We start from the raw sequence: 144179 nt of genomic DNA, 5'->3' as shown, positions 1-144179 counted from the left end.
TCATCTTTTCCTTATATCTTTGTTTTTAGTGTGCACAGAGGAGCATGTCCTAGGAACCATGGACTTACAGACCTCACTGGTCAGGATGTCGGTCTCATTCCACCATTGTCTTCTTGTTTGGGGGCGTGTCTCATGCTTCTGTTGCACAGTTTTGTTGCTGAGCAAGCCCGCTTGGTTTAGCTGTTAAGCAAGCCTGCTTTCTTGAGTGATCATTAACTTACAGGGGTCTCGCATACCTTTTTTACTGTTTATGATCCCCTAGTGGGATTGACTATTTAATCATCTACTTTGTCGCTTCACTCTGTCCCTATCACCTTAAGTCCAAAGAAATCTGCCATCTCTCCTGCCCTGCTCTCGTGTCTAAAATTCACTAATACTCATCTAGCCAACAAATATTTTTGAGTGCTATATCAGTTACATTGTCACAATAATGCTCTATTATACAAAAACATAGTGAGCTGAGATAATATTTATTGTTGCTCATGAGTCTATAGGTTGGCTTTTTTATTTTTCTGGTCTCAGGTGACTTGATTAAGAGTCTACAGTCAGCTGTGGGTCAGGTAGGTGGCTCTGCTGATCTTGGCTGGCTCCCTGGCACATCTGAGGGTCAGCTGGCGATGAATGGCCTCAGCTAGGCTGAATCAGGTCTTCTCTACTTCTTTTCACATCTCTTCAGCAGAATAGCAGGGACTATTCCATGGCAATGGCAGGACCCAAAAAAGAACAAGCCTGATTGTTTAGGAGAGCAAGTGGAACTGCACACGTGCTTTTCAAGCCTCTGCTCACAGTCATGTTGCTAACATCTCATTGGCCAAAGCCACACAGTGAACCCAGAGATAAAGTGGAAGGGGCCTACAAAAATACAGAAAGAAAGGAGGACATGAATGCAATCTGCTTGCCACAAGGGCCAAATATAGATAGGCATTGTTCTGGGTGTTTACAGTGGTGAACAAGGTTTTAGAGTTTGGGGTACCGTGGAGAAGAAAGGCAATAAATAAACAAATAAATAGAATTAGAAAATGTGATTGGTGCTTTGGATGAGAGTCAGTAGGACCTACTTTAAATTACGGAAGATCTGAGGGATGAGAAGGAGCCAGTGATGGTCAGACCAGCCAACATAGAAGCTCCATGATGGCTGAAGTATGATGAGCAAGAAAAGTGATGGCATAAAATAAGACTGGAGAAGTGGCAGGACCAGTGATGCAGAGTTTGGATTGTAATCTAAGGGTGATAGGAATTCACTGAAAAGTTCTAACGGGGGTAGGTGATGATGCAATTTGAGTGTTTTGGGGTTTTTTTGTGTTGTTTTTTTTTAATTTTCTGGCCACACCTCACAGCAAGCAGAATCTTTACATATATACATATATATGTATATATATTTATTGTTTGTTTGTTTGGCTGTGCTGGGTCTTAGTTGAGGCACACAGGATCTTTGTTGCCATAAACAGGGTTTTCATTGTGGCATGAGGGGTCTTTAGCTGCTACATGCGAACTCTTAGTTGTGGTATGTGGGATCTAGTTCCTTTACTAGGGATCCAACCTGGGCCCTCTGCATTGGGAGTGCAGAGTCTTAGCCACTGGACCACCAGGGAAGTCCCAGCATGCAGAATCTTAGTTCCCCAGCCAGGGGTTGAACCCTCACCCCCTGCAGTTGGAAGCACAGAGTCTTGACCACTGGACCGCCAGTGAAATCCTGATTTGTGCTTTTAAAAGGTCACTCTGCTATTGCATGAAGAATGAATGAATGTTAGGGAGATAAGAACAAAAGCTGGGAGACAATTAGGAGGAGGTAATAGGGGTTCAGAGCGAACCCCTCCCCCACCACCCAACGTTTCACTTTTGCATGAGGATTATTTTGAGCTAAAGGCAGTTGAGACCCTGAAGTTTCAAGAGAAAATACTGCCCCTCCCTTAACTACCTAGAAGCATTTAAATTGGGGATATTTCCCAGAAAATGAGTTATTCCCAGATATAAATGTTATCTGAGTAGCCCCATTTATATGGCAAGGCAAACTTCCAGTTACCAAACACTTACTCTTCTTATCATCCTGTGAATGACCCTCCTGTCCTTGGACGCCCCAGGCCCCTCTCCCATTCCTTAGCTCAGGATGGAATAGAGACCTCCTCTTACCTGTCTCTGAACCTTTCATGTATGTGGGGTTCCTGTACATACAAAATTAAGTCTGATTTTCTTCTGTTAATCTCATGTCTCATGTCAATTTAACTCTTAGACCAGCCAGAAGAACCTAGAAGGGTAGGGGAAAGTTTTCTTCCTTCTGGACAGAGGATACTAGGAGTACTAGAGAGATGGGAGGGGACAATTTGTGCTGTGTTTGGAGTGGAACTGGCAGAAGTTGCTGAGGCTTTGGATGCGGAGAGGAGGAGGTATCAGGGTTTTTGACTTGAACAACTGGGTGAACAGAGAGGTGCCACTTGCTAAGATGGAGAAGAGGCAAAGAACAGGTTGAAGGGAGGGATCAAGAGTTCAGTTTTCAATATGTTAATTATGAGATGCCTGTGAGACAACCAGGCAGTTGGATATATAGGGCTAGAAACTCCAGAAAGAGGTCTTATGAGGTTGGGTCTTAGGAGGAAACTGGTTGCATGGGCAAAATTTATGACTTCATGGATTGTTGGTCCTGGAGGCAGGGTCTTGATGAGGTTGATACATTGAAAAAGTCTTGAGGCACCAGCTGTTAGTCTTGATAAGTCATCTGCTTAGTTAGTTTACAGTCTTATCTTTCGGGAGCAGATATTTCCTGGAGCAAGCAGCTACATTATTTTCGCTTGGTCCTAGTATTGTTTAACACAGGGACAGGAAAGTATGTTCATTTCAGTTCTAATCAGAAACTTGTCCTCAGGCAAGTGCCTTACAAATAATAAAAATTAACTACTATATAGTGCTTACTCTGCTGGACAGTTCTGAGTACTTTATGGGTATTAATTCATTTAATTCTCACAACAACCCAGTGAGAGTACTGTTACTTGCCCCATGTTATAGTGTGCCTCTTTTAAACACAGACAGGTTTACTAACCTGTCTGATGTCACATGGCTGTTAAATAGTAAATCTGGGTCCCAGAGTCCAAGCTCTTAATCCCTCCCTGGTTTAGCTGATTGACTTCAGTTTCTCCTTATATACAGAGAGAAATCAGCCTAGATAAGAGCTGGGGGTGGGGAGGGGTGGAAGGTGTTAAAGAAAGAATCATTCACGATACTTGTTAAAGATGATAAGGCAGACTGTGTTCAAGAGGGACCTTTACAGTGGGGTTTTGTAGTAGGGAAGAGAGAAAGAGTTCAGCACAGAATATAATAAGGAAAAGTGGGAATTTATAGCCAAGGAGCAAGACAGCAGATCAGGGGATAGAAAATTACTAAGAGATAGGGTAATTCTTTGCTAAACTGACCTAATAGCATCTTTGCTGAAGACAGGCCAAAGTGAAAAGATATCAAAGGTCAGACCAACAGTGAGGGATTTTCAGTAAACTGACTCAGTAGGAATCTTGCTGAAACTGGACAATGCAGAGATGAACGGGAAGCCCAAAAGTCAGGGCCTAGCTGAGAAAAGAGTTCAGAGGAACCTGACTTCAGGATTTGATCAAGGAGAGAATCTTTGTCAGGAGGAAAAACTTGTCCTCTACCATCTTGTGTTAAGTACATGGGGCCTGCAAATTAAACTGCCTAAAGACTGAGTAGCAAGAGAAAAAAGGATTAATTTATGCATGCAGCATGCATAACATGGGAGTGTTCAGTGAGTAACTCAAAGGGGTGGTTAGGATTTGACGCTTATATATTGTTGAAAAACAAAATTCAGCTGAACAAATTGAAAGATCTTATTGGCTTTATTCAATGATTCATGAATAAGTCAGCACCCCATTTTGAGGACTCAGAGCAAGCTGCCCCCAAATATGCCAAAGTGAATATTTTGAATTACAGTTACTTTAAAAATAGCCTGTACAAGAAGGACACTCTAACTTTCCGCTCTGTCTCCTTGAAAACAGGAAATAAAGCTCACATGGAAAAGGTACCCTCCCTGTACCAGGAGGTAGAGAGACATTCTCATCACCAGAGATGAGGAATTTGGAGCCAAAAAACCTGTCTATGTCTGTTAGCATAATTGATGCCATCTTGGGCCCATAAAACAAAGAGAGTTGCTTTTAATTCTCCAAATAACTGGTCTGCCACCTAAAAGATACCAAATTTTGACTCGTCCAACTACATTTTCTTTAATTTGCTTTTTTATATCAGTGAGATTTCCAAGTAAACTGGAAATCAAGAGTTCTATGTTCTAGAACTTTACAGTTCAATTTGTCATGCCTTCAAAATATGCACAAGGCACTCAACAAAGGTCTTCTTTCTGAGTGTACAAGTCAAACCTAGACCAAGTCACCCTAAGGGCAGAAAAACCCCTCCGTTATTTCTTTTATTAGCTCCTGGTATTGGCTCCCAGTTTTCACTTCATATTGTGTGGGCTCGGGTGACCTTTTTGGTTTCTTTTAGTATTAATTTCATTAATATTGCCTTAGGGACAGATTTATATGCCCTGTCTTACAATACCAGTCAGGGGAAGCATTCCCCAGTGAGACATAATATCTAGGCAAAAGAGATGTAACCATCTTCCATAAAGCCCATTCAAATACAATAATTTTCAAAAATAAACTTTTATTGCAATTCTATCAACTATCATACGTTTAATTTTAGTTTCCATGAAGATTCCATCAACAAATCTTGGTCTTACAAAGACTCCCAGAAACTTTCCTTTTATCCCTTGGTCATTTTACCTATTTTTGTATGAAAGTCTTTGGGGTCCACAGTGGGGGTAGAGCCAAGGGACTCGGGTCCTTTTCTAAATCTTTAACTTGATTAATTGACCTAACTATAGCCCCAAGCAATTGCTTGTTAGGTATCTCACTGTAATTTTCTTTCAGCCTTTAATTTTTTTTTTTCCTAAACTGGGGTAAATATAGCAGACTTGTTTGGGACACTTTAATGTTGGGGGGAGAGTAGAGGGTCCCTTTGGCCCTACCAACCTTAGGTAGTGTTGTATCAAAACTTTGTTTAATCCTATCAACCTCCGTTTTATTTATCCCATTTCTTAATAACCATCTAAAGACTTCTACCCTGTTGGGACAAGTTCCTTTAAAATTTCCACCATGTTGGGAAGAATTTGCTTGACTTTCCCCTCAGCTTCTTCGTATTCCCTTGTTAATCAACAAAATTAACATTAATCAACCTAATGTTTTTATTAGCATCTATAAGACCTATTGAGGTGTGGCTTCCCAGACTAGTTTTTGTTTGTTTGTTTGTTTTAAATTAAGGAGTTTCTTAAAGTCAGCCATTACATTTTTTGTATCTACCTTTTAATTTGGTCTTTTCATAGGCACCAATAAAACAGCTGTTTATAATGAGAGCTTTCTAAAAATTTACCAATTTAGGAGTTTCTCTGGTTAAAAGATCTGTTGTCTGGCCATTAAGTAGCATCTTAATAGTGACTCAAATCAGTTAGACACAAGAGGCATCCCCATAAGAGAGTGCAAAGGATGCTGCCTTCACAAGATCTGGAACGCTTATTCCCAAAAATAGTCTAAGAAAGTAAAAGCTTCATTGTACAGGTGAATGCAATGGAGGTTGAGATAACAAAGGCCCTTTATGGGCTGGGACCACTTATGGCAAATTTTCCTGAGAGCTGTCACAGCCAGAGAAAAAGACTGCTTGGAATCCCAGTCTATTCAACCGGATGTCAAATGTACACCATATGTGTACTTTATGGATGGCAGATACTGTGCTCTCAAAATACAGAACAAAATGCCTAAAATCAGGTAGAACATTTACATCTCAAAGGGACAGGGAGAGAAATGCAACTTCCTCCTAGAAGGCTTTTGTTCCTTTAAGGTCAGAATTCTGAAAAGATGTTTTATTGAGTTGGCTTTTTTTTTTTAACTGGATATGCAAAAACCAATTTTGGATAGTCAGAAAGAGCTCCATCTTGGCCATTTTTAGGGTGAAATTTCCTTAGTTCCCGACTAAGTAAGTACTTGTAAGTATAAATTCTTTACGTATGAAAGCTGGCTTGGGTGTTAGTTGGAGGTTGGCTTTCTGATGCCCCTAGTTTTTCTGTTTGAGAAACTCTATTTCTGACTTTAAAGTTGAATTTGTCAGGGATAAACTATACTAATGAAACTGTGTGGTGAGCCAATGTGCTGCTTGTGAGTTTGACTCCTCTAGCTATCACCCTAGAGTCATTTCAGCTCTTTTACGTCTCAGTTTCTGTCTCTGGCAGTCCAAAACTGTTGTGGGTGCTTGAAGCACTGAGTAGCCAACACTTATATGTGGTCCCTGGAAGAGCAAGTTTTAAATTAATGAGTGGGTTTCCCCAAGGGACTGCTGCACAGTATGAAGACTGCCTCCACCACTCCTATAAGTTTCTCAGTTGCCTAAGAAAGCCATAACTGACTAAGAGGAGCCTTGTCTCTTCTCTTAACAACAAAGCTCTCACGTGGTAGCTTCACTTTTATCCTGACAAATTTTGTTAAGGTAACTGCATTGAGGAAAGACATCAGGTCAGCCTCCTACCTAATCAGCCAGTCCAAGCCTCCTCGGTATCTTTCAGCTGAGCAAAATCATCCCAGTGTTTTGCAGCTAGGGGTAGCCTCAGCATCTTTCAACTGAGCAAATATAGGTGCCTCTTCTATTAAAAAAAAAGTTTTTAAATTTTTTATTGAGGTATAGTTGATTTACAATCTTGTGTTAATTTCCGCTGTACAGTAAAGTGATTCATATGTGTATATATATATATATATATACACACTTTTTTATTTTCTTTTTCATTATGGTTTCTCATAGGATACTGAATATAGTTCTCTGTACTATACAGGAGGACCTTGTTGTTTATCCATTCCATATATAATGTATAATAGCTTACATCTGCTAACCCCAAACTCCCACCCCATCTCTCCTCCAATCCTCCCACCCTGGCAACCACAAGTCTGTTGTCTTCGTGAGCCTGTTTCTGCATAGATAGGTTCATTTGTGACATATTTTAGATTCCACATATAAATGATATCATATGGTATTTGTCTTTCTCTTTATGACTTCACTTAGTATGATAATCTCTAGTTGCATCCGTGTTGCTTATTTCACTCTTTTTTATGGCTGAGTAGTATTCCGCTGTGTATATGCACCACATCTTCTTTATCCATTCATCTCTCAGTGGACATTTAGGTTGTTTCCACTTCTTAGCTACTGTGAATAGTGCTGCTATGAACATAGAGGTACATATATCTTTTGGGATTAGAGTTTTATCTGGATATTTGCCCAGGAGCGGGATTGCTGGATCATATGGTAATTCTTTTTTTTAATTAATTAATTTATTTATTTATTGGCTGCATTGGGTTTTTGTTGCTGCATGCGGGCTTTCTCTAGTTGTGGCGAGCAGGGGCTGCCCTTCGTTGCAGTGCACAGGCTTCTCATTGCAGTGGCATCTCTTGTTGCAGAGCACAGGCTCTAGGTGCTCAGGCTTCAGTATTTGCAGCTCACGGGCTCTAGAGCACAGGCTCAGTAGCTGTGGTGCATGGGCTTAGTTGCTCTGTGGCATGTGGGATCTTCCCGACCAGGGATCGAACCCGTGTCCCCTGCATTGGCAGGTGGATTCTCAACCACTGCACCACCAGGGAAGTCCCTCATATGGTAATTCTATTTTTAGTTTTCTGAGGAACCTCCATACTGTTTTCCATAGTGGCTGTACCAACTTACATTCCTGCTAACAGTGTAAGAGGGTTCCCTTTAATCCACATCCTCTCCAGCCTTTCTTATTTGTAGAGTTTTTAACGTTGGCCATGCTGTCCGGTGTGAGGTGATACCTCATTGTAGTTTTGATTTGCATTTCTCTAATAATTAGTGATGTTGAGCATCTTTTCATGTGCTATTGGCCATTTGTATTTCTTCTTTGGAGAAGTGTCTACTTAGGTCTTCTGCCTATTTTTGATTGGGCTGTGTTTTTTTGTTGTTGAGTTGTTTGAGCTGTTTGTATATTTTGGAAATTAAGTCTTTGTGGGTTGCATCGTTTGCAAACATTTTCTCCCAGTCTATAGGTTGTCTTTTCATTTTGTTTATGGCTTCCTTTGCTGTGCAAAAGCTTGTAAGTTTGATTAGGTCCCATTTATTTTTGTTTTTGTTTCTAACACCTTGGGAGACTGACCTAAGAAAACATTGGTACAATTTGTGTATAGGTACTTCTTCTTGAACCTAAGTTCAAGATTAACCTACTCCTCATAGTGTGGAGTTTAACAAACTCTGAATAAACTCAGGGTCTTCAATCAAGAGTGGGAGATCTGATATCAGGGAGATCCACCCAAATTAATCTGGAGTCACAGAGGAGGTGGATGGGCACAAGGGGTCCTGCTGGTACCAAGGCTCCAGTTCCCCACAGAGTTGAGGCAAAGGAGAGAAGTCTGCTCTGGGTCCCTTCATTGCTGCCAAAACTGTCAACTTGAAAAAAACATTCAACATTAAGAGCTATGCATTGAGTTCATTCAGTGTCTTACTGAGGACTATAGCCCAGGAGACAGCCTCTCAGGTAGCTCTGAGAAACTCTTCTGAAGAGGTGGGGGTGGAGCCAGGGTATACATAAACTTTTGCTTTTTCCTGTGAAAAAGTGTAGTCACGCATAAAAAGATTACTGCTAATCACAAAGAACAGACATCTCAAGTTAATGATTTTAGTGCTTTTGTATGTATGGGAAGATGCAAGAATCGGGGTCATTGACATTTTTCCTTAGATATATACATATCTGAACTATCTAGGGGCTGGTATATCCAAAGCACAGAATGCTTCTTGTTTTCTCCATCCTGAATTCCCTCAGGTACATAGTTGATGGGCAACTGCAGTGGCTAATGGCTTGATCCTTGTAGAACTGCAATGGCAGGCAACATGTTTTTCTCCACAGTATTAAGTCTTGCTTTGCTGACGTTAGGGAGGAAGAATTTTTCCTCTGTCCTTCTAGGTTCTTCTGGCTATCTAAGAACTCCATTGACATGAGACAGATTAGCAGGAGAAAATTAAACGAAGTTTAACATCTTGTATGCATGGGAGAGACCCAGGGAAAACAAGTAACTCACAACAATGGCTGAAACCACCATCTTCAGCTAAAGCCAAAAAAAGGATGTTGGGGTAGTGGTTTGGGACTTCAGAGGGGAGAAAGGCAATTCATATGGTGATGGAAAAGCAAATGTTTGGTAAATAAATGTTTGCTGGGCCCTGCAGAGACAGTAGGACACAGTGTGGACTCTCATCTCTGTGCCCTGCAGAGTTTCTCTCACACCAAACCTAGCCCATATCCTGTGCAGACACCTCTGGTGACAGCTCTATTCCAGGGACAGGCCTTCTCTCTAAAAAAATTTTAGGCAGTTAGGGGGAATCAAATTTTCCTCCTGAGTCTTTTGGGCTTTGATTGTTTTCAGCTTGAAACAATCCATATGTCAAAGAGACATTTTGGGTGGCAAGTTTTGTTCCCTACACTGATATGAGGCTTAGCACAAGGGACTCCATTTGTTTTTTTGTTTGTTTTTTGCCACATCTCATGGCTTATGGGATCCTAGTTCCCCAACCAGGGACTGAACCTGGGCCCTCAGCAGTGAAAGCGACAAGTCCCAGCCACTGGGCTGCCAGGGAGTCCCCATGACTCCATTTTGAGCTGTTGTTTCTTTTTTAACAATATTTAACTTAGTAGGTGAAGGGAAGCAAAATATACCACCCTAAAATGTGCCTCTGGCGTATTGATTATTTTAGGCTGATTATTTATAAAAAAAACAGCAGACAGGAAAAGCTCCAAAAACTGAGTAGAATTTATCCTTTTGTAAGAAACATTTACATTTATAAGGGAAATCTCTATTTATGAGGGTGTCTGCCTCCCTCTACCAGGAAGAGGAAGATGACCAAATCTCTAGAAACTGCTAATGAAGAAGGCATCAGGACTTCCCTGGTGGCGCAGTGGTTAAGAATCCTCCTGCCAATGCAGGGGACATGGATTCGATCCCTGGTTCAGGAAGATCCCAAATGCCATGAAGCAACTAAGCCCGTACACCACAACTACTGAGCCTGCCCTCTAAAGCCCGTGAGCCACAACTACTGAACCCGTGTGCGGCAACTACTGAAGCCTATGCATGTAGAGCCCATGCTCCACAACAAGAGAATAGCCCCTGCTTACCACAACTAGAGAAAGCCCATGCACAGCAAGGGAGACCCACTGCAGCCATAAATAAATAAATAAATAAATAATCTTAAAAAAAAAAAAAAGAAGGCATATGCTTAAATCTTCATAAAAACCTTACCCTTATTTACTGTGCTTTGCCTAATGAGCTTCCATAACTGATCTCCCTGCCCCGACTGTCTTGTTTTGTCTTTAGCTAAAGATGTATTTAAGATGATGGCTTTAGCCATTTCAGAGACTTAGTTTTCCTGGGTTTCTCTCATGTTTAAAGGAAATATACATGTTATTAAACTTTTGTTTTTCTCCTGTTAAAGTGTGTTATATCAGTTTAATTACTAGACCAGCCAAAGAACCTAGAAGAGTAGAAGGGAAACTTTTCCCACCCCTACATAGGGAAAAGGGAGGGATAGGAAAGGCTCCTATGAGAAGAACAGATAGATTTCTTTTGAAAAGACAAATGGGTTTTTAGGAGAGCAGAAGGGAGATAAGAAAGTCTGTGATAATGTTTATTTATGTAGGTGTCAGTGGTCTTTCTGTCTTTAGGGCCATAAAACTTCCCAGGAGAGGGGATTTATGGTGCATTTCCTCTTGGTCTTTCTCCTGGGAGCAGACTCACCCCAAAGAGGGAATTTATGGTAGTCCTCATTTCTCAGAAGTTTCTACTTTTAGTAGATGAGAGACGCCCTGTGGTGGCTTTTGTCTGCATCTATTGAATCGCAAATGTCTTCAGCTTAAAATAATCTTTATATCAATTTGTGGGTCCCAGGTGGGTCCCAACAGGGCTTATACAGTTCAATCATTGTTTGGCTCACCACGAAATGTCAAATGACAACCTGAGATGCATCACAGAACCAAATACAAGCCACAGCTGTTGGGGCCACAACTCTCAAATCACAGCTGTACATCTGTGAACTAAAGAGGAGAGTCTTTGAAACTGAAGCTACTTGATCAAGGGACGGTGTGTTCAGAGGAGGGACTTGGCTGGGCAGGTACTTCAACTGAGCTGGCAAAGGTTTTTTGTGTTACTGAACTCAGATCCAGCTGCTCACCACCTGGAAATCAGTACTCAAAAGGCAATTGTTGATAGAAATGGAAAGTGTTGCTTTTAATCAGAAAGCTGACTTGCATCCCAAATCCAACTCCGAAGATTCTGCTCAGCCATGAAATTTTTAAGGAAAGGGGAAGTAGTCTCAGTTAATCATGGAAATAGGGGAGCAGACTCATCACCACCTTCCACTGAATGTAGGCTTGTGATCTTTCTTTAGATGCTATCCTGTTTACACAGTTTATGAGATTACTGAAGGGGAACTTAGGGAAGAGATCTGGTCATTGTTTAATTACTTATTCTTCATTTCTGTTTCTTTGATCTATGGAAAGAACCAACAGTTTAGGCAAGGTATTGTGTGATCAAAAGATTTGAAAGTTGTGCTTGGGCCAGAGATGAGTAGAGCATGGGAGTGCCTGGTTTAAGGTTAGCTACAATATAGCTTTGCTAAAGTGACAAGACAAAAGAGACCTCTCACAGAGAGCTCTTTCCTGCAAAGACCTCTCTCCTACCAAAAGCTGCTTACAGATCCCCACTTGTCAGAACATCATTCCACTTCTGTGAGATTAGAGGTGAAGATCTATCTTCTATAATTTCTTCATGCCGACATAGGACACTGTATTCTCAGAATGGAAGATGTCAACTTGGGACTGTAGCGTCTCTTTGCTGACAATTTTAATTGCCCACTTAGATATATGGGCAGAGCAAGCTATAATTATTTTGATGCCCACCACAGAGGTATAGATTATTATGAGCAATAATGTTAATTCTATTCTCTTAAGGCCAGTTCTTGGAATTGTGCTAGCCATAGATTCAGTACTGCTCAAGATGAAGCAGCTTATGTCATGGCTGTTGTCTGATCATCATGCAGTTATCTTTTCCCTCTGGTGGCAGTTACAGTATTTGTAAAACAACTCAGGAATGTGCATCAGACACTGTAAGATTCTGTGACTCTAATGTCCTAATCATTAGCTGCTTGAGCCTGTTCTTTTGTGACTCGGGAAGGCCTGGGAGACTTCAGCTTCTCTACAAACAAGAGGCAGGGGACATGGAGGGGCCTTTGTACTTGGGGGTGGGGTGGGGTGGGGTGCAGGGTCCTGTTCGGTTCCATGTGTATTGTGATTGGCGAAGGAAAAGTGAACAAGGGCATAGCAGAGGGCAGAAACTCCACGTGAAAAGGAAGGGACATATTTATAGGGCACACATTATATGCTTGGTAACTGTCTTCATCTCATTCCATTCTCCCAATAACCCTGTGAGGTAGATATTGGTTGACCTCATTTATCAGATTGGGATATCAGGGCTCCAGGGCAAATAATTTATTCAGGTTGCCACCATTTGTTTTTGTTTTTGTTTTTTCTTTCGATCTTTATTGGAGTATAATAGCTTTACACTGTTGTGCCAGTTTCCACTGCAGAGCAAAGCAAATCAGCTGTATTTATACATATATTCCTATATCCCCTCCCTCCCGAGCCTCCCTCCGACCCTTCCTATTCTACCCCTCTAGGTCATCACCAGTCATAGAGTTGATCTCCCTGTGTTATGCGGTTGCTTCCCACTAGCTATCTATTTTACATTTGGTAGTGTATAAATGTCAACGCTACTCTCTCACTATGCCCCAGCTTCTCTTCCCCCCGCTCCAAGTCTGTTCTCTACATCTGCGTCTTTATTCTTCCACTGCCACTGAGTTCATCAGTACCATCTTTTTAGGTTCCATACATATGAGTTAGCATATGGTATTTGTTTTTCTTTTTCTGGCTTACTTCGCTCGGTATGACAGACTCTAGGTCCATCCATCCACCTCACTACAAATAACACAATTTCATTCCTTTTTATAGGTTGCCACCATTTGTATGTGAGGTTTCTGGGATTGAAACCAGGTCTGTTTGGCTTCAAGGGAGAGGATGATGCCAGAACAGTGAAGGCAGAGGGTAGGAATGGCAGTCAGCTGGAGACTGGGGCCAGACTTTGCAGATCAGAAGCTGAAACCACATTCACTGCAAAAGGGTTGTGTTACCAAGTCCAAGCTCGCTCTGCTTGCCGTACAGGCCAATGAATCACAGGCAAGGTGTTGAGGCAAGGAATATGACTTTATTCAGAAAGCTGGCAAACCGAGATGGCAGACTAGTGTCTTCAAAAACCCATCTTATTGGGGCCTGGATGCCAGTTTGTTTTATAAAATCAGAGAGGGAGAGGCTGTGAGGAAGTAAAGTTAAAGGGCCATCAGTCTTGCAAAAGATGTCTGGGAATAACCAGCCTCCCTGATGGGTTATGTTAATTTCAGCCAGGCACACAGGTGGGCAGAGAAGATTGTCTGCCTGTGAGCTGAACAGAGGCACTTTAGTTTAACATTCAGGCAGAGGGGCGGTGTTCCCTGAGGCAGGCCATCATGTATGATTATAATAACAAAAGCAGCAAAAAGCAAAGGTTAAAGTCAAAGAAACAGATCCAACATGGAGTCCGATTTAGCTCTTCCTGGTAACAGTTGCTCTAGTAATTAGAAAAGTATCTGGCAGGTCTACCTAGGATGGCTCTGGGAACCAGAGAAGTGCCTGTGCTAACCCTCCCCCTTTGTGGTCTGAGATAACAGGGAAGTTTCCAAGAAAGAGGAATGCTGGGGGTGGGGGAGGGGAGTGCTCCAGGCTGTTCAAGGCCTCTGGCCAGTCTCCCCTCTCACCAGGTGGTCTAGGCCCCAGCTAGGCCCCCAGCCAGTCACTCAGCCTCCATCGCACCACAGTGCCTTGTAGGGAATGCACAGGAGCCTTTGATTTCTTCCTTGCTGCCCAGAAGGCAGGATGCAGCTGTTGTCTCCTTCTACCTGGCCGCCACAAAGTTCCCTTCCTCCTCATTTCTCAAGGTTGAGAAAGTAAAAATTAGCAGTGAAAAGGAATGAGAAGCTAAAAATGTGCCCTGCCATTCATCCGGCTGGGATAGCAAAGATAAAACCAGTTACAAAGTTGAACAGGAAACATTATTTCTCCCAAGGACAAGCTGCAGCGGCAAAGTGGCATGAGGACTCCTGCTTTCTTACTCACTGGAAAGTCTTGTCCTCTAAAATCAGAGACCATCAGAAACTTTGCTGTTTGAAATTTTGTCAGCAGGAATGAAACACCCCACTCTTGCCTGGGCCTTCTAATTCACTTTGACATAGAAAAGCAGCTTCAATTTACAACCTGGGTGCACCTCGTTAGATAAGGGATTTTTGGACACACCATGCCCCATCTATCCTAACTTCATAGTTGCCACCTTTAGTCTAGATTTGACTTTACACACTGCTTTGCTTTGAGCCTACCCAAACATGGCTTCAGGTAAATTTCTCCTAAACTCCACCCTCCCCCAAAGCACTGTCAACTATAAATTGGAACTTGCCATCTGCCTGTACAAGAATTAAATCACTTTGTGCTGCTGTAACTACTAACCTTCCACATCCCCTGAAGGGAATTCAGGGTGGAGACCAGAAATGAGGCACTCTGTGCTTTGGAGGATGGGTGCAACAGGTCTTCAGATAGATGTTTTCAGGAGCTGAATTTATGAGCCCAAGCCTCGCATCTCCTCATATCTAGAAAAGCACTAAATTCCTACATGGTGACATCTGCTCCTGACTAGCTGAAACCCCTTACAAAAAAATGTATTTGATTGCATGTAGTCCTCCTTTACCAAGAATACATATATACTAATCTTCCCCCCTGCCTCTTTGGAACAGTTTCTCAGAGCTATCTGGGATGCTGTCTCCCGGGTTGCAGTCCTAATTTTGCCCCAAATAAACTCAACACGCAACTCTCACGTTGTGCATTTTTTTTAAGTCGACAGCACATAACTGTAGGTTTTCTTTTGTTTCCTTTGTTTGGTCTCTGGTTCCTCCTGTGCTATGGAGTCTCCTTCCATGCAACTGGACCAAAAAACCTGACTTTGTCAGACTACAGGCTTGCTCCTGGTGATCAAGGGCTGATTTGGCTAGGACAGGACCTCACAAAACACTCCCTTCTTTTTCCAGACTTGACTTTATCTCCCAAGTCCTAAGACAAAGGCAAGGATTGTTCAGTCAGCCTGATCCTGGGATGGGCGGAGCGGGAACACAGAGCACTGCATTCTTCTGGAAAACCTTCAGAGCTTTCTTTATGTAACTCTGTCCTGTTAATTAGTGTGCAGCCTGGAAGTGGAGGGGGCAGGCACTGGACTGAGGGCTTTACAATGCCATTCCACTCAATTCTCACTACAACCCTATGAAGTAGGTCCTGTTATCATCATTCCCAATTTACAGGTGAAGAAACTGAGGCACAGAGAGAAGTTAAGTAGCTTGCCCAAAAAAGTCATGCAGTCAGTAAGCAGCTCAGCTGGGATTTGAACACATGAAGTTTGAATACAGAGCGCTTAATCACTAGGTTGGAGGTTCATAAAACTAAACCCTGGTGCTCTTAATATCATTACTTTCTGAACCAAGCCTCCTAGGTCAAAAGAAATCCTTAACAGTTCCATGTGTTAAGTTTTTTTGTTTTTGTTTTTTATAAATTTATTTATTTGTTTATTTGTTGGCTGTGTTGGGTCTTCGTTGCTGCACACGGGCTTTCTCTAGTTGCTGCGAGCAGGGGCCACTCTTCATTGTGGTTCGAGGGCTCCTCATTGCTGTGGCTTCTCTTGTTGCGAAGCATGGGCTTCAGTAGCTGTGGCACTTGTGCTCAATAGTTGTGGCTCATGGGCTGTGGAGCATAGGCTCAATAGCTGTGGTGCACGGGCTTAGTTGCTCCGTGGCATGTGGGATCTTCCTGGAGCAGGGCTCGAACTTGTGTCCCCTGCATTGGCAGACAGATTCTTAACCACTGTGCCACTTAGGAAGTCCCCATGTGCTAAGTTTTATGCCCATACAACTTAATAAGCATTTATGTCCTAATAATTTAGTAGCTGTTTGGGAAAAAAAAAAAACATATAAATTAAAAGGAAAAATAATATTTTTATTTAATTCTTAAATAACCTATACATACTATTGACATGTGTGTACTGGTTGGGCACTGCACAACTTCTCAGATTTTAAAATCAGATTTGGACACCACCACATTCATTCCTCATGGTACTCACTTTTTATCACACCAAAAACTCAGTTTCACAAAGATATGATGTTGTGGGGAATACCAGAGTTTGTATAAAGATTACTTTAAGCTAAAAACATTTGAGATTCAACAGATGCAGAAAGAAGACTTCTTGGAGTTTACTTTGTCTGACTAAAAGCAGCAGCTACTGAGTCTGCCATTAATCCTCTCTTCAGCGGGAATTGCCTGGCGGTCCAGTGGTTAGGACTGTGCACTTCCACTGCAGGGGACACAGATTCAATTCCTGGTTGGGGAACTAAGATCTCACATGCTGGGGGCTGGGGGCGGGGGGGTGGGGTGGGGGCGGGATGAATACTTTCTCCAGGGGAGTTTCATGGCCATGAAGAAGGTAGAAAGACCACTGGTACCTGCATAATCTATTATCACAAACTTTCTTGTCTTCTATTTGTTCTCCTAAAAACCGATTTGTCTTTCCTAAAGAAACCTATTTGTCCTCACTATAGAAGTCTTTTCTTTCCCCCAGTAAGTTAGATATGTAAGCTACCAATTATAATCACTCCTTTGAGTTATTCATCACAGAGCGCTTCTGCATGTACTTGCGTTGCCTGCGAAAGTAAACTCTTTCTTTTGCTAATCTCTTTTGTCAGCTTAATTTGCAGACACCCAAACTGAATCTAAGAGGTAGAGGAAATATTTGTTTCTTTGCCAGTGATATCACTAAAAGTAATGTAGGGCTTCCTAGGTGGCGCAGTGGTTGAGAATCCGCCTGCCAATGCAGGGGATACAGGTTCAATCCCTGCTCCAGGAAGATCCCACATGCCGCGGAGCAACTAAGCCCATGCACCACAACTACTGAGCCTGCGCTTTAGAGCCCATGAGCCACAACTATTGAGCCCATGTGCTGCAACTACTGAAGCCCATGCGCCTAGAGCCCGTGCTCCGCAACAAGAGAAGCCACGGCAATGAGGAGCCCTCGCACCACAATGAAGAGTAGCCCCCACTCACTGCAACTAAAAAGAAAGCCCGTACATAGCAAAAAAGACCCAACACAGTCAATAAAATAAATAAATAAATAAATTTATTGAATAAATAAATAAAAGCAATGTAGCATCAGTTCGTGTTGAGACTGTGAACTACCTAAAGTTAGTACTCTTATACAGTGTCTGACAGGTGTTGTTGAATTTCCCTTGAAATTTAAAACTATCCCATGGCAAGAATAAAGATGCAGATGTAAAGAACAGACTTGAGGACATGGGGTGGGGGGCGAAGGAAGGGGAAGCTGAGATGAAGTGAGAGAGTAGCATTGACATATATAGACTACCAACTGTAAAATAGCTAGCTAGTGGGAAGCTGCTGCATAACACAGGGAGATCAACTTGATGATGGATGATGACTTAGAGGGCTGAGATAGGGAAGGAGTCACAGGAGGGAGGGAATATGGAGATATATGTATAAATACAGCTGATTCACTTTGTTGTACAGCAAAAACTGGCACAACAGTGTAAAGCAATTATATTCCAATAAAGAGCTTAAAAGCATAAAAAAATAAAAATAATAAATACTTAGATGGTGGGTAAAATAAACTTAAAAAAATAAAAATATACCATGGTGTCGCTGTGAATTGTCCCTTGTTGCCTGGGGTGCCTTGGTGCCCAGTTTGGGAACCATGGCACTAGCTTAAATCCCTATCAAAGTGACCTAACATAATCTATGAGCCCACTGGGACTGGCATACTATAACTGCTTGTTTTTTCAGGTTTTTTTTAATATAAATTTATTTATTTATTGGCTGCATTGGGTCTTCGTTGCTGCACATGGGCTTTTCTCTGGTTGCTGAGAGCAGGGATACTCCTCATTGTGGTGGCTTCTCTTGTTGCAAAGTATGCGCCCTAGGCATGTGGGCTTCAGTAGTTGCGGCACATGGGCTCAATAGTTGTGGTTCACAGGCTCTAGAGCACAGGCTCAGCAGTTGTGGTGCATGGGCTTAGTTGCTCTGCGGCATGTGGGATCCTTCCGGAGCAGGGATCGAATCTGTGTCCCCTGCATTGGCAGGCAGATTCCGAACCACTGCACCACATAGGAAGTTCCTAACTGCTTGTTTTTTTCAGCAGTGTCAGGAAGGAAGATATTTTCCTCTACCCTTCTAAGTTCTGGCTGGTCTAAGAATTAAATTGATGTAAGATTAACAGGAGAGGGGCTTCACGGGTTCGATCCCTGCTCCAGGAAGATCCTACATGCCGCAGAGCAACTAAGCCCGTGCACCACAACTATTGAGCCTGCGCTTTAGAGCCCATATCCACAACTATTGAGCCCATGTGCTGCAACTACTGAAGCCCACACGCCTAGAGCCCGTGGTCCGCAACAAGAGAAGCCACAGCAATGAGGAGGCCGTGCACCACAACGAAGAGTAGCCCCCACTCACCGCGCAAAGCAAAAAAAAAAAAAAAAAAAAAAAGGCCCAACACAGGCAATAAAATTAATTAATTAATTAATTTAAAAAAGATTAACAGGAGATAATCACAAAAGTTTAATAACATGTATACATGGAAGAGACCCAGGAAAACTGAGTAACTCACCAAAATGGCAGAAATTCTCACCTTAAGTACCATGTTCAGCTAAAGACAAAAAGAGGAAGTTGGGGGTAGTGTTTTGGGACTTCAAAGGGGAGGAAGGCAATGCAAGTGGAGATGGAAAAGCAAATGTTTGGTAAATAAATGTTTGTTGCGCCCTGCAGAGAGTGAGACAGAGTGGATTCTGATCTCTGATCTCAGCCCTGCTGCGTTTCTCCTGCTACACCTAGTCTATGTTCTTCGCAGAAATTTCTGGTAATAGCTCTATTCCAGGAATAGGTGCTTTATCTAAATTCTTTTAAGCAATTAAAGAGGAGGTAACAAGAAAAACTTTCCTAGTCTTCTGTTTCTTAAAGATAATCAGCTTAAATTAATCCTCATGTCAAAGAGACACATTTTGGGGTGAAAATTTTGCTCCCCTACAGCAATCTCCATCTGTCTGGTTCATGGCTATATCTACTGTACCAACATCAGTGCCCAGCACAAAAGCGAGAGCTCAGTTGAAGGAGGTGTCACATAAGTGGGGAGCACAGGTGTAGAGCACAAATGGTTAATTCTTTTTTTTTTTTTTCACATTTCATGATCCTGAGCTTTATTATTATTTTTTTTAATTTTATTTATTTATTATTTTTGGGGGGGTACACCAAGTTCAATCAACTGTTTTTATACACATATCCCCATATTCCCTCCCTTCCTTGACTCCCCCCTCCTCGAGTCCCCCCCCACCCTCCCCGCCCCAGTCCTCTAAGGCATCTTCCATCCTCGAGTTGGACTCCCTTTGTTATACAACAACTTCCCACTGACTATCTGTTTTACAGTTGGTAGTATATATATGTCTGTGCTACTCTCTCGCTTTGTCTCAGCTTCCCCTTCACCACCCGCCCCCTCCCAAACCTCGAGTTCTCCAGTCCATTCTCTGTATCTGCTTCCTTGTTCTTGTCACTGAGTTCATCAGTACCATTTTTAGATTCCGTATATGTGAGTTAGCATACAATATTTGTCTTTCTCTTTCTGACTTACTTCACTCTGTATGACAGACTGTAGTTCTATCCACCTCATTACATATAGCTCCATCTCATCCCTTTTTATAGCTGAGTAATATTCCATGTTGCTTCCATGTCCTGGCTATTGTAAATAGTGCTGCAATGAACATTATGGTACAAGTTTCTTTTGGGATTATGGTTTGCTTTGGGTATATGCCCAGTAATGGGATTACTGGATCACATGGTAGTTCTATTTGTAGTTTTTTAAGGAACCTCCAAATTGTTTTCCATAGTGGCTGTACCAACTTACATTCCCACCAACAGTGCAGGAGAGTTCCCTTTTCTCCACACCCTCTCCAACATTTGTTGTTTCCAGATTCTGTGATGATGGCCATTCTGACCAGTGTGAGGTGATACCTCACTGGGGCTTTGACTTGCATTTCTCTGATGATTAGTGATGTTGAGCATCATTTCATGTGTTTGTTGGCCATCTGTATGTCTTCTTTGGAGAAATGTCTATTCAGGTCTTCTGCCCATTTGTGGATTGGGTTATTTGCTTTTTTGGTATTAAGCTTCATGAGCTGCTTGTATATTTTGGAGATTAATCCTTTGTCCATTGTTTCCTAGGCAATTATTTTTTCCCATTCTGAGGGTTGCCTTTTAGTCTTGTTTATGGTTTCTTTCGCTGTGCAAAAGCTTTTAAGTTTCATGAGGTCCCATTTGTTTATTCTTGATTTTATTTCCATGATTCTAGGAGGTGGGTCAAAAAGGATCTTGCTTTGATGGATGTCATAGAGTGTTCTGCCTATGTTTTCCTCTAGGAGTTTTATAGTGTCTGGCCTCACATGTAGGTCTTTAATCCATTTGGAGTTTATTTTTGTGTATGGTGTTAGGAAGTGTTCTAATTTCATTCTTTTACATGTTGCTGTCCAAGGTTCCCAGCACCACTTACTGAAGAGGCTGTCTTTTTTCCATTGTATATTCGTGCCTCCTTTGTCAAAGATAAGGTGCCCATATGTGCTTGGGCTTACTTCTGAGTTCTCTATTCTATTCCATTGATCTTCCTTTCTATTTTTGTGCCAGTACCATACTGTCTTGATCACTATGGCCTTGTAGTATAGTTTGAAGTCAGGAAGCCTGATTCCACCAACTCCATTTTTCCTCCTATGGTTAATTCTTGAGGGATATTTCACCCTCCCCTACTCATGAGTCATCTCAGAGTAAATGCGTACAGAATTTGGGACATAAATACGACTGATTCCTGCTCTTCTGGCTCTTTTCTGCCCCCTAGACTTAATGCTTCCTATTTTCACACTCCTTCTTCTGTAGAAAACAATATAGCTCAGTTAGGTTACTGTTTATTAAATACAATCTATTCTCAACCTAGCAGTCCGTGTCAGATCAGGTCAGTCATCTACTCAAAACTTGCAATGGCTCCCCAGTTCACTCAGAGTCAAAGCCAGAAGTCCCATCAGGGCTCGGATCATCTGCCCTTGCCTTCTTTCCCTGACTTCAGTTCATCCTCCTCCAAGCATTTGGGCCAACCATTCCCAAACTCAAGGTGTTTGCTTTTCACTTAGAGGCTGTTGACCTCTGCCTGGAGGGCTCTGCTCTCAGACATGTGGACATAGTTAAGACCACCCAAATGAGAACAGGCAATGCCTATTTACTCAGCGCTTGCTATAGCAAGGGAGTCAGCCACCATTATTTGCATTTGGCAGCGACTCAAAGGCATTGCTACAGGGGTTGTTGTTTGGCTCCCTGGACTGGTTGCTGCAGCTACGGTTGACTTCCTGAGCTGGCTGCTGCAGACTGAAGCTAAATCACAGCCTCTGCAGCAACCAGTTCAGAAAACAAAGACCTCTGCAGCATTTGCCCCAGAACTGTCAGGACTTGGTTGATGGCTGGTCAGCTTCTCTATTTTTTAAATTCCCACTTCCAGCTCAGGACCAATCAGAGAAAGCTAAATATGCTCCCCAAACCAACTGCAGAGGATGCTCTACTTCTGGTTAGCCCACTTCCAGCTATCCCACTCCAACTCCCTCAATCACAGCACACCTGACGCCTTCCCTTTCCCACTATGAAGCTTTCCTACTCCTCTGCCTGCCTTTGAGTCTCTGCCAGATGCAAGTGGTGGTAGCAAGCTCTGAATAAGTAGCTTGTTCTGTTTGTTCTTAGTTGGGTGCTCTTCATTTATTTCTACACACAATATGTGCCTTCTGGGTGGAGAAAGCTGGGTGACTTCACCTACCAAGGGATTGTGTCTTTGATGATTCTAAGATGTGTGACTTCTTACTTGTGTAACTCTTCTCTGGGAAGCAATCTAACCGTCCTCCAAAATTATTATTGTTTCTCATTAATGCTGTTGTTCTCATTAATGATGAAGAAACACGTTCAGAGAAGTAAAATTACTGTTACCTGGCTGGTGGGTTAGGGTCAGAGGCCACTTCTTAATTTACCCCAAGCGCTGGCTCTTAACTTCTGTCCTATTGAAGAGGAAAGTTAGAAACTTACACTCAGTTAAAAATAACTTCGTGCTTGTTTTGCTTTTGTGAAATATGCTTGCTGCAGCAAGAGAAACGGAAAAACAGGATGACCTAACAATCCAATGTAACTTTAAGATGTTTTACTAAAAAATGGAATATTCTGCCCCTGCTCTTGTAAGTTTCTGTTTGGAAACTTCCATGCTCTGTAAGCATGTGCACTATAAAAGTAAAGCTCACCCTGAGTTTGGGGCCCAGAACTTCAGAGCATTAGCTTGTCTGGGGCCACTGGCTTAATAAACCTGAGTTCTCCAACCCTCCAAGTGTGGTGCTTGGTTTCTCAATGGACCGATTTCTGCAACACTATAACTGGCTCATTCCCCTCTGAGCCTACATTTCCTCTCTGTAAAACAAGAATAATAATATCACATTAAGTTGAACCGAAGAATTAGAGTTTCTGTACTTTGAAAAAGTTGAATATGGGACTTTCCTGGTGGCGCAGTGGTTAAAGAACCCACCTAACAATGCAGGGTACTCAGGTTCAATCCCTAGCCCGGGAAGATCCCACATGCGGAGCAACTAAGCCCATGCACCACAACTACTGAGCCTGTGCTCCAGAGCCTGAGAACCACAACTACTGAGCCCACGTACCACGACTACTGAAGCCTGTGCACCTGGAGTCCGTGCTCCACAAGAGAAGCCACCTCAATGAGAAGCCCGTGCACTGCAATGAAGAGTAGCACCTGCTCACCGCAACTAGAGAAAAGCCTGTGCGCAGCAACAAAGACCCAACACAGCCAATAATTAATTAATTAATTAAAAAGTTTAATATGGAATTCCCAGATGGTCCAGTGGTTAGGACTCCATGCTCTCACTGCCAAGGGCCCAGGTTCAATCCCTGGTGGGGTAACTAAAATCCCACAAACCGTGTGGTGCGGCCAAAAAAACCCCCCAAAAGTTTGAATATTGGCAGTTTTACATTGTTCAACCCAATATAAGGTTTCGTGAGGATCAAATAAAATGATGTTAAGCTGAAGGCAACATATCATTTCTATTAATAACTCCAGAAACACTTCTCAGGATTTATACTCCTATTTCACCCTTTTCTGGCTGTTTGGTCTTGATCCACATGACCCATCTGTGTCTTGGTTTCCTCAATCATAAAATGGATATAGGACAGGTCAACAATCCCTTAAGGGCAATTCTGAAATCCAAAAAGCTCTGAAAAGCAAGTTTTGTAGCAAATTCATTTAGTGGCAAATTCTGACCTGAGGCTATTTATAGTCCATATTTATCCCACTTAGTATGAATAAACATGTTCTGCTGAAGGAATGTTATATTTGATTTCAGGATGTTGCCCCTGACTCTCTGGGGGTGTCATGTATTATACCCATGGAGGGAATAGTATTGTGTCAAATACTACTTCTGAAACGAAGCTGATTTTATTACATGCCTACCAGAGGAGAACCGTGTGGCAGAACAGCCTCCTCAACAAAGCCAAGAGCCGATCTTTATATACGTTTGTACCAAACCACAGCTGTTGCTGAGCGGGGCTGGTTCCTGGATTCCATAGTTACTTATTCACAGTTTGGGATTGCGGCCAAAGAGCTGCCAGTCTTCCAACGTCTTTCTTGAATTTGGAGAACAGGAGTTTTATTCACATCTTGTGACTTTTCTAAAACATGAAAAACCCCGCACACCTGGCCCAAAAGGTTCAGATAAGGAACAGTGGACCTGAAGTACTGATACTTACCTCACAGGTTATTACGAGAGTTTAATTAGTAAATCTATGTAAAATGATTCGATTGCTAACGGCAGAGGAAAGCTGTGTAGCTGGCAATTTTTTAAAAAAATCATAAACTCATAGAGGGCCATCCACTTGGCGTTCTTTGCCAAGTGCCCACTGTGTGCAACGCTTTGAGAATACAACGCGAACAGGAGACTAGATCGTCTGCTGATTTATGTCTGGATCCTTTTTTATTTTCTTCCGGTCCCTTGGGGTAGGCGTTCTAATCGCAGGATTTTTCATGCAAGCGCTGGAAGGCGTTTCTCCGCAAGGGCCTCTTTCCGTGGCCGCTCGGTTATCCCTTGCACCTCCGCCACTCATGCCTACGCGGCGCACGCACTCGGCACACACCGGCCCCTGCGTGCCCGAAGCCCCCGCGAACGCCAGATTCTCTTCCAAAGACGAAGGCCTTTCCAAGGCAGCCAGCCCCGCAGCCGCACCCGGCTTCGTCCGGGCCGAGGCGTTCCAGTCGCAACCAGCCGCGGACTAGCGGCGGGGAGAGCAGCTGGCGGCGCCACGCGCAGCTGTCCCGCGCGGCCTGCGGGCCCCTCCCCCCCACGTCTCCCGGCGCCCGAGGGGGCGGGGCCGGACGCGCACCTCCCGTGACGCCGCCCGCGCACGCCCAGGCGCTCGCCCATTGGCCGCTGGGGCCAGCGTTCCTCCCGCAGAGCGCACCTCCCCCCAGATTTCCCGCCAGCAGGCCCCGCGCGGTAGGCGCCGTGCTGCTAGTGGCTCGGTCCCACAGAGCGGTTGGGCCTCGGCGACCGTGGCGATGTCGCGACAGAGCACGCTGTTCAGCTTCTTCCCCAAGTCTCCAGCCCTGAATAATGCCAACAAAGCCCCGGTTAGGGCCTCCAGCGAAAGCAGCGCCGCCGCCACCGCCACCGCTGCCGCCGCCACCGGGGCCTCCCCTTCCCCAGGCGGGGATGCGGCCTGGAGCGAGGCCGGGCCTGGGCCGGGGCCCCTGGCGGGCTCCACGTCGCGGGCGGAGGCGAGGAATCTCAACGGAGGGCTGCGGAAGTCGGCAGCCCCTGCGGTCCCCGCCAGGTAGCGCGGTGGCGGGGCGCAGGGAGGTCGCCTCAGGGGCCTGGGGAGGGGCGGTGCGCGACCAGGCCGGCCCTGGGCTCGGAGGAGGTGGGGTTGCGTATTTGGCTGGAAAGCGTGCGGGGAGCTTTGGGGGGGGGGGGATGGAGCTTGTAAACAGGGTAGGAGGAACTCGGCTGTGCGGGAGGGGTCGGGGGGGAGCGGAGGAGGACGCGCTGAGTTCGGAGGGGGAGGAGGAGACGCGGTCGGGCGGCTGGTGGGGGAGGAGGCGTGGAAGGTGTTCGGGGTAGGGAGGAGAAAGGGGAGCTGGCAGCGCTGGGGGTGGGGCGGGAAGAGAAAGGCGCTCGCCTGCTCCGCTTGGGGTGCGCCCCCGGGGCGAGGGGGAGGGGGTGGTGCCTGCCCGCGGAGGGGGAGGGGAGCGGAAGGGAGGAATGCCCGCGGGGAGGATGAACGCCGGCCACCGGCAGGTGGTGGGGGCGCGGCGCGCTGCGAGTTGGATTCCCGGAGGACGATCCTCCTCCAGAGCCGGGATGGTGAATTATGGGTCCAGTAGTGGTTGGAGGAACACGCTTGATGTTCGTTTGAGAGCCTCGGACTCGAAGCCTCTAGGCGGGGTGGGTGGGCCCTCGGCCTAGGTGTGTGTATGGGGGGCTGGGGGGCGGGGGCGTGGGTGTGTGTGTGTGTGGGGGGGGGGGTGGACGGCGAATTTAGAAAGCAGGGGTGTGTCAGCTTCTCGGCCAAGAGGCCCGATTGGTCCGAGTAAGGATTGCAGGGGCGGAGGAGCAGAAAGTACAGGGATCCAGTTGGGTCATCCTGTAGGTAGGCAGCCTGTGTACCAAAACAGATGGGAAGTTTAGGAACAGTGTTAATTTTGACACCTGAATGTATTGTGCGAGTTGAAAATGTTAACTTAAGAAATAGTGCTTTTTTTTTTTTTTTTGCCCTGGTCGCCCAGGGGGGCTTTTGACCAGGGATTGAACCCGGGCCAAGGCAGTGACAGCCCGGAATCCTAACCACTAGACCACCAGGGAACTCCCTGAAATAGTGCATCTTTTGTTGGCGATTCCAGGGGAGGAGGGGGCTGTGTAATTTTTCCGGAATTTCAGCATGAGCGTGAGCCCCCAAAGGCCTGGATCTGGAGCTGATTATGGGGAAGCCTGCGGGGAGGTGTTTTCCTCGCCTTCACCGCAGTTGGGTTCCGTTTCAGGGTTTGGCTGGCCTTTGTTGGAGCAGCGGGCGACATTTTGAAAAGCTCGCATTTACTGTATCCCAGGTATTGTATTAGGCAAAAAGTGTAATGGTAGTCATCTGAAAGGGTGAAGAAATACTGGTACAGAAAAATAAAGAACATGTTTAAGATCAGAAAGTTGAGTAGTTGATTTCGAATGCCCTGCGTTTTAGGTGTTCTACAGATTTTTTCAAAGTCTAGGTGTAATTATAGTGTTACTTCCTTTAAGGGACCCGCTCAGGCAGCTTATGTAGTTGTGGGAAGAGTAGTAAGATATGCCATCCCAGAATGTGCCTCTGGCATAGAGGTTATTTTGAGCTGATAGTTTTTGAGAAATGGGACACAGGAACGGAGGGGGGGGGGTGACGCTAGAGAAGCTCTGAGACCGGTAGAAGTTATTCTTCTGTAAGGGAAATTTACATGTAAAAAGGAAACCTCCATTTGTAAGGCTGTCTCCCTCTCTACTAGGAAGAGTGACTAAATCACCAGAAACTTATTAAATGAAGAAGGCACTGGCTGAAATCTGCATAGCACCTATACCCTTGTTTTTCTTTTCCTGGGAACCTCCCTTATCTGTCGCCTCCCCCCCATCTTTTTTTTGTCTTTATAAAGCTGCAGACCATGTTTTAAGGTGGTGACTTTGGGCCATATACAGGAGTTACTCTGTTTTCCGTAGTATCTCCCATGTTTATGAGGAGGTATACATGTTAATAAACTTTTGTTTATCCTTCTCTTGTTTATCTTTTATTACAGGGGCTCTCAGCTAAGAACTCAGAAGGGTAAAGGGGAAAATATTTTTTTTCCCTACATGTGCATCCACTGTAACAGACTATTTTCATGGTGAGAGATGCACACTGTTACAGTGTTTACTTAAACATGAATTTGATTCTTCCTGCATCCATTCTAAATAGATGAAATTATTTATTGTTTGGTTGTGTTTTATGTATTGAATAGCTTATGCTATTTGTTTTTTTGAGGTCTGAATTTAGGAGGTTTGTAAAAGCATAACATTGTTCACACTTGACCGCCTACTATGGGGACTGCTTCCAAAGTATTCAAGAAAGATGGGCATTTGATACTAGGCTTCTGAAGAAACTCTCCATTCAGTGTATAGATTTGGCTTTCATTCAACAAATGTTAATGAGTCTACTTTGGCAGGCACAGTGTGGGGCATTGTGGATCCTGGGTATAACAGTGAACAGGACAAGCAAAAAGGCAGTTCTAGAGCAGGAGCAGAGTCTGTGAGCTCCATGTGCTTTGGGGGGACAGTGGGGGTATGTATGGGTCTGGGTAGGCTTTCAGCTCTGTAAGCTGAGACCAGAGGACAGTAGCCATGCTACTCTGGACGTGAGGGAGTTTTAGGAAGCTGGTGCAGAATGGGGAAGGTCCTGCAAATTGAGATCATGAAGAGGGGAGGCGGGAGCCTTAGGTATGCAGAGTTCTAGTCACCAACAGGCTGATGGGCTACAAAGACAGTCAGACTTTTGCTGAGGGTCAGTTGAAAGTTTTAAAATAGTTGAACATCTTTTAATGGCCATCTGTCATTTAGTTTCCTCTTGTGCTCCAGTGTTAAAGTGTTTTGCCTGTTTTTTCCCCCCTGCTTCTTAGTCAGGTGTGATACATAAGTCTTTTTCCACCTGGGTTGATGGGAGAGAGAGGAAAGAGTCGAGGTGACATCAGTTTGAGTAAATGGCTACAGGATGTATGTCTGCACTGTGGGCCTGCTTCTCAGTACTTTTATTTCTTCAGTAGTTTATTAAGATCATAATTGAAAGAACTGTGAGCAAGGCTTCTGACTACTTAAATCTGGCTTTTTTTTAACAGAGTAAAATTTTACATTATTTTAATTAAAGAGAAAGAAGAAAGCATATTAAAAAAGATGTGGGGACTTGCTGGTGCTCCAGTGGTTAAGACTCCACAGTTCCACTGCAGGGGCATGGGTTCGATCCCTGGTCCAGGAACTAAGATCCCAGGTGTTGCTGGGACTTCCCTGGTGGTCCAGTGGGTAAGACTCCCCTCTCCCAATGCAGGGGGCCCAGGTTTGATCCCTGGTAGGGGAACTAGATCCCTCGTGCCTGCCGCAACTAAAGATCCTGCGTGCAGCAAGTAAGACCTGTTGCAGCTTTGTGGCATGCACTGGTCCAGGTGGTAGGATGCAGACCAAAGCTCAGGGTCTGTTGGAGTTAGTACAGGCTAACATAGAAGTACTTGATGGCATCTGGTTTCAGGACTTAATGAAGCTCAGGTTCTTGATGTCTCATTGCAGAAAGAATTCAGTGAGAGACAAAGTGATAGGTAGGAAGTGGATTTATTCAGAGACAAACACACTCCACAGACAGAGTGTGGGCCATCTCAAAAGGTGAGAAAAGGCCAAATCTGGCTTTTTAAAGCAAATTTTAGCTAGTTAATTTTTCACGGTCTTATTTCAGTGATAATTATCTGTTGATTATGAGAAATGAGGACAGTAAAAAATTTTAAGTGTACGCCTTATACTCATTTATAGGAGTGGTGTCTCAGACCTTGACAAGTTTTTTTTCCCTAAGAGCCTTTAGTTAAAGGTAACTATCTGCCCTAGTTGTAGGTGCCTTTCCTGAGAATTTTCATACAACTAAATCTATTTATAGTAATATATTTTCCAAATAATATCACACCTAATACAATGTTACTTACTGTAAAGAAAGAATTCAAGCTTTTAAAAAAGTATTATGGACTCAATTTCACAGACCTAATTTGATTTAATCTATTTAATTAAAACTGGCATTTAAAAAGATGCTGAACTTGTCATAATTTGGTCAATGGGAGCCTCTTTAAAGCTGGCTTTTACGACTCTTTAGCATTACCTCAGAACTTTTGAGAACATCTTCATTCTGATGACAGTTGTCAACGTCCTTGCTCAAGATGCTCTCTGAAGAACCCTGATTTCTTTTAGTTTTTTTTATAGGCTTCCTTTCTAATAATATTTAGGAAGTAGTTTTAGAACCCAGTTTGGATGATAGTTTATTATTTAGGAAATAGTATTAGAGGTCAGTTTGGGTGATAATTTATATGGTCTATGATTTATATGGTCACCCTAGACCTAATGCATAAGTGATGGGTGCCGTAGTTATGCAAGCTGAACGAAAGAAAGCCAGGTATATGGGCCGAAGTATGGGTACATGGTAGGTATGATGGGGGCCCTTGGTATTAGTTGCTCTGATTACTTCTCTTTTCTCATTAGCTGTTTGAGGGTAGGGGAATCCTGCTCTAATGGTCCACCTTGAGAGGTATACAAACACTGATAGTTTGATTTCTAAAGTTGGCTTGAGAGCACGTTCACATTTGTGAAACCTGTACTTAACATACACAAATTTTTTAGACATAGTCTTTTTTTTAAGAACTTTTATTGAGGTATAATTGACACACAAATGTCTAAAGTGTACAATTTGGTATTTTTTTCTTATTAGTAATGTATATATGGCAATCGCCCAGTCTATCTTTTATTGTTTATAGGAGCAAATTCTAGCAGTGCATTGGTATCTACTGATTCTTTTTTAAAAAGTAGATAGCCAAAAAATGTTGCTTATAAATTTGGGGCACAACTAGTAATTGACACCAAGGTAATGGGCTAAAGAGGGAGCAAAAATAATATGATTTTTAAAGCAGAAGCTTCAAGATCTGTTCAATGTATATTTAGCTTAAGTCATTTCTTATTTTTAGTTATATGAAGGCTTTTACACTTGTTTTTCTGAGTCACATTTTCCTATTAACTGTCTTTAAAATCCCAAGAATATCAAACATTTGAGATATTTTATCATTTTAAAAACATTTGTAAAGGGAATTCACTGGTGGTCCAGTGGTTAGGACTACGTGCACTCACTGTCAAGGGCCCTGGTTCAATCCCAGGTCAGAGAATTAAGATCCCTTAAGCCACGTGGCATGACCAAAAAACAAACCCAAACACTTGTAAAAACGTAGTTGCATCTTATTTATAAAGTATATCATAAGGTAATTCCAACATTTATTTTGGCATTTCACCTTGGGCTTTAGGAAGAACCAATGCATTTTACATTGTAGAGTGACTTTTAGGCCCTTTTTTTCTGGCTGCACCGTGTGGAATGTGGGGAACTTAGTTCCCCAACCAGTCGAGATCGAGCCCCTGCCCCCTTCATTGGGAGCCTGGAATCTTAACCACTGGACCGCCAGGAAGTCCCTGGCCCAGATATTTTCTAAATGAATTTATACTGAATGGGATTCAAAGATCTTTGTTAATATTTAAGATTGTCAGAAAATACAGTCAAATGCTAAAATACGGCAAAGTCAGAATCCGACCGTTAAAGTTTTAAGTAGAGCCAGTTGTATACATCTCTGATTTTGTAAGGTCTTCTGGCTCTTCTGTTTTTGTTTTTTTATTTTTGAAACACTGTCCTTTTTAAAAAATTTACTTAGTTATTATTTATATTTGGCTGTGTTGGGTCTTCGTTGCTGCACACGGGCTTTCTCTAGGGCTTTCTCTAGTTGCCGCAAGTGGGGGCTACTCTTTGTTGCAGTGCACAGGCTTCTCAGCGCAGTGGCTTCTCTCATTGCGGAACACGGGCTGTAGGTGTGTGCGGGCTTCAGTAGTTGTGGCACATGGACTCAGTAGTTGTGGCTCATGGGCTCTAGAGTGCAGGCTCAGTAGTTGTGGCAAAAGGGGTTAGTTGCTCCGTGGCATGTGGGGTCTTCCCAGAACACGGCTCGAACCCGTGTTCCCTGCATTGGCAGGCGGATTCTTAACCACTGCACCACCAGGGAAGTCCCCACCTGGCTTTTTTTTTTTTTAATTAAAAATTTTTTTAAAATTTATTTATTTAGGCTGTGCCAGGTCTTAGTTGCAGCACACAGGATCTTTAGTTGCGGCATGCAGATTTCTTAGTTGCATGCATGCAGGATCTAGTTCCCTGACCAGGGATTGAACCTGGTCCCCCTGCATTGGGAGCATGATCGCCTGGCTCTTCTAAGGACCATTGTATGAAAGATTGCAGGTATTCAGATTACAGCACATTCCACTGTGATCCCGTGCTTACATTATATTTACATATCTTTAAATACAGTATTTAGTATTGGTAGAAATATGAGTATTTGCATGGATTAAAATACATGTTCCTTTTATTTTTGCATTCTGTGGAAACTGCACAACTACTAGAGATAAAAATTACCTTTAAAGAATTAGTTTGCACACAGAAAGTCAATAGATTGAAAAGAATTTTTGTTAGTATTAAGTGTTAAAAAGAATGTTAATTGAGAAATGTTTTAAATTTTTAGTTTTATTACATAATACATTTTATTACCTGTTTACTTCTTTTTGGCTGGAAACCACTATTTCCTGGTCCAGAATTTTTAATAGCACTTTTTTTTAAAAAGCCTTTTAGCATTGGAGAAACCATACATTTCTTTACTGTATTTCTTAGTCTTTGCATTTAGAGTGTACTCCCAATTCTTTTTTTTTTTTTTTTTTGGCCTCACTAAGCAGTGAAAGCTCCGTGTCCTAACCACTGGACTGCCAGGGAATTCCCTCCCAATTCTTTTTTTTTTTTAATAACTATTTATTTATTTATTGGGTCTTCATTGCTGCACACAGGCTTTCTCTAGTTGCATTGAGCAGGGGCTACTCTTCGTTGTGGTGTGCGGGCTCCGCATTGCCATGGCTTCTCGTTGCGGAGCACAGGCTCTAGGCACGTGGGCTTCAGTAGTTGCAACACATGGGCTAACTAGTTGTGGCGCACGGGCTTAGTTGGTCTGAGGCATGTGGGATCTTCTTGAAGCAGGGATGGAACCCGTGTCCCCTGCATTGGCAGGTGGATTCTTAACCACTGTGCCACCTAGGAAGTCCTTCTCCTCCCAATTCTTAACAGCAGAGAAATTAGGTTTTGTGTAAGATTCTGTAAATATAAGGTTATGTTTAGGGTAAGTTGATGCTGAAAAACAAAATTGTTGTTTAAACAATTCAGTTTATAATAGCATTTTAGCTTTACAGATCTGATGATTGTAATTAGCTTTGTATGTGTTTTTTCCTCTAGTGAGGATGCACATTTGCCTTTCAAATAAATTTAAAGACATTAAGTTTTTAAGTTGGTTGCTTGGAAAGGGCATGTATTCTAATCATTTTGAAACCTTTGAACACTGTTTTACAATTTGTACTACATTTGTACAAATGACAGTTTTAAGGTAACAGCAGTCTTAGACAGCTCAAGTTATTTCCTTTGGCGTAAAAACTCGATTAACTTCTATTAAAACAGCACTATTTATTATATTGTACAGTTATAGGCATAGAACTCAAAAAAGTATTTTCCTCATATCTTGGGTCTCAGTTGGAAACTTGAGTTACTCTTAATTGAGGATAGAAAGGAACTTTCAGGAGGCAGGTATGGCCACCTCCCATTTTTTGCTCAAGAATTTTGATCAAGGTATTTAGTTTCTGTGGGAGCCCCTGAGACTCTTGAGATGCCCGCAGCGGCTCTGTTGCCTCGCACCCAGGCAAAGTAGAATGCCATTAGGCTTGGGGCGTCCTGCTCCCTTGGGCTGCAAATGTGCCACCAAGATGTTCGTTCTTGTCCAAGTCTCTGACGCACCAACTCCGTTCTAGAGAATTTGTAACTTTTATAGAGACGAATGTAATGAAATAGCTGGTGTTGAGTTTAGCCACACCTTAGTCCTTACCCTTAGTTAACATAGGCAAGAAAAATAATCATCTTCACCTTTACAAACCAAGAATGCTTTGTTAACCTCACTCTGTACTGCTGGTCAGCTTCAGGGCTCACCTAGGGGAGGAAGTGCTTCATACTAGTCAGTGAAGGCTTCTCTTTATACACACCAAATTTCATCTCTTAAGGGATGAAGGGCAGACAGGCTGGACAGATGGGTATGTCTTCTGGTTCCCCTGTCAGAAAAATTGGCGTTGGCCAACACAGTTTGTAGTCTGATGTTTGAAGACTTTATAGCCAGAAATATGCTTCCTATGAGGAGACATACTCATTGACATAACATGTATTTGCTCTCTTTGGCCAGTCTTCTAAAAGTTACTGTTTGAGTTCAGACTCAGAACTGATAGTGTCTTTATGTAGACAAAGGTTATTTCCCTCTTTTAGCAACAGAAAAGCTTACAGCTTTAGGGTATTCTCAGGTACTTAGTACAAAGAAAGCTTGTGGTTTTCTAATACCAGTGTGATAGACTTCGTGGTTAAGTGGCTACCTGGCTAAGTTAAGGGAAAGCCTGCTTGACAGTTTCACACAGAGGTAAGGGCCTCTGTCTCCTGTTAGTTAATGGATGTATTAGTAAGGAGGATGCACTTACGGTAAGAAGTCTGAATTATGCAAACACAGCTCCATGTTTGAAGATGACCTTGGTGGTGTTTGACAGCAATAATTATAAACTTGGTGCAGGTCACTATAGATTTCTAAGTTGAAAGAAGAATATACTTTAAAGGCCCTTGACGTAAGCACCAGCTGAAGCCATGCTCCTGTTCTGGTTTCTTTTCTGTCTAGCATAGGGATTTCCATATTCACATTTTTTGAAGAAAGAAAGACTTTAATTTTATGATTGGGCCTGATTAAGGTGGCCTCAATTGATTATTCTAAAATGTCTAAAATATTCTTTTTTGTAATGTACTTATTTTACATTTGTCGTGATTCAGCGAAAACCTTTAAGCAGGCTTAGAAAATCTTGGTATACAGTATTTGAGTAGGGTTTATCAGTTCTTCTGGCCTCTCCATCACTGAGGGACTCTTGTAGTCTGTTAGCTGGGTATTTCTACCCCTCTCCCTCTCCTTTCCACTCCTCTCCCTTTCTCAGGAAACCTTCAGGGCTAAATCAGTTTTTGTGAAGATCAAATCTTATTGGTTCTGTAGGCATATGTACTCAACTATTTGGGGTACATTAGACACTTATCCCTTGACTTAAGTTTTTCCATAAAACTAGATTTTTAGGGATGGGTTGGGGGTAGTACTGTGTTAGGTAGCTTTTGGAGTATTTGTAATACATTGGAGCAAAGTCTAATTAGGTAGTATTTAAGCAGCAAATTTACACAGTTGGTATGTTTGGTATTTTATTAATACTTGGGGTCAGATGCTGTTCCTAATGTATACCATGCTGCACTACAGGTGTTAACTCATTATAATTTGGATCGTGTGTACAGTGCATTTATGCCGTTCCCCTGCTGTCAGTAGCCTATCAGAATTCTGCCACAGTTTTTTGTTTTTTTTTAAAAATTTATTTATTTTTGGCTGTGTTGGGTCTTTGTTGCTACATGGGCTTTCTCTAGTTGCGAGAGTGGAGACTACTCGATGCAGTGACTTCTCTTGTGGGGCACGGACTGTAGGTGCAAGGGCTCAGTAGTTGTGGCTCACAGGCTCTAGAGCACAGGCTCACTAGTTGTGACGCACTGGCTTAGTTGCTCCATGGCATGTGGGATCCTCCTGGACAAGGGCTCGAACCCATGTCCCCTGCGCATTGGCAGGTGGACTGTCAACCACTGCGCCACCAGAGAAGTCCTCTGCAACAGTTTTTAAACCTTGAATAATTCTGAGGTAGTTTCTAACCTTAATATCATTGTATTTATTTGTATTTGTCTTAATAAGCATTGTGGTATTTGCTTATGTTTTTAAAAATGACTTGAAAACCTAATATTAAAAAATCAATTCTAGAATTTTTGTGCCTGAATATTAATGTCAGAAATTTTCAAAGGAATCTTAAAGATACCTTCCTTAGAATTATTTACTTGTAGGTAAGTGCCTTTAATGTAGCTTAACAAAATATTAACCAAATTATGTATTTCCTTTTGGCAACAGTTCTTGTGACTTCTCACCAGGTGATTTGGTTTGGGCCAAGATGGAGGGTTACCCTTGGTGGCCTTGCCTGGTTTACAACCACCCTTTTGATGGAACATTCATCCGAGAGAAAGGAAAGTCTGCCCGAGTTCATGTACAGTTTTTTGATGACAGCCCAACAAGGGGCTGGGTTAGCAGAAGGCTATTAAAGCCATATACAGGTAAGAGATTCACTCTGCAGACTGTGTATGTTTGTGAGAGAGAGAGCACGCATGCATGCACATATGAGTCTGAGTGTTAGTGTCTCCCATACAGTGGAATTCAACATATTTTACTTGAATAAATTGCAGGAGTGGTGTGGTGAAAGCTTGTAGCATGGGAAAAGGATAAGATGCAGCTGGTCTTCAGCGAATTTGTTGTGAGGAGTGGAATTTTTATTTCTGTCTTTCTGAGTGACTAATAGCAATATCATACCCTTAAAAGGCAAAATGATTTTATGATTTGATCTCATGATTTGGACCAGCATGCCAAATTCAGACATGAAAATACATTAAAATGCTCCCATCTTAAAGGTTCCAAAGGAAAGACAACACAGTGAAGATGTGTAGCATGTAGATCAGTGATATTCTTTAGGATAGATGGAGATGCATGCTATCTGGCCTTCAAAATCCTCACCTTATGAGCACATCTGAGTTGAGTTTCACATCAGAAATCAGACTTCACTTTCTGTTCCCAGGCCCAGCCTTATTTATCACTGACATCAGCAGTCCTGCATGTATAGCTTCACCTGGGCTGAGGGCAGCCTCTCAGTCTCTTGGGTTGTGCCATGCATGCACAGTGTGACTGCAGAATGCAGTGCCTGAGCACTCCAGCATGTACAGGTTTCCTCCATTATCTTCAGACTCTCCTGGCTAGGACATTGTTGAACTCAATGTTTTGGAAACAGAATAATGGTCAGTTTCCCAGAAACCTCTGGAAATCATGCCTTTTGGTCATAGTGCTACTCATCCTGCAGGGCAGGGGGGCACACTGAAGAAGGTTAAGTCTACACAGAAATCTGACATGTAGGATGGAAAGAGAATAAGGGAATTTGGTTCAATCTTCTCCACTAATTTGCTGTATAATCTTGGCCAAAGTAATTTATTTTCTGATTGTCTTTGCATATATATAAAATGAGGGTTGGACCAGATGATAAGTGAGGTCTTTTTCCAGGACTAATTTTGAGATTCCAAACAAAGCTTTGGCAAAACATGACTTAAAAAGAGGTCAAAAACATTTACATTTGTTGTAATTATTTTATAAAATCACCTGTGTGCATACTGCTCTTTGCCCTTTAAATTTCCAAATTGTTGCAATACATGTATGTGAGTAAATCAAAGAGGCATGCATGAAAAAAAGTAGGCCTTTTAGGGGGGCATGGTCTTGGAGTTGTAGTTTGCATCAGAGGTTTTGGGGAATGATGATGACACTAGATAGGTGGGGGTTGAGTATGGTGAGTACAGCTGCAGCAGGTACTTTGAGAAAAGTTCAGAGCTACCCTTAATGATTTTGATTGTCGCAGCTTGTAGTTTGGTGCAGCTCTTTAGAGAAAGGAGAAATTGCAGCTTTGTTTTAGTCAGCTTATGGACGTTGCTAACTCCATGGAAATTTAGGATGTCCCGTAAGTTTTAGTATACAGAGAGAAGCGAGTAATGTCATGTTTGGATCTCCTTGACAAATTCAGGCTTGTCTTCCAATTATAGTTATATTCAGCTAGAAGAAGAGAACAGACGTTCCTAGTTATGCCTCTTGGAAAACAACTAAAACAATTCTGTACCATTGGTCAGGTGGATTGAAATTTTACTCAGTGGATAGAAATGTCATTTAATACTATAGGTCTTTGAAATGAAATGAATAAAGGGAAAGTTTCACTTTAAACCAGAGCAAGACATTTTGATGCAACTGTTTTGAAAAAATTTAACATTAGAAGTCTGAACTGGGTTACCCTCCCAAAATGGTAGGGTTCTTTACAGTAGGATTTTTTTTTTAAATATATATCTTATCTAACTGCCTTGGGAAGAAACTTAATATCATTGCTTCGTTTAAGTGACAGTGTAGTTTTTGCCTTCCTTAAGTAAAGTTTTTTTAAAAAAAGGCTTCAAACCCCCTTTACATCTTTATATCTAATGCCTCACCTGAAGAGGTGTGCTTAGGTGTTTAGGGTCCACAGTCCCAGTCATTATAGAAGAGAGACTAAGTGGTCCTGGGTGACCCCACAGTTAAGGCAATTTAAAGGAGGTAAAATAGGTAATTTCGATTTCATTGGTAGTTTATCCCTGAAAACTCCTTCCTTGTAGGCTTTATTTATCTATATCAATCAAAAATAATGGGACATTAAAAATCATACTTGATTGTTGTCATTCTTGTTCCTTAGGGAAAGTGTTGAGCCAAATATCCAACCAACAGTTCTTATTTATAAATAAATATATGTGTTTTTAGGTTCCAAATCAAAGGAAGCCCAGAAAGGAGGTCATTTTTACAGTGCAAAGCCTGAAATACTCAGAGCAATGCAACGTGCAGATGAAGCCTTGAATAAAGACAAGATTAAGAGGCTTGAATTGGCAGTGTGTGATGAACCCTCAGAACCAGAGGAGGAAGAAGAGACGGAGGTGGGACATTGCCAGCAGGCGGTTGTTACTTCTGTTAGGAGAGTGATGAAAAAGGAGGAGGGGCATATTAGAGTGATATTTTCCTATTTTATTTATATAATTTGCATATATATATATATTTAGTACTCATACACACATATTTCTATACATCCCTGGACTCTAGGTCACGTATTACTTAGAATCTCAGCAGCCTAGCACCCCTTTTTACTTAAGTTCTGAAGCCTGCTGGAAAGACACATGCTATAAAAGGCAGTAACCAGTATAGAGAGCTAGGGACAGTAAGGTGATAAAATTGCTCATGGTGTCTGGTAGTAAGCTTCTGTGTGAGAGTGTGGAACTAAATTATCCAGTTTTATGCGCTAATACTTTCTATTTTTATTTTTAAGAGGCTGGACTTGACCACCCTGTCTTTTTTTTTTTTTTTTTTTTAAGAACTTTATTATTTTTTGGCTGTGTTGGGTCTTCATTGCTGCAAGCAGGCTTTCTCTAGTTGTGGCAAGTGGGGGCTACTCTTCATTGTGGTGCGCAGGCTTCTCAGTGCAGTGGCTTCTCCTGTTGCAGAGTTTGGGCTCTAGGCTCGAGGGCTCCAGTAGCTGCAGTGCGCGGGCTCAGTAGTTGTGGCACACGGGCTTAGTTGCTCCGTGGCATATGGGATCTTACCAGACCAGGGATCGAACCCGTGTCCCCTACATTGGCAGGCGGATTCTTAACCACTGTACCACCAGGGAAGTCCCTATGCTCAAATGCTTTTTGTTGTATTTTGGATTGGTAAGAATAGAGGTTGAGTACTCTTGAAATTCAGCCTTGGTTTCAAATATTAATAGTCACTGAATGAATTAAATCTTGTTAAGGAACAAATAATTGGTATATTTAAAACAAACATCATCATTATTCTCTAGTAAATTAATGAGATGTGCTTAAAAAGAATCCTCTATAAGCTTGGTTTTGTTCAATTCTAGATGAGATAGGCAATAAGCAAGTTAATATGAGTATTTTAGGAGAAATGAAAGAAAAGTTTTTAATCTTATTTTTGAGGTTGAGACCAGATATCATACTCAGATGTTTAGACCTGGATGGTAACTACAGAAATCATTTAGCATCATACTACTTTACATATGAGGGAGGTCCATGATAAGTGAAATGTGCCTTGCCCAAGAAGATACAGCTGGTTTGTGGAAAGCAAGGACTAGAACGGGGTTGATAACTGCTTTTTTACACTAAAGAATTTATAAAGTGGTAAACTTCGTAACATGTCCAACTTTAAGCGGAGAGGTGACCCTTGGAAGTAAGATAACAAGATAGAAAATTTTCCACAGCTGTGACTGTTAATGAGGACATCACCTATGGGTATTTGTGATATATGGTCATCCTAAGGACTTCATTAGTACCAAATAGGATAGAACTCTCATGGCAGAATCATTTAATCCTGTATTTTAACGTTAGATAAAACTGAAATTGATATCCCTTGAGAAAGAAAATAGTTTATTTCTGGAGGAGGGTTCTTCTCTTGATATATGAAGTTGCAGTATATTGAGAGAGATTCTACAGCAATATTGTCATTTTCCAAATTTTACTTTGTTTTAAAATATTTTCTCTGCCTTCCAGGCAAGTGCCACTTACGCATCAGATAAGAGTGAAGAAGAAAATGAAATTGAGAGTGAAGAGGAAGTGAGGCCAAAGGTGCAAGGATCTAGGCGAAGCAGTCGCCAAATAAAAAAACGAAGGGTCATATCAGACTCAGAGAGTGACGTTGGTGGCTCTGATGTGGAATTTAAGCCAGACGCTAAGGAAGAAGGAAGCAGTGATGAAATAAGCAGTGGAGTAGGGGATAGTGACAGTGAAGGCCTGGACAGCCCTGTCAAAGTTGCTCCAAAGAGGAAGAGAATGGTAACTGGAAATGGCTCCCTGAAAAGGAAAAGTTCAAGGAAGGAAATGCCCTCAGCCACCAAACGAGTAACCGGCATTTCATCAGAAACCAAGAATACTTTGAGTGCTTTCTCTGCCCCTCAAAATTCTGAATCCCAATCCCACATTGGTGGAGGATGTGATGATAGTAGTCGCCCCACCATCTGGTATCATGAAACTTTAGAGTGGCTTAAGGAGGAGAAGAGAAGAGATATGCACAGGAGGCGACCTGATCACCCTGATTTTGATGCATCCACACTCTATGTGCCTGAGGATTTCCTGAATTCCTGTACTCCTGGGATGAGGAAGTGGTGGCAAATTAAGTCTCAGAACTTTGATCTTGTCATATTTTATAAGGTGGGGAAGTTTTATGAGCTATACCACATGGATGCTCTTGTTGGAGTCAGTGAACTAGGGTTGGTATTCATGAAAGGCAACTGGGCCCATTCTGGTTTCCCTGAAATTGCATTTGGCCGATACTCAGATTCCCTGGTCCAGAAGGGCTATAAAGTAGCAAGAGTGGAACAGACCGAGACCCCGGAAATGATGGAGGCGCGATGCCGAAAGATGGCACACATATCTAAGTATGATAGAGTGGTGAGGAGGGAGATCTGTAGGGTCATTACCAAGGGTACACAGACCTACAGTGTGCTGGAAGGTGACCCCTCAGAGAACTACAGTAAGTATCTTCTTAGCCTCAAAGAAAAAGAAGACGATTCTTCTGGCCATGCTCGAGTGTATGGAGTATGCTTTGTTGATACCTCACTCGGCAAGTTCTTCATAGGTCAGTTTTCAGATGATCGCCATTGTTCCAGGTTTAGGACTTTAGTGGCACACTATCCTCCAGTACAGATCTTGTTTGAGAAAGGAAATCTCTCAGTGGAAACTAAGATGATTCTTAAGGGTTCATTATCCTCTTCTCTTCAGGAAGGTCTGATACCAGGCTCCCAGTTTTGGGATGCAGCCAAAACTTTGAGAACTCTCCTTGAAGAAGGATATTTTACGGACAAATTAAATGAGGACAGTGGGGTGATGTTACCCCAGGTGCTTAAAGGTATGACCTCAGAGTCTGATTCTGTTGGGTTGACACCAGGAGAGAAGAGTGAATTGGCCCTCTCTGCTCTTGGTGGTTGTGTCTTCTACCTCAAAAAATGCCTTATTGATCAGGAGCTTTTATCAATGGCTAATTTTGAAGACTATATTCCCTTGGATTCTGACACGGTCCATGCTTCAAGACCTGGTGCTGTCTTTGCTAAAGCCAATCAACGAATGGTGCTAGATGCTGTGACGTTAAACAACTTGGAGATTTTTCTGAACGGAACAAATGGTTCTACTGAAGGGACCCTGTTAGAGAAGATTGATACTTGCCATACTCCCTTTGGTAAGCGGCTTCTAAAGCAATGGCTTTGTGCCCCACTCTGTAACCCTCATGCTATCAATGATCGTCTAGATGCCATAGAAGACCTAATGGTTGTGCCTGACAAAATCTCTGAGGTTGTAGACCTTCTAAAAAAGCTTCCAGACCTTGAGAGGCTACTGAGTAAAATTCATAATGTTGGGTCTCCCCTGAAGAGCCAGAACCACCCAGATAGCAGGGCTATAATGTATGAAGAAACCACATACAGCAAAAAAAAGATCATTGATTTTCTTTCTGCTCTGGAAGGATTCAAAGTAATGTGTAAAATTATAGGGATTATGGAAGAAGTCATTGATGACTTTAAGTCTAAAATCCTTAAGCAGGTCCTTACTCTGCAGACAAAAAATCCCAAAGGCCGCTTTCCTGATTTGACTTCAGAACTGAACCGATGGGATACAGCATTTGACCATGAAAAGGCTCGAAAGACTGGACTGATTACTCCCAAAGCAGGATTTGACTCTGATTATGATCAAGCTCTTGCTGATATAAGAGAAAATGAACAGAGCCTCCTGGAATACTTGGAGAAACAGCGCAGTCGAATTGGCTGTAGGACCATAGTCTACTGGGGAATTGGTAGGAATCGTTACCAGTTGGAAATTCCAGAGAATTTCATCACTCGTAATTTGCCAGAAGAATATGAGTTGAAATCCACCAAGAAGGGCTGTAAACGGTACTGGACCAAAACAATTGAGAAGAAGTTGGCTAATCTGATAAATGCTGAAGAACGGAGAGACATATCATTAAAGGACTGCATGCGGCGACTGTTCTATAACTTTGATAAGAATTATAAGGACTGGCAGGCTGCTGTGGAGTGCATTGCAGTGTTGGGTAAGGCTTTCAACAGGCTTGTTCTTAAAGCTTTGGTTAGTAATGTCCTGTGTTCCAGCTGTATTAAGATTTAAGTCCATTGGAAAGTCCCCATTGACTCGTATCCCTAAATTCAAGTGACAGGTATATGTTTTGATCAGATTTCAATTGAATTTATGGTATTTGATAAATGCTGTTTTTAAGCTATTTTTTTTTTTTGTGGCTTGGCCATTGACCCATCACTTAGTTCTATTATATTTATATATATCCCTTGGTTTTAGTTTACACACACACCCCCACCCTTGCATTCTTTGTATTTCTGTGAATCTCTTTACATGAATATTTCAAAAGATTTTAATCTTCCCTTTTTCTTTTAGCCCCAGTTGTCACACTTTCTTTTCTACAGTTGATTTCTAAGAGTCCTAATTTACATATTTGTAATTAGGTACCATTTCAGCTTCATAAATAAGTTCCCTTTTCTTTAAATTTCATGGCCAATTTATTTGGAGCTTTGCTTGTTTTATAGTTTGGGGTTTTTTTCTGTGTTTTAAAAAATACAGCAACCATAGTTTACCCAAATTTGTAACAAAACTATTTTAGTCTGAACATTAACTGTCCAGAATAAAATAGCATCCTATTTTATTTTTGAGTGTGCATCTATCCTGTGTTTGAGTGTGCCACATTGAGTCCTTAAGCCAATACAGCTTTAAACAATTTGGTGGGTAATTTAAAATCGTCCCTTAGCACAGGTGTTCAGAATCAGTGAATGTATTTTCCTCTTAAGATTGTGCCTATTGTCAGAATGTTCTGCTTCTAAGAAGTGTTAGCTCCAGGATAATATCAAGGAAGAGACCAGTACGGCATCTCTCTGTTGTATCTTTTAGCTCTCCTTTGGCATTCCTCTGGTCCAAATCCTACTTTGAGGTGGTAGATTCTCAGGCTGAAACTGGAAGTTATTTCTCATTACATGCAATGAAGACATGTAAAACATTTAGGCTGATGACTCATTTCCAGCTATAAATCCATTAACAAAACATTTTATGTCCTATGCAGTTAGAACAATGTCACTAAGTGCCTACTTTTAGAAAAAAGCTGCCATGTCTAAAGAGCAAGTAAATAGAACATGCCACCTCCACTAAAAAAAAAAAGCATTTCTGGAGGACTTTTTGTAGAAGTTGGGCCTTTGTGCTTATCAAGAAACCTCAAAAATGATGAAGCCTCACTTTTGCCCTCTCTTTAACAGATGTCTTATTGTGCCTGGCAAACTACAGTCAAGGGAGTGATGGTCCTATGTGTCGTCCAGCAATTCTGTTGCCAGAAGACGACACTCCTCCCTTTCTAGACCTTAAAGGATCACGCCATCCCTGCATTATGAAGACTTTTTTTGGTGATGACTTTATTCCTAATGACATTCTAATAGGCTGTGAGGAAGAAGAGGAGGAAAATGGCAAAGCTTATTGTGTGCTTGTTACTGGACCGAATATGGGGGGCAAGTCTACACTCATGAGACAGGTAAACTTAAAGTTTTGTTATACCAAGTCATTTGTAACACTTTGAGAGTGAATATAGAGTATATATTTAAGCCAGTGTTTTCCAAAGAGCACATGACACAATTCAGTCATTGACTTACTAGGAAGCCAAGGGACACTCCTTGAGTCATGGAACTGAGAACTGTATTCATCTTATTGGTCAAATACTTGCCTGATGTTAAGAGAAGTATATATTAAGAAGGTGAAGGTGGTTTCAGGCCATGATTTTTTTTTTATGAGCTCTGACTTTTATTGAATCCATTTCCTCTGAAGGTAGATGTATTAATAATGAATGAAAATTATACAAACGTTGTATATTTGTTCTTAAATTAGGTTAATTTCTAAGAACCCTTATACAAGAACCATTGCACTTTTTCACACAGGAAAGCAATTTATAGTCTCTAAATTGTTGGGAACTGCTTTTAGGGAAGACAATAAATTTATTTTTCTAATCTTCTGCCAGTGGTTGGCTAGCTGCTGAGCTAAACATGATTTAGATATTAAAAGGGTTGTAGAAAAGAAACAATGTGTGATAGACACACTGGGCCCTTGACAGAAAATGTTTGCTGACCCCTTTACTGCACTGTATTGTATTTCTGTACAAATTTGCTAACTAGAGAGGAGCAGTAGTGTAGTAAGGTGGTTTTCAACCTGCTTTTTGTTTTTAAATCAAAAATCATCTAGAGTGCACAACAAAAAAGTACCCAGGAGTTGGGGTGTGTTCATCCTCTGAAATTGATTCAGTTTGGTCTGGAATTGGTTCTAGGAATCAGTTTTAATTCTACTGTTTGGTCAGGGTTGAGAATCACTAGTGTAGTGAGTTAGTTCTGAGGTTTTAAAGCCAATTAGGCCTTAAGCCTCTTGCCTTCTTCCTAAGCTACACTTTTCCTACTTAGGATTGTGAAGATTTTCTTAAGAGTGCCCGACTCTTCCTAGTTAATAAATGTTCATTAGCTTATTATCTCTGTCTTCTGGATATACATAGATATCTCTGTTCTCTAATACCAGTCATTTTCTCCCTCATTCGCAGGCTGGCCTGTTAGTTGTAATGGCCCAGATGGGTTGTTACGTACCAGCTGAAGTGTGTAGGCTCACACCAATTGATAGAGTGTTTACTAGACTTGGTGCCTCAGACAGAATAATGTCAGGTGAGTTTTTTTCCTACGTAAGGCACTATTATTTGATAATTCATTTCTGTATTTTAGGTAATAAACACATCTACCTTTAAATTTGATTTTTTCCCTGGTGTTACACAAAGCAGAATGGTTTCAGACATTCGAAGGTATTATGCAATTTTTAACATACTAGGAGTAATCTCTTAGTAAGATTTAATCTTTAGCACCACTGGGTAGTTCATAATAGATTCATATGATATGAACCTAAACGGTGAATCGACTATTACAATAGGATTGTTAAAATGATCACCTATTTGTGATTTTTTTTTTTTTAGGTGAAAGTACATTTTTTGTTGAATTGAGTGAAACTGCCAGTATACTTACACATGCAACAGCACATTCTCTGGTGCTTGTGGATGAATTAGGTAAGACATTAAAATTTCCAAAACATTAGTACAAAGAATTATTTTTCTGGAAAATGGTCTGAAGGACATATCTCAAAGAAAAAGAATATGAATACACTCACCTTTGTGCATAGACCCCACAGCTGGCACTAAGGTGGCAGTTTTACAGGGATAATGAAAATATTTATTGGATAATGAGGCTATTTAAAGAGATGTAAAAGGAAGTTTCTGAAGTGCAATGGTACTTGAGTATTATTCCTGAACTCCAAGGGCTGCTAAGCAGACCTGTTTAGAGAGGGCCTGCTTATAGAATGCTTTTGGATATAGTTAACTGATGTTTACTACATTTTTTTTCCTATTCCTTTGAGGCATGTCCTCGGTATATAATATGGCAGATTGTATAATACAGTTCATGTATTTTTATTTTCATAGGAAGAGGTACTGCAACATTTGATGGGACAGCAATAGCAAATGCAGTTGTTAAAGAACTTGCTGAGAATATAAAGTGTCGTACGTTGTTTTCTACCCATTACCATTCATTAGTTGAAGACTACTCTCAAAATGTTGCAGTGCGCTTGGGACACATGGTATGTACAGATTGTTTATTCAAAAGCTGTTTAGGTTTTTGAATGGATACATCCATTGCCAGCCTGTAATTTTTTTTTTTTTTTTTAGGCATGCATGGTAGAAAATGAATGTGAAGATCCCAGCCAGGAGACTATTACTTTTCTCTATAAATTCATTAAGGGAGCCTGTCCTAAAAGCTATGGCTTTAATGCAGCAAGGCTTGCTAATCTTCCAGAGGAGGTTATTCAAAAGGGGCATAGAAAAGCAAGAGAATTCGAGAAGATGACTCAGTCACTGCGATTATTTCGGTAATTATAATTGGATATAACCTTACCATGTAGTTGACCTTGCATAGATGATGCACTGTGAAAGATGTAAACTAAAACTGTTTTGTTTTTTTTTTTTTTAATTTTAAGGGAAGTTTGTCTGGCTAGTGAAAGGTCGACTGTAGATGCTGAAGCTGTTCATAAGTTGCTGAGTTTGATTGAGGAATTATAGACTACATTGGAAGCTTTGAGTTCACTTTTGACAAAGGTGGTAAATTCAGACAACATAATGATCTAATAAACTTTATTTTTTAAAAATGACCATTTTTCCATTTTCTTTCTAGGAAATTAAACCCTTTTAATTCTTATCTACCTTCTACATAATGGTTATTGAATACTCCACAATATATTAAGTCTAGATGTTATGGTACATGCATACACTTTCAGGCTGTTTATACCCACTGTCACCAATACACATAAATGGGGTAGGGGGGAGCTATGAAACTGTATAGGGCTGTATATATACTTGTCTCAGCTTAATGCGGGAAATTCTTTTAATTTCCAGCAATTTGTCTAAACTGTTCAAAAAAAAACTATGAACAGAGTTCAAATACAGGACTGTTTTGAAGAGACTTTCTAAAGTGTACTTTTAAAACATAGTAGTTTTTACCTTTCACAAAACTGAGTTACAAGAATACTTTTGTTTTACAGTGCATCCCTTCCTAGGAAGTCTCATTAAAACACTCACTTTTTCTAGGGGTGATTTTGAATGCTGCACAGGGAAGGGAAGGAAATAATAGTCTTAACTTTTCTTAAAGGATACCAGAAACATTGCTGGATATAATTTAAGATTAGTGTTTTCTCTTTCATAGAAAGAACGTACATACTGGGACATGAGTACAGTTACAGCAAGTCTAGGTGTGCTAACAAAACAGGGCACATTCAAGTACAATAAGATTTTGCTTGAAATTAAAAACAAACTACATGAGATTAAAGCATTAAAATCATATTTCTCAATCTGAATACATGTTAAAAAAAAATCAAAAGAAACGCAGAAGTGCTAGCTCACATTTTTACCATATTACAAAAGCAATTGGTACCCACGTCCATAAAGGCAGCAACAAAGCTGCTTGTCTATTGAAGAGTACTACTGCAAATTGGACTGCATTCAATGCTAGTTGTAAAAACACCAGCTTTTTTTCAGAAGTTGGTATCTGTACAAAATTGCAGCTTATTTTCTTCACTTCTGTCCCTTCAAAAGTCTTTACACAGTAATGCTAAAACACCCAGCTTTGAGATCCTGAGTCAATATATTGCCACTTTCTTTTTGGTAGCTTGAGCTTCATAGTGTCAACTGACCTTGTGTATCCATTTTTAATACAGTCTCTTCCTGTAGCATGGGCAAATATGTTAAATCTTCTTCCAAAAAAAATGTTTTAAGTTATGATGTTAGAATGGCAGGACTTTTTCTTTAGGGAAGGAATTCAGTTGTGCTGCAATGTATTAGATTCTATAGGTGGAGCAGAGTCATATAGTGTATCTGTATCATGTGTAGGCTCACCAGCTAATGTACAAGGATTAGACAGTGTTCCAGCACCACAGTCACAGAAAAACCTAAAGCAAAATGAAAACCCAAAGATTAGGAAAGTGAGGGGAGGAAAATAATTGGGTAATATGGCAAAAGTGTGCTACATACATACCTATCATGTCTAATAAATTCTACATCATGTCCCTGATGGCACTTCTTAATGCAGTTCACACATATGGCATTTCGATCTGTGGTGTTACAAGTGTGACATCTAAAAAGCAAAAGCTTACATTATTTTCCTCGATCATGTTATTTATTCAAAATACTGCAATTTGTTTATAATCCTATGACCTTTGGCTTGTAAGAAAAGATCAGAATTTTTGTGGTTCTAGTCTAATTCTGAAAAGGGACTTTAATGGAATAAGTGAATTTCCTATTTTATGTCTTCTGAGGAAAAGCAAGTTCCTATCAAGTCTTCACAGAATCAATATGGGGGAGAGGAGTCAAAACTCACTCATGGTGGCTGGAATGTAAGGTACACTTAATGACAGCTTTATCTTTAAACTCCTAGGAAAACAATTATGTTTCACATTTTCAGTGGTATCAGTAGTTACTTCAGTATTACATTTTCCCATATTTTATGGTCTCAAACATAGGATCCTCAAAGTAGCTTGATCACAGAACTCAATGTGGACAATTAATAAAATTTTGTTATATTTTTCCATTAGCAAATATCCAAGTTACTTTCTTAGCTCATACATTTAAGGCAAAGCTAAAAATTAATTCTTGTCAGTTTAGAAAAGAAAATCTTACTCTCCCTTTTCAAGGCTCACAAATAATTTAGAAATATACCTGTAGAAATCATGCATGGGGTAGCTGGTATAACTTGATATTTTATATAAACATTGGCCTCTACTAACAGCCTTTTCTATGGCATCTTGATTGTTCATTATTTTGTTATCTGTAATAAAAGAAAAAATAAGTAAAATTCTAGGGTATAGAGACTTAAGATAAATTACAGGATTATTCTAATACAGTTTTTAAGAGCTTTAAAAGAGGCCAACTAGTGAAGTAAAAAAAAAAATGGCTAAGAATAGAAATGCATTTTTCTTGTATAAGATACTGCAACAATTTAGAACAAGTTGAAACAACTTGTTCAAAATAGTTCTCTTGAATTGCTGGTTAACTATTGTACAGTGACAGGAGGAATTAAGTTACTGAATAACAATGGCCTCTTATCTTTTCATGGCATATTTGGTGCATTATAGGCAGAACACAGACTCCAACATACCTTTCATTGTCACATTAACACCAGATGCTAAAAATAAGCCTCCAAAGCGGTTGTTAAAAATCTGATTGCCTTCTAGTGTTGCAGTTGCATGATTTGTAATTTCAATACCTGAAGCAAAATTTACAAACAGCAGATGCATCACTTTATATAATTTCTTAAAAGAAACCTGAAATATAACAAATGTAGCAAACTTCTTTTATATAAAAAAGTATATTAACATCTAAAGAAAAAAGGAAATTTTTGAATCATTTATAGTAATGTTTACTTCCCACTGTTGATAATCCTCTACCCCTGCTATAAAGGAAGGAATGATACAGATGGTTCCTAATTTACTTTTATTAATGACATTTTAAAATTTATTTGCAAACTAAGAAGATAGGGCCCAGAAATACGTGTAGGAAGGAGCTAGATGGTTATTTGGAATTATTAAGAGAAGTTGTCTTCACTGGCAAAAAGTTGAAATACATGCACAACACTTGGATTTCACTTACCAAGATTTTTAAAAACATTATGAGGGCAGAGGGCTTGCATTTATCTGAATTTATTCCAAATGGTAGTACTAGCCTGTATTTACTCTATCCAATTAATGATTCATAATTACTGCTGAACTGCAAGATCATAAGGTTGGCTTAGAGTGGAAGAATCCAAAACTTGCATTAGGTGCTCTTATAAGCAATTTTTAACAGAGGCAGTCAGCCAACTTCCACAGCATACTTGGCACACTTTTAGTTATTAAGCAAGAGATACCAAGAATCAATTTAATGTACAAAAAACAAGCTACAGGTAACAAAAGAAAATACAAACCTGCAGCAAATCCGTCAAATATTCTGTTTTTCCTCAAGACTGGATGACTATTAGTGCTGATGAGAACACCTGCTTGAGCATTCCTGAAAATATCATTTTCTTCAAGGAGACCTATAATAAAATATTTCCCCAGATTAAGGCTAATGCATATAGCAACTTTTACTAGCCATTTTGATGGTACTTAGGTTTTCTTTTAGTTTCTTATTAACTGGATTGTGAAGTTCATAGGGCTAATTTTTCAACTGGAAACAAAGTTTATTAGTAATTCACAGATACTTAAAGTAGAATTTAACCAAAAATTGCTAAAATTGGCAGGTAACCATTCTAACCAATGAACTGGAAGTTCCATGGCTGCAAGGACCATGTCTAGCTTACCACTGCATCCCCAGTGCCCTGGCACAAAGCTGATTCGTACTGAACACTGGTGAATTAAAATTAATTTCTTTGAAATAGTTTTAGAAACTTTGTGCTCTCCATGTTTTAAGTTCAAGCCCTGATGACTTTCTGGTGACTGTCAGCATTCTTTGATCAATTTAACTAGTCTCTCTTGCTGTTGTGTTTCCCCCAGTTTCCTACAACTTTATCATATCCCTCATCTGTATAAAAATCTACCTTCAGAATAAAGTTTAACCTGCTATTAATAAAATTAACTTGCTATTTACAGTTTCTCAAAATGTTTCCCCAACCTACTCCTTTGTCTTACTATATTACCTATACTCTGCATATGCTATACATTTTTACCCCTAATGCCTTTGGGTTTAAGTTATTTCCTCTTTCTGCAATTTTCTATACTCTTTCTTAATGTCACTTCCTCTGGGAGGTTTTTAGTTTTCCTCCATCAAAATAATTACTAATTCTCTCTTCTGGCAGGATAACAATGATTAAGAGTAGGCTGAGGAATCAGACTTCATGCTTTCAAATACTGACTTTACTACTTCCAACTCTGGGCAAATTACTTACCTTTATTTCAATTTCCTTATCTGTAAAATGGGCATAACAGCACCTACCACATAGGGTTATTGAGAATTAAATAAATACATGTAATATATGTTATTACATGTAAAAGTAATATTACTTAATGTAATTAAGTTATTACATGTAAATACGTGTTAATACATGTAGAAGTACACAATACTAAAGTATTAGCTAATATTACTCATAAAATCTTTTACTTATGTACAGTGAGTCATACTTAGTTGTGTACTATTGTTTCTCTGCTCCTTGAAGACGTGAAATATGTTTTTATTTTTGTACACATTTGACCTGTCTATAGTAGTTCACAGTATTGACCTCTAAATTCCTTTTCCCCTAGAAAAGACCCAGCCTCTAATCTTGCACATGTCTGCTATAACCTCAAGTGCTATTGCTAAGATCTAGATGTCCACTATAACCTCAAGTGCTATTGCTAAGATCTAATCCAAACTGTACTGCATATATAAACAAAGCCTCTTATAATTTGGGCCCTGCCCCCTTTCCGGCTCAACTTTCAGTATCTCTTGCCTTACTAAACCACTTTCAGTTTCCTTTAGATTTTTGCCTACAATGTGCCATTCCATAAGACTATAAACTTTCTGGATGTAGTACAGTTTTATTCACCATTTTATATTTAGCATCTATATCACAATGTTTGGTACAGAGATGTTCAATTAGTAAGTAAGTACAGAACAAATGAAAAGAGTGAAATAACTACACTTTCTACACCTGGAATGGCCTTCAACCCCCTACCCGACAACTCACCAGTAAATACTCATTTTTCAAGACACAGCTCAAGACTGATTTTACTCCAGAACCTTTCCCAACACCTTACAAATAAAACCAACCATTCTGTATGGTGTTTCCTCATTATATTTTACAAAGAATCCTATCAGAGATAATGTAACTTAACTGAATTGCTAGATTATAAACTCCTTGAGAGTCTATGTCATTAATGGGATCACCATTGCTTGGTTGTAGTAGTAAATTTTGTTGATTAAATCTTGGTATGTTAGAGTAATGACTAGCTAACATCCTATACAAGATATGTATAATGTTGGGTTACTGATATTTCAGGAATGGTGATAATTTGCACTTAACAGTCTCTTCCAGTCTCTCTTCATGAACAGTATGCATTTGCAAGGGGGAGAGACTATGAACTTTTGCCTCAGTGCAAAGTGATTTGACCTTTATGGACACCAAACTGAGTACATCTTGGCTTCATTAATTCCATTCTCCAACAAAGACAGTTGTGAACAGGTACAAAGCAATCCTTATTTACTACAGACATTTTTTACATACTTACGGACGAATTAATTTTTCACACCTAGTTCTATAACTTGCCTTTGAAGTTTATTATAATCATATCACTATTCTTAATAATCAAAGGTCCAGAGAGAGGGTGTAAACAAATTTTGCTACCTTAAAAAAGCCTTACTAACAAGTGGCACACTCAAGGTGGCTTGAAGGAAAAGAAAAATTCTGTAAACATTTGTGTCCTTTAACTGTAGGCACTAACTTCCTATACCATCTTAAGACTTGATAAGGAAAAAGACTGTGATTCCCTCATTTATAACATATTAACTGGCAATGTCATTAATCATTAAAGATATGGAAGAATAATGGAAAACTGGGTTTTTTACTAATGCAAAGTTAACAACAATACCTCGACCCCCATTAAATATACAGATGCCACCATCTCTTCCATCATGGATTTTATTTCTTCTTAGTGTAGGATTACTATCTGTCTTAATCCAGACTCCAGCCATTGCATTGTCAAATATTTCATTGTCTTCTATACAACCTAGACCTATAAATGCAAAAATTTAGGTTATGTTATTTAGAAAGTATATTTCTAAAGACTAATAGCACCAAGAAAAAAATAAAAGATTAAACATACCAGAATTATAAACGAGAATTCCACCATTCTGTCCTCCCCAGATTTTGTTGCGTCTAATTTTGGGGTTGCTTCCAGTCCTGTGGATAGAATAGAAAATAATGCCATTTCAATTGCTTCTACTCCCACATCTCATGTTAGATAACAGTAGGAAAACCTACATTAATCACAGTAAGAATTAACTACATAATTAAGCATCACCTTCAAGATGCTCTGAGAAGTCTGTCAGAAAAGAAACTTTTAATTTTGCTTAATTCTATTTCCCAAAGAACACACTTAGCTATATTATTACTATAGTGTCTCCTAATATGTAAACTAAACTAAGGAGGTTAGATTAAGTAACTTATTTTTTTAATATATGTGCTCCCCTCATATATATTAAAAAAAAAAAGGGTTGAATTATATGATTAGGACTACTACAGTTCCAAAAACTTAATCTATAAGAAAGAGGGGTATAAAAACTATTAATTTTGCAGAAACAGCATAAAATCAGAAGCTCCCATTTAATAAGTACTCATGACATGCCAGGTGTAGCATGTGAGATACCACTGGCTGCTGTCCTCAACTAGTCTAAGAAAAGTTATATTCTGACAATTTAAGCCGTGCTTAATTGCTTAAACTCTTACTGTTTTTCCTAGACACCTGACTATTACAATGGGGTAAGCATGGCTTACCCCACATACTCGCAACTCCCTCCCCAAAGAAAGCCAAATGTGAAAGCATTTACCTTATCTGAACCCCTGAATACATGTGATTATAGATATCATTGTCCTCTAGTACTCCATGTCCATTGTCATAAAAATAAACACCAACCTAAAGTTAAAAAAAAATTTTTTTCAAATAAAAAAGAAGTGTTTACAAAACAATGTATTTCCCATACAAGAGTCTAACATAATCTTACCTGTTTGCCACTGTGTATCCTGTTTCTTCTCAGTACTGGAGTGCTGCCAGTTGTCACCCAGACCCCAGCCAGAGTATTACTATAGACTTCATTCTCTTCTATTACGCCTTGTCCTTTCTCATGCTAAATAAAAGTTACACTGATTACAATATGTATCTTGTATAAGCCAAGTAGTTTATAGTGTATTCCCCCTTTTAAGACAGTTATGACAGAAAAAAAATCTCAATTTTTGTTTTTTAATATGGTTAAGGAGGTATCGGATAACATTCTTTCACATAGCCTCTACCTGCGTTTAAGCTCTCAAAGTTTTTATACCGTTCTTTATGTGGTTTTGTACTTTTAAACCTATTATAGTAAGAGTAGTAGCATTCAATTTTCTTTAACAAAAAAACTTATTTCATACTAAGATGTATAACAAACTGAAGATCTCTCACTTAGGAAGTTGAGTTATTTCAACCTATCACTGGTGAAATCACTTCAAAACAAGGTTCAGGTTACTAAAGCTTTTATTTTTAGAGGACTTAAGACATGATCATTTCTAGAACTGTAACTAAAAATTAGAGTCACACCTGGCATTATACGAGGACCTTTATGAAATTCCCTACGTTTTCTTACTTGAACAACAGTTTCAGATACCATGATGGCAGAGGACACAGGACTAATACATAGATTTTTAAATTTTGTAAGATGCTTACTTATGTTTCAAAATAAATTTAAATGTTTGGCTTTTTCAGAAGATAAAAATATTCAAGTATAGTATTAATACTCAGTGATATGATTTTAATACTTTTGGAAAATTTCAGAGACTCATACTGTAGTCATATTGGCAAAATTCCAGTGTGACAAATATAACTCAGACTGCCAAGCAGTTGTTGTTATGAGTTCAGCCCATACTGCCAATTATAATTAGAAACTCTTAAGTCATTCATACACTGGCAGAGAGAAAAAGTTCAAGATGGCCTACCTAAAGGTAGATGTAACTCTGCCCTCTCCCCCTTTTCTACCCAGATTTTGATGCATGCGATTCTAGAACACTGTATTCATTAACTTACCACATAAATTCCACCATGCTGGCCATCATGAATTTTGTTATGTCGAACAATCGGACAACTGTTTGTCCTAATCTGAATTCCTGCTAATGCATTGCCTGTTTAAAAATAAAAGTTACAATATCAACATATGGAGCCTAATGGAACATGGTAAGAGCACAATTCTGTGAAATATGTCATATTTAGAAAGATACTTATGATCCATGAGCATTCCAAGACAAAACTAAGGGAACCAGGAGTATAATACAAAAGATACAGAAAAGGATTGTAGGCAGTATAGTTATAGTGGTTAAGACCAGAGACTACAGCCAGGCTGTTAAGTTTTGAATCCCAGGAATTTGACTTACTTCTTATGTAACTTTGAATAAATTGCTTAATCTCTTGGTACCTTTGTTACCTGATCAGTAAGTGGGGATATTTAACAGTGTCTACTCACAGGGTTGATATAAATATTATGTGACTTAATTCAGGTAAGATGCTCAAAAAACTGCCTGACACTGAGTAAGCTTCATGTAAGAATTATCCAGTTAAGTGTTAGCAATAGAGGAAGCCAAAAAACTTATATCAGTGTCTAGCACATAGATACCTAATAACTGTTTACTGAATTAATACCTCAAAAGTATTAATGAGGAAGAAGTATTTTCCCTTTCTAATTAGTACCGAAGTGTATTAAACTACCACAGAAATAATTTATTGTTAAACAATGTAGTGAATCTAAGGGAACTGTAAATACTCTGTGAGACTAGGGTCTTAGTTTTATTTTCATTCCTGGTATGTAGACTAGTGCCTAGTACATAGTATGTACTCAGTAAATGTTTGTTAAGTGGACAAATGTCACAGAATAATCTTGAGAATTTAAACAAACTGGATCAATTCTCCTACTCAACAGGTTTCAAAGTGGTCCATTTGCTAATATCAGGAACACAGGCCAAGCTCTAAAATTTTATAGAACAAAAACCACATGCTTGGGACTCCCTTGGTGGCACAGTGGTAAGAATCCACCTGCTAACGCAGGGGACAGGGGTTTGATCCCTGGTCCGGGAAGATCCCACATGCCAAGGAGCAACTAAGCCCGTGCATCACAACTACTGAGCCCATGTGCTGCAACTACTGAAGCCTGTGCGCCGAGAGCCCGCACCACAACAAGAGAAGCCACTGCAAAAAGCCCGTGCACCGTAAGGAAGAGCAGCCCCCCATCTTCACAACTAGAAAAAGCCCACGTGCAGCAACAAAGACCAAAAAAAAAACCCAAGAAATAAAAACCCAAACCACATGCTTACCATAAATGTCATTTCCTTCAATAAGGCCTCGTCCATCACCAAAGATGTAAACTCCACCTTGATTTCCATTAAATATAGAATTCCCCCTATAATTATGTGGGGGGAAAAAAGCATCTATTCAGAAAAGCTTGCTTGTTTTATACAATAATTGTAAGGCCACTCATGTTTATGTGACCGTAGAAAATTATTTAACTTCTATGGGTCTCATGAGGGACTAGATGATTTTCCTTCTAGTTCTAAGATGTAAAGTTTTGGAAAACCATGGAGTATTTGAGATAAAATAGCATTCTTAAAAATTCCCCTCAAAAGAGCTAATCCAGGGAATTCCCTGGTGGTCCAGTCGGTCCAGTGGTTAGGACTGTGTGCTTCCACTGCAGGGGGCCTGGATCTGATCCCTGGTCAGGGAACTAGGATCCCATAAGCTGTGCGTTCAAAAAAAAAAACCCCCAAAACCCCAAACATATTAAGATTAAAAAAAGAAAAAGCTAATCCATTTAAAAGAACTTTTCTTAGCTCATCTATAAACATTTGTTGAACAGTAATTAAGATGGAAATCACATAATGAACTTTCATAAAGCCAGTGGAAAAAAATTTGACAAAAATAATTCATGGTCTTTGATTAAATCATAACTGCTCTGTTCTACAATCTTAGCCAATACCTTTAAGACTGGATCTGTTTGTTTCCTTACTGTGGCCAGAGGGAGTGGTAGGAACTATTAAAGAAAGGTGACAGCTTGAAGTTTTGACTCTCTCTTATTCTTGGTCTCTCTGTCCAAGTATCTTTGAGAAAATTAGCTTCCTGATTATTCTATCTGCTGACTCTTGGTGGGGGGGGGGGGGGGGGGGGGGGGATGACGACAAGCCAGAACATTCTGATTCCAAGGGAAGACCACAGCCCTATTTACTCATCTATAATGCAGTCTGATGAATTTAAAATAAAAATCACAGCGTTTACAATTTTTCATAAAAAATATCTTACGTGGCTTAGATCACTAATAAAAAAACAAACAGAACACTCCAAAATAAATGCAATAGCTATGCTCATTCAGATGCACAGACTTTTTTTTTTTACTAGGAAAATCTATTTTATAGTAGTCAGGGGTCTAGGAAAAACAGTAAGAGTTAAAGCTAAGTATCTTAACAAAGTGAAAATGTAATTTCCATCCATAATTATACACAAATACCTTATTGTTGGGTCACTATTTGAGGTAATCCATACACCTGCAAAGTTGTTTGCATAGATTTTATTCTCTATGAATTGTCCTCTTCCTTTTTCATGAACATATATTCCTCCAGTCTGCCCATGATGAATTTCACATCGAACCACTGTGGGGTTAGCATAAGCTTTTACTTCAAAGCCTGCTATCCTGTTTCTGTGTATGTTGCAACTTTCAAAGTAACCCTGGAAAATACAGAAATTAAACCTGTAGGTAAGGCTACTTTCCAAAAACAAATGACATTTAAAAGCCTTTTTAATGTATACCTCAAAATTAAGTATCAGAAATGCTCGAGTTAAGAATGAAACATAGACAGATATACACTAAATTTTAAATGATACACATTTAAATGTTTTAGTAACACAGAACTATAAATTCTCTAATTAATGTTAGTATATTCAAAGCCAGGAAAGAAAATTAGGGAAAGGTTTATTCAATAAATGCAAATAAATACCATTACCCAGTAATAATATATATCTTTCAACAAAAGGTTTATTTAAGTACTAAAGAAAATGAACCCTCATAGCCTTAAAATATCCCCAGAAATCAACTTCTAAAAAGTTGACCAAAGGATATAATCAGAGACTACAGAAAAAAGACACACAAAATAATGTTCATCTTAGCCCAATAACAGAGAACCAGCTGAATAAAATGTTGTGAAGACATGCTCACGTTACACATGCTATCATGTTAAATGACAATAACAGTATATACTTCAAGATAGTATACATTCATATGATCTCAATTGTATTTGAAGAAAAACAACTTGAAGGATAAAACAAGAATATGAGCGTATGATTAACCGAATAGTGGTATTATGGATGCTTACTGTATCCTTTACACTTCTCTATATTTCTTACATTATTTATGATGGATATATTTCACTTATTTTCTAGTGAGAATAAATGTTACTGTAATACTGATATCCTAAATTCTAAAACTCAATCAGATGGAATGTTAGAGGGAAAAAAATGAGATAGTTATAAGATGGTGCTTCTAAAAGCCATTTTTCCTTCCTTGTCTATCTCCCTTCAAAAACTCAATGTGTTCTCCTCTCTTTAAAATGCCTTTAGCACTAAGTACTTTTTCTTTTCTTTCTTTCTCTCTCTCTCTCTCTCTCTCTCTCTTTCTTTCCTTTTCAGCTCTTTCTCTTTTTATTTTCCAAGTTGACACTAATAGAGTGCATCTGTGTCTTATAGACTCTTCCTATTGGTTTGGGGATTAATGTGGGGAAAATACTTCATAGAGGTAGAAACAATTTAACCTAACTACCAGACATCATTTTTCTAAAATTCCTAATTCATCACAGCTACGAGAAGTCCATTTTGGGCTATCTTCCTCAAATCCCTACCATGCCACCAAAGAGTACTAAGTATTTTCTTAAGCTGCTTCCATGTAACGCCTTGTACTGTATTTGTCATATCCATTTTTACCTGATAATAAGTGATCATAAGCTCTTGAAGAGAAAGGACTATACTAACTTCTGGAGCATCTATATCCATACAAGACTTTACACATGGTAAGCACTCAAGTAGAACTTTTTGCCAAATCCAGTAGAGGTTAAAACAGGATGTAACTGAGTACTCTAGTATATAACATATTTAACTCTTTAAGAAAATGGCTCTCTGAGAATAACATTTAGAAGTACTTTTCAGGTTTCATTTTCCACAAATAAAGTTCAAATCACTTATAACTTATTAACATGTGGATTATAATCTTATTCTTTTAAAAAAAATTGGGGGATTGCATCAAAAATAATTTTATTAAATACAAAACTTTTTCTTTGATTTTATACCAAATAAAAATGGATGGACACCAGGTGTATATACACAGACGACTATGGCAAAACTGAGCATCAAAGAAATAAAAACAAATCCTAAAAGAAGCTATCTAGACTGAAAGAGCTTAAGGTCAGATTGGAAGAATTCAATATTTCTGATGTTTTCATCATTGAGAAGGGAGCTCCACTTGTCTCTCTCTGCCAGGAGCTGAATGACATATCTGAATGGTAAATCCAGGAAAGAATAAACTGAGTATGCTCATTTCAGCTCCACCTGTTTCCTCATGGAAATCAGCTGCCCTTAGGGAGCATGCCTTCTGTTACTATTCCATGAACACTGCCTGTGAAACAAGCCTATTTCATTTTGGGGTTCAGTTAAACAGACTCATTTTGTCCTCATTCTAAGTTGTGCCCTCCAACTTAATCTTTAAGAGTAATGAAGTTCATATTTCAGCCTCCTCATGCTACTTCATGGCTTTGATTTCTTAATTTGTTCAGAATGCAGCAGGAAAAGGTTATGCTATTTACTAGGCTTCCATGAAGATTTCAGTAACAGGGTACTGTCATATCTTGGCTATACTAGTTCAACTAGTATACTTTGCTACAGCATACCTACTAAAAATTTTTTCAAATGCACAGATGCTCTTTCTCTGTTTTCTTTTTCTTTGTCTTTTTGGCCATGCTGCGTGGCTTGCAGGATCTTAGTACCCACACGGGACTGAACCCCTGCTCTCAGCAGTGAAAGCGCAGAGTCCTAACCACTGGACCACCAGGGAAACTCCTTCTGTTTTCTTTAGGTTTCGATTTTGCACACTTAGGAGAGTCAAATAGATCCATAAGTTTACTAAGGCAAACAGCAGCCCCCCTCTTCATTTTCCCTTGTCCAGAGGCTCCAATTTTCAATTCTTTTAGCTAAATCTTTTGTTCTACTTCCATATTTTTAAGTAAAAACTCATATTGCTTTATCTTGAGTTTGCAGAAATGAGAAGATAGAAGATGAGACTTTGCTCTTCTATCTTTCGATCACACACTGTATCCTTCCAATGCAGTTATATCACAATTTTGGTTAGATTAGAGTGCTATTTAGAGAGAAGCTGTAAAGTAAAACTACATATTCTACAAAGTTTCTGCACAACTTTTAATTTTCCCTGAAGTCAGTAATTACCTTGTTCTTCTTCTTTGCTTAGATCTCAAAATTACATCCTAAACTTGCTACTAGTTGTTTAAGTCACTTCCTTCTTTTTTATGGCCATGCTGAGTGGCTTGCGGGATCCTAGTTCCCCAACCAGAGATCGAACCTGCAGCACCCCTGTCAGTGAAAGCGAGGAGTCCTAACCACTGGACTGCCAGGGAATTCCCAATCACTTTTTAATATATTTACATTCACAGTAGTTTTACCAATTTATCTTCCTGAATATAAGCAGGTTTTATAACCTGCTCTAATCTGAACTGGTTGTCTTGGTCATAAGCACATGGTCATTTTACCATATTGTAATTTAGATTAGAGGTTAAAAATGTCCCTTAGTTTCATCAAAGATGGGAGCTGTAATCTGTATCTTTTGCTTTAAGGTAATTTTCAAGAAAAGAAAGTAACAAAATTTTTTTGAAAAGTAAGAAAAATTTTTCCTTCCTGCTCTTAAAACCCAGAAGCCTCTTACATTGCTACAACTGTAATTTTATTACATTCAGAAAGGGCAACAACTGATTGACTTATAGTTTTATAATATATTAAGAAAACCTAACTATTACAGATTATAGGGTCCAATTAATGTAATTTTGCTTTAAAACACATTTTAATGAAATACATCTGTTTTGTTGAGAAATGCCTTTAGTGCAAAATGGTCTAATAATACAGGACTCTAAGTAGAAAACAGAATTCTACTTTGCCTTTTAAGTTGCAAACCACGAAAGCGCCAACACAAATATAAAACTCTAAAGGCACAGACATTTTACCAGACTATGCCATATTATATGAAATCATTTATTTCCCTACCAGAAGATACCAGATTGCTAAGAGCTTCCTCTATATTTTAAAAAAAGAGCTTGTTAACTTTTCAGCACAAGCATTTCTAAATCTCTGCCATATACACTACAAGTCCTTGAAAATTATCATTCTATCAAGTTAACACTGATATAAAAATAAAAGGTGAGATTAAGTATTTTTTCATGAAAAAAATTTGAAGTGAAATAGTCTTTATTAAATATGACAGGCTGAAAGGCATTCAAGAGTTTCTCTTAAAACTCTCCAAATAAAACTATAAAAGAATGAAAAACAGAAAAAAAAACATGCTACCTTCATTGAAATAAACATCTACAACCCCACACTATAATCTATCAAGCACTTGCCAAATACTGTGATATCTGGATAAGGAAGAATAAGGTGCTGAGAGCTAGTAAATGTTACCTTACACCTTTGGCAAGCTATGTTTCCCCAAGTACTGTTCTAATAAGCAAGCCTAGCCAATGATCTTCTACTAAAGTAGTGAGATCTAGTGTCATGAATAGAACACAAGAGAGGAAGGAAATAATTCCACAGTAATATTTTCATAGAAATAACTTAAGCACAAGAAGTAAATATGAAGAAGAAACACTAATGTGCAATTTCTATCACCTAAGACTGTATTTCCTATCTAAGGAAGACTATCCAAAGTAAAGTGAAATGAAAGGAGAAGAAGAAAGCCATATTTCAACAGTCTGTCAACTGTCAATCTATCAGGAGTTAAACTCATAAACTTAGAATAAATGTCTCAAAAATTATAGAGCAATTTGGCATTGCTATGATATTTTAATTTTACTTTATGAAAATAACAATAGGTTGAATATTAAACAACAAAAAACAAAGAATTGGGGAACTGTAAACTGATGGAAAAATTTTTAGGAGTGAGACTGGCATTGTGGTTATGTAAAAGAAAAAGAAGGACTCCTATCTTTTAAAGAAAGACATATGCTGAAATATTTACAGATGAGATGATGATGTCTAGGATTTGCTTCAAAATAATTCAGAGTAAAGAAGAAAATAAGCAATATGTGAGGAGGTATAGACGAAACAAAACTGACCATGAACTGAAAGTTTTTGAACATGGAGGATAGATACATGGGAATTCATTATACTACTGTTTCTAATTTTATACATGCTAGAAGGATTCCATAAAAAAAATACATTAAAAAAAATCAGAGATAAAAACCACATTGGACTGTATATCTTGATCTGTTTAGAGGAACTTCCAATATATTCTACCATCTCTAGTTTCTTCCTGAAATTTATTTCCTTAAAACAGGTAAAAAACTTATAGACTTTCTGACGTCTGGCTGTGAGTGCAGAACACCTGGGTTCAAACAGGCATTTGCTAGATTTAGAAACTGGGATAAGTCACTTTAGCGCGCCTATTTCCTCATCTGTAAAATAAGGGTCACTGCAGGGAATCGCTGCATGGGGAACATAGTAAACACTTAATAAATGTTAGTCATTACTGTTACTTTACACACACTAGAGTAATCTCAACTGTATCTAAAGGTCCTGTTCTCCCACCAAGGACTACAGGTTTGCATTCTCATTTAACATAGCATATTAAATACAACCAATATCTTAGATAATAGCTCCATGTTTTTTATATTATTTAAAATAGTTCTGGGGCTTCCTAGGTGGCGCAGTGGTTAAGAATCCGCCTGCCAATGCAGAGGTCATGGGTTCAATCCCAGCTCCAGGAAGATCCCACATGCCGCAGAGCAATTAAGCCCGTGTGCCAAAAAAAAAAAAAAAAAGTTTGAAAAAAAAAAAAATAAATAAAATAGTTCTGTATTTAATGAGAATATAAAAAAAAAACAAAAAACCACATTGGAGGGACTTCCCTGGTGGTGCAGTGGTTAAGAATCTGCCTGCCAATGCAGGGGACAAGGGTTTGAGCCCTGGTCCACAAAGATCCCACATGCCACGCAGCAACTAAGCCCAAGCGCCACAACTACTGAGCCTGTACTCTAGAGCCTGAGAGCCACAACTACTGAGTCCAGGTGCCGCAACTACTGAAGCCTGCACACTTAGAGCCTGTGCTCCACAAGAGAAGCCACCACAGAGAAGCCCATGCACTGCAATGAAGAGTAGCCCCTGCTCTCTGCAACTAGAGAAAGCCCGCATGCAGCAACACAGAGCCAATAAATTAATTAATTAAAAAAAAAGTTAACCTTTGTGATGTCATCCTACCAATCATAGGCAGCCGACACAAAGAATACTTGTAATGAAAGAACATTCTGTCAAAGGATTTTAAAGAACTATATCACAATACTAAAACAGATGAGAGAGGGACTTCCCTGGTGGCGCAGTGATTAAGAATCAGCCTGCCAATGCAGGGGACATGGGTTCAATCCCTGGTCTGGGAAGATCCCACATGCCTCGGAGCAACTAGGCCCATGTGCCACAACTACTGAAGCCCACGTGCCTAGAGCCCATGCTCCACAACAAGAGAAGCCACCACAATGAGAAGCCTGCACACCAAAACGAAGAGTAGCCCCTGCTCACCACAACTAGGAAAGTCCATGCGCAGCAATGAAGACCCAACACAGCCAAAAATTAATAAACAAATCAACTTTTAAAAAAGAAAAAAAAAGAAAAAGAGATGAGACCCAAGATATGCTTTATTTCCATCCTTCCCTTATAAATCTATAATACCTTACAAATCTCTTCATCAATCCTTAATGGAAATATGTATCTATAGGATTTCCTAAGGTTTGTTTTTTAAAAGTTATAAAATTTATAAACCTTAATCTATAAAAAGTAAACTGTATGGGGGTGTGTGTGTGAAGAGTAAATTATTATGATGAATTTTAGTAAGTGGCCATCAGCATTAGGTCTTTTAAAAATGAGAAAATTTACTCAGTTATTTTGGTACCTCAAATCATTTGTGAGTGAGACCAGAGGCATGCATAAATATGATACTTGAATTGTATGTAACTCTGGAGCAAAGTCTAAAGGCAACACAGGCAGAGATACTAGTGTAGTATATATAGCTCCATTACAAAAATAAGAGTTCCATTTAGAATTCCATTTAAGAATTATTGCTAGGACTTCTCTGGTGGTCCAGTGCTTAAGACTCCACACTCCTAATGCAGGGGGCACAGGTTCGATCCCTGGTTGGGGAACTAAGATCCTGCATGCTGCACGGCATGGCCAAAAAAAGAAAATAAAAGAATTATTGCCAATATGGGCTTCTAAGGGGGAGAAGATTCTCAAGACTCTTATATTTTGACAACCTCCATATCTTTGCCCAGACTCCCCAATTCCCAAACTCCCCTCTCTTCCCTACTCCTTGGAAAAAAACAGCTACAATTTGGAAAAAAAAGTCAACTTTTAAATTCTAGCTGGAAAAGGGCAAGTGGTCACCTCCACTGTGCTTTCTTATCTCCAGACCCAAACTACAGCCTGAATTTTAAGTGAATTGTTTTTCTCAGGTTACAGTTACCCTAGGTCTGAAACTATTTACACCTACTCAACTTGATAAAAGGGTACTCCTCATGGTCTATTTCACTTTTTAAAAAAAAGTTCTGCATTAGGGATTTAGGCACAAACAACAAAAACAAAAATTTCCTTTGCTAACTGACAATCTGTGTATCTCAAGTCAATGTTCCGAAGTTGCTTAATACCATATAAAAGCAATAAAACTTCACCATACTCTTCTTTGTCACCGCATCAAACCTCCTCTCCCAGCTCTGACTTCTTAACAAAAAATGCTGCCAATGCTGTACTAGGACCTGAAAATTACTTCAACAAAAAATAGATGTTAAGGAATTCCTGGGCAGTCCAGTGGTTAGGACACCATGCTCTCACTGCTGAGGGCCCAGGTTCAGTCCCTGGTGGGGGAACTAAGATTCCACAAGCGGCACAGTGTGGCCAAAAAAACCCCCCCAAAACCCAAAAAACAAACAACCAAGAAACAAGGACATTAAATGAAAAGAATACCTGAACAGGCACCCAAGAACATTATTTTCTGCCTAAGAGAGCTTCAAGAAGTCATGTCTCCAGAAAATTGTGTAAAATGACATAGTAGTAGCTAAAACATAATATCACCTATAAAGATGCCTAATTAACTGCTGCATAAGAGTTTTAAAACTGGTATATTATCATCACTGCATTTCTTATTAAAGTTCTGCCAGTTAAAAAAAAGTTTTAAGAGGAATAAAATGGAAGTCAAACTAATGATGAAACTATTCCAAGTGCAGTCGACAAACAACATGCATTAAACTCACTTATGATGCTTATTAAAAAATGCGTATCCTGGGCCCTGTCCTTAAAAATTCTGATTTATTATATCCGGGTTTTTTTATGCACACTTACATTTGAGAAGTACTGGATTAGACCTTACTCCCCTCAAAGCTCACATCAATTCTTTAAGGACTCCATCTTTTCTACATGTATATAATGTTAGATTCAAGAATTTATATAATTGATATTGTATACTGACTTTATAATGCTAAAATCTTCTCTTAAACCTATACTCTTCAATTCAGCAATTTGGTGATGATAAAATGCTGACACTATTTGAAATGTAACTGATATGATGTTAGTTTTCCTATTAAAAATAAATGTTCTTACCATGCCATGATCAAATGTGAACACACCAACATCACGTCCATGATGAATATGATTCCGTCTAATAATTGGGTTTCCATGATTTTTAACCCAAATCCCAGCTAAAGCATTATTGGAAATTTCATTATCCTCATATATTCCCTACAACAATTAACCAGAAATAAACATTAGTAGAGCTTAAAAAGGGAGAAAAAAAGAAGAAAACCCACAAAACTTAAAAATACCTGTGCATGATCTGTTATATAAAGTCCAACATTTTCACAGTCACTGATGTTACAGTGCTTGATAGTGGGACATGCTCCTTGACCACTAACACATACTGCAGAGCCAACTGTAAGAAAAATAATTTATTTAAAAACCTGTTGGGCAACACAGTGACTCATTTTATAATAAAACATAATGGAAACACTAACCTGTACATGTACTTCGGATGATACAGTGATCAATAATAGGGCTACAATTTACTGTAATCTCTAAGCAGTGGTGTGCATTGTGGTGTTGAGCAGATTTGTCATCAGGGTTAAACTGAAAAGTAGAAATTTTCTTTGAAATAAACAACCACTGCTTTAATGATTTCCACATACACACTTAAAAATTTTGGACTTCCTAGGTGGCACAGTGGTTAAGAATCCACCTGCCAATGCAGATGGGTTCGACCCCTGCTCCAGGAAGATCCCACGTGCCACGGACCAACTAAGCCTGTGTGCCACAACTATTGCGCCTGCACTCTAGAGCCTGTGAGCCACAACTATTGAGCCCGTGTGCCGCAACTACTGAAGCCCACGCAATTGCAGCCCATGCTCTACAACAAGAGAAGCCACCTCAATAAGGAACCTGTGAACCACAATGAAGAGCAGCCCCCACTCGCTGCAACTAGAAAAAGCCTGTACACAGCAACAAAGACCCAATGCAGCCAATAAATAAATAAATAAATTTAAATTTCTTACCCTTATTGTCATATAGCCAACATAAGCATCCTCGGAACCTTCCATAAAAACGAAGGTTGAATCTCTAGTGTTTTCAATTATAACTTTGTCTGCTACTTTTCCAGGTGCTATGAAGAAAATATTTTAAAGCACATTACCTTTATCAGACAGATAAAATGGAACTTTAAAAATTACATTTTTAATCAGTAAAAATACTCTGCCATAAAACTAGTAATTCAGTAGAATCCTTTTTATGGCTTTAAATTGGGTACTTGTTTTGGAGAGGGAACTTTCCAAGAACATTAGCACTGAGTAGATAGGACTAATATTCATTTTATCAGATAGATAACTATGTTTTATTGGCCTTCATACAGGCAATCATACTTAACATGGACATTATCTGAGTACCATTATACTCAAGTCCATGTATAATACTTCTGAGATTTGACTACAAACAGTATTTAATATCAAATGCAATGGCATATTAAAAAGTGGGTTTCTTGTGGAAACCAAATCACAACCAGTGACACCAGAAAACGAGGCTCAGGAAGAAGAAAGAAGGGGATGATGAGCAGGGAGGGAAAGAGAGAAACTTCTTTATTTAAACTTATTTCCAATACTGGCCTTGATTTGGAAAGTAATGAAAATCAGTAGGCAAAATTTTTCTGTACTCTCTCCTACTTTTATTTGAGGTAGAAATGGGGGAGGGAAGAAGAAAAGGCAGTAAATGCACATTTCATTAACTAGAAACAATTACTAGCTATCTTAAAATGGTCTTGTATTATTGATCCTTAAAAAAATCAGAGAGAGCATAAATCTTCAAATAACTGATCAGTGCTCAACAAATATTACATTTATTCTTAGAAACTTAACCACATTTGTTTCATTAAAAATACAGCAATAAAAACATTAACCTCTATTTTCGAATAAAAGATAAAACTAACAAATATTTTTCTCTCCTTAATGAACAACTAAAGCAGGTGGACAAAGTACTGACATCAAGAAATATACAGGGCTTCCTAGGTGGTGTAGTGGTTAAGAATCCGCCTGCCAATGCAGGGGACATGGGTTCGATCCTGCTCCAGGAAGATCCCACATGCCGTGGAGCAATCTAAGCCCATGAGCCACAACTATTGAGCCTGCGCTTTAGAGCCTGTGAGCCACAACTATTCAGCCTGTGTGCTGCAACTACTGAAGCCCACACGCCTAAAGCCCGAGATCCACAACAAGAGAAGCCACGGCAATGAGGAGCCTGCACATCACAACAAAGAGTAGCCCCCACTCACCGAAACTAAAGAAAGCCCGTGCACAGCAAAAAAGACCCAACACAGCCAATTAAATTAAAAAAAAAAAAAGAAGATACTGCCACTGTGGTGAACATTAAAAAAAATATATATATACACCCCCCCCCAAAAATAAGTACATTTATAATTTCTGAACTCAAAGGTTTTCATTTCCATCATATAAAATACACCTATTTCCTATTTTTTCCTACAATTAAGATATTATCAAGGTTCATCTGGATTTTAAGTAACTAGCATTTAAAAAATCCATCATGTAAATAAAATATTAAAATTCTAATGACAATGCATTTAAAAATACCTGCACCAATCATGGTGATTGGAGATTCAATATATATCCATTCATCAGTATATATTCCAGAATGAACAAAGATAAGTCCATCAAAATGAGCTTCTTGTACCCCACCAAGGGCATCTTCGATTGTATCGTAATACTAAAAAAAAAAAAAAAAAAAGTCAGTATAGGACTGTAAGATCATCATTTTAAATCTTAAAAAAGACAAATCAAACATACCAACATATTTTCTCTTCCTTTGTATCTTGCAGGGTTACTGTAGAAATGTTCAGCAAATCCTGGCTTTACATGTGCACCTTTATACTAAAACATTAAAGAACAAAAACAAATACTGACTACCAATATAAACACTACAGCCTAAATTAATTTAGTACTATATGAATTTTTTATTAATTACCAAAAACAATTATCAGTCCAACTAATTTTCTGTTACATACTACAATGTGAAATCTAGAACAGTTTATGACTCAATAATATCCAGTAAGTAGGACATGATGTTTCAATCTCAGCACTACTGATATTTTGGGACAGATAATTCTTTGTTGTGGGAGCTATCCTGTGAAGGATGTTTAGTAGCATCCCTGGACTCTAACCGCCAGGTATCAGCTGCAGTCTCTTCTCCAGTTGTGACAACCAAAAATGTCTCTAGACATTGCCAAACATCCCCTGTGGAGCAAAATCACCCCTAGTTGGGAACCATTCATAAAGGACCATATGAAAATTAAGCTAAATGTGAGACTTTAAAAATAAATACTCAACAATAAATTTAAATATAAGTTCAAACAGATACAGAGAAAGTATAACTGCTCTCAGGCTGTTGATACTTACTGCTACTATTTAAATTAATAAAAAATATGTCAATAGTGAAAAGAATTGATGACTTTTTTGTCGGTTGATAAATGTCCATTGACCTGACACTTACTCTTTTCTTTTGGCGGGGACACACGTCTTCTGGGAGCTTAGTTCCCTGATCAGGGATTGAACCTGGGCCCTTAGCAATGAAAGCACAGAGTCCTAACTACTGAACTACCAAGAAATTTCCTTGAAACCTATTCTTGAGTTTAAATTTTTAAAAAGAAACTTTTATTTAAAATATAGAATATAAATCAGTATTTTCCATTTATACTTCATACCAACTGCTGGAAACTCTCTTTCCAAGGATTTGGATGTTCATATTCTTCTGGATTAATCTGGTAGAATTTGCCAGGTTCAGGATGCATCATAGGGCGGGTATATTCAAATACTTCCATGTATAATCGTTTCCTGAAGGGGTAAAGGAATTAAAGATTTCTTCACAAAATGTCCTTTGAACAACAATAAAAATTATTTGAGGCCTCAAAAACTTATAAGAATATGAAAAAGCAGAATTTAAAACGTAAATACAAAAGTTTTGGCTAAAACAATGTAATTGTATATTAAAAAATAGTCCACCCAAAAGAGTAAGTATCAATTCTTTAAAATCTGATTGTTAGTCAGGGGAAAATAAAAGCCACTCTTACTGTAAAAGCCACATACAGCTATAATTTAAAAGGATTATCTTAAATAATGATGAAAAACAATGATGTTTATGTCCTATCAAGAACCATCAAACCTTAGAAACGGAGTGACAGTAACTACCATAATTTCCTGTACAAAGCAAAATGTTTCTTCTTCTACTCTTCATTCTCTTTTTCCTTTCTAACACAAATATAATTTTCTTTCTTAAATTTAAGGTATACTTTATTTTTAGCATCATAGAAGTAATACATATAGCTGTTGTAAAGTATAAAGAGATAACCTATACTTTCAATATACTCACTATTAACAGCTTACTGTATTTCCTTCCTGTCTTTTTAGCTACAGATAGTTTCATTTATTACAGTTGTAATTATAACATAAAAAAATTTTCTATGCTGCTTTTTACTTTTTATAACAGCATGTTCCCATGTTATTAAAAACTATAAAAATCACTGTTAATGACTATATCACAACCCTCAAACGTAATATACTAAACATAATATATCAAATGTAATATATCAAACATAATATATTGTTTACTTTTAGTCCCATCTCTTATTGTTAGACTTTTCGATTATTTCTAATTTTCCCCCACTATTAACTATGTTATTATGAAAAATCTGTAAATAGGGTAAACAAATTTTCAGAAGTGGGATTGCTGGGTCAAAGGGCATGCATATTTTATGGTTCAAAAATACAACCGCCCAAACTATTTTCCAAACATGATATACAAAATCTACATTCCTACTAAACTATCGGACTTAATTTGTTGTTTTAAATTAGGCTTTGTTTTGTTTCTAAAAAGCAAAGGAATGAAAAGCAGTTGCTTTTCATCACTCAGTTGCTTTTAACTGACGAATAGTGGAAAAAGTACTTCCTTTATTATTTTAAAAACACAGCCTGGACTGACAACTGGCATTTGTGATAAACAGGTAACTTGGAATTTATAAGCATTCTAATTTTCTTCTGACTATTTAACTGTAACCAACAACTCATATTCCAACTTTCCTACTATCTTTAGCATTTTGGGCAGACACCTCAAGATAATAAAAAATAAATTTTCACTTACCACAAAATTGGATCATTAGCAAGCTCACTGAAGCGTTTACACACACAAGCTGCTCTACAAAGATCCTGTTCCAGCAAGTAAGAGAAGATTTTTAGAACCACTTCATCTGGCAGTTTCTCCTGAAGATACTGTTCAGCAGGTGCTGCTATAAAGAGATTAACAAATAGAATATAAACAATCTATTTATCATGCTGGCAAAGACTTTCTCATTATTTAAAAAGCACAATTTCCATTTTGTCTAATGAATAGCTTTTATTTTTTGACGACGATCATTTTATAAGCATTTGCTTTCACAGATGATACACATTTATTTTCTTTTATCTTGACAACAGTATTCTTTTAGCTAGTATGTACCATTTCAGAAACTGGTTACAATAAATATACAAAAACATTTTTATATAACAATTACAGTCAAAGATGGAGAAGGTCAGGGTTTTCATGTTTATTCTGTAATAATCACTTTTTCAACTCAAATGTGCAAATAAACTACATTTGATTTTAATTTTTTGGTATCAAAAAAATTTAAAAATATTATTTGACCATTTCTTAGCTTTCCTGTAGGAAATACCTGATAGATCTTGTGATTTTCCAGAGACCCTTGCACGTTTTGCACGATGACCAAAAAAATTTTCTGTAGTTGAAGTTGAAGCACCCTTCAAAAACAAAATGAAAGCTAGTTAAGCAAATATTTTTACCATAATCATTACTTCTAAAAAATGACGATGGTCCCCTTTCTGTTTGTTTCCCAACAATTCTTTCATTACACACACAAAAAAGCAGTTACATTTAACTTACCTCCATATTGCTCTTTGTAGGACACGCTGTTCTTTTCGGCAGAAGAGTTTTCCTACGAAGTTGGTATGGACTATTTTGTGCACCAGGACCCGATTCTTCTGCAACCATATCTGCAGGTACATCATCATCTGTTATAAACAAAGACAATATGAAAAATGACACCCATTTTTAAGAAAAAGCCCTATGGATTCAGTAAACTTTTAAAAAAATTTATAAATTTTCTTTGTGGGGGGGGGGTGTGATACAGTTTTTATACAAATTCCAGCCAACTAGATAACCATCTGAGAAGTGTTGGATTTCTACTTCATTTCCTACTTCAAAATAAATTCCAGGGGCTTCCCTGGTGGCGCAGTGGTTAAGAATCTGCCTGCCAATGCAGGGAACACGGGTTTGACCCCTGGTCCATGAAGATCCCACATGCCCCAAAGCAACTAAGCCCGTGCGCCACACTACTGAGAGCGTGCTCTAGAGCCCTCGAGCCACAACTATTGAGCCCACATGCTGCAACTACTGAAATCCGTGAGCCTAGAGCCTGTGCTCTACAACAAGAGAGGCCACTGTAACGAGAAGCCCCGCACACTGCAACAAAGAGTAGCCTCCGCTCACTGCAACTAGAGAAAGCCCATGCACAGCAACCAAGACCCAACACAGCCAAATAAATAAATAAATAAAATTTATTAAAAAAACAAATTCCACAAAAGACCATATGCTTACATACAATATAAACAAACAAATAAATAAATAAATAAAATCACTGGAAGAAAACAAAATTATTTTTTATAACGTTAAAGTGGAGAAACTCTTTCAAGGTATGACACAAAATTGGAAGGCAATTTAAAAAAAGGTGAGGAGCATGTTCACTCAATGAGTGAGCACAAGTGAGTACTGCAAGGTTAGATTCCAAGCGGGGTGAGAAAAGTGTCAACAGAGAGGGACAGTTCAGTATAGGGTACTGGATACCAAGTAGGATAAAAAGGGTATCCATGTAGAGGGTGGTCTGGCATACAGTGTTAGAGCTCAAGAGGGGTAAAGAAGGAAGTCCGTGTGGGGGAAGGTGGCCTGGAATGGAGAGTTAGAGCCAGAAAAGGGAAAGAAGGGCATCACATGGGAGAGGGGATGGTGGAACTGGAAGCTTGGTAACAAACAACAGAAGGACTGATCAAATAATTAAACAGGATAATGGAAGCCAGGCTTCTGACAGAGAAGAGAGTTAAAATATAAAAAGAGAGAAAGCTAGAGTAAATCTTATGGTGTTAGATTGGAATTATCAATGTGAACTCGTTGTTTTTAAAAGACAGACAGATATAGAAATAGGTATAGATACAGATGTTTGGAAACGTGGATTATACATGCGTATATTCCCTAGCTCTGTTCACTGAGAAAGCCTGGAAGCAATGCCACTCCAATAGCAATGAGCATGACTAGCATTTGGATCTTTGCTTTTGAATACTCCTCTACAGAAGGAATAAGAGCTCCTTGGAGAAATGGCTGATTTGGGGTTGAGGAAAATACAAAAAGAGTATCTTGCAGCAGAAACAAGAAAATGCACAATAATGAAGACATGTCAAAAGTGTATAAAAACAGATGATTGAACTTGGTGTACCTCCCAAAAAATAATAAATAAATAAAATTAAAAAAAAAAAAAAAAAAGAATACTGAAGTCAGCCTGAATGGTCACCCACTAGCAAAATTATGCTGAAGTACCAAAACTCATGATAGTAAAGGGATTATAACCCACTGAATGGACAACAACCCATAAATTCATTCTAGTATAAATAAATGAATAAATGCAAAGTTTGGTAAGGAATGATATGTTTAAAGTACCTCCCCCACAAAATACTGATTAAGTAGAAAGGGGAAAACCATAACTCTATGGTAGAGATGCCAATCAGACACTGTTTTAATCAACTGATCAAAGTGAACATCATTATTCACAGGACAAACTGAAACTGTGTCACCCGATAGCATAGAAGATCACAGAATCACTTCTATGATATTCCTGACAAAGATGCATAACCTAAATCTAATTACGAGGAAACATCAACCCGAATTCTAATTTGTTTTGACTAATCTTCAAATTGTCAAAGTTATGAAAGTCAAGGAAAGCCTGAGGAACTGTTCGAGATTGAAGGACACTGAAAAAATATGTCAACCCAATGCAACGTGTGGTTCTGAACTGGATCCTTTTCCTAAAAGGCTGTTATGAAGACAATAGTGAAATTCATTCAATTAGTGAAACTTGAATGGGGGTTTAAAGGTAGTAATGCGTCAGTGTTAACTTTCTGATTTTAATAGATGTAGTATGGTTATTTAGGGGAATATCCTTGTTTGTAGGAAATACACACTAAAGTATTAGGAGGGGATAGGACAAAGGCTGGGAACTTATTCTTGAAGGATTCAGAGCAAGAAAAACCACAAAAAACTTCTTTGTACTGTACTTCTAAACTCTTTCCTAAGTTTGGATTGTTTAAAAATGAACTAATAAATTTCAGTCATATTTTAACACAAAAATTCTACAGGGAAAATGAAAACCATAAACAGTCAAAAGAAGCAACAAAATTAGGAAAAATATTTGCAACACGTTACAAAAGGGTAATTTCCTTATATCTGAGTGCTACAAGTCAATATGTAAAAGACTAACAATTCAGTAAAAAAATTGGACCAAGGACAAGAACAGACAATTCAGAATTTAGGAAATATAAATGAAATACTAATAAAAACTATAATGAGATTTTTTTAATGCAGCAGGTTATCAAAGATCAAAAGGTTTGATCACATACTAGTATTATATATCAAAAAATAATACGAGGCAAAAAACCAGTTCTTAATCACTTTAAGGAGAGCAATTTGGCAACAGCTATTATTACTTAAAAATTCCATTTCTGGGATTGATTCTGCAGCTATATTCAACACATGGGCAAAGTAGTTAAGTATCAGGATATTCACTGCAGTACTGTTGTTTATAATACTGCTGGGTAACAATCAAAATGTTCATCAGTAAGTATAGTTATAGTTTCAATGTGGCCATTACCAAATATAAAGCAACTCTACATAGAACAGATAAGGAACTATTTCCAATATACAGTAAGTATAAAACCTAAAATATACAGAAAAATGTGTTTAGTATATGTGTGTGTTTTAAGGCAATACATATACATATGCTTATATATGCATATATTTACTAAAATATAAACTCCATGATGGAAGAGAGCCAGCTTGAAGAAGCTCCCATTGGCCAAAGATGGGATAATTTCAGCATTAGTAAGAATAACTGAAATAAACTCTACTCTTCCTCCTCTCTTACATAAACTGAACTACCAGGTAACCAAGTATTAGATGAAGGGAAGCTTCTTTACAGAAACATTCCAGCAATAAATGAAGAAGAAATCAGAAAATTAGAAAAAATAAAAATGTGCAATCTCTAAAGAGTTAATGGGTTTAACCACTGAGTATCAATAGTCCTAATATCACAGAAAGAAAAACCACCAGATATTACATATCTCCTGATGAAAGGACATAACACCACCTACAAAATTTTGCCAAAACCATCAAATCTCAAATTTATCAAACCTGTTAGAAATTCTAAAAGATCAAACTATATCAGTTTTTTAAACAAATAAACTGTATGGGGAAAAACAGGGGAAAAATAAGCAAAACTAAAGCAAACTATTTAAGAATGTACATTACAGTATTAAAATTACAAGGAAAAAAGCCAGAAAATGATTATCATAAAAATGCTTTCTGAGGGGAAGGAAAAGGGTTATGATCAGAATGGGGCACATAAAAGGCTTCTGCAGTGGCTGGTAAAGTTCTACTTCTCAATCTATTGGTATTACAATACCAACCTTAACAATAATCCAATAAACTATATATTTGTTTTATGTGAGCTTCTTTGTCTGGCTATATTTTATGAAAATAATGGTGTTTTTAAAAGATGGGTGGTGTGTAACAGTGTATTTAAAAACAGAGGTTTCTTCCCAACTGCAGACCTTGGGCAGATAAAAATTTTAAAATCAATCAATTTTTTGGCTGCACCCAGAGCATTTGGGATCTTAGTTCCCCGACCAGGGATCGAATCCACGCCCCCTGCAGTGGAAGCTTGGCGTCTTAACCACTGGACTAGGAAGTCCCAGGCAAATAAACATTTTTAAAGCTAAATATTCTCACCAGTAAAGGTGGTGACAGTATCTTATAATTCACAGGGCTGCTGAAAGTATTTAAATAGAATAACATTATGCAAAAAACTCAGCAGTATGCCTGGCTTACACTGTGTTCAATAAATGTTTTAGCTATTATTATTTCATTTAAATATTATTCTATTAAAATCACTTTCAAATGAAACTTGGAAAACCTAATAAGTTTTCCACGTACTACACTGTAGTCAGAAAATATGGCCAGTGTTATATGCCTGGGTATTTGTTAATCCATCCCATTGTAGTTTAGTATGTGGTTAATTTCTGTGTGTAATGTGTGGTTGAAAGGAACATCTACATTCTATTTTTTGAGAGTAAAGTTTAAACACATCTAAAATATCAAGTCTGTTAATTGTACTGATCAAACATTCTATGTCTTTACTTTTGTTGGGGCAGGGGGGTGGGGGATGGTGGTAGCGTGGTCTGATTTATCTGTCAGCTTCTGAAGGAAATGTGCTAAAATTTTCCACTATCTGTAGGTAGTCCACTTTTAGTATATGAAATTTTGCTTTATATACTTTGAGATAGTATTTGGATATAAAGGTTCAAGATTATTATTTCTTCCTAGTGAATTATTCTTTTCCATCATTATCCAAAGGCTCTCTTTATCCTTAATAATACTTTTGCCTTTAAAATCTGTTTTTGCCTGATAATATTTTCCTAAGAGCTTTTTGTTTTGTTTTATATCAGCCTAGCATTTTGCCAATCCTGTATTTTCCACTTTTTACTTTTGGGTCATTACATTATAGATTTAGTTCTTCTTAACCATTTATTGCTATATTTTCTTTCCTTTTCAGCCAAGCAAGAATATCTGTCTAATATGCTATTTAACCCATCTAAATTTCACGATTATATTTTTAATTTATGAACACTGATCTGATTTTCTTTTTTGAGTCTCATTGTTTCTTTTTCACACTGGCCTGTTACTTCATTATGCTTCATTTCCTATTTTTATCCTTTCAATCATTTCATACACACATATTCTCGTTCAGAATGTTCTATCATTGGGCACTTTAAAAAATCTATGCGCAATTAGGGAAGTTCTTTCAGGTTCTAGGCTGCATGCCTGGGTCTCAGAGCTAGCTCTATTTTGAAAAGGCCCAATCTCCAGTCCCCATATGTGCACTAAATTCCACCCCAGACCTCTTAGGACATATATCTAGGACCCAAAGACCCCTGTACTATTTTATACAGCAGCACCAGTTCCCACTTAAGGTTTTTTTTTAAAATAAATTTATTTATTTATTGTCTGTGTTGGGTCTTCTTTGCTGCGCAGGGGCTTCCTGTAGTTGCGGAGAGTGGGGGCTACTCTCTGTTGCAGTGTGCAGGCTTCTCACTGCGGTGTCTCTCTTGTTGCAGAGCACAGCCTCTAGGTGAGCACGCCTCAGTAGTTGCGGAGTGTGTGCTCATCATTAGCTGTGGCTCTCTAGAGAGCAGGCTCAGTAGCTGTGGCACACGGGCTTTGTTGCTCCGTGGCATGTGGGATCTTCCTGGACCAGGGATCAAACCCATGTCCTCTTCATTGGCAGGTGGATTCTTAACCACTGTGCTACCAGGGAAGCCCCCGCTTAAGGTTTTGATTTGGTTTCTCTCATACCTGTCACCTGGGAATTTCCTTCTCTTGTTTCCTTCCTCATTTTAGCTATGCATTTACAGTTTTGCCACTGTTTTGTGTTACATTTCTATATGTTTGCAGTGCACATCCATGTGCGAGTGATATCTCTATCATTTTGGTTTATCATGCAGCTAGTAGTCAGTCAGTCAGTCAGTCAGTCAGTCAGTTTCTACAACACTCAAAAGGACATGCTCAAACTTTTTATCCTATATAACTCTGTCTCTAATCCCATTCCTATTTAAAATCTATAGACCTTATTATTACAGATACCCACTCAGACACCACCAACACAGCAAATATTAAGGACTGAAAAGTAAGGAATGCAGAGGTAATAACAGGAAAGAGAAGACGCTTGTTAATTCCGGTGCAACCTGAAGTTCACACCAAATAAATACATGAAGCTATATGATTTGAATAACGTAATGCCATAGTAAACTCAACTTCCTATTCAAAACACCGTCCTATTCTAAACCACTCAAAGCTCAGTTCTAAAATAACTGTATTAAACTCTTACTTGTGCTGAGATAAAAAATCTGCGCTAAATTCTATACAGCTCTCATAGTAAATTACCACTGACTGTTCTGAGAATTACATACAGCACCAGAAGGTATTTTTACAAAGCGGTCATACTGTTCGAAAAGATCACTTGGCTGCTACTGTACATAAGAAGCAAAAGGAGAAAGCTTAAAAGAAACAAAAGCCCAAAACACACACACAAAACAATCTCTTGTCACTAGTGTTCTCTTCATCATTTGAACTCCTGTAGAACTGTATACATACCATATATTCTTCACTACATCACAACTGCCTTATTTATTATTTAGTTTTTTGGTATACACCATATTTTCCTAACAAAATTGAATCCTGAGGGCAAGGTCTCTATTTTATATTTTCCTCCATGTTCAGCTTAGTGCCCAGTAACGACTCAATAAATGATTCTCATCCATCAAGAACTCTTTAATTTTATTCAATTCAAGGAATTTTCCCCAGAAACCACCACTAGTGGTAGGCTAAGATGACCTTACATACTACTTTACAGAAAATAAAAACCCAGACAGAAACTGTTTCACTTCTTCCTACCTCCAATCTGCAAACTCATTTACATGCATATCCATTATTTTTTGTTTCCTCCTGAAATTATGACAGATTTGGCACATATGAAGCAAACAAAAAATGTTAAATAAAGTATACTATGACTAAAGTGAATGATCCATGATAACTGCCAAACTGTGTCCAATCCAAGAACCAAGAAATCACGAAGGACTAGTCATGGTACTGTTCTAAACAAAATCTAAAAACAAGACCTCAAAATAATACTTTGTTAAAAAATTGTAACCCTGGTGGTCCAGTGGTTAAGAATCCACCTTCCAATGCAGGGGATGCAGGTTTGATCCCTGGTCGGGGAACTAAGATCCCACATGCTGTGGGCAACTAAGCCCACACACTGCAGCTACTGAGCACACACAGGCCACAACTAGAGAGACTGCATGCTACAACTACTGAGCCCGAGCAACACAACCAGAGAGAAGCCCACGAGCCACAGCAAGGTCCCACATGCCACAAGGAAGATTCTGTGTGCCGCAACTAAGACTTGACACAGCTAAAAATAAATAAATAATATATTGAAAAAATTTTTTTAACTTTGTAACTTTTACTTTTACATCTAACACTGGAATACCAGTATTCAGATGTCAAATTGTAATCTAAGACTAATAAAAAATAACTCTCAATACCAAAAATGTTCAATTTCAACCATAACTTAGAGAAAATGTAGTTTTCAGTTAGAAAAAAATGTTCTCAATCAGAGATGCCCAATAGAAACAGAATGTGATCCAATTTTCTAGTAGCTATATTTAAAAATATCAGTGAAATTTACTTTAATATAAATTTAACCCACTTATCTAAAGTTTATTATCTCAACATATAATCAATATAAAATGATACTTTCTTTTTTGATACTAAAGGTTTGTATTTTTAATACTTACAGTATGCCTCAAATTCAGATAAGGCATACTTCAAGTGCTCAATAGCCACATGTGGCTAGTAGCTACCCTAATTATATAGTACACACACATACATACACATTTTAATTAAATTCTTATCAGTCCTCTTAAAGGATAAATAGTATCATGCAATTTAAAGGGATGCTATACATAATATCAAAATTTATAATTTTTAGATTTTACTGCAAATCCTATATAAATATACTAGAGTCTTCACTATTAATAGAAACCAGAGATAAATAAAGGCTTCTGGAGAATAAGCATGCTTCTTTAACTAAAAACTAATCTTTGAAATCTTTGATATTAAATAGCACTGAAAATTTATATTGAGATTCACTTCAACAAAAGAAGAGACTTAAGTCTATACACCTTAAGCAGAATGCCTTAATTTTTACATAGCTTTATAACTATCTTAAAGATGTACAAAAAATTATACTACTGATTATCTGGGGTTTAAAGTCTATACTTTAGATTTAAAGACTAACCTAATGTTAAAGGGTAGTTTATGGAGTTTAATTTCCAGAAGTTTTTTCCCCACAAATATTATATAAGTTCTACATTACTTACCCATAGCCACAGATCAGACTGGAAGCTTAGGCAAATCTGTGCTAGTAACTGTGTTTAGAAACAGCTCCCAGTCTCACAGTGTAAAGAACCACACTTGACAACTGTTTCTAACACAGTTGGGAACTACCACAGCTTTTTTCCAACTACCAAAAAAACCCACAGATAAACTGAAATCAAGACAAAAATTTATTTTAAATGCATTTTAACTTAAATATTTTAAGGGAGGGAGTCCAGAAATAAAGTTATAAAAAACTGCTTTTTAAAAGTTTCACTTGCAATAATCAGATATTTCTAATTGTATTTTAAATACAGTTACAAACTCTAAAAAATTTAACTATTCAGAATACTGTTCTATACTTCCATTAACATATGCAGTTTTATTTACACACACACACGCACACATAATTCTGCTGAATTTTCACCACAACGTGAACTACAGGGATTATCTAAGACTCATCAAAGAAAATATATTTGACCACTGAATAACAGTCTTTAGAAGTCACATCTTTGATATTATAAAGAACTACTGAAAACTCAAACAAGGCTTCATTTCAACAGAAGAATTTTAGACCACTTCATTCTAAGCTGTCTGACATAAAGTGTGTTCAACAAATATTTGCTGAATGAATGAAGAATAAATGAATGAATGTACCATGCACTGTGTGAGGTACTGGCAAAACAGAGAAACCAAACAGAATATGGTACTTGCTCTCCAAAAGCTTAGAACAGACATAAATAACTAAGCAGGTGATTTAATAAGACAGTATGTCATATGCTCTAATAGGGATAAGCAGAAGGTACTATGGGAACACACAAGAATATCTACTCCAATCTTAGCTGATGTTAGGGTATGATGTTTGGGGTATTCATGAAGGTTGGGGTATTAGTCCAAGGTGAGATGATAAATACTAGGAGTTAGTTAAGCAAAAGGAATAGTGTGTGTGAAGACCTGAAGGTACTCACCTCCAGCAGTCTCAAGGAACTGCAAGTTGCTCCATATGGCTGTATCACATATCAGGGGCCAGATTATGAAGGATGCCATGAACACTTTAACGAATTTAGATTTTGAAGGCCAAGGATAGCCACTAAAGGGTTTTAAATAGAACAGTGACATGTTCTGATTTGTGTTTTAGGGAGATTACCTGAACAATGTATAGACAATTGGATGGCACTGGTGGTTAAGAGGCCAATTAGGAAACTACGCAGTAATACAATGGAGAGATGAACAGAATCTGAACTACGGTAATATAAATGAAAGAATTGAACAGATATGAAATATATTCACAAGGTAAATTTGTAAACTTGGTGACTAAATGGACATGGGTGGTGTGGAGGAGAGGATAGTACCAAGTATAACAGTGATTTGGGCAATCCAATGGATGGTGGTGTCATGTACTAATAAGGTAGGAACCTTTGTAGGTAAGACAGGGATGTGGAGTAAAAGAAAAGAAAGAAAGAAAAAAAAAAAAGACTAGTTCAGGTTTAGATTTTGAGTTTTGAGGTACCTGTGGGACAGTCATGTGGTGACTCACAACAAGGCTAAATATATTGATCTCAGGCTCCAGTGAGTGATTTGGGTTGGAGATAAAGAATTAGAGAATTTTGTCACTCTGAAAATACATTATAATAGGAGTGGAGAGTCAGAAAGTGTAGATTAGCTATCATTATTTACATATGGTACAATACTGATGTTTCATGGCAGATGTGTTGTCCAGCTCTTGAGAATTAGCCATTTAATGTGAATGGATGGTTATCAATGTCAAAATTATCATTACTGTATATAAAAATATATCCATGGGTCCCAGAATTGACGAGAATTCGTAACTCTAGCTTGATAAAAAAAGAAAATCAACTGACAACTACTAATTCAAGGATTAATATCCTTCAGGAATAGCTTAGCGTTATTTTCATTTTTTCCTGTTACATATCACATTTTGTTCTCCCAAGACATTTTCTTCCATTGCTTTCAGGGAAAGGAGGAGTATAGAATAGGCTCACCCCCAAAATGGAACATTTTAAAATTCTTTCTTCTATTGTCATATTTTACCTCCAGTTTTGCATTTTCAATATTTCCTAAAGTGACAACATTCATAAAATACAATCATTCTTTCCTACTTTATCAAACAACAAAAACTATTTTTAAGGTAACTTTCATAAATTTTAAATTTTAAAGTTCAATTGGAAAGCAATGTAATTCAAAAGTAGCATTACACCCAAAGTAGAAGCTGATATGACAAGAGTATTGAGTGCATCATTAATTCAAGCTCAGGATGACCATGATCCCGAATCAGTAATTAAGACAAACCTAATTCTTGGCTAACCTAAGATTCATATAAGTCACTAATTAAAAGCTATTAGTTTTCATCTATTTGCTAGTCACTATGAATATAAAAATCTGCCATTGAGGGACTTGATCTAGTAGGGAAGCTAGACATGTAAACAAATAACTGAAGCAATATAATAAGTGCCATACTAAGCACATGAGGTGTTGGTAAAGTACAAAATAGGACACACAAATCACTATATGCACACAGCTTAAAGGAAACAATTTAGCCTGTCTCTAGTTTCATTTTCACATGAAATTTAGACAATTTTAGAGCTGCCTCATTAATTTAGTTTTCTAGAAAAGGACTAATGAAGTCCAGGAGAGTATGACAATCAAAATGAGACTAAGCCTATTATATTTTTATAAGCATTAAGTACTTAACCTTTGTTGTAAATTCACACAACAAACTACTTAACTGAAAGAAGGAAAATGGACTGAGAGACTGAGCATCATCAGTTCTCTTTCTTTCACAGTTCCACAGAAAGACCACAATTCTGAGTCTGCATGATTTCTAGCAATGTTTTACAGATCAAAAGATCAGCGGAAAGGAAAGATATTATTAGTGGGCATCTAAGGCCCACTAAGGTTCAGTGAAATGATGGTTAGAAAGCTAATAAATGGTAGCAAAATAATTTTTTAGCTCAGTGGACTCCAAGTACAATGTTTTTATTTGTTTTCACAAAAAGTAATTTGATGTCTCAAAAAAGCTTATTATATAATCAGTACAGATGATGATGATGATGGTAATGATAGCAAATGGGATAATAACAGTGTCACTACAAACCAGTGTACCCAACACTGAAAACTTCCATGTGCAGGCACGACTATTTCAAGTGTTTTCTATATGAATTAACTCACTGAATTCTTATATCAACTCTAAGAGGACCATATTATTATTCTTATTTTACAGATGAGAAAACCAGACACAAAGAGATTAAACATCTTGCCCACGGCCACAAAGTATTAAGCAGGGGAGGCAGAATGTGAACTAACTCTAGCTTCAGAGCCCCATACTCTTAACCACTGTTCTGAACACAAATTAGTCATGCTAAATACTACTGAATATACTGATCAATAGGAATATATCAGCAAATAAAAGAATACCATGAAATGGAACATATACTTTTGGAAATGTTAAAGAATTAAAAAAAACAAAATCATAATTTTCAAGTCTTATTAATTCAAAGTATTAACTTTATATAAAAAAACACCACAACATATACATCAGACCCTTTATTCTCATAATGAATATCTCCTTAGGTTTTTTTGTATTGTAAATATCAATAACTTTTTTCTAAGATTTATTTTATTATTTATTTATTTTTAATTTTTGGCTGCATTGGATCTTGATTGCTGCACACGGGCTTTGTCTAGTTGTGGCGAGCGGGGGCTACTCTTTATTGCAGTGCTCAGGCTTCTCATTGTGGTGGCTTCTCTTGTTGTGGAGCACAGGCTATAGGTGAGTGGGCTTCAGTAGTTGTGACACTTGGGCTCAGCAGTTGTGGCTCACGGGCTTAGCTGCTCCATAGCATGTGGGATCTTCCCGGACCAGGGCTCGAACCCATGTCCCCTGCATTGGCAGGCGGATTCTTAACCACTGCGCCACCAGGGAAGCCCCTCAATAACATTTTGATATATATTTTTTTTACATATTTGATGGTACAGCACAGTGTTTAAGGATACCAGCTCTGGAAAGATTGTCTGGCTCTTTGTTACTGGCTTGGTGGTTGTGCAATCTTGGACAAATTCCTTAACCTGATTTTCAGAGCATCTATAAAATGGAGATGATAATGGTGCTTACCTCATAAAATTTTTGTGAAGATTAATACTTAACACAGTCCCTGGCAGAGATAGCATTCCAATGTTAGCTCATACCATAATTGAGATGGGATGCTGAATGTTAGCAAGGTGGACTCAAAATATGTATCAAATTCTTGCTAGAGGCCTTTATTATATTATCCAATTCAGTCTTCAAAAAAAGAAAAAAAACCTTCTAAAATGTAGAAATGATTCTTATCACAAAATACTTCTCATGATGAGTGACTAGAATAGTTCTTCAGGGACTTCCATGGTGGTCCAGTGGTTGAGAATCTGCCTTCCAGTGCAGGGGACACGGGTTTGACCCCTGGTCAGGGAACTAGGATCCCACATGCCTCAGGGCAACTAAGCCCGCAATCCATAACTAGAGAGAAGACCATGGGCCACAATTAAGACCTGATGCAGCCAAAAATAAGTAAATAAGTAAGTAAATAAATAAAAGAATAGTTCTTGACTAGCAGAAAATACAATGTGAAATCCACAAATGCCAAGAATTGAACACTGATAAAAATGAATACTGCTTGTTTCATTTTAGGAGGCTAAAATATTATTCCAATGATTCTGTCACAAATTTAAAGTATGTGTCACATTAATTTTTTTCCTAATTATAAAAATGTTCACAATTGCCAAGATATGGAAGGAACCCAAGTGTCCATCAACAGATAAATGGATAAAGAAGATATGGTGTACACACACACACACACACACACACAGAGGAATATTATGCAGCCATAAAAAAGTATGAAATCTTATAACAACATGGATGGACTTGGAGGGTATTATGCTAAGTGAAATGAGTCAGATAGAGAAAGAAAAATGCTATATGACAGCACTTATATGTGGAATCTAAAAAATAAAACAAACTAGTGAATATCATAAAGAAACAGACTCGGAGATAGAGAACAACTAGTGGTTACCAGTGGGGAGAGGGAAGGGGAAAGGGGCAAGATAAGGGTGGGGTGTTCAGAGGTAAAAACTACTATGTATAAAATAAGCTACAAGGATATACAGTACAACACAGGGAATATAGCCAATATTTTATAATAACTATAAATGGACTATAGCCTATAAAAACCGTGACTCACTATGTTATAGACCTGAAACTTATATAACATTGTACATCAACTATACCTTAATTTTTAAAAAGTTCACTTAGAACATGCAAATAAAGAAAAACACAAAAGGGAAAAGTTACTAAAATCTAATCACTCAAGAGTTTATCAATATTAATATTTTAGAATATTCTTCAAGTTATTTTTCTCTATATAAATTATATAACTGAAACATTGCATGCACTGTTTGTATTTTGCTTTTTCACTTTCATTATATCATAAGCAAAATTTCTTTCTGAAACATGCTTTTCAATGGCTACGGAATTAAAATGTTCCATAATTTATGTAATCAGTCCCTTGTTAAATTTATTTAACCAGTCTCTTATTAAAGTTTCCCTTTTTTTTTTCTTGGCCATATTTGTGAACTGTTTCAATCATGACAAAAATTTACCCTTTCAGGACAGATGTGATTTTTCACATAGCTTTATGTCATTCAGAGTCAAACAAGATGACTTGTCAAGCTAGGAAGTAAAAACAGTTATTAGTTAAATAATAAATAACTAGACTTTTATTAAAGTACCTATTATGAAGCAGGCATGTCATCAACAAACATTATCTCATTTCATTATTACTACCACCCTATAAGGTTGATACTATTATTCCCATTTTAGAAATTTAGAAATGAGAGTAACTTTCTAGAAGTCAAACAGCCAGTAAGTGGCAGAGCTGGGATTTGATTCTGGAACCCAGTCTTAACTTCTGTTTCACACTGCCTTCCTAACAACAAGAACAACAACAAAATCAACAACACAACTAACAACACCAGCCCAAAAACAACAAACTGCAGCTAACATTTTATCAAAATGCCATGCACTGTGATCATTATTTTAGGTACATTATTTTCTATATTCCTATAAACAAGACCTACCGATTATTAGTCCAACCTGTCTATTTTGTTCTCAGAATATGTTTTTATACCCAGTTGATCCTGGGACACATGGGGTTAGGGGCACTGATTCTCCTTGCGAGGTTGAAAATTCACCTCTAACTTACAGTCGGCCCTCCATATTGGCAGTTTCTAATCTGTAGATTCAACCAACCACAGATTGTGTAGTACTACAGTAATGACTATTGAAAAAAAAAAACCCATGTGTAAGTGGACACATGCAGTTCAAACCTGTTTAAGGGTCAACTGTATGTTTTTATCTTCATGCCTTTATTCACTGTGGTCTTCTTGCTTATAATATCCATCTCTTTTCTCTCTACTTACATAAGACTATAGTTCAGTGTTCTGTCAGGTCCCATGTTCTCTATAAAGCCTTTCCAAGCTTTCCCATCTTGGAGTGCTTTCTGATTGCAACTCATAAAAAGTCAATCAACTACACAGTATTAGAAAGAAAACTCTACCTAGTTGTATGAGTTTGGACAAGCCAATTAACCTCTCTTTCCATATGTCAATTCTTTGCCTGTAAAATGAAAGGGATGGACCAGACCAGCAGTCCTCAAACTTTAGCATCAGAACCATGTGGTGGTCTTGCTAAAACATCTTGTTGAGCTCTATCTCCAGTGTTTCTGAATCAGACAGAGGGGAGGGAGAGCGAAAATTTTCCTTGCTAACAAGCTCCCAGGGATGCTACTGCTGGGCAAGGGATGACACTTTGAGAACTACTGGGAGCAAACAAAGAAAAGTCCTTGAATGCCAAGGTAAAGGGTTTGGTCTTTATTCCGTTAAGAAAACATAGAAAATTTTAAATTAGTGTTGTTCCATTTATAAAAACTTTTGTTAAGATGTGGCTTAGGCGGCAACAGGGCACAACAAAAAGACTCCTTCAATAATGGCAACAGGGACCTCCCCGGTGGTGCAGTGGTTGGACGTCTGCCTGCCAATGCAGGGGACACGGGTTCGAGCCCTGGTCTGGGAAGATCCCACATGCCATGGAGCAACTAAGCCAGTGCGCCACTACTACTGAGCCTGCATGCTGCAACTACTGAAGCCCACGAGCCTAGAGCACGTGCTCTGCAGTAAGAGAAGCCACTGCAAAGAGAAGCCCGTGCACCGCAATGAAGAGTAGCCCCTGCTTGCCACAACTATAGAAAGCCCATGTCTAGCAATGAAGACCCAACACAGCCAAAAATAAATAATAAATAAATAAATAAATAAATAAATAAATAAATAAATAATCTTAAAAAATAACAATAATCATGGCAACAAATCAGAAAGCCCCAGATTAGGGTAGTGGTTGTTAGAACAGGAAAAAGCCTCAAAACATATGGCTCAGGTGCTCTTCCCCGTTAAATGTTTTTGCCATTACTCACTGGAAAGCTACATGTATACATATTACTATTATCTATAAAACACAACATAAAATCAGGAATCACTTTCAGGTATAGAGAAATCACTATAATGTAATTGTTACGGATCTAATGTTCAAGTTACTTTCTAAGTATATTTCAATTCCAAACTTAAAAAAAAAAAACCGAGGGGAAAAGGACAGTATGTAGACTCATTTTATCTCCAAGACTCCTTAACGTTATTAGCAAGGAAATACAAAGACAGAAAACCTTTACAACCAAGAGAACATGATAAAGCCATCAATACATGAGATTTCAAAGGATTTCTAGAAGAAGCAAAAATAAAGGAATGTTGAGTAGTGAAGCAAAGTAGAGGAAGCTACCACCTAGTAAAGCACGTTTGAGGCTACAACAGAAGAGGGAGCTGTCAAGTTCTCTCAAAACCTCAGAGCAGCTTTGAACTCCTCAAATGCAAGTACAAAACAAAGGACAACAGTGATATGTGGACCTGAAAACAATGGCATTCACTGCAGATCAATAAAAGGAAGTCAAGTCTCATCAAACTACCAAATAAGAGTGAAGGTAGAATAAAGAACTTTTCAGACATGCAGAGACTTAGTTTTCCTCCTATATAGGAAGTTACTAGAGGACATATTTCAACTGAAGTAGGGAGTAAATCCAGAAAGAGGAAGACTTGGGATGTAGCAGTTAATGAAGTCATCACAGAAAAGCAACAAAGGGAAGATACTCTAAGGTAAAGGGTGTGAAGGAGACCCAAAGTAACTAGTATAGATTGGACCAGGGCTCCAAAGAGCTGCAGGAATGAAATTTCCTGGAAAACGGGGAAATTAATAGGTTAGATAGTAGGGAGCTTAGAAAAACTAGAGGATGGAACAAAGGCAACAGGTGAAATATAAAAAAGAATCCATCAGAACAGTTAGGAATGGCTTCTTTTGAGTGGCCTAGGAATATATCAGGTAGTAGAGAAAGAAACAGAGTCTAGCATATATTTGGCTTGACAGAGAAAATACCCCCGTAAGTATAATAAGATGAACAGTTATTATTTTTCAACTTCTAGAATCAACCTACATTCAAATCAGTAATACTCCATTAACAATATGATAAATGTTACCAACCTTGATAATGAAAATGTTAGAGCCATGAATACTCTCATTTTACGAAGGAGAGAGTCTACAGATATTGTCCATAGTTGAGGAAAAAGAAAATTAAGCTTTAAGTATGTTGTTTAAAGTTATATTGGGATGAGGTAGGTGGAGGGAACACTGTAAGTAAACCATCATAGCAGAAATCAACAGATAATGTTTAAATTTGATAGGGACAAAGTAGGATAAACTTTCAGCAGCCAAAATAAACCTCATGCTATATATGCACTGAAATTCATCCACTTTACTCAAAGTTCACTGCCCAGGATCCATCTATCTTTACTCTGTACACAATTCTCTTTATTAAGGCATTGGATTTCCAACTCTTCATACCTAATTGTGCAGAACTGTTATCTACAGATTACAAAATCAGTATATAAACTGTCCCAATCAACAAAGAACATGCCATTTGTTTGGAGAGAAAAGACATATATGGCAATTAACAAGCAAAACAGTGTATCTTGCTGTATCAGAGCACCACCATATCACGAGACAATTAGAGACTATGAATATATAAATAAGATGTTATCTTCGGGGAACTCCCTGGTGGTCCAGTGGTTAGGACTCAGCACTTTCACTGCAGGGGGCCTGGGTTTGATCCCTGGCTGAGGAACTAAGATTCTACAAGCTGCATGGCACAGCCAAAAATAAAAACCAAAAACCAAAACCAAAAACAAAACAACCAAAAAAAGATGTTATCTCTGAAGAGCAAATAATTTACATAAAAGAAAAGCAATAAAAATAAAAATAACTGTAGTTCAGAGTCATAGGGGAAGATTTTGTAAAATGAACAGAGGTTAGGCTTGTGAAACATAAAAAAATAAGGTGCTCAGAAAGGAAAAGGGATACTAAAAACACAAGCAAAGATAAGTAAAGAGTCCAGTGAAGCTGTGTTACTCAGGAGGCATAGGGAGCTGAGAGAAGGAAATCTTCAGGAACTCAGAGGCATTGAATGAAAATCCAAGTGGCAGAGGTAAGAGTATAGAAGTGTTTTTAAGACAAGCCTATTTCTTATTTTTTTTCCTGTCATATTCTGAGGGTTTTTTTTAAGCTCTTTATTTGAATATAATTGGTTTATACTCTTGTACTAGCTTAAGAGGCACACCAAAGGGAATCAGCTGTATTTATACACATATCCCCATATTCCCTCCCTCCCGCGACTCCCCCCCACCCTCCCCGTCCCGGCCCTCCAAGGCATCAACCATCATCGAGTTGATCTCCCTCTGTTATACAGCAACTTCCCACTAGCTATCTATTTTACAGTTGGTAATATATATACATGTCTATGCTACTCTCACACTTCGTCCCAGCTTCCCCTTCGCCCCCCCAACTCTGTAAGACAAGCCTATTTCTTACCACCAAAATTATGAGACAGCCTTGGCAGCTGGAAATATAGGAATCATAAGGCAGCTCTAGCAGATTAAAAAAAAAAAAACAAAACCCTCCAGTATTTCTGTGCTTTATATGGATAAATAGAAAAAATACATTCAAATCTACCTACAAGTTTTCCTGAAGTAGATGAAATATCACTATAAAACAGCAGATGGCGCCAAAATATTATTTTTTCCAAAACTGCCTTCCTTGGGTCTCGTAAAATGCTTAACCGTAATTAAAAACTCTTCATACTAGAACTGAAGACTTAAAAAAAATGACAAATTATCCAGGTTTTCATGTGGTATACTCACAGATTGATTACTAATAACAATGTCCTAGAGCATGAATACATAACGGAAAAACAAAAGGTTGCATCAAATGCAAAAACCTGAACCAACTGTAAATACTTTTGCTTTTACTAAAAATTTAACTATACTTCTTATAAAAGGGTTACTAATCCAGAAAAAGTACAGATATCTACAAAACTCATGGGATTCATAGCAACATTTTCATAATAAACCCTTAATTAATGGCACTAACAGAACTGATCAGCAATATGGGTAATTTAAAGCTACCCTTCAGAGAAATGTATTTGCTTTCTGATTCTAAGACGTATAAGAGGGAACATTACCACAATAAAACATACCCACTGATCTCAAGATCACCTGGAGTTCAAAGTATTAAAATATAAAAATAAAAAATAAGTGGGGGATTTGGGGAACTGTGTCAACATCAATAGTTCACTTTTATAATGTATGGGTTATGTAAAGATTAAACTAGTTTGCACCGACTGGGCTGGGGGGAGAGGGAGGAAAACTTGGCAAGACTTTAATACGTGTTGGATGACTTACACAGAGAAAAATATGTACATTTTCACAAATTCATAAATGGATGAACTTCAAGAAAGATTCTGGTCCAATCCCTTACACATAAACAGCTAAAGCTTTACTGTGTCTTTCTTTTCTGTAGCTACTTTTCCAGAATATCTGAAGGTTTTAGCAACCCTTCAAGCACCAAAAAAAAAAAAAAATCATTTTGATTGAAAATATTTCCAAAGTAAATTACCTTATTTTTGCCTTTAAAAGAGTATCAAAGTAATGTAACACTTTCTTAGTTTTTATAAGATATAATCATTAGGGTCATGAAATAAGTCTACTGCTTTGCAATATGACGAGACCCCGAAGACTTATCAGTACGAAGCAATTTTTTTCTTCCAGTTTTACTGAGTTATAATTGATACACAGTACTGCATACATTTAAGGTGTACAGCATAATGATTTGACTTATATACATCATGAAATGACCACTCCAGTAAGTTGAGTGAACATCCAACATCTCATATACAAAATAAAATGTTTTTTCCTTGTGAGAACTTTCAGGATTTACTCTCTCAACAACTTTCATAAATAATGTACAGCAGTGTTAATCAAATTAATCATGTTGTACATTACATCTCTGGTACTTATTTATCCTATAACTGGAAGTTTGTACCTTCTGACGACCTTCATCCAATCACCCTACCCCCTATCCCTGCTTCTGATAACGACAAATCTGATCTCTTCCTCTACGAGTTTGTTTTTTGATGTATAATTTGACCTACAACACCGTGTTGGTTCCTGGTACACAACACAGTGATTCAGTATTTCTATACATTACAAAATGATCTCCACAAAGCTATTTTTAAAATAAGTTGTCCTAAACTATTGGGTTTCTTGTGTTATTCCTGCAGTTTATCATTTTTTCTCCTTTTCTTGCTGTTATGTTGTTAGATGTCATTTCTTTTAGCTGTTCCTGAGACTAACTATATAGACTCCTCTTTTCTCTGATAAACCAAAGAAATAGCTTGCTAAACATATAGTTTTAAAAGTAAGGGTAAACAGGTACTATTATAGGAGCTTAGAAGACTTTCCCAAGAATAAAGCACATGGGCTTTAGAACTATGTCTTGCTGCTCAAAAGTCATTACTGCTCCTGTTTCTTAGCATTGTTTAATAAATGAGATTGCTGACAGCTTTATTCCAAATAGTTAAAATACTTCTTTTTTTACCATCGTATTCTGACTAGTTAACTCCTTTGCTAGACAGCACACAGCCAAAAGATCTCTAACAAAAGCCACTGTATTAAAAATTGGCTTTATTTCACATGACTGATTAACAGATTTAAATGACAAATATGATTACAGTTTTCAATTCTTATCCTTAACAATTATCTTCACCCTGGAGACTTAACCAAGGCTAACCAAAACTTCAGCTTCTTTAGCAGAAATCAAGAAGATTAAGTTAAACCAAACCACCCTCTGCTTTATCGGAAAAAGGAAAAAAAAATCTTTTTTTTCCTTCCCTATTATTTTTTGAACTAGGAAGTATAACAGTGCTCAAACTTAGTCATACACTGAATCATCTGTAGACCTTATAAAAACATACATCCACACTTTACTTCTTATGAAGTGGACATTGTAATTGACTTTGTAATGTCCATTCCACCACAAATGAACATGGCTATTTATGGTAATTCCATACTCCTCAAGGCTGAGCAGGCCTGAGCTAATATGGCCTAGTGAGACATAAGAAGCAGCTTGCTTTTTGACTTCTGGGTAAGAGGTCCTTCTCTCTTTTCTCCTAGTGGATACTAACAAGGATAAATGTTGCATTATTATCATAGGCAGCCATCCTAAGTCCTTGAGGGGAACTAACTTGAGACAAAACATCTTGTCATGTAAGATAAGTTTTCTTATAAGCTTTCATATAAGCCAGTATGAGTCAGATTTAAGTTACATCTAAAAGCATCTTGAATTTTCAATAAGCTCCACTGTTCATGATAAACAACCAGCATTGAAAACCACTGGACTAGAGAAGTAATACTCTGAAATTCAAAAGGAATTTAGCAAACCAGACTGATCTGAAGAACTGGGAAGAAAGAAAAATGAGAATCAAAACCCAATCTAGGGCTTCCTAGGTGGCGCAGTGGTTAAGAATCCGCCTGCCAATGCAGAGGTCACGGGTTCGACCCCAGCTCCGGGAAGATCCCACATGCCGCGGAGCAGCTAAGCCCGTGTGCCAAAAAAAAAAACAAAAAACCCAATCTATGGGGCAACCTCTTCATACTAAAAATGTATGTGCAAATCTCAAAATATGCACATATGTATAATTCTTTCTTTGGCTCCTCCTTTAATAGTGATTATTATAGCACCAAGCATAACAATGCTGTTTAATAACTATAACAAATATAAAATAATCAGTTCAACACTTACATTAGCTTTACAATGTTATCCCCCCTTTGTCTTCAAATATGTTTCAATATAGAAAATAAAATCAAAACACCATTGTTAAATTAGCTCAATATGAAACTGTCTCAAGTTTAAAATGCTGTAGATCTGTTGATACCATAGGAAAGCTAGTGAGCTAATTATTAAATGATAATGTTATTCATACATTTTTGTCAAGAATAATCTCTACACAGCTGAGTTTATAGACAGTGTTCTGCTATAAGGCTAATAGAGAACAGAATTAAATGAAAATATACTTTAATTTCCACAATGTTCTTAAATGGCTTATTTACATGGCTTTGAAATAATCCAGTTACAGAAAACTTAAGTGAAACCTATAATAAAATCATATGGACATTAGTTTAATAAATTGTTCAAAACTAAGGGTCTATAAACAGCTCCTAACTTACGAAGTACCTAAGTAAAAGTTACAACTTTATTTCAAAAGTTTCACACAATTTTCTTTATACCTAGTATTTTGGGTTTGTGGTACAAAAATGTTCAGAGGTATTGGCTGAATAATATTTGTTACATTATATCAACAAATTACATGTGATACTGTTGTAGTAGAAAAAATATATTCAAGTATGTTGAGATATCTCAGATGACACTGGGTTTGAGAGAAATGTTTCTAATTCCTTGCTAATAAAAATAATTTGCAGTGACTCAAAAAAAAAAGGTATTGGCTGACTTTGAAGAAATATAGCATCTTCTACTAGAACATAAAGATAAATCTAAAGCTGGGTTTTATGATTTTGCTTGCTGTTTTGAACAAATGGTAACCAATTTACACACTAGCATATTTGCTGAAATTTAAAAGTTCATAATTTGGTCATGTTTACAAAGGCATGTGACTATGTTGATCTTCATTTTACAAGACCACTACCATAACTATGATGGCTAAATAGAATCCATCTTGAATAAATGTTCCCATTCATTAAATTAAAAAAAAAATTTTACGTACTGATACTACCTCATGAGAAACGACAAAGATAGTGAGAAGCAGATAGAAACTACCTTCGAACAACTCATAATTAAAGACGGTGACAGCATAAATATTAAATACCTAGATTTAATAAATTATTTATGTAATATATAAGCAATAGGGTCTTCTATCAAGATGAATAAAAGTTCTTATAAAAGGTTAGGTGAATCACTCATAGTCACTAGGGAAATGACATGCATATCAATTAGGTATTTTGACCCACAAGCAGTGGAAGTGAAAAGTAAAAGAGGCAAAGCCTTAAAATTTAATTCTTCTTTTTAGATCCCCAAATGAATCTACATATATTATTAATCATACTCTATTCACTACATGAGATAAGAATACTCTTTTCTCATTTATTTTGTCAACAACATTTTAAAGTAAAATATTAAGCTAACACATTCAGACTTTTCTGTTATATGTGTACAAAACACCAGGGTGCACTTTATTTTAACCTATTTATAAAATTTTTTCTAACCTGTAAATGAACACAAGAATTAATACAGTTTTCCATTGTATAAATTAATAAACCAGTGTGTGGTACATAATAAGTGTTCAATAAATACCCATGAATAAACAATTTGAAACAAAATTGATTACAATTGTGACAGAAATTTCTATTACTCCAAATCTAATACCTCTTCTGTGACAGACCCTAGCTTTTTAACTGAGCAGATGACCATCTAGAATACAGCCCACGTTTCTCAGCCACCCTTACTGTTGAGCTGACCATCTGACTAGGTTTTCGGTAAGGGATATAAGCAGAAGTGGCTTGTATGACTCCTGGGATAGGTTCTAAAGGAAAGAAAGAGGGCCCTTCTTTACCCTTTCTGCTTCCTGCTAGGTAGAATGTTGGAATATAAACAGATACGTTGAATCATAAAGTTATCTGTTTATGGATAATAGAGTAATAAAATAGGAGCCTAATGTCGTGGTGGTGCCTTCATACTGACCTTAGATGCTTACCTCTAGACTTTTACCACATCAAAGAAGAATAAACTTCTATCTTTTTCAATAACTATTGCTTTGGGCTTCCTGTCATTCTGACAAATCTAATTTTAATGAATAATCACACAAAGTAGGGACTTTGGTGGCGCAGTGGTTAAGAATCCACCTGCAGTGGTTAAGAATCAAACCTAGGGACATGGGTTTGATCCCTGGTCTAGAAAGATCCCACATGCTGCGGAACAGCTAAGCACCACAACTACTAAGTCCACGTGCCCTAGCGCACACATGCCACAACTACTGAGCCCACATGCCGCAAGTACTGACACCCACGAGACTAGAGCCCATGCTCCGCAACAAGAGAAGCCACCACAATGAGAAGACCACACAGCGCAACCAAGAGGAGCCCCCGATCGCCACAACTAGAGAAAGCCCATGCACAGCAATGAAGACCCAATATAGCCAAATAAAAAAAAAAGAAAAACGAAAAACAAAACACCACCTAACACCATACACAAAAACAAATAAGTAAAATAAAAAAATAATCACACGAAGTAAAAACATTCTCTACATTTGCACAAGAATCTTAAATACATTTAAGACACAGGTGGAAACAATATGGATTAGAGTCAACAGAACTTGTTCAAATCCCAGCTCTGCAATTTAGAAATACGATCCCAATTAGGCAGATTACTTCGCCTCACTAAGCCTGTCTCCACAATTGTAAAATGGCTGAAAAATATCTACTTCTTAGAATTATTGTGAAGATTATATTATGTGAGGATTAATTATAAAATATTATAAAGAAGGGGGAAAATGAGAAAGCAAGAGGAAAACAAATGTCAGCAAAGAGAGCTAAGAAAAAATGTAAGCTGGAAAAGGGAAATCAAAATGGTATTTTAAAACCTAAAAATAATATTCAAAGTAGGTTATTCAAACATGTTCCTTATTTCATCTTTCATAAAATACATCTATAAAATAAGGGTGTTGTATTACATGATATCTAAGGGTTCTTCCAGCTCTAAAATTATATCACAAAATTATGTTATGTCACAAATATCTATAATCTATTTAGCAAGGTTGTTTAAAAACTTTCAGCTCCATGCTACTCTTGAAAACACCCCCCCCCACACACACACCATTGATGGCAAGCAGGATTCTCTATGATAAACCTTGATGATCATCTGACTATTTTTATGTACATAACACTGTGCTGACTCTGCAAAATGTTCCATGATCTCTTACACATCATTTGTATGTACTCTGAGTTGCAATCTCTAAGAATTAAGGCCTTTGATGACACAACTTACAAATAAAAATTACCCTAAAGACTAAAAACAATCTTCTAATAGCTTACAACTTACAGATTTTGTTTAACATAGCTGCCTTTAATTAACTGTTTTAACTGATTAGTTAATTACATCATTCTTTCTTCACTTTATTGGTACAGTGTAGTATCAGTCAGGTAGGCTTGCTTAAAAGCTGCAGTAATGAACACCAAAAATCTCTAGTTTAAAACAACAAAGATTTATTTCTCACTCACTTTACATGTCTATCACTGGTTGGTGAAGAGCTCTGCTCTGTATAATTGTTCTCCTCTGCACTTAAGGAGCAGCCATTCCCTGAAACGTTGCTAGTAACAGCAACGCAGAAGGAAAGAGCTCAGTAAAGTCTCATACTGGCAATTACATGATTGGCCTGGAAGTGACACACTCATTTCCATTCACAACTCTTTGGCTAGAACTGTTCACACAGCCCAATGATAGAGGGGTCAGAAAGTGCCAGATGGCACAGAGCCAAAAATATTTAGTAAGCAGTATAAATGACTACCCCAAGTGCCCAGCCTAACGACACAAAAAGAAGTTAAACAAATGTTTTCCAGAAATACAGATTTGAAAAATTACTAATTTTAATAGTCATATAATCACTTGACAAAATTAGGACCTCAATGAGCCTCACAGAATTCACCAACATTCCTATAGAAACTACCAGACTCCGGGGGAATTAACAACAAATGCTTTGAGTCAATAAAGAATGGATATACTTATCTATACATCTGTACCTATATAGGTAGATACGGATATCTACAAACACATATTCTCCTGAAGATAGTACAGTTCAGGGAAAGAGAGATGGCAATACTTGCCCAAAGTCAAAGTTTAAAAAAAAGCCATTTAATGTATCCCAATTAGTGTTAGTTTCCCACGCCACAATTAGAGAAAACAAAATTTTTAAGAAGACTCTCCATATGAATCAGTAAGTTACCAAGGGTTACATATTTTAATGTCTATAAAGCTCGCAAGTAAAGAAGTGAGTGAAGTGAAAAATTAAGAAATGGTGGGGGATACAGAGCACTGGAGAGTTTATGGCTCATGCAATCCTTACCCAGTGCTAAAACCCTGGCCAACTGTTGCCATATTGGAATTTAAACCGGTGATACAAGATGATCTGAAATGTTGAAGGAACCTGAGAATCAAGATTATGTGGAATCTCACATTTAAAATATTGGAAATCAACTGAATTTACTTTTTAGGAACACTGTGTAGAACAAGTAATACATTCTATTGACCAGATCAGTCTGCTGGCTGCAAATCTGAAACCTCTGGGCTAGGCAAAGTGAAAGATTTTTTTGTGCACACATCATTTTGGAAGCTGCCCAATTCTTGACTGTTGTCTTAGGCATTAAAAACAAAACAAAACACAAAACCCTTATTTTATATGGTGGTGAAGGGGGAATCTTGAGGTAAACTAGGAGTCTGACAGATCTAAAATATGTTATACAATTCTGCTTTTTAAGTTACTTAAAATATATAAATACAAAAATTACTTTAGGAAGCACTTTTAGCGGAAGTTCCTAGTTAAAGCAGTATTTTAATGAAGTCAAAGCATGAGAGTTCAGTTCTTTTGTAGGGATTAAACAGAGGGAACCAAAAGACATACCCAAGAAAATCTCCTAAAATCCAATTAAATAGCTCAGATTTTTCTGAAATAACTGTTGTCCTTCAAATCCAGTGTTACGCTATGGAACCCTAATATGCCTTAGGGTTGTTTTGGGAGTATATAAAAATGTTTAATAAAGCTACAGATAGTCACCTAATGACTCATAGGGATGCATTTGTGAGATTGCTTATCTGGGATTAAAAGTACTTCTTTCTGTGAAATTAATTTATATGACTTTTGCTTCATTTAGCACTCTGTTCAAATTAAACCTAACTCCCAGATATATGCTTATCACAACTTTAAAACTATACTAAAAACACGGTACTACAGTATTTAATTAATAAGTTAGGGAAACAGCTTATTTTTTTCCCTGTAATCCTTCCATGAGAAATAAAAGTAAAATTGTTCTCTGTAAAAAAGAACATATATATATATGGGCAGTCTCTCAATCTCAAGTTGTTAACTAAGAAACACAACTTCCATATCTTTATATCATTTTCTAGACAGGAATTTCAAACTCTGAAACTTCAACTGATAAAGACAGAGTTAACAAGACAGACCTTGCTGACCAATAAGTCATTTTCAGCAGCTGTCACCATATCGTCTGTACAGGAAAATTTATTTAATCATCTGATTGTTTTACAGTAGAGGTCTTCAAATTGTGCTTAGGGAAATGTAAATACCATAGAGATTAAAGCAGAACAAAACTGGAAAGAAAGAGGAGATTGAGGGTTTATATTTAATGTGTGAATGAATATTAGTAAAAATTATCTCTGCCCCCTTTATCTGATATTTTTTCTTCATAGCACTTACCATATCATCTAATATCATTTGTCTTACACTATACTATAAGTTTCACTAAAACAGGACTCTTGGTATGTATACTGCTATACAATTAATATTCCTCGTTTCTGGCAGATGCTCAATATCTGCTCAATGAATATATTAAATAATTTTTTCTCCTTTAATTTGTTAGAAGTGACAGGTTACATTAAGAAGTTTTCTGTAAATAAACCAACTTTACATTTCTGGGATTAACCCCACTTGATTGTGATATATTCTTTTGTTAATGTCAATTGAGTTTAACTTGCTAATGTCTTAAGATTTCTGCATCCCTGCTCATAAGATTAAGTTATATCTTCCCTTGTACTATCATAAGTTGCTCTGGGTATCAAGTAGTTTTATATTATTTAAATAATGTATCTATATACATTAGTTATAGACATGCTCTAGAAATACTTGTTGAATGATTAGTTTTGTAAAATGGAAAACTCTATAAAATTTGTGGGTTTGGTGTACTTTTTCGTGGGGGAGTTGGTACAGGGGAATTTTTTTTTTTGTTTTCTATTTAGCATTTATTGGTGATTAATTTATTATGTTATTTATTTCTCAGGGAATTTTGGTAAATTACATTTCTCTAAAAAATTGTCATCTAAGATTCAAATTTACTGACAAAATATTCATGAAATTATCTTATGATTCTTAAAACTCTTTTTTCCAGTGTTACTGAGATATAATCGATATATAGCACTGTATAGGTTTAAGGTATCACAGCGTAATGACCTGACTTACATACATAATGAAATGATCACCCTAATAAGTTTAGTGAACACCCATCATCTCATGTAGGTACAAAAATAAAAGAAAAAAAACATTTTTCCTTGCAAATGAGAACTCTTCAGATTTACTCTCTTAACTTTCACATGTAACCTACAACAGTGTTCATCAAATTAATCATGTTGCACATTAAGCCTCTGTTACTTATTTGCCTCTGGAAGTTTGTATCTTTTGACCACATTCATCCAATTCCCCATTTCCTCAATCCCGGCCTCTTATAATAATGTCTGATCTCTTTTTCTTTAGGTTTGTTTGCTTGTTTTAAGTATAACTGACCTAACAACACTATGTTAGTTTCTGGTGCACAACATAGTGATTTGCTATTTCTGTACATAAGAAAATGATTACAATGATAAGTCTAGTTACCATCTGTCACCATACAAAGATTTTACATTATTATTGACTAAGTATCCTTAAAATTCCTATTCCATCTGTGATCATATTACTTTGTCTTTATACTGCTTATTTGTATCTTTTTCCCTTAATTCCTCTTGTTAGAAATTTGTTTATTGGTCCATATATTGATCTCATTATTTGTCTTGTCATTAATTTCTACTTTATAGTCAGTCTTTAAAAAAATCAGAATTTTATGGGCTTCCTAGGTGGCGCAGTGGTTAAGCATCTGCTTGCCAATGCAGGGGAGACGGGTTCCATCCCTGCTCCAGGAAGATCCCACATGCTGTGGAGCAACTAAGCCCGTGTGCCAAAAAAAAAAAAAAAAAAAAAAAAAAATCAGAATTTTTAAGCCAACTAACTTCCATTCACCACATCAGTTGCAACCTACAAGTTCTGACGTGTAGTGTCTCTGTGTCAAAGAATTTTAAATATTTTGTAATTTCATATGTGATATTCTCTTATCTCATAAGCTATCTATAGTTTTAAATGTAATTTTTAAAACTCATTGTTGCTGTTCAAAAGTTGTTTAAATATAATTTTTAAACTCATTATTATTGCTAATTTCTCAAACTGAGGTCCAAGAATATGCCCTATAACAATGATTCCATGAAATCTGATGAAATTTCCACTGTGACTTATACAAATTTTACTTCTGTAACTTGAAATCTGTGTGCTCTACTTAGCGTGTCTATGTTTATATATGTATACAGGGTTCTATAACTTTTAAATCAAGCTTATCAATTGTATTGTTTAATCTTCTATATCCTTACTAAGTTTTTGAGGTATGGTTACAATTGTGGACTTGTCCATTTTTCTGTACTTTTAGGCCTTATATTCTTCATACATTTCAAGGGTATTACTTTATTCTACTCCATACCTGATTGACAGTGTGCCTAAGTAACTAATTCTAAGGTAGAAATCATTTTTCCTCATAAATGTGAAGATATGATACTCAGGTGTCTTTCGGGTTGTTTTTTTTTTTGAGAAGTTCACTGATATTCTGATTGAAGGTCATTGGTATGTGAGTCTCTCCTCCCCTCTCTAGAAGCTTTTAGGTTTTTCTCTTTATCTCTGGATGTCCTGTAGTTTCATTGTGATATACCACAATGTGGGCCTGTAGTTTCATTGTGATATACCACAATGTGGGCCTTTTATCACTCACTGTCATGAATGCTTGGTAAGCCCTTCCAATCTGCAAATTCATGTCCTTTATTTTTGAGAAATTTTCTTGAAATACTTCCTCTCAATTTTATATTTCTGAAACTTCTAGTATTTGAGAGTTGGGCCCACCAGACTAATAATTCTCTTCTTTTCTTACCCATATTCCTTACTGTGGAACTTTTGATTCTAGTTTCTGGGAGACTTCTTTGACTTTAACAATCTTATTTGTATATTTTAAATTCTACTCGTATTTATTTTATCTTCATTTTCCATTTTCATTCCCTTCCATATACGAAGGCAACTATACTAACATGTTTAATATGACTTTTTATCGCCAAACAAGAACTAGTTTGTGGGCTTCCCTGGTGGCACAGAGGTTAAGAATCTGTCTTCCAATACAGGGGACATGGGTTCGAGCCCTGGTCCGTGAAGATCTCACATGCCGCGGAGCAACTAAGGCCGTGTGCCACAACTACCGAGCCTGTGCTCTAGAGCCCATGAGCCACAACTACTGAGCCTGTGTGCTACAAGTACTAAAGCCCTAGAGCCTGTGCTCCGCAACAAGAGAAGCCACTGCAATCAGAAGCCCCCGCACCACAACAAAGAGTAGCCCCTGCTTGCCACAACTAGAGAAAGCCTGAGCACAACAAAGACCCAACAAAGCCAAAAATAAATAAATCAAAAAAAAAAAAAAAAAAAAAGTTTGTATACATGGTGTGATGAGTGATCATTTTTCTCTTTTTAATTTTTTAATGAATTATTTTTTAAAAATTTCTTAATTGAAGTATAGTTGATTTACAATGTTGTGTTGATTTCTGGTATATAGCAAAGTGATTCATTATACATACATACATATATATATTTTTTCCATTACGGTTTATTACAGGATACTGAATATAGTTCCCTGTGCTATACAGCAGGACCTTGTTGTTTATCTACTTTATATATAGTAGTTTGTATCTGCTAATCCCAAACTCCTAATTTATCCTCTCCCAACCCATTTCCCCTTTGGGAAACCATAAATTTGTTTTCTATGTCTGTGAGTCTGTTTCAGTTTTGCAAATATAAAGTTCATTTGTGTCACAGATTCCACATATAAGTGATAATATATACTACTTGTCTTTCTCTGACTTAGTTCACTTACCATGATAATCTCTAAGTCCATCCATGTGGCTGCAAATGACATTATTTCATTCTTTTTTTTTATGGCTAAGTAGTATCCCATTGTGTATACATGTCATGTCTTCTTTACCCATTCATCTGTTGATGGACATTTAGGTTATTTCCAAGTCTTGGCTACTGTAAATAATGATGCTATGAACACTGGGGTACATGTATCTTTTCAAATTAGAGTGTTCTCCAGACATAGGCCCAGGAGTGGGATTGCTGGATCACATGTCAACTCTATTTTTAGTTTTTTAAGGAACCTCCATGCTGTTTTCCATAGTGGCTGCACCAATTTACATTCCCACCAACAGTGTAGGAGGGCTCCCTTTTCTCCACACCCTGTCCAGCTTTTGTTATCTGTAGACTTTTTAATGATGGCCATTTTGACTGGTGTGAGATGATACCTCATTGTAGTTCTGATTTGCTTTTCTCTATTAGCGATATTGAGTATCTTTTCATATGTGCCTGTTGGCCATCTGTACATCTTCTTTGGAGAAATGTCTGTTTAGGTCTTCTGCCCATTTTTTGATTGGGTTTGCTTTTTTTTGGTTGTTATTGTTATTATTGAGTTGTATGAGCTGTTTGTATATTTTGGAAATTAAGCCTTTGCTGGTTGCATCGTCTGCAAACATTTTCTCCCAGTCTGTAGGTTGTCTTTTTGTTTTGTTTATGGTTTCCTCTGCTGTACAAAAGCTTCTAAGTTTGATTAGTTTCCATTTGTTTATTTTTGCTTTTATTTCTATCACTTTGGGAGACTGACCTAAGAAAACGTTGGTACAATTTATGTCGGAGAATGTTTTGCCTATGTTCTCTTCTAGGAGTTTTATGGTGTCATGTCTTACATTTAAGTCTAAGCCATTTTGAATTTATTTTTGTGTATACTGTGAGGGAGTTTTCCTATTTCACTGAGTTACATGCAGCTGTCCACCTTTCCCAATACCACTTGCTGAAGGTGACAAGGGATCCTGACCACTTTTCCCTTTCACAAGATATCACACTGGCGGTATTATACTGATTGCACCTAGTGAGTAAGAAGTAGCAACTACTCTAGACTTATTGGTAAGACATTTATGTACCAGGAAGTGGGAATTAATCCAACAAAAATTCAGGGAACTTTAACTTCAGTGAAATTTCTACAGGTCCAGTGATGTGGGGCATGTTGAGATATGCTCAAGGTGAAAAGAAAGTTGTTGCATCTGGGCCATCCCACAATTAAAAAAAACCAAAAAAGCCCAATGCTTAGAGACACACTACCTTGGATTTTGGAGGTAACATATTCCTCATTTGGGTGTGTTACTCTGGCCCATTTAATGAGTGGCCCCCAAAGCTGCTAATTTTGAGTGGGGCCCAGAAAAGAGATGGCTCTGTAATAGATCCAAGCTGCCGTGTAAGCTGCTCTGACACGAGCCATATGAACCAGCAGATCTAATGGTGCTTGAAATGCCAGTGGCAGACAGGGATGCTGTTTGGAACTTTTGGCAGGCCCCTATGGGAGAACTGCAGCCCTGGCCCTTAGGCATTTAGAATGAAGCCCCACCACCCTCTGCAACTAACTATTCTCCTTTAAGAAACAGCTCTTGGCCTGCTACTGGGCCTCAGTAGAGACTAAATGCGTAACCGTGGGCCATCAGGTTACCATGTGACCTGAGCTGCTGCTCACCATGAACTGGGCATTATCTGACTCATCAAGCCATGGGTGTGCATGGCAGCCCTCCATCATCAAATGGAAGTTGCACACAGGAGATGGTCCTGAGCAGGTCCTGAAGGTATAAGTAAACATCCAATACATGGCGCAATTTCTTCTATAACCAGGACTCATAGATCCAGGAATCAAGGAGTGGAAATGGAAGCAGCATCACTCACTATTACTCCTAGTCACCCACTAGGAAAATTTTTGTTTCCTGTCCCCATGACCTTATGCTCTTACTAGCCTAGAGGTCTTAGTTCCAAAAGAAGGAATGCTTCCACAGGGTGACATAACAATGATTCCACTGGACTGGAAGTTAAAAATGCCACCTAGACATTTTGTACTCTTCATACTTCTGAACCAACAAGCCAAGAAGGGAGTTACTATGCTGCTGGAATGAATGGATGAAGGAGAAACTGGACTGCTACTCCAGTTTTAAGTGGATAAGAGTGGAGAAGAAGAGTAATATCTGGAATACAAGAGATCTCCAGGGGCATCTCTTACAATTACTATGCCCTGTCATTCAAATCAATAGAAAACTACAAAAACCCAATTGAGGCAGGACTACAAATAGTCCAGACCCTTCAGGAATGAAGGCTTTGGGTCACCACATCAGGTAAAGATCAATGAGCAGCTGAGTTTCTTGCTGAAGGCAAATGTAATATGGAATGGGGAGTGCACAAAAGTAGTTATGAATACCAGTTGTGACCATACAACCAGTTACAGAAATGAGGACCATAACTGTCATGGGTATTTCTTCATTTCGTTATGAATATGTCTGTGTGTGTATAAAGTAAACATCTTTGTTTTTCTTCCCTCTCTTACCCCTTCATCATTCAACGTATTTTTACTGACTTTATATTATATAAAGTATATACACAAATAACATCCCAGTATTTAAGGAGAAGAATAAACATCATGCAAAGAGTCTGCATCCTCCTCTGGGGAAAGGATTAGTGTGTTTTTGGTTGTAAGCAGGATAGTTCTATTATGTGAGGTGGTAGTATGACCTTGTTATTGTCTTTAGTTGGAGACTCAGTTGGTTTAAGAAGCTGCCTACAGGTGTCAGTTTGACAAGAAGAGGAGGACTTGCGGTAGTTAATTCTAAGCGTCAACTTGGAGGGTGTTTTGGATAAGATTAACATTAAATCAGCTAATTCTGTGTAAGCAGAATGCCCTCCATAATGTTCAGAGGCCTCAGCCAATCAACTGAAGGTTTCATTAGAACAAAAAGAACAGCCTCATCAAGCAAGAGGGAATTCTCCAGCACACTGTCTTTGGACTTCATCTACACCATCTGCTCTCCAAGTCTGGCTGCTGGCCTTCAGACTGGAACTGTACCATCAACTCTCCTTGATCTCCACCCTGCCAGACGACACTGCAGATTTTTGACTTCCCAGACTCCATAATCATGTAAGCCAATTCCCTAAAATCTCTGAGTCTCTCTCCAAATGTATATGTATGTGTGTGTGTCTGTGTACCTCCCCACCCTATTGGTCTGTTTCTCTGAAGAACCCTGATGAATACAAGTAGATTTTTCATTTATATAAATATTATTGTTACTACCGCTTCATTGTTACATTTTCCACTGGTTTTTTGTTTTTTAAAAAACAAAATAAAATACTGTTTTGTTTTTAAAAAATATTTATTTATTTGGCCACATGTGAGATCTTCCTTGTGGTATGCGGGATCTTTAGTAGATCCATGCAGGATCTTTAGTTGCAGTGTGCGGGATTTTTACTTGCAGCATGCAAACTCTTAGTTGTGGTATGTGAGATCTAGTTCCCTGACCAGGGATTGAACCCGGGACCCCTGCATTGAGAGTGGAGAGTCTTAGCCACTGGACCACCTGGGAAGTCCCTCCACTATGTATTATGTGCATGTGTACACCTAATCAATTGCTTCTGATTGCTGTATAAAAGTCCATGTGTGTATGGGCTGAATTGCATCCCTTAAAGATATGCTAAAGTTCAAACCTTTGGTACCTGTAAATGTGATCTTATTTGGAAACAAAAGTCTTTGTAGATGTAATCAAGTCAAGATGAGGTCAACAGGGTGGGCACAACTCCAATATGACTGGTGTCCTTATAATAAGAGGAAAACATCATGTAAAGGTATACAGGGAGATACTCAAAAATAAACTCAAAATGGATCAAAGACCTAAATGTCAGGGCAGACACTATAAAACTCCTAGAGGAAACATAGGCAGAACACTCTGACATAAATCAAAGCGGTATCTTTTTGGATCCACCTCCCAGAGTAATGCAAATAAAAACAAAAATAAACAAATGGGATCTATTAAACTTAAAAGCTTCTGCAAAGAAAAGGAAACCATAAACAAAATGAAAAGACAACCCACAGAATGGGAGAAAACATTTGCAAACAAAGCAACTGACAAGGGATTAATCTCCAAAATATACAAACAGCTCATGCAGCTTTATGTCAAAAAAACAACCAATCAAAAAATGGGCAGAAGATATAAATAAAAATTTCTCCAAAGAAGACATACAGATGGCCTAAAAACACATGAAAAGATGCTCAGCATCAGTGATTATCAGAGAAATGTAAATTAAAACCACAATGAGGTGTCACCTCACACTGGTCAGAATGGCTATCATCAAAAGGTCTAAAAACAATAAACGCTGGAGGGGTATGGAGAAAAGGGAACCCTCCTACACTGTTCATGGGAATGTAAATCGGTATAATCACTATGGAGAATAATATGTAGGTTCCTTAAAAAACTAATAATAGAACTACCAGAAGATCCAGCAATCCCACTCCTGGGCATATATCCAGAGAAAACCATAATCCGAAAAGATACATGCACTCCAGTGTTCACTGCAGCACTATTTACAACAGTCAAAACATGGAAGCAGGGGCTTCCTAGGTGGCGCGGTGGTTAAGAATCCGCCTACCAATGCAGGGGACACGGGTTCGAACCCTGCTCTAGGAAGATCCCACATGCCGCAGAGCAACTAAGCCCGTGCGCCACAACTATTGAGCCTGAGCTTTAGAGCCCGTGAGCCACAACTACTGAGCCCATGTGCTGCAACTACTGAAGCCCACGTGCCTAGAGCCTGTGCTCCGCAACAAGAGAAGCCACAGCAATGAGAAGCCCGCGCACCACAACGAAGAGTAGCCCCCACTCACCGCAACTAAAAAGAAATCCCGAGCACAGCAAAAAAGACCCAACACAGCCAATAAAATAAATAAATAAATAAATTTATAAAAAACAAAAAATATGGAAGCAACTTAAGTGTCCATCAACAGAGAAATGGATAAAGAAGATGTGGTACAGTTATACAATGGAATATTACTCAGCCATAAAAAGAATGAAATAATGCCACTTGCAGTAACATGAAGAGACCTAGATATTATCATACTAAGTGAAGTAAGTCAGAGAAAGACAAATATATGATATCACTCATATGTGGAATCTAATTTTAGAAAGATACAAATGAACTTATTTATAAAACAGAAACAGACTTACAGATATTGAAAACAAACTTATGGTTACCAAAGGGGAAATGGCGGGGGGGTGGGGGGAGGTGGGGGGGGAGAGGAAGGATACATCAGGACCTTCAAATTAACACAGTACTATACTGTACAGCATAGGGAACTCTACTCAATATTCTGTGATAACCTACATGAGAAAAGGTTCTAAAAAGAATGAATATATGTATAACTGAATCACTTTGCTGTACACCTGAAATGAACACAACATTGTAAATTATACTCCCCCCCCCCCCCAAAAAAAAAGACATACAGGGACAATGCCATGTGACAATGGAAGCAAAGACTGGAGTGATATACCTGCAAGACAAGGGGTGCCAAGGATAAACAGTCACCACCATAATCTAGCAATGGGTAAGGAAGGATTCTACCCAGAGTCATGGAGGGAGCATGACCCTGTTCACATCTTGATTTGGGAATTCTAACCTCCAGAACTGTGAGAGAATAAATTTATTTTAAGCCACCTAGTTTGTCATACTTGGTTACGGCAGTCCTAGGAAACATATACAATGTGCATTCACAAATTTCACCTATCTACATTCAGATGGTAAATGGGATACTCAGATTGCCTCCAACTTCCTGCAGCTACAGATAATACTGCAATGAACATCTATTATGTATGCCCTATGAAACTCTTACAAATACCTTGAGATATACGTCTAGAAATGAAATTATTGGATCATAAGGCATTTGTATTCTTAAGTACTGCTAGACTGAGCTCCAGAATGGCTGCAGAGTCTACACTCCTCTATTAATACACTTGGCATTATCCAGTGTAGTAACTTCAGAAAGACCACAGATTTCTCCCTTCATGAGTGAAGCCTTATTCCTCTCCTCCTAAGTACTGTCTGGACTTAGTGGGGAAAGCCATACGCCATGTATCTTAGTTAGCTCAGGCTGCTATAACAAAATACTATAAACTGAGTGGCTTATTTCAACAAAAGAAATTTCTTACAGTTCTATAGGCTGGAAGCCCAAGATCATAATGCCAGCATAGCTGAGTTCCGGTGAGGACCTTCTTCTGGGCTGCAGGTGGCTGACTTCTCTTCGTATTCTTACATGGTGGAAAAAAAAGTGAGCAAACTCTCTGGCCTCTTCTTATAAGGGTACTAATCCCAATCATGGGTGCTCCACTCTTGTGAGCTAATCATCTCCCAAAGACCCCACTGCCAAATACCATCACATTGGGGATTAGACTTCAACATATAAACTTTCAACATATAAAGTTTGGGGAGGAGGGGAGGAACACAACATTCAGTCTATAACACCATGTCATTAGGAGCAAGCAGTTTTACAGATCCACTCAAGCAGCCTTCTGGATAGGCCCATGAAGTACAGAACTAAGACCTTCTGCCTACAACCAGCAAGAAACTGTCTTTCTACCAACAGGTGTATGAAATGAAGCATCTTGGAAGCAGATATTCCAGCTCCAGTCATACCTTCAAATGACTGTGCCCTGAGCTGACAGCTTCACTGCAACCTCATGAGAGATGTTGAGCTAAATGCTACCAGATTCCTGATCCTTGGCATCTGTGAGATAATGTTTGTTGTTCTAAGATGCTAAATCTGGGGGATAACCTGTTATGAAGAAATAAATAACTAATGCATTCAGTTTTCTAGTTTTGTCCAAACTAATAGGTATAAAGTGATATCTCATTTGTTTTAATTTACACTTTCTGACAAGTAATGATTTTCATCTCTTTATAGTCTTATTAGCTTTGGGGTTCCTCCTATAAATTGCTTCTTTAGAAACTGTATGTATTTTTATATTAGGGTGGTTGTCTTTTTCCTTTTGATTTTTAGGAGTTCCTTGCAATTTCTAGATGGTAGATCCCCTGTTAGTCATATATTTTACGAACATCTTCTTCCATTCTATCACGATGTCCCTTCAATACACAGAACTCTTTAATCCTGATGTAAACAAGTTCATTCCACTTCTTGACTCATGCAATGTGCTTTTAAAGTTTTGTATACAAAGTCCTTCCCTATTCCTATGTTATAAACAAAATCTGTCATTATGTCCTTCTATTACTTTAGTTATATCTTTCACATTTCATATTTTTGCTCTATGATGCTCTTTATTTATAACCTCTAGTTCTTGTTTCATAAACAAAATAGTGTCTTTTAGCCTCCCAAAGCTGTAACTGTCTTTCAAGTTTTCTTCCTCCCTGTACCATTGCTGCTTCTTCCAAGTCACTTGTTTCCATCTCTCTGCTTTGGCTTCCATCTTTCATGTTACAGGTTTTCTTCAATTGTCTGGTAAATCTCCAGCTGTCTATTCATATATTAGAATAAGGCATTAAATGCTGTTTAGAAATTCTGTGTGGGGTTATGACTGGTGAGTTTAGTGTAGAGCAGCTGTTCTCAAAGTGTGGTCTAGGAATTCTTGGGAGTCATCAAACAAGGACTTTCAGGGAGTCTTAAGGTCAAAACTGTCTTCATTATTAATACTGAGACATTATATGCCTTTTCCACTCTCATTTTCTCACAAGTACACACTGTTTTGCAGAGGCTACATACATGACATGGGATACCACATCTGACCAAATGCAGAAGCAGATATTAAAATCCAGCTGATTTTTTATTAAGCTGGATATCAGATTTGCAATAAAGGTGAAACAATGCCACACTATTATTTTGCTTTGGGAAATAGTTTTCACAAAACTATATGACTAACATATAATGGGTTTATCATTTTTTAAAGGAATATCTAAAACTTTTGTTTTAATTTATAATATAGTAAATAGCTATAACCCACATTTAAAAAAGTTCTTGGGCAGTCCTCAAACCAAAATATTTGAGAATCACTGCTGCACAGTAATAAAGTAGGAACATAAGTTTCAGTGTCAGTACTGGTCAGGGCTATAGTTTTAGACAGGTTAGTTTTAGACCCTTCTATCTAACCTCTTCCCTAAAGGGCATAAATCTATAAATCAAGGAGTCAAAGAGCATTACAGGACTGAGATTTTCAACTTTTCATATGCAGACTTTTCATTTAATCACCATTTTAGGTTTGAAGGCCTCACCTTCTCCTGTATCTGGTATATTTTCTCCCACTAACAGCTTTTTGCCTTGATGATAAAGAGGCAAATATCCAGTAGTACAGGATGCAAGAAGGGAGCTGAAGTCTTAACTGCACTTTTTAAAGCCTTAAAACCAGTACTCTGGGTTTTAACCTTGTCCTACACTCAGACTGCACAGGTACTGTGCTACTAATTCCTGAGTCTGAGTCTTTGGAAAGGGGCTGGGGGGAGGGGAGGATTGTTGACATGATTTGGCTTGTTTCTTGTAGCTTCCATTCCTGCACCCTTAATTTCAACTTTAGTGGGTATGCTAAATTGGTTATATACCCATTCATTTATTTTTCAGTTTCCAAATATTAATTTCTTTTGTCTCTGTCCCTTTTCTGTTTTTGAAGGTTATGCTTTTTAAAAATTATTTTGCTGTAACACCATGGTGTTTTGACAGGAAACAAAGATAATACACGGGTTCAATTCACATTTCCATCCCTTTACCTGTAACCTATGTTCCTTGCCTCTGAGTCTATCTCTTGCACAGCAGTTAACTTGATTGGTTTTTAAAAACATACATTCCATCCATTAATTGTAATTAACTATGTTTCTACTTTTTCTGGTTATATTTATTCTGCTTCTTTTTTACTTCCCACTCTCCCCTTTCCTGCCTATTTCTCACACTTTAACCTTCAGTGTACCATTTCTACCTGGGTACAATGAACTCCTTTAAAAAATTCTTTTAAAGGTCATTTTACAAATAACTTACAGAAGAGTTAATGGATAATGAAAAGCAACTTTATTAGACATTTTAATAAGAATTTAAACATTGCAAGTCTCTGTTCTAAGTAATTTTTTACACACAAACGTAAGAGATTAGAGAACACTATGACAGTGCCTTTTTTAGCAAAAGGGCATGGTCCAGGTTGTGTTGCAAAATATTCCTATTGACTGACTAATTGGAAGAGAATACTCTAATTCTTTCTGTCCTTAAACATATACCGTGCATTCATCAGAGTTATATTGTGTGTGTCGGGAGTTCCCTGTGCCCTAGTAGTTAGGATCCTGGGTTTTCACCTCCATGGCCCAGGGTTCAATCCCTGGTCAGGGAACTGAGATCCTGCAAGCTGCGTGGCGTGGCTGAGACACAGACAGACACACACACATACACACACGTTCACCAATTCTTGAGTTTGAAATAATTTGAAATGTATTTTCATACAGAATATAATCATCTCAAGTCTCAAAATCTGAGATTTCATGTATATGATCGATTTCACTAAGACATATGATCAATTTCACTACCATATTAGAGTCTAGAGAAGTGATACCCAATAGAACTTTCTGCAATGATGAAAATGTTCTGTATCTCTGCAGTCCAATATGGTAGCCATAGTGAAATGAGGCTAAAAGTTACATTCTCTCTACATAACCACTTCATGGTTAGTGTGACGGAGAAACTGAATTTTAATTTTTATTAACTAAATTAATTTTAGTATAAATAGTCACATGTGGCAAGTGGCTACCATATTGGACAACTCAGGTCTAGTGCTACTTCTCTCTCTGCACTTGTCTTTTTTTGGGGGGACCATGGCTCACAGCTTGTGGGATCTTAGTTCCCTGACCAGGGATTGAACGCAGGCCCTTAGCACTGAGAGCATGGAGTCCTAACCACTGGACCACCAGGGAATTCCCTGCACTTATCTTTTGCTCTGTATGCCTCCCATCTTCTTTGATACCTTTCTGAAGGAGGATGCAATTTTTGAGCAACGTAACAACAACAACAAAACACTGAAAAATGAATACTTCACTATTGCATCTCCTATTCAGGAGATTTCACCATCTTTGCTTTCTTATTTAGTCTTTTTTAGCGCAGTAGGAAATAATTAATGGTAATGATAAAATTCTTAGAAATAACTAGCAAAATATTTCAAGATATAGGAAAAGTAAGATAACTTAACATCCCATAATGTACCTTAGATTTATATAAAAGGTCTGATTTATTACCCACACGGTAATTGCAAGATAGAATGAAATTTTAAGAAACATGTAAAATTTCTCTGTTGTTTGGAAGATCTCAAAGAAAGAATAAAAGCCACAAAATACCAACCCTGATAAGTAGTTAGAACTGCTCAAAAAAGAAAATAAAAAACTAAAATTAGTCCACCTAATCCTGATGGTATACTGAAGGTTAAGCTTACTTCATTACCTTATTTTAGTTCTGCTGGCCTGGAAGCCACAGATTTTATTTCTATTCTTTTCATGGGTACTCCAAAGTTATAAAAAGGAAATAAAATCAGGAGCAGTAAACATGTATTGAGTGCTTATATGCACTAAGTAGTGTTCTAATGGCTTTGCATGTATTTCACTTAACCCTCCCCACAATATTGAGGAAGTATTACTGTCATTTTCATTTATAGATTAGAAAATTTAGGCACAGGAAGGTGAAGTAATCTTAGTTTCACACAGCCAGTGAAGCATAAGCTAGAACTTCATCCAGGTAGTTTGGCTGCAGAGCCACAAAAAATAGCTATTCATTTTTGTAAGATGCCCTAAAGTTTGTCAGTATCTCTGTACTCACTTGTTGTAGCAAACAAGATAAGAATAGTAGCATTCTTGACTAAATGTAATCTCCTTTCTTCCAACTTTCCTGTTATTGTCTAGTATTTTGGTTCTATCTTTAAAAATATTATACATATTTACAATCAATAGTCAACCTAATTAACATATTTTACCAATTCTTTGCTTACAACATATTCTTTTACCCAATTCCTCCCTCTAGTTTACTATTCTTCCTGCTCAAGTACATCCTCTGGCTCTCATCAAGTTTTTATAAATGATGAACTCAGTTTTTTGTGTATATCCTCATGTTGGGTCTCATGCTTGCTGATAATTTAAATGGGTATAGAAGTCAAGAGTATAGTTACATTCCCTGTACATTCTGAGGAAAAAGTATCCCCATTTTGTTCTGGAAATTACTGTTCCAGAAAACATACTGTTAGTATGAATGATATTTTGGTGCAGGTACTCTGGCTTTTTCCATCATTTTAAAGAACTCATTTTTTATATTCTGTAATTTCACTATTGAGCATTTAGAAGTCAATTTTTTTGGAGTATTTATCCTGCTAAGCAACTGTTAAATGTACAATTTCAATATGGAAACTGAGATTTTACTTCAAATCTAAAAACTTTAAATTGTCTCATTAAATATTGCTTATCTATTACTTTACCTAATCTCTCTTAAAATTTCTTTTGGACAGATGTTGAAATCTGTTGATCAATCCTCTTAATCTTTTCAAGTTTTTCACTTTTGCTACCTTTTCAGTATTATGAATTCTTCAGTATTATGTTCCAAATCACTAATTCTTTTATTGATTTTATTCAGTGTAATACATCCCATATACTGAGTTTAGTTAAATGATTTCTATAGTGTTCTTTTTTTATATCTATTTGTGAGTTGGCATGTATTTAATTTTGGTTTTCTTTTATGGGTATTGCTCATTCCTTTATCTCCATGAGGATCTTAAATATATTTAGTTATTTTAAGATTGTTCTTCACAGACTAAGGATTTACTTGAATGAGAATATCAATTATTCCCCTACTCCAGCACAAAAGGAAACATACTATAAACACTGTACTATGATTTCCTTTTCTCCTCACTAAGCAAACAAATCTTGAAGATATTTCTCTATCAATACACAGAGTATTTTCCTTTCTTTTTAATAAAGGTGTTGACCTGTTTTTTGGTTTTTTTAGGGTTAGCTTTTCTTGTGTTTTTGAATTTTTGTTTGCAGGTTCATCAGAAGTCAAAGCTGCGTGTGGCGGGGGTAGTGGGGAGGTGTTGGTGGATGTGTTTATGTGCTTACCTCACCTTAACAGTTTTTCATTTGCTGCCACCTCTCACTCAAGCCTCCCACCCCAGAATGAGGTTTGTAATTGCTGCAGATGGCTCTTCCTGGAGATCCAGTCACAACATCATGGGCAGGTTGGCTCAGATCTCATCTAGGAGGTTTTCTCTGCTTCCTTCTACTACTGTGGATGTGCAATTTATATAAGCCCTATCCCTAAGCAGTGTTCACACAGTCCTTTTCAGCTCCTTCTTGACTCAGCCCTCTAGTTTCTTGAGTGGTGAACAAACAGAAACTGTACCTCCTTTATCCAATTTGTCCACCAATATAGTTTTGTTCTCTATCTTGAAAAAAATGAACTTTCAGAGCACCTGCCTGCTTTTAAATCAGATTCAGTTAGACCCACGTATTTAGTCCTGACTTAACACGTTTTTTATTCTTTTAAGTCCAAAAAGGTTTATTTTTATTTTATTATTAAGATAAATGTAGGGACTGCCCTGGTGGTGCAGTCATTAACAATCTTCCTGCCAACGCAGGGGACACGGGTTTGACCCCTGGTCCGGGAAGATCCCACATGCCGCGGAGCAACTAAGCCCGTGTGACTATTGAAGCCCACACTCCTAGAGCCCGTGCTCTGCAGTGAGAAGCCACTGCAATGAGAAGCCCACCCACCACAACCAAGAATAACCCCCATTCACCACAACTAGAGAAAGCCTGCGTGCAGCAACGAAGACCCAACGCAGCCAATAAATAAAAATAAATAAATAAATAAATTTACTTTTTTTTAAAAAAAGAGCAAATATATTTTCGGGACTTCTCTGGTGGTGTAGCAGTTAAGAATCCTACTGCCATCACAGGAGACATGGGTTCGATCTCTAGTCTGGGAAGATCCCACAAGCTGCGGAGCAACTAAGCCCATGTACCAGAACTACTGAGCCTGTGCTCTAGAGCCCACACGCCGCAACTACTGAAACCGGTGTGCCACAACTACTGAGCCTGTGTGCTGCAAATACTGAAGCCTGCACACCTAGAGCTCATGCTCTGCAACAAGAGAAGCCACTACAATGAGAAGTACTGGTGGTATTTAGTACCACACACTGTTACATGTGTGGCTGTATATGAATATTCTTTCAACAGATTATTTTTTTTGATAGGTCTGTAGTTCTTTCAATATTTAGTAAGGTTTTATTTTTGTTCTAATGGTTAACTCATATTATGACAACAGAATTCCACTAGATTTTTGTTTTTTAAGATAATACCTACTAGTTTCTTAATATGAACAATATCAAAATGAAATGTTTCCGCTTCCTCCCCTTACCTAATTCAATCAACAGTTTTATCTTTAGGGTTTCCTTTAAAATGTTAAACATGTTTATACTTATCATTTGATTTGTGATCTTTAAATACTGTTTTGACTACCAGTAATACAATGAGGTAATCTATAAACTTCCTTCTCTCAAATTTTATTAGTTTTTATCATTTCTACATCATCAAGGTATATAACATTAACATTACATTCTGTCTTTATAACCTCCCCGTTTGTTTCAGTCTTCAGGGTTATAAAAAATATATATACATATATATATTTTCCATGGTTACAACCAATCTTTTCCTCAGATGTCTCTTGGCTGGCTGAAGTTTATACTTTAACAGTTTCCTCAAGAAGGGCTCATGTATACAGTATTCCCTGAGTTCTGTTTATACCTTTCATATTTGAAGAATAGCATAACTGGATACGACATCTTTGGCTATCACTCTACTTCCTTATCTTGTAAACGTTGCTCTACCATCTTCTGGTATCGAATATTGTAGAGAAATCTGAGGCCAGCCTAATTGCAACCCCTTGTAAAGAACTTTGGGGGGGGGGGGGCGGGGATGAGGAGGGTTGTTGGCTGCCCGAAAGCATCTTTGTTTATCTTTATGACCATTCTGGTCAGTTTTCCCTGGCACAGGTGCCCTTTCAATAGGTAAATTTCAGTTCAGTTAGGTTTTAATTGTATCTATAACAATCTGTTCTGTTTCACTGTTTTGGTTTCCTTATATAGCAGTTTTAATTTTAAGTGTGTTGGATCTACTGTCTTTTCTGTCATTTTTTGAAACTTTATCTCACATTTAATCACCCCCTTGCCTTCCCTGTCTCTCTTCCCTGAGTTCCTGCATTTCTGCTTTGTGTTCTTTTTTGGTAGAACTTTTTAAAGGTTTTCCAACTCTAAAAAAATATGGTTAAATGGTGGGTCACAATTTTCATCCGCTCTGTAGCAATATTTTTCTAATGAGGGTCCTTTCTCCTTTGGAAGTTTTGCTGCCATGTCAGCCTCTTTTGTATTTGTCATAAAAAAATAAGTTGGATTTTTCCTTAACCAGCTATTTACATAGGTTCCAGGGGTAAGGTGGGGAGAGGGGTGTGAAGTGAAGGAAGGACAGGTTTCACAGTCCAAAGACTCTCTTCTCCTTTGAAGCTAGAGAGAAAAGCTGGTTCCTGTACATACTGTTCTGTGTAAATGTAGCTCTACCTTGTCTTCCTTTCTCTTCTTTTCTGAATCAAACCGGGTACTTCTGCCACCAACCCTGTCATTACAAACAAAAGATTTAGCTTTTGAACTTCAAGGTGAACCCTTAACCTCCAATAAATATATTTAAGCTCACAACTTCTGCTCCTTCTCAAGAAGCTTTTGATAGCCTTTAAATACGTCTTTCAGTTCACTGAAAATGGAAGTTGAGGCATTTTTGTTATTCTTTCTTTCCTTCTTGCTTTTAATTTTTATGACTTCTAGAAGGGAAAGATGTAGAGTTACGCAGCTATAACCATGCCAAAAGTCTGACTATCAACTATGTGTACATGTTTAATCTATCACTGTTGTCTTTGGAAGGATGGGGAGTATCAATGCTGGAAATCACGGGGCCCATCCTGATGATTTCTCCTTACAGCATAACTTAGAGAAAAATTAGAAGTAATCTGTTTGTCTAAAAAGAGAGGAATGATCAAATAAATTCAAGTATACATAAAATACAGCATGCAGCCATTGAGAACTATTTTCAAAGAATATATACACATATGCCTATATGTTTATAGTGGCAAAGTAATGACATGTTAAATAATAAGGGAGAATACAAAATTACATATAGTATGATCCCAATGAAAATATATACTATTACATGTTTCTATGTATTATATTTATAGCAAATGAAAAGAAATGTATAAGTTTTTTCTCTAGGTTGTTTCATTGTTGCTAATTTTCAATGTCTCATTATGCTTTTCTGAATTTTCAAAATTTTCTTGGGAAATGCATAATTGATTATTCATTACTACCTGCTTTCTAAAAGCAGGTTAACTACAGTGCAATTAGTGATCATTTTCATGTAACAAATATTTCCTAGAAATATATGTTTTTAAAAAGTTATACATGGGAGATGATTACTGATATAGCATAATATAGTAATTCAAAGTTTATTCCGGCTAGTTAATCAGAAAGACATGGATTCTAACCCTATGGTTGCCGTTTACTAGATCTTGTGAGTTACATTCCCTAAATTTCTGTTTCCTCATATGTAAAATGGGTATATTGCCTGTCTAATAGGAGCTGTTGTAAGAATAAAACCAGCACTTAGTGCCTACTTGGAATAAAGTGATCAATAAATGATGACTGTTATCATAAAAATCCCTTATGTTGTTTTCCCATGGATATCAAAATAGCTAATTGGCACTTAAGTGCTTTCAGAAATATTTTCTTGTTATGCTTAATATAAAAATTGTACATAATTTCTATTGTCTATTGCAAGTTCATTCACTGATATTAGATATCTAATAATAAGGAAAATACATTCTGGTGAGTTTTCAGAAACTTTGTTGCCAAACAGTATTATAAACAAAACATTCAGGGCATGGAACAAGATAAGATTCAGGGCTTACTACAGAAAATATTATCAAACTTTTACTGATATTCCTTCACACATTAAGCATAAATGGACCTACAACAATTGTAAATGACAGCAAGCACCTGACACTGGGATATGAGTAACTACAAAGAAGGCATGGGGATAAAAAAGAAGTGATCAAATACTTAAGCAACCACTGAGTTCAAAATTTTATAACAGTGCATGTATCTGTGTGTGTGTGTGTGTGTGTGTGTGTGTGTGTGTGTGTATATATATATAGATTAGCAACGTGTATGGTTCATTCGAGAACAGTATGTAGATGAGTCTGTCAAGACAAGAATCATATAAAAGAAAAACAGGTAGCCAAAGTGTAAAAGACTGAATTATGGGCTAAAGGATTTAGATTAACCCACAGGTGATAAGAGTAAAGCGTTGAAGACAGAAGAGTGACTAACTCCACTTCAATTTCCTCACTGGAAAAGAAACACCAACATAAAGTAAACTGAGATATGAACAGAGTATCAGGAGAGAGTAAAAAAAATCTCTGTCCTGCTAACTCTTCCATGCCCTTTGTCTGGCCCATTTCCTCTTACTAAGTATGTTATTTTCCCCCTTTCCTCTGTGACATACTCATTCTTCAAGATCTAGTTAAAGTATCCAATTTCTCTGAGAAGTCTTTCCAAATCATTTTAGCCTTCAGACTAGTTTTCTTAATGGTGGGATTACTTCTTTTAAATAAATTTGGTAATAAGAACTAACAGAGTGTTGTAGGTCTACTATGTTTCAAAAAAAAACTCACAGAAAAAGAGATCAGACTTGTAGTTATCAGAAGTGGTGCGTCGGGAAGGGGGGAACTGGATGAAGGTGGCCAAAAGATACAAATTTTCTGTTATAAAACAGGTACTAGGGATGTAACATACAACATGATAAATAACTAACACTGCTTGCTGTATGTTCTGTATCAAAGTTAACAAAGTAATTTCTAAGCACTCTCATCACAAGGAAAAAAATTTTTTCTATTTCTTTAATTTTGCTGTCTGTATGAGACAGATGTTCACTAAACTTACTGTGATAATCATTCCATGGCGTATATAAGTCAAATCATTATGTTGTACCTTAAATGTATATAGTGCTTCATGTCAATTATATCTCAATAAAACTGGGAGAAAAAATGCAAATATCCCTTTAACTCAATAACTCACTTTTATACTACTGAAATTGTGACATGAACATGTGAAGACATTTGTATAAAAATGTTCACTGCAATCCTGTAAGAGCAAAAAAAAAAAGTACCTAAATATTAATCAATAGAGGTACATTTAATATAAATTGTGGCATATTCATTTAATGGACTATTCAGCTAAAAAAGAATGAGGGAATTTTTTATATTGTTATTTAAAAAAACCAAAATGCTCATGAAATACTTAAGTAAAAAGAAAAAATTAATTTGCAAATTAATACATAGTGTGATTTCTTTTTAATGAAAAAAGTATGTGTATTTATATACACGTGCATTAAGCAAACTTAAAAGTAAACACACACACACACACAAACACCATTATTAACAGTTACCTCTGGAGAGGAGAAGGACACAGGAAGAGAAAAGAACTGATTTTTCCTTTAAGTTTCATATACTTTTGTATTCAGTAATTCATTTACCAATCATTTAAAAAATTCTAGAGTGCCAGGCACTTACGATTTATACCACTCACTTGGCACTTATACATTAAATGTCTTCTGAGGGATTATTTCATATTTCTGTTTATCCCACTGAGCTATAAACATCTTGAAGGCAAGCTCTTACTTTCCCACAGCATAAATGTTTACAGATGCACACATACATATAGAAGTATTTTTTAAAAGGAATGAATAGGTTCTTATTAAATTCATGACAGTGGTTATTTCTGAGAAGAGTGAGAGTGAGGAGGGGAATGGGATGGAAGGTATTGTTTAAAAGAGGGTTCAGCTCAATAAGTTATATTTTATCTAAAAATTTTGTGTAAAGACATAAATTGTTTGCATATTGAACAGGTGTACATTTTTTTCTTCTAGTCGTTCATTTGCCTTAACTTTGTTTTTAGCACCATTCTTGCATAAAACTTTCAATTTATTTTGTACAGTCAACTTCTTGATGTTTCTTTAATGACTTTTGGATTTTTTTGGCCTTGCTTAGGAAAAAAGTACTTTCTTCTTATTCTTCTATGATTTTTAAAAAACACTGAGCTCTTACTAAGAGGACATTATGGTAAGTGAAATAAGCCTGTTACAGAAGGACAAATACTGTATGATTCCACTTATATGAAGTATATAAAATAGTCAAACTCATAAAAGTAGAGAGTACAATTGTGGCTGCCAAGGGCCAGGGGGACGGGGAAATGAAGAGTTGCTATCCAGTGGGTATAAAGTTTCAGTTATGAAAGATAAGTTCTTGAGATCTGACGTACAACATCTTGCCTACAGTTAACAATACAGTTAACAATACTGTATTGTACACTTAAAAATTTGTTAAGAGTAGATCTCATGTTCGACATTTTTACTACAAAAAAATTTTAATTAAAAAATTTTGCGCTCTTTAATCACTTGGAATATATTTCTTTTTACTGTACAAAGTAGGAAATTAACTGAATGTTTTTCCAAATGAATAATCAATAGTCTCAACATCATTTACTGAAAAGTAAATCACCTCCTTATTGATCTGAAATACCACCAGTATCATAAATGGACACTTGAATTCAGAGTGGGGAAAAAAAAAGCTTTACCTCTTCAAAAGCATTAACCAATTTTTACGCATCTGAAATCAGTTACACTGGGAATCATCACATGAATCTATCACCAACAAGTTTTACCTTACACTGAATAATATCAATATAATTGTCTTTTTTCCAACTAGTCACAGCCAAAACAAAACAAAAAAATTGTCAATCAGTAAAAAAACTATAATTTTACTTGCACTTTTAAGTTAGTAAGACAAGTATTCTAAAGAAATTAATTTTTTCTTAGTTCAACTAAGGAATTACAGAAAAGTTGATCAGATCAATAGGTTCAACAAATCACTAAAATGAAAAATGAACAGAATGATAATAAAACTCCAGAATACGAATGGATAACACCATCATTGCTGATTGGGAGTAGGGAAATCTGTGTTCTAACTCCAACCTGAACAAGTGAATAAACCTCAAGAACTGGCACTATGGTTCTATTTCCAACATTCTATAATTTCTAATTTACCATCTCTAAGATAATTAAAATACCTAATACTAATAGCTGTCACCAAAGAAGGAAAGTACATAATCTTTGGTGAGATGTTATTTACACCACTAATGATCAGCAATCTAATTTAAATTTATTTTCTCTAGCTATCTTCTGAGAACATAGAAAAACAACTGAGCAATATTTTTAAGACTTACTTTCAACCATGCAAAAGTAATTTTTTTTTAATTGAAGTATAGTTGACTTACAATGTTGTGTTAGTTTCTGGTGTACAGCAAGGTGATTCAGTCATACACATATATCCTTTTCCATATTCTTTTCCATTATGGTTCATAACAGGATATTGAATATAGTTTCCTGTGCTATATAGTAGGACCTTGTTTACCTACTTTACATATAGTAGTTTGTTTCTGCTAATCCCAAACTCCTAACTTACTCCTCCCCACCGTCTTTCCCCTTTGGTAACCACAAATTTGTTTTCTATGTCTGTGAGTCTGCTTCTGTTTTGTAAATAAGTTCATCTGCGTCATATTTTAGATTTCACAAATAAGTGATAACATATGGTATTTGTCTTTCTCTGTGACTTACTTCACTTAGTATGATAATCTCTAGGTCCACCCCCACTACTGCAAATGACATTATTTCATTCTTTTTTATGGCTGAGTAGTATTCCTTTGTGTATATATGCCAAATCTTTATTTGTTCATCTGTTGACATTTAGGTTGCTTCAAAGTCTTGGCTATTGTAAATAGTGCTGCTATGAACACTGGGGTGCATGTATCTTTTTGAATTAGAGTTTTCTCTGGATATACGCAAGTGGGGTTACTGAATCATATGGAAACTCTATTTTTAGTTTTTAAAGGAACCTCCATATTGTTTTCCATAGTGGCTGCATCAATTTACATTCCCACCAACAGTACAGGAAGGTTCCCTTTCCTCTACACCCTCTCCAGCTTTTGTTATTTGTAGACTTTTTAATGATGGCCATCTGACCAGTGTAAGGTGATACCTCACTGTAGTTTTGATTTGCATTTCTCTAATAACCACTGATGTTGACCATCTTTTCACGTGCCGGTTGGCCATCTGTATGTCTTCTTTGGAGAAACGTCTATTTAGGTCTTCTGCCCATTTTGTGATTGGGTTGTCTGGTTTTTTTTGTTGTTGTTATTGAGTTGTATGAGCTGTTTGTATATTTTAGAAATTAAGCCCTTGTAAGTCACACCATTTGCAAATATTTTCTCCCAGTCTGTAGGCTCTTTTTCATTTTGTTTATTGTTTCTTTTGCTGCACAAAAGCTTCTAAGTTTGATCAGGTTCCATTTCTTTATTTTTATTTCTATTACCTTGGAAGACTGACCTAAGAAAACACTGGAGCGATTTATGTCAGAGAATGTTTTGCCTATATCCTCTTCTAGGAATTTTATTGTGTCATGCCTTATATTTAAGCCTTTAAGCCATTATGAGTTTATTTTTGTGTATGATATGAGGGAGTGGTCTAACTTCACTGATTTATATGCAGCTGTCCAGTTTCCCCAACACCACTTACTGAACAGACTGCCTTTTCTCCACTGTATATTCTTGCCTCCTTTGTTGAGGATTTACTGTAGGTATGTGGGTTCTGTTCCACTGATCCATATGTCTGTTTCTGTGCCAATACCATGCTGTTCTGATTACTGTAACTTTGTAATAACATCTGATGTCTGGGAGAGTTATACCTCCAGCTTTGTTTTTTTCCCTCAGGATTGCGTTGGCAATTCTGGGTCCCTTTACAGTTTCATATAAATTTTAGGATTATTTGTTCTAGTTCTGTGAAAAAGGCCATGGGTAACTGGATAGGGATCACATTAAATCTGTATATTGCTTTGGTAGTATAGCCATTTTAACAACAATGATTCTTCCAACTGAAGAGCATGAGATATCTTTCCATTTCTTTGAATCATCTTCAATTTCCTTTATCAATGTTATATAGTTCTCAGCATAAGTCTTTCACCTCCTTGATCAGGTTTATTCCTAACTTTTTTTGGATGCAATTTTAAAAGGGACTGTTGTTTGTTTTTTTACTTTCCCTGAAAGTTCTTAATTTACCCTTTAGCTTGTTCCTCTTTAGAATAACACTTAACTTCTAATAGACATATTTTTTTTTCCAACCATTTGAACATTGCTATGATACAATATCATGTGTTTACATGCTCACACATACTTTAAGACAATTCATTCAACTACAGACCAAATCACTTTCTGCTACAGTTACTTCTGGCTCAACATTTTTAAGCTACTACTCATTTTTTTGGTTATTTCTACAAAGACTAAAGCACAGTTGTTTTTTTTTAAACAGACTATTCAAAGTAATTTGATTTCTATTTTTGGTTTGCCAAATACTCAACCTCATCATATTTTTAAAAATTATCAATGAAGGTCATATGCTCAGTCACTAAAATCAGTGATTATGTGAACCTGTTTGAGTACAGCAAAGGAAGGTGAAGGGAAAGAGAAACAATCATTTAGTAAATATCTATTTGCAAGTGTCCAACCTTATTTTTACAAATTGTAGCTTCCATATAACACAACTTAAAAAAAGTTTCCCTGTCACAACATCAATATGACTGCTTTATAAAAGAATAAAATGTTTTATTTAAATCTGGCTCTATTGTCCTTGTTCCCTCTTCAGCTACCAAAAGTAACTACTTCAGAAAAATACTTTACAAACATCTGTAATCAGCTCTTCATAAAACTATGTTGATTACTATCTAGAATCTACATTTAATGACTGATTTGCCCTAAACCATATTACTAGTCCCTACTTTAAAAAAAAAAACAAAAAAGGCAAACAGTTCGCCTCATTCAATGAAAGTTTTAGTGTATCCTGTAAGAGGGAAATGCTTGTTTTCTCTTGGTTTAGGTTTATAAAGTCTGTAAGATAAGAAGACTAGTCGGGTGAGTGTGAGATGAGTTAATTCCAAATCTAATTACTAAATTTAAGCTTCGAAGGCCCATATTTTTTGAAAGATATTGCCAGGTTCTTATTTATTCCCAAACACATTAGATCTCACAATCCATAACTTTCTTAGAGTATAATGTCTTAGAAACGGAGGGATGTGGCTTTCTAAAAAACTGATAATGATAAAACAATTTTCCTTTGCAATCCCTGTTTGAACTTAATAAAGTGATAGCCATTAATTTTTTCAGAGCTAAAACCAGTTTTATGAAAATAAAATATTCCACCCATATAAAATTATCAAATAGACATGAATCCATACCACCAGGGTACAGAAGAAGTAGCCATCTGTTGTGAACAATAATAAATCTTTCTCCCCCCAATTATCTAGTTCGTTTGCACACTAAATTTCCATCTTCCATCATTCAGCCATGCATGTGATTAAAATATTATTTGTATGTATTTACTACCATAATCTACAGTCAAACTTATCCTGGAAAGACAGCATCACTGGCTCAAAGTTCCAAATATTAAATTTTGTTTTTAATACTGAATTCTGACTTTCTGATGATCAGTTATACTCATTTCCTACATATGATATAGACAATTATTATTCTGAAGTTACAAAGAATACAAAACCCCAAAATGTCCATAAATTAATAAGTACTTAAAACACACTTATACCATTGAAAAATGTAGAGTTTTAAGCTTTTATTCACATTTGAAATGACCGACATGGGGACTGTGTCATCAAACCAAGTAGAAGGAGTTCACATCACAATCAGAACTATTAAATTCTTTAAAATAAATACAAACCTCCCTCCTTCCAGATTCCACACAAAGTCTTCAAAAACCAAAGAATTACAGAAAGAATTTAAAAAATCATCTCCGCTCCACCATCCTAAGACACTACTGTTAACATTTTACCAAAATATTCTAGACGCTTCACAATATCAAGAGTGTGTATTCTTAGATTCACTGTGTGTATGTGTGTTATCAGAGTAAGTCTTTCTAGCCTCTAAGACCAGACTTAACTTTACAGACCCTGGGCAAGTTAACTACATCCGAATCTCCCAGCTCAGTTTTTCAGCTTTAAAGACTTCAGCTAAGAGGTTCTCAAACCAAATAACTGAGAAATAGAGAACAAGTTCCCTGTGAGATGTAGCAATAGAGATACAAAGACAGAATCAGAAAAATCCATAATGGCACCCTAAGAGTTACAACTACTAGGTATGTGGGATTATAGATGCCATGAAGAATCTGAAAGTGTTGTTTTATTTCTGCAATTGAGCTTAAATTCTAGCAACGCATAATCTAACTTTAACCTACTCTCAGTTTCTGGATATAAGGGCAAAACAATGAATGTAATGAAGAAGGACAAAACCATGAAAACAAGTTGAATGACCCCAACTGTGTGGGTAATTTCCTTCACTAGGCACATGTTTTTTTCTCAGTTACACAGAAACACTATAACTTGGCTTAATATTTGGGCTGCAACAACTTTCTAAGTGTGGCACCAAGGTAATACAATGAATGATTAAAGGGTAAAACATATACCAAAGAGTAGAGGATCCTAACAAAACTTCATCTTAATAGCATTTAACTGAAAACTCTCTAAGAGACTATGGTCTTGAAAACAGTCTAAAGATATGGTTACAAATGAAACTCCAAACACACACACACACACACACACACACACACACACACACACACACTCATTCTTAAAAATATATACCAGAAGACAACAAAAATAATACCAACATGCTTATTTCAAGTCATCTTGATCTCAAATGTTATTTATATTCAGTCTCTAGTTCAACTATAAGCTCCATCAAGGCAAGAAGTATATCTGTATAGTAATACCCCAATTCAGATCTCACTGATTTATACTGGTAACTCAAATGATACACAAAAAGTTTCAGAGCATCTCAGAGGTCATCTTATTTTAAACCTCCTAATTTAGAAATGAGATTAAGAAACCACTGCAGAAAAAAGAACAAGCCACTTTGAAGAAGCTCAGGCTCCTTATCCCTCCCAAACTTAAGTAACATTTATTGAATGTGGCTTGTGTAAAAAAAATAGTAATAACAAAATAAAATGGAAAGGAAGGTGACAGTCTTCACCACACTGCTTGTGGCAGGCAAGAAAGAACAACTGTTAATACTAACATCGGAGTGCTAAGTGCTGAAAACGCAGACATGAAATAATAAAATCTTACTCTTTTGGTATCTGAGGCTACTGTATCATCAGTTTCAAGCAAGTAGTTCCCTAAGAACAGAGCCCATCTGCCATTCTCGGGGCATACTTATATTATAGGGTGTACAAGCTTATAAATCACCAGCACTTCAGCACAAACATTCACTTGAAGAAGAACTTATCAATAATGCTGGCAGAGGCAATTTTATACCTTCCTATATGAAAGGAACAAAGAGATCTGGTTAAGGACTAAAAAACAACTCAGAGCAAAACGCACCCCAATTTTTCTGTGAAAGTTTTATAATTTATAAATAAGCTGAATGTAAGATAAAGGATAATCAAGATATGCAGAAAAACAAGAAATAAAACGAAACAACTGACCAAACAACAGCAAAATATTTTCACAGGAATTAAAAGGGTAAGTTTAAAAAAGCAGTAAGAAACAGGGTTCCAAACTAAAATAGAAAAACAAAAATATTTATGGCAGTAGCAAAAAGAAACAAAAGTGCTTGGAATGAAGACTCAGAATCACATATTAAGGTCCACAGTCATTTTAAATAAAATTCCTAAATATAAAAAATATTTCCCCCTCCTCAAAATAACCCAACCTATGATCTCTGAGAAAAATTAAAGCATATTAAGTTGATGGGTAAACTTCCTAACACTGGACTATTAAAGGATACACAAGTGGAAATATCGAAAGATTTAAGAAAAACACTAAAATGTGAAATAAAATAGTTTTAACAACATAATTATGAGGCCATATTCATATCTGTCTTAAAGCTGTTTTATCTTTCATTTCTTGTAAAGTAAATGGAAGTTTTGCCCTTGGAAAAGATAAGCAATGGCATATGTTGAGGTATAAAATTTAAAGGGAATATGTATATGTGTTCATAAATATAAAATGCTCACAGCAGCACTATTCCTGACCACCAAATACAGAAATTACTCTGTATCTAACATCAGTTGTAGAATGGATAAATTGTAGTATATTCATACAATGTAATCTTATACACCAACAAGAATGAACAAACTATTGTTACAAGCAATAGCATGGATGAAACTGAAATACAATATTAACCAACATAAGTCAGACAAAGAGGAATACATACTAGATGATTAGATTTAAAGTTCAAAAACAGGTAAAACCAATTCAAGCAGTAGAAATGCAGGGTTGGGGGTAGTGACTGGCAGGGCTGAGGGATACTTTTGGGATGCTGGTAGTATTTTATTTCTTGATCTAGGTATTACTGATTACACAGATTTGTTCATTGTGAAAAATCATCAAGCTGTACATCAGTGATTTGGGTGCACCTGCATACTTTCACCAAAACCTTAAGTTGAAAAAAAAAACTATTAAAAGTTACTTCTATAATTTAATTAACTACATGTACTTTTACATATATATATATATAGTACATATACATATAGATGTATAAACAGTTACATATACACAATTTCTAATCCAAATGACCATTACTAATGTAAATGACCCACACATACTGTCACTTGTACCTGCTCAAATTCTTTCTCTTCTTTCCAAACCACCAACTCAAAATTACCCTTTTGGGGAAGAAAAAAAAGGTGAAACTTTAAGAAAATGTTTAGCTTCAGAAATAGTAGATTAGGAAAAATAAATGTGTAAGGTAAGTGATTTTTGCAAAAATCTTCCACTCTCCACCTCCTCTGATGTGCTTGTTTTGCCTCTGAAGGAGCAGTCCTACCCAAAAAGTCTTTCTCTAAATTGCCTATTTCTCCTATCTATTTTACTGAGCTTAAAATACCAAAATTTGACCAAATAATCAGCTTCTTAAAAATGCAAGTACTTTTCAAAGGGAGTACAATGATATCAGTCATTTGCACACAACTGTGAATTAGTTCTACTTTTTTTTAAAAGAACTTTTATTGAGATATAACTGACATACAATATGTGCCTACTTTTTATTTTATTTTTTAATTAATTAATTTATTTTATTTATTGGCTGCACTGGGTCTTTGTTGCTGCACATGGACTTTCTCTAGTTGATGCAAGTGGGGGCTACTCTTCACTGTGGTGCGTGGGCTCCTCATTGTAGTGGCTTCTCTTGCTGCAGAGCACAGGCTCTAGGCGCGTGGGCTTCAATAGTTGCGACACAATGGGCTCAACAGTTGTGGCTCATGGGCTCTAGAGCACAGGCTCAACAGTTGTGGCGCACGGGCTTAGCTGCTTTGCGGCATGTGGATTCTTCCTAGAGCAGGGTTCAAACCCATGTCCCCTGCATTGGCAGGCGGATTCTTAACCACTGCACCACCTAGGCATTCCTGTGCCTACTTTTTAAATTGAGGCTTAGTCGATGTACAATAGTACATAAGTTTCAGGTGTGTAACATAGTGATACAAAGTTTTGTGTCTACTTTTAACAAATAACTATAAATAAGAAATTTCTATATAAAGAAGGAAAATGAGCAATTCCACAATTTCTTTTATCATACAATAGGTTTGCCAAAAATACTAGATTTCAAAATCTAGTGTCTTCACCCATCCCCATTTCTTTTAAACAAGTCTTCTTTGATCTTCTCTGCCATGACACAAACTTGAATGACTCCTACTTATCACTGTTAAATTCTACTCTCTTCTAATTTTCCTTAAAGCCTGTTTTGTTTTTTTTTTGAAAAAGGTAGATCAATTACTAGTGACATATATATATACACCAACCCTCAAACTATAACAAGTGACTATGCCTTTCCTTTTCCCCACTCCCTTTCTCCTAAGTGTTAAGAGTCTCATAAAGCCTTTTGTTCTTATACATACATATGTATGTATATATACACATACATATAATTATATACTATGGATGCAAGATACAAAATCAATGCTTGAGTGCAAAAAGAATTCTCATATCTAAATCCAAGGAGAGTCAGCAAACCAGCAAAGGCTAAACTGATTCAAGTCAGTTATCAACACATGGTACTAAAGAAACCAAAGCCAAAGACTGAATAATTCCTCAAAAACTTTCAATGCATTAATTCTTCACAAACTTTCAGCAGTCAAAGATTCTGACACAACCCAACTCAATCATCTAAGTGCTACACTATGGGAAAAGAGTGAAACTAAGTTTATCACTGTTACCAGAAAAATAAGTAGCACAATTTCTTACTCCATTTCTATTACTCATTATTTCTAAGCTTTGAGAAAAGAGGGAAGTGGGTTCTCTTCACAAAAAAAGATGAATGGCACCTTATCTCTAATGACATGTGAAAATATACATTTTTTTGTTTGTTTGTTTTTGGCCACACCACGTGGCATATGGAACTTCCCCAACCAGGGACTGAGCCAGTGCCCCCTGCATTGGAAGCGCAGAGTCTTAATCACTGGACCATCAGGGAAGTCCCATGAATGTTTTTTTAAGGTTTAGCCACCAGTTGAGAGAACAGCATTTAATGTTTTCTCCTTTTTTGAACACAGTCATACAATTTTCCATATGTTAGAAGGGCAGAACATTTGACAATTAGATTTTTAAAAATTGGGAGATAAGCGACTAACTTACACAATTTACATTTGTTTTTAATCATGCTGTATTATTTGTGGTGTTTTAAAACTAAAAAATACACAACGCACTCATTTTCAAAGTAAAGTAAATATTTTCAATATCTGCCTTCAATTAAAATAAATTATGTAAAGGAAGTTGGTTGGTTTCATTTCTCTATTTTCTAAGGATTAAGTTTAAGCACATTTTTTGTGTTAACCAAACTTATATAAAAACCACAAGCCATGCATGTAAAGACACCAAGCTATGGTGAGAAAAAGAATATTTAGTATATAAACCTGTCAAAATTCCTACTGAAGTCTAATTTAACTCACATTTTTTTCCTTCCTGAAATAGTCCAGTCTATAACTATGAGCTAAAAAATGACTTAACACCCTTTATTCATAACTTATGAGTAATTCAAGGGAAATCTACCCTTCTTGGTACAATGAGTGCTTAGTGACCTCATCAACAAACTGGAAAAACATGTGGGCCAATCAGTGCGATCTCATCTGGAGACAAATCTACATGAGGTAAAATTATGATCAGAAAGCTACTTAGAAAATGTGAAACCAAATGATTTAACAATCATTGGCACTGAACTACTGTATCACAGGATAGATGGGATGGGACGGGGACCAATGTTGCTGCAAGGGCTAGGTTATTCTTTCTCTGAAAGCAATGGAGATATTCTGCCAAATATATTTCACTATCTCCCCTTGTTTATGTAAGGACTAGATGATACAAATCAATTTTGAAATTCTTCTCTGCCACTTAGCAAATATACTCACTGCTGTGTAATAGCCATCGTACAGAATTGCTAAGAGGGATAGTATATAAGAAAAGTGTCTGGCATAGACTCTAGCATATAAGAAGAAACACAGTCAATGTTTATTATTACTCCAAATACCCATTTCTTCTGTCTTATTCTTTTTTCAAACAATATTTCGATTCATTAGATATAAGATTAGTGACTTACAATTGCAAATCAGTTTCTCTGAGGTTACACCACATCACCTGGACTACATTCTGGGATATGCCAGAAACTCTTTAGTGATTCATACATATTTTGTCTCTTAGATTTAGTTTTATAAATGGCTGCTTCCATTCCTTACTATTATTTTTAATATTTAAAAGAGCTGCCACTTCTTGAGCATCTACCATATGCTAGCACTTTATACTATCTCTTATCTTTACAATTACTATAAGACAAGTGCTACCGTCTATATTTTAAAGATTATACAGTAAGGCTCAAAGAGGTTACAATGCTTGTCCTATGTCAAACAGCTCACTAGTGGTAACAGCTAGGATTAGAACCCACCTCTAGCTAGCTCTAACTCTTGAGCTCTTGCCATCATTCTACCCCCAACTGTCTCATCCCTTATATTTTGCTTCTTTATAATTTTATTTTCAGAGGGTAACAACTGCAATTTGGTAATAACTGCAACCTTGCTTACAATCTCACATATTAACCAGAGTTCTCTGAAAGATAAGAATGCAATTTAAATGACTGATAAAGTTGAACAATGGAAGGTCTAAAACAGAATAACCCTTTGGATACCAGTGGGACAAGACAAACACAAAATAAGAGTAACTTGTTAGGAATAAAAGAGGAGACAATAAGAGACCTCAAGTTGAAACAACTCATTATTATAGATTATTTTCAAAATCAAAACAAACAGAAAAAAAGACTGAGAAAATACTCACTAGCCTTGAATTCTGCCAAATTTAAGTTCAGGGGTCCTCACTAACTAGACATTCTTGCCTTACCTGGTAGGTCTCCAAGCTGGTTGGCCTTTCCTGGGGTTTGCCAAAATTTCCAGCAAAGAAAGAGACAAGCAGTATAGGGACAATCCCTATTGGGCCTTATCAGCAGTACTCTAACATCAGTATTGTCACTATCCCATTTCTGTTACTCAATTTCTAAGCGCTGAGAAAACAGGCCACACACACACAGTTGAGTGGCATCTGTCTTCTCATGGTATGTAAATATTTTGAAGGTTTAGCCACTAAAGATGGGATAGCAGTGACCCACAGTACTTAATTTCTAAAAGAGGGAAAATCAGGTTCCTTGTTCAGCACTCTTCTATCGAAAAAGGTGGCAGAAGTTCCTTATTCTGTAAGCAGTAGGAAGAACCTGAAGGTAAAACATAATGGGCTAGAACAACCCCACAGGAAAGTATAATTAGCATGTATGACTAGAACACTAAGGAGTTTCCTGACTGCTGTACATAATAAATATGTAGCTACAACAAGAATATTTTATGTAATACTATATATACTGAATTACTTCAAAAGTTCACTTTAAAAAAAAACAAAACTATAATTCTAGGATCACAGGTGAGATTTTAATCCCACAAATATGGGATAAAAGAGACTGATTACATCTTTACTCCACATGATTATTTCAGACTAGAAATTAATAGCAAAATCCATTAATATGTTGTATTCATTAAGTTTTCTGAACTATAAATGACCACATAGTTAAAATTACAGCACATCAATCTTATGAATGCCCCAATAACTAGAAAATTACAATTATTTCCCAAAACTTTCATTATCAAGATTTTCAGAAGTCAAATTTCATCTTTTATTAAAACATAATAAATGAGAAACTAATAACAGACATAATAATCAATCAATAATTGATTCCAGGTAGGAGAATTTGGTAGCTGAAGGCAGGTGTAAGAAAGAGACTGGAATTTTAAATCACGTGCATTTAATACCCATTCAAAGTAATCAATTTTAACAACTAAAAACTAAAAATGCTCAGAATACATAGCGCTTCTGCAGACTTGTAAGCTTTCCTCATACACACTTCTAAAAAAAAGACCACCAAATTATTTCAAGATAAATTCAGCAGAAGTTGCAAAAACTAAATCCTTTTAGGATTTTAAAAGAAAACAAACATATAAAATCCAACCCCACACTACTTTCAGTTTCACTGAATCTGCAATATATTATCAAAGGGTCCCTATGTGGAACACAAATTATTTTCTACTAGCTTAAAGTGGTGTGTGAAATCCTAAACTCAGAACTTTAAATTAAAAGCCTAAAAATGCTAATAATTTGTATTCCATTATTCCATCTTTAGACAGTGGACCATTTCAGATAACATGAGTGAAGACAGCATTCCATGAAACACCAAGGCCAATTATTTCCCAGTGTGGGGTGTAAGAAAATCTCTCCCATGGAAGGCTTTGAAGAATCCCCATAAGATTTCATTCCATAAGGTTGTTTCTTTCTTCTTCAAACACTGGCCATTACAAACATTCAAATATAAAGGAGGTGTCAAGGAAATTTTTGGACTAATTAACCTATGGGCAAAGAAGCAACTAAAAACTAGTTTTGAAAGAATTTTTGCTTTTAAAAAAACACTATCCTATAACTATTTTATTACCACTAAAAAGCCTAAAGTCCGGCCTTTATATGAAATAAGTGATTTTTTTTTATATAGATTGAATTAACTTAAGCTGCCTTAAAACAGTCTCATTTCGACTCCCTACTTGGAAAGCTGTCTGATCCACTATTATGTAACGCTATCCAAGACTCTAATATAAGAGTTACATATCTCATTAAGAGTTAGTAAAATGTAAAACATGTGCACGCACAACGTTAGCTGTAGTTCCTTAATTACCCTGTCAAAATTATGAAACCCAACATATTTTCAAACAAACAACAAAACCTTTCCTATTCAAACCAGAAATAGTGACACTTTGCATACTCCATAAAACTGTTAAAACAAAGAGTATTCTTCTTGGCTAGCTTCTGATCATTATGTGAACTGTACATTTAAAATATAATCAAAATGCCAATTTTCAAAGAATAATCATAAAGCTAGCAAAATCTTTTTAACTTTAGTCTTTTAATTCATCTTAAAGTTTCATTCATTTTGAGGCCATTTATTTGCCCTCCAAAGCATTCTCCCTGAAGGCTAATCAGCAAGTTCTTTTCCCCTCTGTGCCAACATAGAATCTCCAGAACAGTTTCTACTAGCAGCAGCAAAGCAACAACTCTACAGTGAATCTGATTTACCATTTGGTTGGGTACATACTGAAATTCTGATTCATGAACATCTTAGTCAGTTTATGGATATCAATGAAAAGAAAAATGACACTCTGGCACGTGACTGCCAACTACCAAGTCACTTTACTTCAAAAGGAAATAGACTTTAGTAGTTGATAATTTCAAGCAAATGAAGAAAAGTGACCAAGATATAAGTACTGTAACTAAGTTTGAAAATATACACGAATCATGAAAATGAGATTCAGAATAAACATTTAAAAATACACAATGAGACTAAGTTTGGCTGAAAGCATCTGATACACTGTTAATGTAATGAAGAAATCAGTACATCCTGAAGAAGCTTATTTCTAGCAATAGAATCCTTATCATGCTAGGATTTCAATCCAGTGTCACTGTCCCCCCCCCCCCCAAAAATTAGTCAACTCTATTACATATAGTGCCAACTCTGGAAGGAGACTTGAATATTATTTGAATGGAACACAGGAGAAACCTGATATGTAAATGTAAAAGGAAATGATGAAACTACAAATATTTTTAATTTACAAAAAATGGTAAATGTATCAACGAATCATTAAAACACATTACCAATAATGTCGCACAAGACCTCTAACTCGCTTGAAACATCACATTCTTTCAAGCAACATATAGCAAACTGCTTTCACAAGGATCTGTAACAGTGACTAGTGAAAACCCTTTAAACTATTTTTCAGATTTTCATCTCCCTTTAAGTATTTTGCTAAAGTACAACAATGAAACAATTTTTAAGGAAACAATGTATAATTTTTAAAAGGCATTTCATCTTAATTTTGTTAATCGAAGGAGGTGTAACAACCAACACACGTAAAATTAACCTTAATCCGCCAACGAAAACACGCAAAATGTCTCCTAACAATTCCCCTCCTCCTTAAAACAACAACAGTACACATAAATATGGTGACCTGACCTCCACCCCCACTGAGAGCAGCTAATTAATAAAGAGAATAGTTCCATTTGGAGACCAAGGTGCAACACCCCACCTACTAAACCTCCCCAAATAACCCCATCATCAAAGTAGAACTGAACATTATTTTTGCTAAAGCAAGAATCCAACCCTCCGGAGCCTCAGCCCTTAGACAATGGTGGTTACCAGACAGAGCTGCACAGTTGGGTCCAAATGACACATTTCACTAGGCCTTGGACACAACACACACACACGCACACTCTCTCCCAAGGGGCCAGTTCGAAGGAAGGGGCGTTCAAATCCCACTGGGCGATGGAGGGGTAGCACGGTGGCGTGGGGGTACGCCGGGGGAGGACAGGCGAGAGGGGTGTCGATAGAGCGGAAGGGTAACTGCACTGCACGCGAGGGAGGGGGCTGGAAATGGCCGATAGATTCTATATTTATTTATTTAAAGGTCTTGATTTAACGGGTCCTTCCCAGGGGTTCTGTAACTAAAGCCAAACTGCGCAGCAAACACTGTGGGGTTGGGAGAGGAGAAGCTGCTCCCCCTACCCCGTGACTAGGGAGGGGGGGCGGGGGAAACAAGTTCCCCGGCCAACACCACCGACCACTCCGATTCCCCCTCTCCCCTCCTCCACAGGAAGGGGGAGGCTAACAGAGAAAAGGGGGAAAAACAAGTTCCCCAGCCAGCCCCAACCACCCGATCACTCCCAGTCGTTCCCCCCACCTTCTTTAGAAACGGGAGATCAAACCGTGGAAGGCTGCCGAAAAGGGGGAAACCTCACCCTTCGCCTTTCCCCCACCCACCAACAGACTCCTGCGGGGTCCGTGAGCGAGCCGAGAAACCAGAGGGATGGGTGTGGGGAGAGGGTGCCGAGCCCCCGAAACCAAACAAAGCGCGGCCTGAGCTAGAGCCCGGGCGAGTCGGGAAGCCGCGGCTTTTCCTGCCGGCCGGGGCCCGGGCCGGGCTGACACTGCGGCACCGGGGGACCCGCCTCCGCTCAACCTCCGTCTCCCACCCCCGGGCGCACAGGCCGCCCCCGCCCGCCCCGGCTTCCCCTCCCGCGGGTCCCGGCCGGCCCGGCGCCCCAGCCGGCGGGCGGCGGGGAAGGAGCGCGGCCTTACCCCGCTCGCCGGCGTTGTTCCGCTCCTGGGGCAGCGGCGGAGGCGGCGGTGGCGGCGGCGGAGGCTGCTGCTGCTGCTGCGGCGGCGGCGGAGGCTGCTGCTGCGGCGGCTGCTGCTGGGGCGGCTGCGGCGGCGGCTGCTGCGGGGGCTGCTGCTGCTGTTGCTGCACCGGGCGCGGCCGCGACACTCGCCTGGGTCTCCGGTTGGCGGCTCGGACGGAGTTCATTTGCCGGGCTGAGGTGGCGGCGTTGGCGGAGGGACACACACACGCACACGCACCGCGAGCTCCGGGGCAGGAGCAGGGGGTGGGGAGAAGGGGGAGGAAGGAAAGGGGGCGAGGGGAAGGGGAGATGGTAAGGGCGGAGGGGCGAACGAGACGCCGAGTCAAGAGAAAGGCCCGCGGAGACAGACAGAGACCGAGCGAGGCCGGGCGGGCGGGCCTGACGCACGGGGAAGGCCGAGGCCGCCGGGCGGGGCGGCCGCGAGGGACGGAGACAGAAAGACGGGCAGAGCGAGAGAAAGAAAGAAAGGGCGTCCGCCCGCCTGGGGATCCCGAGGCGAAGCGCGGCGTCGGCGGCTGAGGAGACAGACCCCGGTCCCGCCGACTCCCGAGCGGCGTCTCCGGCGGCGGGGGGAGTGGGCGGGTGGGTGAGGAAGGGAGAAGGAGGAGAAGAGAGGGAGAGAAGGGAGGGAGGGAGCAGGGGGCGCCCGGCTCTTTTTTTTTTTTTTCCTCTTCCTCCCCCCCACACCCCCTGAAAGAGATTTCTGAGAGGAATTTTTTCTCTCTTTCTTCGGCCTCTTCTCTCTCCTCCCCCCCTTCTCTCCTCGGCGAAGGGGAAATGAGTGTGAAGGGAGGAGATAGGGGGAAAAAGAGGCGTCGTCGTTCCTCCTCCTTAAAGGAGCCTTTCCTCCTCCTCCTGCTCAGCCCCGTCGCCACTGCTTCTGCTGCTGCTCCGTGGCAGGAGGAGCCATTGACACCGCCGGAGCCACCACTCGCCCAGTCGGTCCCTCCCCGCCGCGGGGCTGGCCGGGGGCGCGGGGGAGGGCCGCGGGGCGGCGGGGGGAGGGGCGAATGGGCGGGGTAGTAGAGGGGCGGGGATTCCAGCCAAGCAGCCAGTGGGAGGCGCGCATGCAATCTTCGGGCCAATGGGACCTCCGTTCTTATCGCCAAGTCCCTTCCTTCAACGCCCTGTTTCCTCTCTCGGGTTTCCTCCCTCCCCAGCCAAGGAGGGGGGAAAGGAGGAGAGGGAGAGTGTGGTGGGGCGGGTGATAATGGGGAGGTATCAGGGCATATAATAGAGCGGGGGGTGGGTGAAGAGAGCGCTAGTGCGTAGCGACGATTCTAGGAGAGGAGGTGCTCGGAGGAAAGGGCGGGGGCTGCTGATGTAATGGGGAGAAGTGATTAATCCTTCGGTTCGCCGTTTCAGCCTTGTTCCCCCCAACCCGATTTTTTAAGCGGAAAAAAAAAAAGTAGAGCGAGCTAGCCAATCTTCGATAACTTGGGTTTTTTTGTGGTAGGTAGGTTCAAAGTCTGAGCTGTAGGGAGTGCTAGAGATTCTGTGGCCTTTAGTCAAGCTGAGGGTATTTGCAAACCTTGGAGGTCCACTTTACCGAGCTTTGAGCTTGGCAACTGAAGTTTGGAGTCGGTTCAAAATCGTAGTCTAAGAGGAGTTATCTAAATCTTGAAGAGGTTTTCGTCAATAGGCAATGTAGACCTTTGGTCAACTTACTTTTTGTAGACGTGGTCTATATAATGTCTGGGGAAATATGTGAGAAAAGGAGAGAAGTGTGTTGACGTTGTGATTGTGTGTGGTTTTTTGTTTTGGTTTGGTTTGGTTTTTTTTTAGATCTCACAAACTCAGAGGAAAAGAAGAAACCTCGGGAGAATTATCTTTCGTATCTCTATCTGGTCCCCTCAGCCTAATTTCTCCCCAAGGAAAACGTGTTTTTATTCCCTAGCTGCTGTTGTGATGACTGAAAAAGTATCCTTTCTCAATTCTCTCCGCTCTCTTTTGTTTATTACTTTATGGAAATAGTAAAACTGGCAGTTTATCTGATTCTCTGATTTTCGACCTTTGGGTAATTTCTTTCTCATTTGAGTTTGATCAGTTGCTGTCTTACGTTTGAGATGGATGGCTAAGTGGTTACAAAGTACGATAAGGGAAGTAAGGGTGAGAGGGGGAAAGTGTATATTTTGGGAGTGGGGAGATGGGCAGAGCCATTATTGTGTAGGGTGTTTGAGTTCCTGATTTGATATGTGCCTCTAGGCAAAATACCTTTCTAGGTATCAGTCCCCTCACCTTTTAATAAGAATTTATTTTGGATTACATAATCCTGTTTTCAGTTTTTAAAAATTCTGTAATTTTGAGGTGAGTTCTCTTTGGTCCTGAAAATGGAGGAACTTAGCTATAAGTTTCCTTCTCAAGAGAAAATTTGCGGAGGGAAACTTAGAAAACAATTAAGAACTGCAGATTTTTATGATTGTTAGCAGGGTGCAAATGGGTAAAATTTTAGATTTGGTTCAAATAACTGTAGGGGGAAAAGGAAAATTACATGCTATCATACATATTATAAGTGGATCCAGGATTCTGATTTTTTTCTAAAAGTTTACTTTTTTTTCCAGCAAGCATGTATTGGTTCCTTCTGTGTATGCATTGCTATGTAAGGTGCAATGGAAGATAGCAAAAAAATAAAATGCAAAATTTGGGGCATAGTTTGTATTTTGTTATGGCAGAGTTGATTTAGTTAATTCAGATATACAAAGAAAATATAGATTATTTTCTGTAGTTTTTATCTTTCTTGAGTCCCCACATTATCTCGTTTCTTTTATAGGTAAATGCTAAATCTCACAGATTTTATTTCCCTGCCTCCCTCCCATTCCAAGATATATACGAGAGTTGAGGGATGCTGTATAAAGTATGCAAAGATGGAGTGTCTTTCACATCTTCGGCACCGTAGATTTCTAAGTTTATTATGACAGTTCTCAGGCCTGTGGCAATAAGATGTCTTATTTTAACAAAACCAGTATATTATGACAGTTTTCTGATAGGTGGAAGTAAAGTGTCATGATAAAAGAAGTGCCTTTTTCTAGTTCACGCAGTAACTAGTGGGCTGGTAGAAGCCTGCGGGATGGAAAGGCTGACATGGCATCAGGGAAAGGCCCTGAGCCATGCCTGCCGGTCCTTGTGTTGTCCTTTGGTATGGAGTGTATGGTATAGTCTGAAAGTAGGCCTGCTAGCCTCAGAGAAAAAACTGCTCATTCTGTCCTTTTGAGAAGTTGTGCTGCTTCCTTTACTGAGGTCCACACTGAACCATTTGCCTTATACACTGCAACCTCTGTACTGACCCCAGGCCTTTGCAGGTCCATTGATTCTCACAGTGCCATTCTGTCTTCTCACTGAAACATATGGGAACTTCTGGATCCCCTACTCCACGTAGGCCTTGATGAGCCAGGAGCTTTGCTTCAGGCTCATCTATTGAGCCACCTCCCTCTACCAATGTCGCATTATTCTCCCTATGTCATGTTGAACATGCCATCAAGCTGAAAGCGGAGTTCCTAGAGGACTCGGCCTTTCACAGGCATGCCCGGAGAAGCAAACCGCTATCCCCATTTTTCTTGGATTTCCACCTGTCTATGTGAATACTTCAACTGTGTACCTCCAGTTCTAGTTTACATGCTGAGAAGGGACAGGAAGTCAGCACACTGCGTCCTATTACCTCTTTCTTCTTTCCATCATCTTTTAGGGCTACAAGAGATGGATTTTTCTAACAACATTGTAAATCAACTATATTTCAATAAAAGCATTTTAAAAAAGAGATGGATTTTTATTCTTCTTGTATGACAAGAGCTTTCCTTACGTACCATATCCTCTTCATTCTTGTGATGGCATCTGCTCTACTCCCTTTTTTGGAGCCGTGATGGCTAATGGAGTGCAAGAGAGAAGCTAGCTTAACAATAGTGGAATATCTATTGGGAGATACTAAAAAATATTATCCTATCCTCATATCACTGGTTCCTACATATTTTTAGTTTTTCTTACAGGATTAAAATGTTAGAGACTTTTTTTGTGAAAAAGTGTTCAAGGCCATCTTAACTTAAAATTGCGGAACTTGGGAGTTGTTAGAACGGGCCATGGAGATTATTTAATTCTCATTTTTGTATTTGATAGATTAGGAAACTAAAATTTAAAGAAATGAGGTGACAGAACCAAATCCTGTAACTACTCAGTGGCAGAGTTAATGCCTGTCAGTCCAGTGCCCTTTCCATTCACAGATATTATAGACAATTTTTCCAGTGAAAACCCAAAACATTCCAGATGGTTTTAGCCATCGCCAGGTCCACCTGTGTTAACAGAAAATCCTGTCAATTAGCTGCCACAGAGGCTATGTGTGAGAAAAAACAGGAGAAAAACTTAAAGGGGATTTTTATTTGGGGTAGGAGTCTTCCAGAATGATTTCAGTATACACTTAGCATAATTTCAGATGACTAATTCCCTCAGGGTCTGCTCTCTCTTCAGGAATATTTGTGTTTGTTTTTCTCAATTAATTACTGGTGCTTAACAGGTTAGTGTACTTAAAATTATTTGTTTATAAAACCTATCACAATAGGAGTGTGGAAAAAATAAGCCCTTTAATCATTTTAATACCTGGCAGGTGATATTTACTGTGATTTTTTAAATGATAATTTTTACCATTTCAAAGATTCAGCTTCCCCTTTCTCTGTCGTTCCATCATCTAGTCCTAAGCCGTCAGCACTCAGTCAGTTACATAAGACACCTGAAAGCTGCTCACTCCTTTTATGTCATTTAGGAAATTAGTTTGTTCTGAATATGGTTTTCCTGAAGGAATAACCAGCTCTGTTTAAAATATCCTTGTTAGAGTATGAATGACTTATCTCACTAAGCTGCAAAAATTCATTCTTTAGTACATGCTCAGATAATATTTTATCAGTTAGGAAGTGAAAATTAACTTGGAACTAAGGATTTAAATTTAATGTATATGTGGGAAAACCTGGTAAGCATACAATCAAATGATCCTCATAATAGAGGTTATCTTTAAAAAAAATTATACAATCTAACTTTAATACCTTTCCCTGTGGAATAATAGAGACATAGCCCTATTAAAAGAAATTAATTATGTTCAAGATTTAGGATGGGCTGTGATAGACCATTGTAAGTCCTTATGTTTGCTTTTTAAAAGGAGAACCCAATTTTGAAGCATTGAGAGAAGACTGGGCCAGACAATAAAAGGCTGTTATATTATAGAAGGACTGGAAAGTGACTGAAGCATGGTCAGATGTGAATGAAAGACCGTGAGAGAGCTCTGCTGCTACTGGATATCTGACCTTGGGCAAATTACTTAACCTCTCTGTGCTTTCAGTTTCTTTCTGTGCATCTTTAAAATGGGGGTGATAATAGTCCTCATTCCATGGGATTGTTGTGAGGATTATAAAATGCTTAGAACAGTGCTTGGTGTGTAGTAGGGGCTCCGTAAACTATTAGCCATTATTGTTATTGCTGTTGGCATTGATGTTATTTCAGGCCCTACCTGATGATTTTCAAGATTACACATTATATGTCGGGAAGCAGGTATGACTCCTGTTATAAGGAAATATGACTAGAAAATGAGTGGTATTAGAAAAACATTTTAAAGGTACAGGAAAGACAACATCAAAAGGAAAGAGGCAGAGCAACAATAGGTAGAGATCAGGCATGGGTTGAAACTGATGGGAGAAGACCTATGCAGGATGTCTCCACTCAAGCAATATTTGAACTGAGGATCTTGTGGCAGATGCAGAATATTCTGACATTTTTTTCACTATGGGAGCCTCTCAAGAGAGAGTCTATGGAATATGTCAGGAAACAAATACATGGGCCTAGAAAGAGAAAGGAAGGGAGGGAGGGATGAAGGGAAGCCAAGAAAAAAAGGACTGCAGCTGGAGGCTTATTTGTGTTATTTGAAAGAATTGGACCCATTTAATAGTATGTTACAATTTAAAAACTCACTTAGGCCTCCCTGAAAGGAGTAGGAATTATAGAAAGAAATGGAACAAAAGGAGAAAAAGAAATGGCAGAAAGTAATGTATGAAGTGGCACATGTTACTCAAGGACTAGAGAATTTGAAATGTAAAGGAAGAGGGTTTTAGAGGAGCACATATCAGAGGATCTATCAGATCCTCTATGATCCAGAGATTATGGCCTATGCGAGCATCAGTAGAACCTTCTTCAGATTCAGGAATTTGTTGAAAGTGATGATCCAGTTAAGATACATTTCAGGAAACAGGATCTTGGAAGAAAAGTTAATAGACCTTGGGGTTCTAGAGCAGGATACAGTGGCAGCAGCTGTGTCATAAAGTTTAAAAAGACTTGGGGTCCTACTGGAGATGGACAAATGCCCAGAGAAGATCAGCTATAAGGCTATAAGCATGGACTGCAGGGTTGCCTATTATTAAATGTGCCATGCTGTGTTCACCATGTCACCCAACAGAGACCAGGCTCAATTTAACACTGGGCTTCCAGGCCAGAAACACTAGACTCAAAAGAGAAATAGAAATAGAAGTGTTCAAAACATGGGAAGACTATAAAGAGAAAGAATGAAGATTTGGGTGTGATCTAGTAGACATTGAAGATGCTACCACTGTAAATCTCCTCATGTCTCTGTACCCAATTGGGCCCTATGCCCATTCTTGAGTTAATCTCTGGCATGCATGAGGGGATTACTGTTAGGCCAATCAGAATTGCCCCTGAAGCTTCAGATGTGGTCAGCTGGGTGGAGGAGATGTGGGTCCCTTTTTGGGAGGAGGAAGACATGTAGAAAGTCACGTCTGTCCTTATTAAAAGCAACTACGTCCTATGTCATGGTTAACCTCTTGATGGGAAATTTATCCCAGCTGAATTTAAATTCACATATAGTAGTTGGAAAACTGACATGTTCTAATAGGCAAACTGCCATGGCAAAAAGCAAAATGTTCTCCATTTTTTTGTTCCCTGTGCATTATTCCCCTTCTCCCAGATAACACTAAGTCTGCTGCAATCTCCGATAGGCAACAGCAACAAGGGTCTATACAATGGGTTCTAGGAACATCATTTTGTTTGCAAAATGCTGTTACTCTGGGAGTCATATTTGCTTTTACATTTATGGGACACAAGAGATTCAGGTGGATTACTTCAGTTTTGACAGTACTGAAGGTGCTACACCCATGGTAATGGAAGAAGGCTCAGGGTGCAGCGGCTGCTGAAGGAACCCAAACCCCAAGGCATTTGAGGGAGGATCTTCTGATAGAGACTGAAAAGATCAGGAAACTAGGAAGAAGAGTAATTGGACTTTATGGTCTTTGGAGTTTAATTTACAATAGGAAGAGGAATTAATTTTGGACTTGAATTTCTGTGGTAATTTAATAATGAGGAGGGCTTCACATGATTCCATTTTCAATGATTCTTTGTTGTTTTATTCAGACTTTTAAAAGTAATCTCTGTTGACCAGTTTTGGACAATATTATTAGGCATAATTTCAGGTGGGAAATAAACTAGGGAGTGAATATTTAGCCTTGAAGTTAAATTGATTAATGACCTGTTATGACCCATTACAAAAACTCTTAGGAGGACTAACTTAACTGTGCATCTCGTTGGTCCCTGGCAGTTACCGTGAGAAACAGTGGTATTAACTGAGGGAATGCTAATCTATTCTAGTTGGACAATCCTGGCTGAACAGAGTTTTGACTATTAAGCCCCATTGTTAAAGAGAGAATAAATAATGGGGTATGGGGGTGTTCTTCAATGTCTCTCCTTGCATTTCTGCCAGAACTCATGAAGGAGGAAACTTCCATCTAAGCTTCTGTCTCTATCTACCCTCTTATTAGATGTGCCATATGAAAGAAGTGACTAGTCTGGTCAGAGACTCTGGGGACACTTCCATAGAGGGAAGGATCATGACATTGAAATACACTTTCCTTTCTTATAGGCCCTAATGCCTGCTCTTTCATTTCCTGCCCCAGGAGCAGAAGGTTATTTTGCACATACTCTCTCCATGTAGTAAGCAAATCAAGAGGTGGGGTGGGGGTAGGGGAGTGAGGGGGCTACTCTGTTAAGAAAGCCTAATCTTCCTCCTTTCCCCTCTTTTTTTTTTTTTTTTTTTGGCCACCTGGTCAGGTAGGTGGACTTAAGCTCAGCTATTAATACCTAAGAACTTGAGTCTTATTTTTATCCTTACTCTTACTCTTCTCTCTTCTGGCACACTTGAAGAGGTCACAGGACTTAGATTTGGGATAGGAAATCAAGAGGCCTCACTTAGATCTATTGGCCTCCACCCGGCCTTGACTCAAGCTTTACTTTAAGTTGGACATTTCCTGCTTACTAATAAGATGGTTCCGGGGCTCTCACTGGGACATAGTACAGGTGTGCATACTCCCTCAGGTAAGCCAGC

At 37.9% G+C, this 144179-nt stretch overlaps 2 protein-coding genes across 7 annotated transcripts; one reads left to right on the top strand and one right to left on the bottom strand.

The window, feature by feature from the left end:
* The first annotated feature begins 24812 nt into the window (after positions 1-24812).
* MSH6 (mutS homolog 6) lies at positions 24813-46147 on the top strand. 6 transcript variants are annotated; one of them, XM_057740958.1, is made up of 11 exons: positions 24813-25162; positions 27141-27227; positions 35190-35389; positions 37647-37816; positions 39422-41966; positions 43189-43457; positions 44505-44622; positions 44925-45014; positions 45426-45580; positions 45669-45868; positions 45977-46147. In XM_057740958.1, the coding sequence occupies exons 1-11, from the start codon at positions 24888-24890 to the stop codon at positions 46056-46058; spliced, it is 4191 nt and encodes a 1396-aa protein (XP_057596941.1). In that variant the 5' UTR covers positions 24813-24887; the 3' UTR covers positions 46059-46147. The 6 variants fall into 6 exon arrangements, 5 of the variants coding, with proteins under 5 accessions (XP_057596941.1, XP_057596942.1, XP_057596943.1 ...); XM_057740959.1 differs by lacking the exon at positions 27141-27227; XM_057740960.1 differs by lacking the exon at positions 44925-45014.
* FBXO11 (F-box protein 11) lies at positions 46116-136774 on the bottom strand. The gene is made up of 23 exons (XM_057740964.1): positions 135759-136774; positions 71009-71136; positions 70782-70866; positions 70214-70358; positions 68781-68910; positions 67867-67950; positions 67654-67786; positions 66073-66179; positions 65539-65650; positions 65350-65456; positions 65129-65266; positions 56733-56950; positions 55549-55634; positions 54272-54366; positions 53220-53342; positions 53046-53131; positions 52322-52398; positions 52088-52231; positions 49450-49560; positions 48646-48753; positions 48207-48315; positions 47527-47625; positions 46116-47440 (listed from the first exon to the last, which is right to left on the bottom strand). Exons 1-23 carry the CDS (start codon positions 135982-135984, stop codon positions 47311-47313), a joined length of 2781 nt encoding a protein of 926 aa, XP_057596947.1. The 5' UTR covers positions 135985-136774; the 3' UTR covers positions 46116-47310.
* Between the last annotated feature and the right edge of the window lie 7405 nt (positions 136775-144179).

This window comes from Hippopotamus amphibius, chromosome 7, assembly GCF_030028045.1.
Source record: "Hippopotamus amphibius kiboko isolate mHipAmp2 chromosome 7, mHipAmp2.hap2, whole genome shotgun sequence".
Lineage (NCBI taxonomy): Eukaryota > Metazoa > Chordata > Mammalia > Artiodactyla > Hippopotamidae > Hippopotamus > Hippopotamus amphibius.
This window is presented reverse-complemented; position numbering and strand designations above follow the sequence as displayed.

Bases quoted from the DNA above. Each gene is read 5' to 3' on its own strand.
- FBXO11 (XM_057740964.1), bottom strand. From the start codon at position 135,984: ATGAACTCCGTCCGAGCCGCCAACCGGAGACCCAGGCGAGTGTCGCGG. The intron at 71,137-135,758 runs GTAAGGCCGCGC...TGTTTATAACAG, and splicing joins GAACAACGCCGGCGAGCGGG to ATGATGATGTACCTGCAGAT. The intron at 55,635-56,732 runs GTATTTGTGTAT...ACATAATTATAG, and splicing joins AATAGTGACCCAACAATAAG to GGGGAATTCTATATTTAATG.
- MSH6 (XM_057740958.1), top strand. From the start codon at position 24,888: ATGTCGCGACAGAGCACGCTGTTCAGCTTCTTCCCCAAGTCTCCAGCC. The intron at 35,390-37,646 runs GTAAGAGATTCA...ATGTGTTTTTAG, and splicing joins GCTATTAAAGCCATATACAG to GTTCCAAATCAAAGGAAGCC. The intron at 45,581-45,668 runs GTATGTACAGAT...TTTTTTTTTTAG, and splicing joins CAGTGCGCTTGGGACACATG to GCATGCATGGTAGAAAATGA.